A 144,179-nucleotide genomic window follows, 5' to 3' on the forward strand; every position below is an offset into this window, starting at 1 on the left:
CATTCAGCAAAAGTTCGGCCCCTGTCTAGCTTGTCCCTTTTTCCTACACGAAAGGCCTTTCCATCCTGGCATATCTCCCAGGATGATTTGGCATGTCGCTTGCGTTGGCTTTGAAGGACCCAGTGACATAAAACCTTAATATTGAGATAGCTTTGAGCCAAGGGATGAGAGTTTATTGTCCTGGAAATTAAAGTATTGGTCACAGTTTCCAATACTCCCACCATTGGTGCATGCATTCAGCTGCCTGTAGGCTTGCAATGTAAAACAGTCAGGGCAGAAATATGAATTTATGGACAAATCTTACAGCAAATAGAATTAAAAATTAACACATTAAATTACAACACAGTTTTAAAAAGCTTACTGATACAGGTCAGACAGCAACATGCATTTATATAGCACCTTTAAAATAGTACAATGTCTCACGGCACTTCACAGCAACAAACCTGGGAATGTACAAGAGGGCAGACTTGCAGCAGTCCGGAGCGGTGGAGGGATGTATGGTTTGACAAGGTTACAGAGGTACGGGTGTTGCTCAATATTAAACATCACTATTCTCGAGAAAAAATACAAAGGTATGAAACCAGGATCGAATACATCAGTTTTTCAACAGTAACATTCAAGTGAATGAAAACAGCCGACTAGACAAGATCAACTGGTCCACCATCCTGACCCATATAGACTTCATGATGCCTCACGATGCCAATACTCTTTACACGCTATGTAATTTCCTGTGATTTCCACTTTTGCTGATCAGACCTAGTCTTGGAAATTGCATTCTAGGTGCCTGCTATTATCTCTTGTACGGGTTAATCTCCATCACAGCAAATAAAGAGGTCAATGCTGGAATTCAACCCAGTCAGCTGTAAATTACATCAATTCATTTTCAGAAATCATGCTTTGTGCCAACTCCTACCGACCCAATCATTCTTTTCCCTCCTCTACTCTCCCTCAATTCCAATTTTCCCCTGAGCATGGTCCCATCTCCGCCTCTTTGTCCTATCCCCAGCTCCTCCCCCCCCCCCCCCTCCCAAACCTGTTTCCACCCCTCAGTCTATCCCCACCTCTTCCTCTTTGTCCTGTTCTTGACTCCTCCCCTCAGTCCTCTGCATCAGGCTCTCAAAGACGATAGTGAGCAGAAAACCCTGTAAGATCAGCTTGTTGGCCTATTCAATCAGCACCAGCAACAGAAACAGGAAGGAACGAGGAACAGGTCTGAGGAGGTAAGAGGAGAGAATCTCGGTGTGGAGGAAGGTGCCAGTCTGAATTGGCAAAAGGACAGGTGTATCAAATCTTTGACAATACTGTTGAGAGAGTTTTCTAAGTTGGCATCTGTTTTGATTCAGTCTGTGTAATATTCTAATTCTCTGAGTTAGACATCTTGATGGGCTGATTTAAGGGAGCTTTACTCTGTATCTAACCCCGTGCTGTACCTGTCCTGGGAGTGTTTGATGGGGACAGTGTAGAGGGAGCTTTGCTCTGTATCTAACCCTGTGCTGTACTGCCTTGGGAGTGTTTGATGGGGACAGTGTAGAGGGAGCTTTACTCTGTATCTAACCCCGTGCTGTACCTGTGCTGGGAGTGTTTGATGGGGACAGTGTAGAGAGAGCTTTACTCTATATCTAACCCCGTGCTGTACCTGTCCTGGGAATGTTTGATGGGGACAGTGTAGAGGGAGCTTTACTCTGTATCTAAACCCGTGCTGTCCCTGTCCTGGGAGTGTTTGATGGGGACAGTGTAGAGGGAGCTTTACTCTGTATCTAACCCTGTGCTGTACCTGTCCTGGGAGTGTTTAATGGGGACAGTGTAGAGGGAGCTTTATTCTTACTAACCCCGTGCTGTACCTGTCCTGGGAGTATTTGATGGGAAAAGTGTAGAATGAGCTTTACTCTGTATCTAACCCCGTGCTGTACCTGTCCTGGGAGTGTTTGATGGGGACAGTGTAGAGGGAACTTACTCTGTATTTAGCCCGTGCTGTCCCTGTCCTGGGAGTGTTTGATGGGGACAGTGTAGAGGAAGCTTTACTCTGTATCTATCCCCGTGCTGTACCTGCCCTGGGAGTGTTTGATGGGGGCATTTTAGTGGGAGATTTATTCTGTATCTAACCCTGTGCTGTACCTGTCCTGGGAGTGTTTGATGGGGAAAGTGTAATGGGAGATTTATTCTGTATCTAACCCCGTGCTGTACCAGTTCTGGGTGTGTTTGATGGGGACAGTGTAGAGGGAGCTTTACTCTGTATCTATCCCTGTGCTGTACCTGCCCTGGGAGTGTTTGATGGGGGCATTTTCGTGGGAGATTTATTCTGTATCTAACCCTGTGCTGTACGTGTCCTGGGAGTGTTTGATGGGGACAATGTAGAGTGAGCTTTACTCTGAAAAAAACCCCGTGCTCTACCTGACCTGGGTTTATTTGATGGGGACGGTGTACAGGGAGCTTTACTCTGTATCTAACCCCGTGCTGTACCTGTCCCGTAACAGCCTCCCTGAACAGGCGCCGGATTGTGGCGACTAGGGGCTTTTCACAGTCACTTCATTTGAAGCCTACTTGTGACAATAAGCGATTTTCATTTCATTTTCATTTCCTGGGAGTGTTTGATAGGGACAATTTACAGGGAGCTTTACTCTGTATCTAACCCCGTGCTGTACCTGTCCTGGGAGTGTTTGATGGGGACGGTGTGCAGGGAGCTTTACTTTGTGCCTAACCCCTGTGCTTGAGAGCTCTGAATAAGTCATTCAGACTCAAAATGTTTACTTTGTTTTTCTCTCTCCACAGAGATTGCCATTCTGAGTTTTTCCAGCTTTTTTCTGTTTTTGTTTCCAGATTTCCAGCATCCATAGTATTGAAAAGTGTCGAGCAACAGAGATAACCAATAATACATTTTATTTGTCTTTTTGCTTTCGAAGCAGAGTTCGAGAGAGACAGAGAAGACCCTAAATTCTGGTTCTCAGGGAAGAGGGGGATCTGGGGATGATCCAATGAGTTGGGTTTAATTAACCCTGACCTTGCATTTGCCTCTGCACATTCTCAGCTGGTCCCAGTGCAGTTCATACCAAAGTGGGGGTCAGAACCTTGCAGCCTGAGTTTCCCTCCTCTCCTGTCCTGCTTTGCAGATAGATTTTGTCTGCTTTCCTTCCAGTATCAGGGTTCTCCCTCTCTCATCCACTCATTCACCCGGACTCACCCAGACTCACTCTCAGAATTATTCACTCACAGACTCACTCATTCACACACTCACTCCTGGGTAATAGGTCACTCACACGTGGTCATCCCCGAGCCGGACAACGTTCTGACACTTTACTTCAGAAGGATCACACTCACATTTACTCACTCTCACAGATCATTATCGCAAATACTAACTCACTCACTCACAGATACAAACTCACTCAAACACTCACAGTCACTCACAGATACTAACTCAGTCACTCACAGTCACTCACAGATACTAACTCACTCCCTCACTCACAGTCACTCACAGACACTAACACTCACTCAATCACAGACACAGTCACTCACAGACACAGTCACTCACTCACAGACACAGTCACTCACAGATACTAACTCACTCCCTCACTCACAGTCACTCACAGACACTAACACTCACTCAATCACAGACATAGTCACTCACAGACACAGTCACTCACTCACAGACACAGTCACTCACAGATACTAACTCACTCACTCACAGTCACTCACACATACTAACTCACTCACTCACAGTCACTCACAGATACTAACTCACTCACTCACAGTCACTCACAGACACTAACTCACTCACTCACTCACAGTCACTCACAGATACTAACTCACTCAATCACTCAGAGTCACTCACAGATACTAACTCACTCACAGTCACTCACAGACACAGTCACTCACAGACACTAACTCACTCACTCAGAGTCACTCACAGATACTAACTCACTCACTCACTCACAGTCACTCACAGACACTAACTCACTCACTCACTCAGAGTCACTCACAGATACTAACTCACTCACAGTCACTCACAGACACAGTCACTCACAGACACTAACTCACTCAATCACAGACACAGTCACTCACAGAAACTAACTCACTCAATCACAGACACAGTCACTCACAGATACTAACTCACTCACAGACACAGTCACTCACAGATACTAACTCACTCACAGTCACTCACAGATACTAACTCACTCACTCACAGTCACTTAGACACTAATTCACTCACTCACAGACACAGTCACTCACAGACACTAACCCACTCACAGACACAGTCACTCACAGATACTAACTCACTCACTCACAGTCACTCACAGATACTAACTCACTCACTCACAGTCACTCACAGACACTAACTCGCTCATTCACTCACAGTCACTCACAGATACTAACTCACTCACTCACAGACACAGTCACTCACAGATACCAACACACTCACAGACACTCACAGTCACTCACAGATACTAACTCACTCACTCACAGTCACTCACAGACACTAACTCACTCACTCACAGACAGTCACAGATACTGACTCAGTAAATCACAGACACAGTCACTCACAGATAGGAACTCACCCACTCACAGACACAGTCACTCACAGATACAAACTCACTCACTCACAGTCACTGACAGATACTAAATCACTCCCTCACAGACAGACACTCACAGATATGAACTCACTCACTCACAGACACAGCCACTCACAGATACAAACTCACTCAATCAGAGAAACTAACTCACTCAATCACAGACACAGCCACTCACAGATACAAACTCACTCACTCACAGACACTCACAGATACTAACTCACTCACTCACAGCCACAGACACTCACCGATACGAACTCACTCAATCACAGATACTAACTCACTCAATCACAGACACAGTCACTCACAGATACTAACTCACTCACTCACAGACACTCACAGATACTAACTCACTCACTCACTCACAGACACAGACACTCACCGATACGAACAAACTCAATCACAGACACTAGCTCACTCAATCACAGACACAGTCACTCACAGATACTAGCTCACTCACTCACAGACACAGTCACTCACAGATACTCACTCACAGTCACTCACAGACACTAACTCACTCACAGTCACTCACAGATACTAACTCACTCACTCACTCACAGACACTAACTCACTCACTCACAGTCACTCACAGATACTACCTCACTCACTCACTCACAGTCACAGATACTAACTCACTCACTCAGTCACTCACAGACACTAACTCACTCACAGTCACTCACAGATACTAACTCACTCACTCACTCACAGTCACTTAGACACTAATTAACTCACTCACAGACACAGTCACTCACAGATACTAACCCAGTCACAGACACAGTCACTCACAGATACTAACTCACTCACTCACAGTCACTCACAGATACTAACTCACTCACTCACAGTCACTCACAGACACTAACTCACTCATTCACTCACAGTCACTCACAGATACTAACTCACTCACTCACAGACACAGTCACTCACAGATACCAACACACTCACTCACTCACAGTCACTCACAGATACTAACTCACTCAATCACAGATACTAACTCACTCAATCACAGACACAGTCACTCACATATACTAACTCACTCACTCACAGTCACCCACAGATACAAACTCACTCACTCACAGACACTCACAGATACTAACTCACTCACTCACTCACAGACACAGACACTCACCGATACGAACAAACTCAATCACAGGCACAGTCACTCACAGATACTAACTCACTCACTCACAGACACTCACAGACACTAACTCACTCACTCACAGAAACTCACAGATACTAACTCACTCACTCACAGTCACTCACAGACACTAACTCACTCACTCACAGACACAGTCACTCACAGACACTAACTCACTCACTCACAGACAGTCACTCACAGATACTGACTCACTCAATCACAGACACAGTCACTCACAGATAGGAACTCACCCACTCACAGACACAGTCACTCACAGATACAAACTCACTCACTCACAGTCACTGACAGATACTAAATCACTCCCTCACAGACAGACACTCACAGATACTAACTCACTCAATCACAGACACAGCCACTCACAGATACAAACTCACTCACTCACAGACACTCACAGATACTAACTCACTCACTCACAGCCACAGACAGTCACCGATACGAACTCACTCAATCACAGATACTAACTCACTCAATCACAGACACAGTCACTCACAGATACTAACTCACTCACTCACAGACACTCACAGTTACTCACTCACTCACTCACAGACACAGACACAGACACTCACCGATACGAACAAATTCAATCACAGATACTAACGCACTCAATCACAGACACAGTCACTCACAGATACTAACTCACTCACTCACAGACACTCACAGATACTCACTCACTCACTCACAGACACAGACACAGACACTCACCGATACGAACGAATTCAATCAGAGACACAGTCACTCACAGATACTAACTCACTCACTCACAGATACAGTCACTCACAGATACTAACTCACTCACTCACTCACTGTCACTAACAGACACTAACTCACTCACTCACAGACACAGTCACTCACAGATACTAACTCACTCACAGTCACTCATAGACACTAACTCACTCACTCACAGTCACTCACACATACTAATTCACTCACTCACTCACAGTCATTTAGACACTAATTCACTCACTCACAGACACAGTCACTCACAGATACTAACTCACTCACTCACAGTCACTCACAGACACTAACTCACTCACAGTCACTCACAGACACTAACTCACTCACTCACTCACAGTCACTCACAGATACTAACTCACTCACTCAGTCACTCACAGACACTAACTCACTCACTCACTCACAGTCACTCACAGATACTAACTCACTCACTCACTCACAGTCACTTAGACACTAATTCACACACTCAAAGACACAGTTACTCACAGATACTAACTCACTCACAGTCACTCACAGATACTAACTCACTCACTCACTCACAGTCACTCACAGACACTAACTCACTCACAGTCACTCACAGATACTAACTCACTCACTCACAGACACAGTCACTCACAGATACCAACACACTCACTCACTCACAGTCACTCACAGATACTAACTCACTCACAGACAGTCACTCACAGACACTAACTCACTCACTCACAGACAGTCACTCACAGATACTGACTCACTCAATCACAGACACAGTCACTCACAGATAGGAACTCACCCACTCACAGTCACTCACAGACACTAACTCACTCACTCATTCACAGTCACTCTCAGATACTAACTCACACACAGTCACTCACAGACACAGTCAGTCACAGATACTAACTCACTCACTCACAGTCACTAACTCACTCACTCACAGACACAGTCACTCACTCACAGACACAGTCACTCACAGATACTAACTCACTCACTCACAGACACTAACTCACTCACTTACAGACACAGTCACTCACAGATACTAACTCACTCACTCACAGTCACTCACAGATACGAACTCACTCCCTCACTCACAGTCACTCACAGACACTAACTCACTCAATCACAGACACAGTCACTCACAGACACAGTCGCTCACTCCAGACACAGTCACTCACCGATACTAACTCACTCACTCACAGTCACTCACAGATACGAACTCACTCACTCACAGTCACTCACAGATACTAACTCACTCACTCACTCACAGTCACTCACAGACACTAACTCACTCACTCACTCACAGATACTAACTCACTCACAGTCACTCACAGACACAGTCACTCACAGACACTAACTCACTCAATCACAGGCACAGTCACTCACGGATACTAACTCACTCAATCACAGACACAGTCACTCACAGATACCAACTCACGTACTCACAGACAGACACTCACAGATATGAACTCACTCACTCACAGACACAGTCACTCACAGATACGAACTCACTCAATCACAGACACTAACCCACTCAATCACAGACACAGTCATTCACAGATACGAACTCACTCACTCATAGACACTCACAGATACTAACTCACTCACACACCATCAGCCACAGACACTCACCGATACGAACTCACTCAATCACAGATACTCACTCAATCACAGACACAGTCACTCACAGATACTAACTCACTTACTCACAGTCACCCACAGATACAAACTCACTCACTCACAGACACTCACAGATACTAACTCACTCACTCACTCACAGACACAGACACTCACCGATACGAACAAACTCAATCACAGACACAGTCACCCACAGATACAAACTCACTCACTCACAGACACTCACAGACACTAACTCACTCACTCACTCACAGTCATTCACAGACACTAACTCACTCACTCACCGACACAGTCACTCACAGATACTAACTCACTCACAGTCACTCACAGACACTAACTCACTCACTCACAGACACAGTCACTCACAGATACTAACTCTCTCACTCACTCACAGTCACTTAGACACTAATTCACTCACTCACAGACACAGTTACTCACAGACACTAACTCACTCACAGACGCAGTCACTCACAGATACTAACTCACTCACTCACTCAGAGTCACTTACACACTAATTCACTCACTCACAGACACAGTCACTCACAGATACTAACTCACTCACTCACAGTCACTCACAGATACTAACTCACTCACTCACTCACAGTCACTCACAGACACTAACTCACTCACTCACTCACAGTCACTCACAGATACTCACTCACTCACTCACAGACACAGTCACTCACAGATACCAACACATTCACGCACTCACAGTCACTCACAGATACTAACTCACTCACTCACAGACAGTCACTCACAGATACTGACTCACTCAATCACAGACACAGTCACTCACAGATAGGAACTCACCCACTCACAGACACAGTCACTCACAGATACTAACTCACTCACTCACAGTCACTCACAGACACTAACTCACTCACTCATTCACAGTCACTCTCAGATACTAACTCACACACAGTCACTCACAGACACAGTCACTCACAGATACTAACTCACTCACTCACAGTCACTCACAGACACTAACTCACTCACTCACAGACACAGTCACTCACTCACAGACACAGTCACTCTCAGATACTAACTCACTCACTCACAGACACTAACTCACTCACTCACAGACACAGTCACTCACAGATACGAACTCACTCACTCACAGACACTCACAGATACTAACTCACTGACACACCATCAGCCACAGACACTCACCAATACGAACTCACTCAATCACAGATACTAACTCACTCAATCACAGACACAGTCACTCACAGATACTAACTCACTCACTCACAGTCACCCACAGATACAAACTCACTCACTCACAGACACTCACAGATACTAACTCACTCACTCACTCACAGACACAGACACTCACCGATACGAACAAACTCAATCACAGACAGTCACTCACAGATACTAACTCACTCACTCACAGACACTAACTCACTCACTCACAGAAACTCACAGATACTAACTCACTCACTCACAGTCACTCACAGACACTAACTCACTCACTCACAGACACAGTCACTCACAGATACTAACTCACTCACAGTCACTCACAGACACAGTCACTCACAGATACTAACTCACTCACAGTCACTTATAGACACTAACTCACTCACTCACTCACAGTCACTCATAGACACTAACTCACTCACAGTCACTCACAGATACTAACTCACTCACTCACTCACAGTCACTCATAGACACTAACTCACTCACTCACAGACAGTCACTCACAGATACTAACTCACTCACTCACAGACACAGTCACTCACAGATACTAACTCCCTCACTCACAGTCACTCACAGACACTAACTCACTCACTCACAGACACAGTCACTCACAGACACAGTCACAGATACTAACTCAGTCACTCACAGTCACTCACAGATACTAACTCACTCCCTCACTCACAGTCACTCACAGACACTAACTCACTCAATCACAGACACAGTCACTCACAGACACTAACTCACTCACAGACACAGTCACTCACAGATACTAACTCACTCACTCACAGTCACTCACACAGTCACTCACAGATACAGTCACTCACAGATACTAACTCACTCACAGTCACTCACAGATACTAACTCACTCACTCACTCACAGTCACTCACAGACACTAACTCACTCACTCACTCACAGTCACTCACAGACACAGTCACTCACAGACACTAACTCACTCAATCACAGACACAGTCACTCACAGATACTAACTCACTCAATCACAGACACAGTCACTCACAGATACTAACCCACTCACTCACAGTCACTCACAGATACGAACTCACTCACTCACAGTCACTCACAGATACAACTCACTCACTTACAGACAGACACTCACAGATATGAACTCACTCACTCACAGACACAGTCACTCACAGACACAGTCACTCACTCACAGACACAGTCACTCACAGATACAAACTCACTCAATCACAGACACTAACTCACTCAATCACAGTCACAGTCACTCACAGATACAAACTCACTCACTCACAGACACTCACAGATACTAACTCACTCACTCACCATCAGCCACAGACACTCACCGATACAAACTCACTCAATCACAGATACTAACTCACTCAATCACAGACACAGTCACTCACAGGCACTAACTCACTCACTCACTCACAGTCACTCACAGATACTAACTCACTCACAGTCACTCATAGACACTAACTCACTCACAGACACTAACTCACTGACAGACACAGTCACTCACAGATACTAACTCACTCACTCACTCACAGTCACTCACAGATACTAACTCACTCACAGTCACTCATAGACACTAACTCACTCACTCACAGATAGTCACTTAGACACTAATTCACTCACTCACAGACACAGTCACTCACAGATACTAACTCACTCACTCACAGTCACTCACAGACACTAACTCACTCACTCACTCACAGTCACTCACAGATACTAACTCACTCACTCACTCACAGTCACTCACAGACACTAACTCACTCACTCACAGACACAGTCACTCACAGACACTAACTCACTCACAGACACAGTCACTCACAGATACTAACTCACTCATTCACAGACTGTCACTCACAGACACTAACTCACTCACAGACACAGTCACTCACAGATACTAACTCACTCATTCACAGACAGTCACTCACAGATACTAACTCACTCACAGTCACTCACAGACACTAACTCACTCACTCACAGACACAGTCACTCACAGACACAGTCACTCACAGATACTAACTCACTCATTCACAGACAGTCACTCACAGATACTAACTCACTCACAGTCACTCACAGATACTAACTCACTCACTCACAGACAGTCACTCACAGATACTAACTCACTCACAGTCACTCACAGATACTAACTCACTCACTCACAGACACAGTCACTCACAGATACTAACTCACTCACAGACTGTCACTCACAGATACTAACTCACTCACTCACAGACACAGTCACTCACAGATACTAACTCTCACAGACAGTCACTCACACATACTAACTCACTCAATCACAGACACAGTCACTCACAGACACTAACTCACTCAGTCACAGACACAGTCACTCACAGACACAGTCACTCACTCACAGACACAGTCACTCACAGATACTAACTCACTCACTCACAGTCACTCACAGATACTAACTCACTCAGTCACAGACACAGTCACTCACAGATACTAACTCACTCACAGACTGTCACTCACAGACACTAACTCACTCAGTCACAGACACAGTCACTCACAGACACAGTCACTCACTCACAGACACAGTCACTCACAGATACTAACTCACTCACTCACAGTCACTCACAGATACTAACTCACTCAGTCACAGACACAGTCACTCACAGATACTAACTCACTCACAGACTGTCACTCACAGACACTAACTCACTCACTCACAGACACAGTCACTCACAGATACTAACTCACTCACTCACAGTCACTCACACAGTCACTCACAGATACAGTCACTCACAGATACTAACTCACTCACAGTCACTCACAGATACTAACTCACTCACTCACTCACAGTCACTCACAGACACTAACTCACTCACTCACTCACAGTCACTCACAGACACAGTCACTCACAGACACTAACTCACTCAATCACAGACACAGTCACTCACAGATACTAACTCACTCAATCACAGACACAGTCACTCACAGATACTAACCCACTCACTCACAGTCACTCACAGATACGAACTCACTCACTCACAGTCACTCACAGATACAACTCACTCACTTACAGACAGACACTCACAGATATGAACTCACTCACTCACAGACACAGTCACTCACAGACACAGTCACTCACTCACAGACACAGTCACTCACAGATACAAACTCACTCAATCACAGACACTAACTCACTCAATCACAGTCACAGTCACTCACAGATACAAACTCACTCACTCACAGACACTCACAGATACTAACTCACTCACTCACCATCAGCCACAGACACTCACCGATACAAACTCACTCAATCACAGATACTAACTCACTCAATCACAGACACAGTCACTCACAGGCACTAACTCACTCACTCACTCACAGTCACTCACAGATACTAACTCACTCACAGTCACTCATCGGCACTAACTCACTCACAGACACTAACTCACTCACAGACACAGTCACTCACAGATACTAACTCACTCACTCACTCACAGTCACTCACAGATACTAACTCACTCACTCACTCACAGTCACTCACAGACACTAACTCACTCACTCACAGACACAGTCACTCACAGACACTAACTCACTCACAGACACAGTCACTCACAGATACTAACTCACTCATTCACAGACTGTCACTCACAGACACTAACTCACTCACAGACACAGTCACTCACAGATACTAACTCACTCATTCACAGACAGTCACTCACAGATACTAACTCACTCACAGTCACTCACAGACACTAACTCACTCACTCACAGACACAGTCACTCACAGACACAGTCACTCACAGATACTAACTCACTCATTCACAGACAGTCACTCACAGATACTAACTCACTCACAGTCACTCACAGATACGAACTCACTCACTCACAGACAGTCACTCACAGATACTAACTCACTCACAGTCACTCACAGATACTAACTCACTCACTCACAGACACAGTCACTCACAGATACTAACTCACTCACAGACTGTCACTCACAGATACTAACTCACTCACTCACAGACACAGTCACTCACAGATCCTAACTCTCACAGACAGTCACTCACACATACTAACTCACTCAATCACAGACACAGTCACTCACAGACACTAACTCACTCACAGACACAGTCACTCACAGATACTAACTCTCACAGACAGTCACTCACACATACTAACTCACTCAATCACAGTCACAGTCACTCACAGATACAAACTCACTCACTCACAGACACTCACAGATACTAACTCACTCACTCACCATCAGCCACAGACACTCACCGATACAAACTCACTCAATCACAGATACTAACTCACTCAATCCCAGACACAGTCACTCACAGGCACTAACTCACTCACTCACTCACAGTCACTCACAGATACTAACTCACTCACAGTCACTCATAGACACTAACTCCCTCACAGACACTAACTCACTCACAGACACAGTCACTCACAGATACTAACTCACTCACTCACAGTCACTCACAGATACTAACTCACTCACAGTCACTCATAGACACTAACTCACTCAATCACAGACAGTCACTTAGACACTAATTCACTCACTCACAGACACAGTCACTCACAAATACTAACTCACTCACTCACAGTCACTCACAGACACTAACTCACTCACTCAGTCACAGTCACTCACAGATACTAACTCACTCACTCACTCACAGTCACTCACAGACACTAACTCACTCACTCACAGACACAGTCACTCACAGACACTAACTCACTCACAGACACAGTCACTCACAGATACTAACTCACTCATTCACAGACTGTCACTCACAGACACTAACTCACTCACAGACACAGTCACTCACAGATACTAACTCACTCATTCACAGACAGTCACTCACAGATACTAACTCACTCACAGTCACTCACAGACACTAACTCACTCACTCACAGACACAGTCACTCACAGACACTAACTCACTCACAGACACAGTCACTCACAGATACTAACTCACTCATTCACAGACAGTCACTCACAGATACTAACTCACTCACAGTCACTCACAGATACTAACTCACTCACTCACAGACAGTCACTCACAGATACTAACTCACTCACAGTCACTCACAGATACTAACTCACTCACTCACAGACACAGTTACTCACAGATACTAACTCACTCACAGACTGTCACTCACAGATACTAACTCACTCACTCACAGACACAGTCACTCACAGATACTAACTCTCACAGACAGTCACTCACACATACTAACTCACTCAATCACAGACACAGTCACTCACAGACACTAACTCACTCACAGACACAGTCACTCACAGATACTAACTCACTCACAGACAGTCACTCACAGATACTAACTCACTCACTCACAGTCACTCACAGATACTAACTCACTCACTCACAGTCACTCACAGATACTAACTCACTCACTCACAGTCACTCACAGATACTAACTCACTCAGTCACAGACACAGTCACTCACAGATACTAACTCACTCACAGACAGTCACTCACAGATACTAACTCACTCACAGACAGTCACTCACAGATACTAACTCACTCAGTCACAGACACAGTCACTCACAGATACTAACTCACTCACTCACAGTCACTCACAGATACTAACTCACTCAGTCACAGACACAGTCACTCACAGATACTAACTCACTCACAGACTGTCACTCACAGATACTAACTCACTCACTCACAGACACAGTCACTCACAGATACTAACTCTCACAGACAGTTACTCACACATACTAACTCACTCAATCACAGACACAGTCACTCACAGACACTAACTCACTCAGTCACAGACACAGTCACTCACAGACACAGTCACTCACTCACAGACACAGTCACTCACAGATACTAACTCACTCACTCACAGTCACTCACAGATACTAACTCACTCAGTCACAGACACAGTCACTCACAGATACTAACTCACTCACAGACTGTCACTCACAGACACTAACTCACTCAGTCACAGACACAGTCACTCACAGACACAGTCACTCACTCACAGACACAGTCACTCACAGATACTAACTCACTCACTCACAGTCACTCACAGATACTAACTCACTCAGTCACAGACACAGTCACTCACAGATACTAACTCACTCACAGACTGTCACTCACAGACACTAACTCACTCACTCACAGACACAGTCACTCACAGATACTAACTCACTCACTCACAGTCACTCACACAGTCACTCACAGATACAGTCACTCACAGATACTAACTCACTCACAGTCACTCACAGATACTAACTCACTCACTCACTCACAGTCACTCACAGACACTAACTCACTCACTCACTCACAGTCACTCACAGACACAGTCACTCACAGACACTAACTCACTCAATCACAGACACAGTCATTCACAGACACTAACTCACTCACAGACACAGTCACTCACAGATACTAACTCACTCATTCACAGACTGTCACTCACAGACACTAACTCACTCACAGACACAGTCACTCACAGATACTAACTCACTCATTCACAGACAGTCACTCACAGATACTAACTCACTCACAGTCACTCACAGACACTAACTCACTCACTCACAGACACAGTCACTCACAGACACAGTCACTCACAGATACTAACTCACTCATTCACAGACAGTCACTCACAGATACTAACTCACTCACAGTCACTCACAGATACTAACTCACTCACTCACAAACATTCACTCACAGATACTAACTCACTCACAGTCACTCACAGATACTAACTCACTCACTCACAGACACAGTCACTCACAGATACTAACTCACTCACAGACTGTCACTCACAGATACTAACTCACTCACTCACAGACACAGTCACTCACAGATCCTAACTCTCACAGACAGTCACTCACACATACTAACTCACTCAATCACAGACACAGTCACTCACAGACACTAACTCACTCACAGACACAGTCACTCACAGATACTAACTCTCACAGACAGTCACTCACACATACTAACTCACTCAATCACAGTCACAGTCACTCACAGATACAAACTCACTCACTCACAGACACTCACAGATACTAACTCACTCACTCACCATCAGCCACAGACACTCACCGATACAAACTCACTCAATCACAGATACTAACTCACTCAATCACAGACACAGTCACTCACAGGCACTAACTCACTCACTCACTCACAGTCACTCACAGATACTAACTCACTCACAGTCACTCATAGACACTAACTCCCTCACAGACACTAACTCACTCACAGACACAGTCACTCACAGATACTAACTCACTCACTCACTCACAGTCACTCACAGATACTAACTCACTCACAGTCACTCATAGACACTAACTCACTCACTCACAGACAGTCACTTAGACACTAATTCACTCACTCACAGACACAGTCACTCACAAATACTAACTCACTCACTCACAGTCACTCACAGACACTAACTCACTCACTCACTCACAGTCACTCACAGATACTAACTCACTCACTCACTCACAGTCACTCACAGACACTAACTCACTCACTCACAGACACAGTCACTCACAGACACTAACTCACTCACCGACACAGTCACTCACAGATACTAACTCACTCATTCACAGACTGTCACTCACAGACACTAACTCACTCACAGACACAGTCACTCACAGATACTAACTCACTCATTCACAGACAGTCACTCACAGATACTAACTCACTCACAGTCACTCACAGACACTAACTCACTCACTCACAGACACAGTCACTCACAGACACTAACTCACTCACAGACACAGTCACTCACAGATACTAACTCACTCATTCACAGACAGTCACTCACAGATACTAACTCACTCACAGTCACTCACAGATACTAACTCACTCACTCACAGACAGTCACTCACAGATACTAACTCACTCACATTCACTCACAGATACTAACTCACTCACTCACAGACACAGTCACTCACAGATACTAACTCACTCACAGACTGTCATTCACAGATACTAACTCACTCACTCACAGACACAGTCACTCACAGATACTAACTCTCACAGACAGTCACTCACACATACTAACTCACTCAATCACAGACACAGTCACTCACAGACACTAACTCACTCACAGACACAGTCACTCACAGATACTAACTCACTCACAGACAGTCACTCACAGATACTAACTCACTCACTCACAGTCACTCACAGATACTAACTCACTCACTCACAGTCACTCACAGATACTAACTCACTCACTCACAGTCACTCACAGATACTAACTCACTCAGTCACAGACACAGTCACTCACAGATACTAACTCACTCACAGACAGTCACTCACAGATACTAACTCACTCACAGACAGTCACTCACAGATACTAACTCACTCAGTCACAGACACAGTCACTCACAGATACTAACTCACTCACTCACAGTCACTCACAGATACTAACTCACTCAGTCACAGACACAGTCACTCACAGATACTAACTCACTCACAGACTGTCACTCACAGATACTAACTCACTCACTCACAGACACAGTCACTCACAGATACTAACTCTCACAGACAGTCACTCACACATACTAACTCACTCAATCACAGACACAGTCACTCACAGACACTAACTCACTCAGTCACAGACACAGTCACTCACAGACACAGTCACTCACTCACAGACACAGTCACTCACAGATACTAACTCACTCACTCACAGTCACTCACAGATACTAACTCACTCAGTCACAGACACAGTCACTCACAGATACTAACTCACTCACAGACTGTCACTCACAGACACTAACTCACTCAGTCACAGACACAGTCACTCACAGACACAGTCACTCACTCACAGACACAGTCACTCACAGATACTAACTCACTCACTCACAGTCACTCACAGATACTAACTCACTCAGTCACAGACACAGTCACTCACAGATACTAACTCACTCACAGACTGTCACTCACAGACACTAACTCACTCACTCACAGACACAGTCACTCACAGATACTAACTCACTCACTCACAGTCACTCACACAGTCACTCACAGATACAGTCACTCACAGATACTAACTCACTCACAGTCACTCACAGATACTAACTCACTCACTCACTCACAGTCACTCACAGACTCTAACTCACTCACTCACTCACAGTCACTCACAGACACAGTCACTCACAGACACTAACTCACTCAATCACAGACACAGTCACTCACAGATACTAACCCACTCACTCACAGTCACTCACAGATACGAACTCACTCACTCACAGTCACTCACAGATACAACTCACTCACTTACAGACAGACACTCACAGATATGAACTCACTCACTCACAGACACAGTCACTCACAGACACAGTCACTCACTCACAGACACAGTCACTCACAGATACAAACTCACTCAATCACAGACACTAACTCACTCAATCACAGTCACAGTCACTCACAGATACAAACTCACTCACTCACAGACACTCACAGATACTAACTCACTCACTCACCATCAGCCACAGACACTCACCGATACAAACTCACTCAATCACAGATACTAACTCACTCAATCACAGACACAGTCACTCACAGGCACTAACTCACTCACTCACTCACAGTCACTCACAGATACTAACTCACTCACAGTCACTCATAGACACTAACTCACTCACAGACACTAACTCACTGACAGACACAGTCACTCACAGATACTAACTCACTCACTCACTCACAGATACTAACTCACTCACAGTCACTCATAGACACTAACTCACTCACTCACAGACAGTCACTTAGACACTAATTCACTCACTCACAGACACAGTCACTCACAGATACTAACTCACTCACTCACAGTCACTCACAGACACTAACTCACTCACTCACTCACAGTCACTCACAGATACTAACTCACTCACTCACTCACAGTCACTCACAGACACTAACTCACTCACTCACAGACACAGTCACTCACAGACACTAACTCACTCACAGACACAGTCACTCACAGATACTAACTCACTCATTCACAGACTGTCACTCACAGACACTAACTCACTCACAGACACAGTCACTCACAGATACTAACTCACTCATTCACAGACAGTCACTCACAGATACTAACTCACTCACAGTCACTCACAGACACTAACTCACTCACTCACAGACACAGTCACTCACAGACACAGTCACTCACAGATACTAACTCACTCATTCACAGACAGTCACTCACAGATACTAACTCACTCACAGTCACTCACAGATACTAACTCACTCACTCACAGACAGTCACTCACAGATACTAACTCACTCACAGTCACTCACAGATACTAACTCACTCACTCACAGACACAGTCACTCACAGATACTAACTCACTCACAGACTGTCACTCACAGATACTAACTCACTCACTCACAGACACAGTCACTCACAGATACTAACTCTCACAGACAGTCACTCACACATACTAACTCACTCAATCACAGACACAGTCACTCACAGACACTAACTCACTCAGTCACAGACACAGTCACTCACAGACACAGTCACTCACTCACAGACACAGTCACTCACAGATACTAACTCACTCACTCACAGTCACTCACAGATACTAACTCACTCAGTCACAGACACAGTCACTCACAGATACTAACTCACTCACAGACTGTCACTCACAGACACTAACTCACTCAGTCACAGACACAGTCACTCACAGACACAGTCACTCACTCACAGACACAGTCACTCACAGATACTAACTCACTCACTCACAGTCACTCACAGATACTAACTCACTCAGTCACAGACACAGTCACTCACAGATACTAACTCACTCACAGACTGTCACTCACAGACACTAACTCACTCACTCACAGACACAGTCACTCACAGATACTAACTCACTCACTCACAGTCACTCACACAGTCACTCACAGATACAGTCACTCACAGATACTAACTCACTCACAGTCACTCACAGATACTAACTCACTCACTCACTCACAGTCACTCACAGACACTAACTCACTCACTCACTCACAGTCACTCACAGACACAGTCACTCACAGACACTAACTCACTCAATCACAGACACAGTCACTCACAGATACTAACTCACTCAATCACAGACACAGTCACTCACAGATACTAACCCACTCACTCACAGTCACTCACAGATACGAACTCACTCACTCACAGTCACTCACAGATACAACTCACTCACTTACAGACAGACACTCACAGATATGAACTCACTCACTCACAGACACAGTCACTCACAGACACAGTCACTCACTCACAGACACAGTCACTCACAGATACAAACTCACTCAATCACAGACACTAACTCACTCAATCACAGTCACAGTCACTCACAGATACAAACTCACTCACTCACAGACACTCACAGATACTAACTCACTCACTCACCATCAGCCACAGACACTCACCGATACAAACTCACTCAATCACAGATACTAACTCACTCAATCACAGACACAGTCACTCACAGGCACTAACTCACTCACTCACTCACAGTCACTCACAGATACTAACTCACTCACAGTCACTCATAGGCACTAACTCACTCACAGACACTAACTCACTCACAGACACAGTCACTCACAGATACTAACTCACTCACTCACTCACAGTCACTCACAGATACTAACTCACTCACAGTCACTCATAGACACTAACTCACTCACTCACAGACAGTCACTTAGACAATAATTCACTCACTCACAGACACAGTCACTCACAGATACTAACTCACTCACTCACAGTCACTCACAGACACTAACTCACTCACTCACTCACAGTCACTCACAGATACTAACTCACTCACTCACTCACAGTCACTCACAGACACTAACTCACTCACTCACAGACACAGTCACTCACAGACACTAACTCACTCACAGACACAGTCACTCACAGATACTAACTCACTCATTCACAGACTGTCACTCACAGACACTAACTCACTCACAGACACAGTCACTCACAGATACTAACTCACTCATTCACAGACAGTCACTCACAGATACTAACTCACTCACAGTCACTCACAGACACTAACTCACTCACTCACAGACACAGTCACTCACAGACACAGTCACTCACAGATACTAACTCACTCATTCACAGACAGTCACTCACAGATACTAACTCACTCACAGTCACTCACAGATACTAACTCACTCACTCACAGACAGTCACTCACAGATACTAACTCACTCACAGTCACTCACAGATACTAACTCACTCACTCACAGACACAGTCACTCACAGATACTAACTCACTCACAGACTGTCACTCACAGATACTAACTCACTCACTCACAGACACAGTCACTCACAGATCCTAACTCTCACAGACAGTCACTCACACATACTAACTCACTCAATCACAGACACAGTCACTCACAGACACTAACTCACTCACAGACACAGTCACTCACAGATACTAACTCTCACAGACAGTCACTCACACATACTAACTCACTCAATCACAGTCACAGTCACTCACAGATACAAACTCACTCACTCACAGACACTCACAGATACTAACTCACTCACTCACCATCAGCCACAGACACTCACCGATACAAACTCACTCAATCACAGATACTAACTCACTCAATCCCAGACACAGTCACTCACAGGCACTAACTCACTCACTCACTCACAGTCACTCACAGATACTAACTCACTCACAGTCACTCATAGAGACTAACTCCCTCACAGACACTAACTCACTCACAGACACAGTCACTCACAGATACTAACTCACTCACTCACTCACAGTCACTCACAGATACTAACTCACTCACAGTCACTCATAGACACTAACTCACTCACTCACAGACAGTCACTTAGACACTAATTCACTCACTCACAGACACAGTCACTCACAAATACTAACTCACTCACTCACAGTCACTCACAGACACTAACTCACTCACTCAGTCACAGTCACTCACAGATACTAACTCACTCACTCACTCACAGTCACTCACAGACACTAACTCACTCACTCACAGACACAGTCACTCACAGACACTAACTCACTCACAGACACAGTCACTCACAGATACTAACTCACTCATTCACAGACTGTCACTCACAGACACTAACTCACTCACAGACACAGTCACTCACAGATACTAACTCACTCATTCACAGACAGTCACTCACAGATACTAACTCACTCACAGTCACTCACAGACACTAACTCACTCACTCACAGACACAGTCACTCACAGACACTAACTCACTCACAGACACAGTCACTCACAGATACTAACTCACTCATTCACAGACAGTCACTCACAGATACTAACTCACTCACAGTCACTCACAGATACTAACTCACTCACTCACAGACAGTCACTCACAGATACTAACTCACTCACAGTCACTCACAGATACTAACTCACTCACTCACAGACACAGTCACTCACAGATACTAACTCACTCACAGACTGTCACTCACAGATACTAACTCACTCACTCACAGACACAGTCACTCACAGATACTAACTCTCACAGACAGTCACTCACACATACTAACTCACTCAATCACAGACACAGTCACTCACAGACACTAACTCACTCACAGACACAGTCACTCACAGATACTAACTCACTCACAGACAGTCACTCACAGATACTAACTCACTCACTCACAGTCACTCACAGATACTAACTCACTCACTCACAGTCACTCACAGATACTAACTCACTCACTCACAGTCACTCACAGATACTAACTCACTCAGTCACAGACACAGTCACTCACAGATACTAACTCACTCACAGACAGTCACTCACAGATACTAACTCACTCACAGACAGTCACTCACAGATACTAACTCACTCAGTCACAGACACAGTCACTCACAGATACTAACTCACTCACTCACAGTCACTCACAGATACTAACTCACTCAGTCACAGACACAGTCACTCACAGATACTAACTCACTCACAGACTGTCACTCACAGATACTAACTCACTCACTCACAGACACAGTCACTCACAGATACTAACTCTCACAGACAGTCACTCACACATACTAACTCACTCAATCACAGACACAGTCACTCACAGACACTAACTCACTCAGTCACAGACACAGTCACTCACAGACACAGTCACTCACTCACAGACACAGTCACTCACAGATACTAACTCACTCACTCACAGTCACTCACAGATACTAACTCACTCAGTCACAGACACAGTCACTCACAGATACTAACTCACTCACAGACTGTCACTCACAGACACTAACTCACTCAGTCACAGACACAGTCACTCACAGACACAGTCACTCACTCACAGACACAGTCACTCACAGATACTAACTCACTCACTCACAGTCACTCACAGATACTAACTCACTCAGTCACAGACACAGTCACTCACAGATACTAACTCACTCACAGACTGTCACTCACAGACACTAACTCACTCACTCACAGACACAGTCACTCACAGATACTAACTCACTCACTCACAGTCACTCACACAGTCACTCACAGATACAGTCACTCACAGATACTAACTCACTCACAGTCACTCACAGATACTAACTCACTCACTCACTCACAGTCACTCACAGACACTAACTCACTCACTCACTCACAGTCACTCACAGACACAGTCACTCACAGACACTAACTCACTCAATCACAGACACAGTCATTCACAGACACTAACTCACTCACAGACACAGTCACTCACAGATACTAACTCACTCATTCACAGACTGTCACTCACAGACACTAACTCACTCACAGACACAGTCACTCACAGATACTAACTCACTCATTCACAGACAGTCACTCACAGATACTAACTCACTCACAGTCACTCACAGATACTAACTCACTCACTCACAGACAGTCACTCACAGATACTAACTCACTCACAGTCACTCACAGATACTAACTCACTCACTCACAGACACAGTCACTCACAGATACTAACTCACTCACAGACTGTCACTCACAGATACTAACTCACTCACTCACAGACACAGTCACTCACAGATCCTAACTCTCACAGACAGTCACTCACACATACTAACTCACTCAATCACAGACACAGTCACTCACAGACACTAACTCACTCACAGACACAGTCACTCACAGATACTAACTCTCACAGACAGTCACTCACACATACTAACTCACTCAATCACAGTCACAGTCACTCACAGATACAAACTCACTCACTCACAGACACTCACAGATACTAACTCACTCACTCACCATCAGCCACAGACACTCACCGATACAAACTCACTCAATCACAGATACTAACTCACTCAATCACAGACACAGTCACTCACAGGCACTAACTCACTCACTCACTCACAGTCACTCACAGATACTAACTCACTCACAGTCACTCATAGACACTAACTCCCTCACAGACACTAACTCACTCACAGACACAGTCACTCACAGATACTAACTCACTCACTCACTCACAGTCACTCACAGATACTAACTGACTCACAGTCACTCATAGACACTAACTCACTCACTCACAGACAGTCACTTAGACACTAATTCACTCACTCACAGACACAGTCACTCACAAATACTAACTCACTCACTCACAGTCACTCACAGACACTAACTCACTGACTCACTCACAGTCACTCACAGATACTAACTCACTCACTCACTCACAGTCACTCACAGACACTAACTCACTCACTCACAGACACAGTCACTCACAGACACTAACTCAGTCACAGACACAGTCACTCACAGATACTAACTCACTCATTCACAGACTGTCACTCACAGACACTAACTCACTCACAGACACAGTCACTCACAGATACTAACTCACTCATTCACAGACAGTCACTCACAGATACTAACTCACTCACAGTCACTCACAGACACTAACTCACTCACTCACAGACACAGTCACTCACAGACACTAACTCACTCACAGACACAGTCACTCACAGATACTAACTCACTCATTCACAGACAGTCACTCACAGATACTAACTCACTCACAGTCACTCACAGATACTAACTCACTCACTCACAGACAGTCACTCACAGATACTAACTCACTCACAGTCACTCACAGATACTAACTCACTCACTCACAGACACAGTCACTCACAGATACTAACTCACTCACAGACTGTCACTCACAGATACTAACTCACTCACTCACAGACACAGTCACTCACAGATACTAACTCTCACAGACAGTCACTCACACATACTAACTCACTCAATCACAGACACAGTCACTCACAGACACTAACTCACTCACAGACACAGTCACTCACAGATACTAACTCACTCACAGACAGTCACTCACAGATACTAACTCACTCACTCACAGTCACTCACAGATACTAACTCACTCACTCACAGTCACTCACAGATACTAACTCACTCAGTCACAGACACAGTCACTCACAGATACTAACTCACTCACAGACAGTCACTCACAGATACTAACTCACTCACAGACAGTCACTCACAGATACTAACTCACTCAGTCACAGACACAGTCACTCACAGATACTAACTCACTCACTCACAGTCACTCACAGATACTAACTCACTCAGTCACAGACACAGTCACTCACAGATACTAACTCACTCACAGACTGTCACTCACAGATACTAACTCACTCACTCACAGACACAGTCACTCACAGATACTAACTCTCACAGACAGTCACTCACACATACTAACTCACTCAATCACAGACACAGTCACTCACAGACACTAACTCACTCAGTCACAGACACAGTCACTCACAGACACAGTCACTCACTCACAGACACAGTCACTCACAGATACTAACTCACTCACTCACAGTCACTCACAGATACTAACTCACTCAGTCACAGACACAGTCACTCACAGATACTAACTCACTCACAGACTGTCACTCACAGACACTAACTCACTCAGTCACAGACACAGTCACTCACAGACACAGTCACTCACTCACAGACACAGTCACTCACAGATACTAACTCACTCACTCACAGTCACTCACAGATACTAACTCACTCAGTCACAGACACAGTCACTCACAGATACTAACTCACTCACAGACTGTCACTCACAGACACTAACTCACTCACTCACAGACACAGTCACTCACAGATACTAACTCACTCACTCACAGTCACTCACACAGTCACTCACAGATACAGTCACTCACAGATACTAACTCACTCACAGTCACTCACAGATACTAACTCACTCACTCACTCACAGTCACTCACAGACACTAACTCACTCACTCACTCACAGTCACTCACAGACACAGTCACTCACAGACACTAACTCACTCAGTCACAGACACAGTCACTCACAGACACAGTCACTCAATCACAGACACAGTCACTCACAGATACTAACTCACTCACTCACAGTCACTCACAGATACTAACTCACTCAGTCACAGACACAGTCACTCACAGATACTAACTCACTCACAGACTGTCACTCACAGACACTAACTCACTCACTCACAGACACAGTCACTCACAGATACTAACTCACTCACTCACAGTCACTCACACAGTCACTCACAGATACAGTCACTCACAGATACTAACTCACTCACAGTCACTCACAGATACTAACTCACTCACTCACTCACAGTCACTCACAGACACTAACTCACTCACTCACTCACAGTCACTCACAGACACAGTCACTCACAGACACTAACTCACTCAATCACAGACACAGTCATTCACAGACACTAACTCACTCACAGACACAGTCACTCACAGATACTAACTCACTCATTCACAGACTGTCACTCACAGACACTAACTCACTCACAGACACAGTCACTCACAGATACTAACTCACTCATTCACAGACAGTCACTCACAGATACTAACTCACTCACAGTCACTCACAGATACTAACTCACTCACTCACAGACAGTCACTCACAGATACTAACTCACTCACAGTCACTCACAGATACTAACTCACTCACTCACAGACACAGTCACTCACAGATACTAACTCACTCACAGACTGTCACTCACAGATACTAACTCACTCACTCACAGACACAGTCACTCACAGATCCTAACTCTCACAGACAGTCACTCACACATACTAACTCACTCAATCACAGACACAGTCACTCACAGACACTAACTCACTCACAGACACAGTCACTCACAGATACTAACTCTCACAGACAGTCACTCACACATACTAACTCACTCAATCACAGTCACAGTCACTCACAGATACAAACTCACTCACTCACAGACACTCACAGATACTAACTCACTCACTCACCATCAGCCACAGACACTCACCGATACAAACTCACTCAATCACAGATACTAACTCACTCAATCCCAGACACAGTCACTCACAGGCACTAACTCACTCACTCACTCACAGTCACTCACAGATACTAACTCACTCACAGTCACTCATAGACACTAACTCCCTCACAGACACTAACTCACTCACAGACACAGTCACTCACAGATACTAACTCACTCACTCACTCACAGTCACTCACAGATACTAACTCACTCACAGTCACTCATAGACACTAACTCACTCACTCACAGACAGTCACTTAGACACTAATTCACTCACTCACAGACACAGTCACTCACAAATACTAACTCACTCACTCACAGTCACTCACAGACACTAACTCACTCACTCACTCACAGTCACTCACAGATACTAACTCACTCACTCACTCACAGTCACTCACAGACACTAACTCACTCACTCACAGACACAGTCACTCACAGACACTAACTCACTCACAGACACAGTCACTCACAGATACTAACTCACTCATTCACAGACTGTCACTCACAGACACTAACTCACTCACAGACACAGTCACTCACAGATACTAACTCATTCACAGACAGTCACTCACAGATACTAACTCACTCACAGTCACTCACAGACACTAACTCACTCACTCACAGACACAGTCACTCACAGACACTAACTCACTCACAGACACAGTCACTCACAGATACTAACTCACTCATTCACAGACAGTCACTCACAGATACTAACTCACTCACAGTCACTCACAGATACTAACTCACTCACTCACAGACAGTCACTCACAGATACTAACTCACTCACAGTCACTCACAGATACTAACTCACTCACTCACAGACACAGTCACTCACAGATACTAACTCACTCACAGACTGTCACTCACAGATACTAACTCACTCACTCACAGACACAGTCACTCACAGATACTAACTCTCACAGACAGTCACTCACACATACTAACTCACTCAATCACAGACACAGTCACTCACAGACACTAACTCACTCACAGACACAGTCACTCACAGATACTAACTCACTCACAGACAGTCACTCACAGATACTAACTCACTCACTCACAGCCACTCACAGATACTAACTCACTCACTCACAGTCACTCACAGATACTAACTCACTCACTCACAGTCACTCACAGATACTAACTCACTCAGTCACAGACACAGTCACTCACAGATACTAACTCACTCACAGACAGTCACTCACAGATACTAACTCACTCACAGACAGTCACTCACAGATACTAACTCACTCAGTCACAGACACAGTCACTCACAGATACTAACTCACTCACTCACAGTCACTCACAGATACTAACTCACTCAGTCACAGACACAGTCACTCACAGATACTAACTCACTCACAGACTGTCACTCACAGATACTAACTCACTCACTCACAGACACAGTCACTCACAGATACTAACTCTCACAGACAGTCACTCACACATACTAACTCACTCAATCACAGACACAGTCACTCACAGACACTAACTCACTCAGTCACAGACACAGTCACTCACAGACACAGTCACTCACTCACAGACACAGTCACTCACAGATACTAACTCACTCACTCACAGTCACTCACAGATACTAACTCACTCAGTCACAGACACAGTCACTCACAGATACTAACTCACTCACAGACTGTCACTCACAGACACTAACTCACTCAGTCACAGACACAGTCACTCACAGACACAGTCACTCACTCACAGACACAGTCACTCACAGATACTAACTCACTCACTCACAGTCACTCACAGATACTAACTCACTCAGTCACAGACACAGTCACTCACAGATACTAACTCACTCACAGACTGTCACTCACAGACACTAACTCACTCACTCACAGACACAGTCACTCACAGATACTAACTCACTCACTCACAGTCACTCACACAGTCACTCACAGATACAGTCACTCACAGATACTAACTCACTCACAGTCACTCACAGATACTAACTCACTCACTCACTCACAGTCACTCACAGACACTAACTCACTCACTCACTCACAGTCACTCACAGACACAGTCACTCACAGACACTAACTCACTCAATCACAGACACAGTCACTCACAGATACTAACTCACTCAATCACAGACACAGTCACTCACAGATACTAACCCACTCACTCACAGTCACTCACAGATACGAACTCACTCACTCACAGTCACTCACAGATACAACTCACTCACTTACAGACAGACACTCACAGATATGAACTCACTCACTCACAGACACAGTCACTCACAGACACAGTCACTCACTCACAGACACAGTCACTCACAGATACAAACTCACTCAATCACAGACACTAACTCACTCAATCACAGTCACAGTCACTCACAGATACAAACTCACTCACTCACAGACACTCACAGATACTAACTCACTCACTCACCATCAGCCACAGACACTCACCGATACAAACTCACTCAATCACAGATACTAACTCACTCAATCACAGACACAGTCACTCACATGCACTAACTCACTCACTCACTCACAGTCACTCACAGATACTAACTCACTCACAGTCACTCATAGACACTAACTCACTCACAGACACTAACTCACTGACAGACACAGTCACTCACAGATACTAACTCACTCACTCACTCACAGTCACTCACAGATACTAACTCACTCACAGTCACTCATAGACACTAACTCACTCACTCACAGACAGTCACTTAGACACTAATTCACTCACTCACAGACACAGTCACTCACAGATACTAACTCACTCACTCACAGTCACTCACAGACACTAACTCACTCACTCACTCACAGTCACTCACAGATACTAACTCACTCACTCACTCACAGTCACTCACAGACACTAACTCACTCACTCACAGACACAGTCACTCACAGATACTAACTCACTCATTCACAGACTGTCACTCACAGACACTAACTCACTCACAGACACAGTCACTCACAGATACTAACTCACTCATTCACAGACAGTCACTCACAGATACTAACTCACTCACAGTCACTCACAGACACTAACTCACTCACTCACAGACACAGTCACTCACAGACACAGTCACTCACAGATACTAACTCACTCATTCACAGACAGTCACTCACAGATACTAACTCACTCACAGTCACTCACAGATACTAACTCACTCACTCACAGACAGTCACTCACAGATACTAACTCACTCACAGTCACTCACAGATACTAACTCACTCACTCACAGACACAGTCACTCACAGATACTAACTCACTCACAGACTGTCACTCACAGATACTAACTCACTCACTCACAGACAGTCACTCACAGATACTAACTCTCACAGACAGTCACTCACACATACTAACTCACTCAATCACAGACACAGTCACTCACAGACACTAACTCACTCAGTCACAGACACAGTCACTCACAGACACAGTCACTCACTCACAGACACAGTCGCTCACAGATACTAACTCACTCACTCACAGTCACTCACAGATACTAACTCACTCAGTCACAGACACAGTCACTCACAGATACTAACTCACTCACAGACTGTCACTCACAGACACTAACTCACTCAGTCACAGACACAGTCACTCACAGACACAGTCACTCACTCACAGACACAGTCACTCACAGATACTAACTCACTCACTCACAGTCACTCACAGATACTAACTCACTCAGTCACAGACACAGTCACTCACAGATACTAACTCACTCACAGACTGTCACTCACAGACACTAACTCACTCACTCACAGACACAGTCACTCACAGATACTAACTCACTCACTCACAGTCACTCACACAGTCACTCACAGATACAGTCACTCACAGATACTAACTCACTCACAGTCACTCACAGATACTAACTCACTCACTCACTCACAGTCACTCACAGACACTAACTCACTCACTCACTCACAGTCACTCACAGACACAGTCACTCACAGACACTAACTCACTCAATCACAGACACAGTCACTCACAGATACTAACTCACTCAATCACAGACACAGTCACTCACAGATACTAACCCACTCACTCACAGTCACTCACAGATACGAACTCACTCACTCACAGTCACTCACAGATACAACTCACTCACTTACAGACAGACACTCACAGATATGAACTCACTCACTCACAGACACAGTCACTCACAGACACAGTCACTCACTCACAGACACAGTCACTCACAGATACTAACTCACTCACTCACAGTCACTCACAGATACTAACTCACTCAGTCACAGACACAGTCACTCACAGATACTAACTCACTCACAGACTGTCACTCACAGACACTAACTCACTCACTCACAGACACAGTCACTCACAGATACTAACTCACTCACTCACAGTCACTCACACAGTCACTCACAGATACAGTCACTCACAGATACTAACTCACTCACAGTCACTCACAGATACTAACTCACTCACTCACTCACAGTCACTCACAGACACTAACTCACTCACTCACTCACAGTCACTCACAGACACAGTCACTCACAGACACTAACTCACTCAATCACAGACACAGTCACTCACAGATACTAACTCACTCAATCACAGACACAGTCACTCACAGATACTAACCCACTCACTCACAGTCACTCACAGATACGAACTCACTCACTCACAGTCACTCACAGATACAACTCACTCACTTACAGACAGACACTCACAGATATGAACTCACTCACTCACAGACACAGTCACTCACAGACACAGTCACTCACTCACAGACACAGTCACTCACAGATACAAACTCACTCAATCACAGACACTAACTCACTCAATCACAGTCACAGTCACTCACAGATACAAACTCACTCACTCACAGACACTCACAGATACTAACTCACTCACTCACCATCAGCCACAGACACTCACCGATACAAACTCACTCAATCACAGATACTAACTCACTCAATCACAGACACAGTCACTCACATGCACTAACTCACTCACTCACTCACAGTCACTCACAGATACTAACTCACTCACAGTCACTCATAGACACTAACTCACTCACAGACACTAACTCACTGACAGACACAGTCACTCACAGATACTAACTCACTCACTCACTCACAGTCACTCACAGATACTAACTCACTCACAGTCACTCATAGACACTAACTCACTCACTCACAGACAGTCACTTAGACACTAATTCACTCACTCACAGACACAGTCACTCACAGATACTAACTCACTCACTCACAGTCACTCACAGACACTAACTCACTCACTCACTCACAGTCACTCACAGATACTAACTCACTCACTCACTCACAGTCACTCACAGACACTAACTCACTCACTCACAGACACAGTCACTCACAGATACTAACTCACTCATTCACAGACTGTCACTCACAGACACTAACTCACTCACAGACACAGTCACTCACAGATACTAACTCACTCATTCACAGACAGTCACTCACAGATACTAACTCACTCACAGTCACTCACAGACACTAACTCACTCACTCACAGACACAGTCACTCACAGACACAGTCACTCACAGATACTAACTCACTCATTCACAGACAGTCACTCACAGATACTAACTCACTCACAGTCACTCACAGATACTAACTCACTCACTCACAGACAGTCACTCACAGATACTAACTCACTCACAGTCACTCACAGATACTAACTCACTCACTCACAGACACAGTCACTCACAGATACTAACTCACTCACAGACTGTCACTCACAGATACTAACTCACTCACTCACAGACAGTCACTCACAGATACTAACTCTCACAGACAGTCACTCACACATACTAACTCACTCAATCACAGACACAGTCACTCACAGACACTAACTCACTCAGTCACAGACACAGTCACTCACAGACACAGTCACTCACTCACAGACACAGTCGCTCACAGATACTAACTCACTCACTCACAGTCACTCACAGATACTAACTCACTCAGTCACAGACACAGTCACTCACAGATACTAACTCACTCACAGACTGTCACTCACAGACACTAACTCACTCAGTCACAGACACAGTCACTCACAGACACAGTCACTCACTCACAGACACAGTCACTCACAGATACTAACTCACTCACTCACAGTCACTCACAGATACTAACTCACTCAGTCACAGACACAGTCACTCACAGATACTAACTCACTCACAGACTGTCACTCACAGACACTAACTCACTCACTCACAGACACAGTCACTCACAGATACTAACTCACTCACTCACAGTCACTCACACAGTCACTCACAGATACAGTCACTCACAGATACTAACTCACTCACAGTCACTCACAGATACTAACTCACTCACTCACTCACAGTCACTCACAGACACTAACTCACTCACTCACTCACAGTCACTCACAGACACAGTCACTCACAGACACTAACTCACTCAATCACAGACACAGTCACTCACAGATACTAACTCACTCAATCACAGACACAGTCACTCACAGATACTAACCCACTCACTCACAGTCACTCACAGATACGAACTCACTCACTCACAGTCACTCACAGATACAACTCACTCACTTACAGACAGACACTCACAGATATGAACTCACTCACTCACAGACACAGTCACTCACAGACACAGTCACTCACTCACAGACACAGTCACTCACAGATACAAACTCACTCAATCACAGACACTAACTCACTCAATCACAGTCACAGTCACTCACAGATATAAACTCACTCACTCACAGACACTCACAGATACTAACTCACTCACTCACCATCAGCCACAGACACTCACCGATACAAACTCACTCAATCACCGATACTAACTCACTCAATCACAGACACAGTCACTCACAGGCACTAACTCACTCACTCACTCACAGTCACTCACAGATACTAACTCACTCACAGTCACTCATAGACACTAACTCACTCACAGACACTAACTCACTCACAGACACAGTCACTCACAGATACTAACTCACTCACTCACTCACAGTCACTCACAGATACTAACTCACTCACAGTCACTCATAGACACTAACTCACTCACTCACAGACAGTCACTTAGACACTAATTCACTCACTCACAGACACAGTCACTCACAGATACTAACTCACTCACTCACAGTCACTCACAGACACTAACTCACTCACTCACTCACAGTCACTCACAGATACTAACTCACTCACTCACTCACAGTCACTCACAGACACTAACTCACTCACAGACACAGTCACTCACAGACACTAACTCACTCACAGACACAGTCACTCACAGATACTAACTCACTCATTCACAGACTGTCACTCACAGACACTAACTCACTCACAGACACAGTCACTCACAGATACTAACGCACTCATTCACAGACAGTCACTCACAGATACTAACTCACTCACAGTCACTCACAGACACTAACTCACTCACTCACAGACACAGTCACTCACAGACACAGTCACTCACAGATACTAACTCACTCATTCACAGACAGTCACTCACAGATACTAACTCACTCACAGTCACTCACAGATACTAACTCACTCACTCACAGACAGTCACTCACAGATACTAACTCACTCACAGTCACTCACAGATACTAACTCACTCACTCACAGACACAGTCACTCACAGATACTAACTCACTCACAGACTGTCACTCACAGATACTAACTCACTCACTCACAGACACAGTCACTCACAGATACTAACTCTCACAGACAGTCACTCACACATACTAACTCACTCAATCACAGACACAGTCACTCACAGACACTAACTCACTCACAGACACAGTCACTCACAGATACTAACTCTCACAGACAGTCACTCACACATACTAACTCACTCAATCACAGTCACAGTCACTCACAGATACAAACTCACTCACTCACAGACACTCACAGATACTAACTCACTCACTCACCATCAGCCACAGACACTCACCGATACAAACTCACTCAATCACTGATACTAACTCACTCAATCACAGACACAGTCACTCACAGGCACTAACTCACTCACTCACTCACAGTCACTCACAGATACTAACTCACTCACAGTCACTCATAGACACTAACTCACTCACAGACACTAACTCACTCACAGACACAGTCACTCACAGATACTAACTCACTCACTCACTCACAGTCACTCACAGATACTAACTCACTCACAGTCACTCATAGACACTAACTCACTCACTCACAGACAGTCACTTAGACACTAATTCACTCACTCACAGACACAGTCACTCACAAATACTAACTCACTCACTCACAGACACTAACTCACTCACTCACTCACAGTCACTCACAGATACTAACTCACTCACTCACTCACAGACACTAACTCACTCACTCACAGACAGTCACTCACAGACACTAACTCACTCACAGACACAGTCACTCACAGATACTAACTCACTCATTCACAGACAGTCACTCACAGATACTAACTCACTCACAGTCACTCACAGATACTAACTCACTCACTCACAGACAGTCACTCACAGATACTAACTCACTCACAGTCACTCACAGATACTAACTCACTCACTCACAGACACAGTCACTCACAGATACTAACTCACTCACAGACTGTCACTCACAGATACTAACTCACTCACTCACAGACACAGTCACTCACAGATACTAACTCTCACAGACAGTCACTCACACATACTAACTCACTCAATCACAGACACAGTCACTCACAGACACTAACTCACTCACAGACACAGTCACTCACAGATACTAACTCACTCACAGACAGTCACTCACAGATACTAACTCACTCACTCACAGTCACTCACAGATACTAACTCACTCACTCACAGTCACTCACAGATACTAACTCACTCAGTCACAGACACAGTCACTCACAGATACTAACTCACTCACAGACAGTCACTCACAGATACTAACTCACTCACAGACAGTCACTCACAGATACTAACTCACTCAGTCACAGACACAGTCACTCACAGATACTAACTCACTCACTCACAGTCACTCACAGATACTAACTCACTCAGTCACAGACACAGTCACTCACAGATACTAACTCACTCACAGACAGTCACTCACAGATACTAACTCACTCACAGACAGTCACTCACAGATACTAACTCACTCAGTCACAGACACAGTCACTCACAGATACTAACTCACTCACTCACAGTCACTCACAGATACTAACTCACTCAGTCACAGACACAGTCACTCACAGATACTAACTCACTCACAGACTGTCACTCACAGATACTAACTCACTCACTCACAGACACAGTCACTCACAGATACTAACTCTCACAGACAGTCACTCACACATACTAACTCACTCAATCACAGACACAGTCACTCACAGACACTAACTCACTCAGTCACAGACACAGTCACTCACAGACACAGTCACTCACTCACAGACACAGTCACTCACAGATACTAACTCACTCACTCACAGTCACTCACAGATACTAACTCACTCAGTCACAGACACAGTCACTCACAGATACTAACTCACTCACAGACTGTCACTCACAGACACTAACTCACTCAGTCACAGACACAGTCACTCACAGACACAGTCACTCACTCACAGACACAGTCACTCACAGATACTAACTCACTCACTCACAGTCACTCACAGATACTAACTCACTCAGTCACAGACACAGTCACTCACAGATACTAACTCACTCACAGACTGTCACTCACAGACACTAACTCACTCAGTCACAGACACAGTCACTCATAGATGCTAGGGATGCACATCATCAACAATCTGTCCTGGTCCACCCAGTCGACGCTACGACCATGAAAGTACAGCAGCGCCAATACTTCCTCAGTAAACTAAGGAAATTCGGCATGTCCACATTGACTCTTACCAATTTTTACAGATGCACCATAGAAAGCATCCTATCGGGCTGCATCACAGCCTGGTATGGCAACTGCTCGGCCCAAGACCGTAAGAAACTACAGAGAGACGTGAACACCGCCCAGTCCATCACACGAACCTGCCTCCCATCCATTGACTCTGTCTAACCTCCCGCTGCCTTGGGAAAGTGGGCAGCATAATCAAAGACCCCTCCCACCCAGCTTATTCTCTCTTCCAACCTCTTCCATTGGGCAGAAGGTACAAAAGACTGAGAACACGAACTAACAGATTCAAGAGCAGCTTATTCCCCGCTGTTACCAGACTCCTGAATGACCCTCTTATGGACTGATCTGATCTCTCGACACATCTTCTCTACTGAGTAGTACTACACTCTGTAAACTTCACCGATGTCTGTGTCGATGAATTTCCATCGTGTGTCTATTGAATGTCCTATGTTTTTTCATGTATGGAATGATCAGTCTGGACTGTACGCAGAACAATACATTTCACTGTCCCTCGGTACACGTGACAATATATTTAAATCTAAACCTAATTGAGCCACACTTAAATAATTACACTCAAAAGGGATAGGTTCACTGGTGAGCCGTCTTCAGCAATCACAGGCGGGAAATGGCCTGTGATTTTCGGAGCAGTTCCTTGCAGATCTTTCATTGAGCTTACCCTAGCAGTGAGTCCGCAGACCAGTCACATAGGCTTTGGGTGTCGGGTTATGGGTCTCTGGGGGCTGGATGAACCTTCTGTAGAGGGAGCAATACTCGCAAAAACACAAGAATTAGGAGCAGGATTAAGCCATTCGGCCCTTCAAGCCGACTTTGCTTTTCATTAAGTTTATGGCTGATCTGATGCGAGTCTGAACTCCGCTTTCCTGTCTATCCCCCATAGCCCTCCGTTCCCTTGTCAACGACTAAACTGAACTGGGTTAGCCATATAAATGCTGTGGTTACCAGGACAGGTCAGAGGCTACGAATCCTGCAGCCAGTAACTCATCTCCTGACTCCCCAAAGCCTGTCCACCATACACAAGGCACAAGTCAGGAGTGTGTTGGAATATTCTCCACTTGCCTGGATGAGTGCAACTCCAACAACACTCAAGAGGCTCGACACCATCCAGGACAAAGCAGCAATGAATGAAAGTAGCCATAACCCCAGACGGCCATAGGCTGCTCTCCCCTTTGAGAGAGAGGGAGAGCTGATTGGTGGTGGTTTAACCTGAGGGGCACCACACCTCAGGCGAAGGGCAAGGATGAGAACATGGGGCCTTCATGATAACCTCAGCCAGTACAGGAATTGAACCCGCACTGTTGGCACTGTTCTGCATTACAAACCACCCGTCCAGCCAACTGAGCTAATCGACCTCCCCTGCCCTTCCACAAATATTCAATCCTTCCACCACCGATGCATAGTAGCAGCCGTGTGTGCCATCTGGAAGATACACTGCAGGAACACACCAAGGCTCCTTCAGCGTGTTCCAGACCCATGATCACTACCATCTAGAAGGACAAGAGCAGCAGATACACAGGAACACTACCACCTGGAGGTTTCCCTCCAAGTCACTCACCATCCTTCTCAGTCGCTGGGTCAAAATCTTGGAACTCCCTCCCTAACAGCACTGTGGGTGGACCTACACCACATGGACGGCAAGAAGGCAGCCACCACCTTTGGAAGAGAAACCGGGATGGAAAATAAATGCTGGTGCAGCCAATGACACCCATATCCCATAAACATATTAAATAAAAGCTTGAAAATACTCAATGACCTACCTTCCACTGCTCTCTGGTGAAGAGAATCTACACATTAACAACGCTCTGAGACAAAATGCTTCTCCTCATCTCAATTCTAAATAGGAGATCATTATTTTTTAAACTGTGTCTCCGAGTCCAAGAATCCCCCATGAGGAGAAATTTCCTCTCAGCATCCACCCGTTCACATCTCCTCAGGATTTTGTATGTTTTAATAAGTCTCTGCTCATCCTTCCAAACTCCAATGGATATAGGCTCATGTTCAACCATTGCTCATAATCCAATACCCTCATCCCTGAAATAAATTCGGTGAACCTTCTCTGAAAAGCTTCTAAAGCAATTTTATCCTTCCTTAAAAAGTTGACCAAAACTGTACAGAGTTTTCTAGATATGGGGCGCAATTCACCGTAGTCGGCGCGATGTCCGCTGACCGGCGCCAAAAACGGCGCAAATCAGTCTGGCATCGCGCTGTCCCAAAGGTGCGGAATCCTCCGCATCTTGAGGGGCCGAGCCCTAACCTTGAGGGTCCAGGCCCGCGCCGGACTGATTTCCATCCCGCCAGCTGGCGCAAAACTGACTTTGCCGGGCAGCGCATGCGCGGGAGCGTCAGCGGCCGCTCACGGCATCCCCACGCATGCGTAGTGGAGGGAGTCTCTTCCGTCTCCGCCATGGTGGAGACGGTGGCGAAGGCGGAAGGAAAAGAGTGCCCCCACGGCACAGGCCCGCCTGCAGATCGGGGCCAGATCGCCCCGCACCCCCCCCCCCCCCCCAGGACCCCGGAGCCCGCCTGCGCCGCCTTGTCCCGCTGGTAAGAGAGGTGATTTAATCCACGCCGGCGGGACAGGCATTCCAGCAGCGGTACTTCGGCCCATTCGGGCCGGAGAATCGCTGGGGGGGGGGGGCCGCCAACCGGCACAGCGCGATTACCACCCCCGCCGAATATCCAGTGCCGGAGAATTTGGCAACCGGCGGGGGTGGGATTCACGCCAGCCCCCGGCGATTCTCCGGACCGGCAGGGGGTTGGAGAATCTCGCCCAATGTCTCATTAAGGCACGATCAGCTGTTCGTGCCCGAGTGTTTTATGTGGCGGTGTAGAGCGAGTGTAACATTGAATTAACAAGTGCTGTTCAAGTCCTGCAAAGCTCCATCAGACACTCTGGGACAGGTACAGCACGGGGTTAGATACAGAGTAAACCGTCCTCTACATGTCCCCATCAAACACTCCCAGGACAGGTACAGCACGGGGTTAGATACAGAGTAAAGCTCCCCCTACACTGTCCCCATCAAACACTCCCAGGCCAGGTACAGCACGGGGTTAGATACAGAGTAAAGCTCCCTCTACACTGTCACATCAAACACTCCCAGGACAGGTACAGCACGGGGTTAGATACAGAGTAAAGCTCCCTCTACACTGTCCCCATCAAACATTCCCAGTTCAGGTCCATTGTACCCTGAAGGTGGCAACGCAGGTCGATAGAGTGGTCAAGAAGGCATACAGCATGCTTGCCTTCATCGGATGGGGTATTGAGTCCAAGAGTCGGCAGGTCATGTTACAGTTGTATAGGACTTTGGTTAGGCCACATTTGGAATACTGCGTGCAGTTCTGGTCGCCACATTACCAGAAGGTTGTGGATGCTTTAGAGAGGGTGCAGAGGAGGTTCACCAGGATGTTGCCTGGTATGGAGGGTGCTAGCTATGAAGAAAGGTTGAGTAGATTAGGATTGTTTTCGTTGGAAAGACGGAGGTTGAGGGGGACCTGATTGAGGTCTCCAAAATTATGAGAGGTATGGACAGGGTGGAGAGCAACAAGCTTTTTACAAGAGTGGGGGTGTCAATTACAAGGGGTCATGATTTCAAGGTGAGAGGGGGAAAGTTTAAGGGAGATGTGCGTGGAAAGTTTTTTACGCAGAGGGTGGTGGGTGCCTGGAACGCTTTGCCAGCGGAGGTGGTAGAGGCGGGCATGATAGCATCATTCAAGATGCATCTAGACAGATATATGATAAGGGGCTGGTTCAGCACAGGGCTAAATCGCTGGCTTTTAAAGCAGACCAAGGCAGGCCAGCAGCACGGTTCAATTCCCGTACCAGCCTCACTGAACAGGCGCCGGAATGTGGCGACTAGGGGCTTTTCACAGTAACTTCATTTGAAGCCTACTTGTGACAATAAGCGATTTTCATTTCATATGAACGGACGGGGATCAGAGGGAAGTAGATCCTTGGAAAATAGGCGACAGGTTTAGATAAAGGATCTGGATCGGTGCAGGCTGGGAGGGCCGAAGGGCCTGTTCCTGTGCTGTAATTTTCTTTGGTCTTGTTCTAGGACAGGAACAGCACAGGGTTAGATACAGAGTAAACCTCCCTCTACACTGTCCCCATCAAACACTCCCAGGACTGGTACAGCACGGGGTGAGATACAGAGTAAACCTCCCTCTACACTGTCCTCATCAAATACACCCAGGACAGGTACAGCACGGGGTTAGATACAGAGTAAACCTCCCTCTACACTGTCCTCATCAAATACTCCCAGGACAGGTGCAGCACAGGGTTAGATACAGAGTAAACCTCCCTCTACACTGTCCTCATCAAATACTCCCAGGACAGGTACAGCACAGGGTCAGATACAGAGTAAACCTCCCTCTACACTGTCCTCATCAAACACTCCTAGGAGAGGTGCAGCACGGGGTTTGATAAAGAGTAAAGCTCCCTCTACACTGTCCTCATCAAATACTCCCAGGACAGGTACAGCACGGGGTTAGATACAGAGTAAAGCTCCCTTTACACTGTCCCCATCAATACTCCCAAGTACAGCACAGGGTTAGATACAGAATAAAGCACCCTCTACACTGTCCCCATCAAACACTCCCTGGACAAGCACAGCACGGGGTTAGATACAGAGTAAAGCTCCATCTACGCCGTCTCCATCAAACACTTCCAGGACAGGTACAGCACAGAGTTATATCCAGAGTAAAGCTCCCTCTATGCTGTCTCCATCAAACACTCCCAGGACAGGTACAGCATGGGGTTAGGTACAGAGTAAAGCTCCCTCTACACTGTCCCCATCAAACACTCCCAGGACAGGTACAGCACGGGGTTAGGTACAGAGTAAAGCTCCCTCTACACTGTCCCCATCAAACACTCCCAGGACAGGTACAACACGGGGTTAGATACAGAATAAAGCTCCTCGACACTGTCCCCATCAAACACTCCCAGGACAGGTACAGCACAGGGTTAGATACAGAGTAAAGCTCCCTCTACACTGTCCCCATCAAACACTCCCAGGACAGGTACAGCACGGGGTTAGATACAGAGTAAAGCTCCCTATACACTGTCCCCATCAAACACTCCCGGGACAGGGACAGCACGGGGTTAGATACAGAGTAAAGCTCCTCGACACTGTCCCCATCAAACACTCCCAGGACAGGTATAGCACAGGGTTAGATACAGAGTAAAGCTCCCTCTACACTGTCCCCATCACACACTCCCTGGACAGGTACAGCACGGGGTTAGATACAGAGTAAAGCTCCCTCTACACTGTCCCCATCAAACACTCCCGGGACAGGGACAGCACGGGGTAGATACAGAGTAAAGCTCACTCTACACTGTCCCCATCAAACACTCCCAGGACAGGTACAACACGGGGTTAGATACAGAATAAAGCTCCTCGACACTGTCCTCATCAAACACTCCCAGGACAGGTACAGCACAGGGTTAGATACAGAGTAAACCTCCCTCTACACTGTCCCCATCAAACACTCCCAGGACAGGTACAGCACGGGGTTAGATACAGAGTAAAGCTCCCTATACACTGTCCCCATCAAACACTCCCAGGACAGGGACAGCACGGGGTTAGATACAGAGTAAAGCTCCTCGACACTGTCCCCATCAAACACGCCCAGGACAGGTACAGCACAGGGTTAGATACAGAGTAAAGCTCCCTCTACACTGCCCCCATCACACACTCCCAGGACAGGTACAGCACGGGGTTAGATACAGAGTAAAGCTCCCTCTACACTGTCCCCATCAAACACTCCCGGGACAGGGACAGCACGTGTTAGATACAGAGTAAAGCTCCCTCTACACTGTTCCCATCAAACACTCCCAGGACAGGTACAGCACGTGTTAGATACAGAGTAAAGCTCCCTCTACACTGTCCCCATCAAACACTCCCAGGACAGGTACAGCACGGGGTTAGATACAGGGTGAAGCTCTCTTTGTGCTGTCCTATCAAACATCCCTTGAGCAGATGTACAAGGATTTGAAATTATTTCAAATCTATTTCAATGGCAGATTACAGATGATGTTGAGGCAATGCTACGAGGAATGGTGAGTAAGCAATATCACTGTAACCAAAGAGATTTATTTCTCATGACCTTGTAACTGATAACATTGAATTATAATCCGGGAGAAAGCGATGGGTTAAAGTTTCTGTGAATATGTTGAAGTTTCAAGGACATTTGGAAAGCTGGATCAGGTTTGTAACGCAACTGTCAATAGTAAATTAACTGTCTCAGACCAGAAAACTCTGCTCACAAGGGAAAGCTGAAGAGCACGCATCAATCACCGACATCACAAAGTTGTGAGGAATTTCTGAATATCATTTTGAAAAGGGAGGAGGAAGCAATAAAAAAATTGTAATTTAAACTTAAGAGTGGAGGACAGATAGAGGAATTCCAAATCAGTGTCAATTTAGACAATTAATATGGAAAGCAGACCGATGCTATCTTCAATCTTCATCAGGAGAGGGCGGCTCTGTTAACAATTTGCCACATTAATTAATCATTGTTCATATGATTGCATTTGATATTTGGTCTAGGTTGGAGAAAGGTGAATCAAAAGCCTGGACGGGATTCTCCGCAATTGGCGCATTGTCCGCCGACCGTCGCCAAAAACGGCGCGAATCAGTCCGGCATCGCGCCGCCCCAAAGGTGCGGAATTCTCCGCATCTTGAGGGGCCGAGCCCTCACCTTGAGGGGCTAGGCCCACGCCGGAGTGATTTCCTCCCCGCCAGCTGGCGGGAAAGGCCTTTGGTGCCCCGCCAGCTGGCGCGGAAATGACTTTGCCGTGCGGCGCATGCGCGGGAGCGTCAGCGGCCTCTCACGGCATCCCCGCACATGCGCAGTGGAGGGCGTCTCTTCCGCCTCCGCCATAGTGGAGACCATGGCGAAGGCGGAAGGAAAAGAGTGCCCCCACGGCACAGGCCCGCCCGAGGATCGGTGGGCCCCAATCGCGGGCATGGCCACCGTGGGGGCACCCCCCGGGGCCAGATCGCCCCGCGCCCCCCCCCCCCCAGGACCCCGGAGGCCGCCCGCGCCGCCTTGTCCCGCCAGTAAGAGAGGTGGTTTGATTCTCGCCGGCGGGACAGGCATTCCAGCAGCGGGACTTCGGCCCATCGCGGGCCGGTCAATCACCGGTGGGGGGGGGGGGGGGTGGCGCCAACCGGCGCGGCGTGATTTCCATCCCCGCCGAATATCCGGTGCTGGAGAAATCGGCAACCGGCGGGAGCGGGATTCACGCCAGCCCCTAGCGATTCTCCGACCCGGCGGGGGATCGGAGAATCCCGCCCAAGATTTTAAATTGAAGTGAGGCAAGCTTAGATGAGGCAGGAAATTATTTGATCCAAGGTAAACTGGGCTGTCCCGTTAATGGGAGAGCCTCTGGTGACACAGAACAGAATCATAGAATAGAATCATAGAATCCCTACAGTGCAGAAGGAGGCCATTCGGCCCATCGACTCTGCACGACACTCCAAAAGAGCAGCATACCCAGGCCCACTACCCCGCCCTCTCCCCGTAACCCCACCTTGCCTGTTTAGAACAAAACAGAGCTATTTGATACAATCCAAAACCTGCAGCTCCATCTAAAAGACAAAGGCTCCTCCTGCAAAAGTGTAATTCTAGCATTGTCTGCCTCGCAGAATTATTTGTGTTCCAGGAGGGTGGGGTGGTGCGAGGCGGTCAGAGGTATGAGAATGACAGATCTCTCTTCGAAGAGTCGATCTCCTAGCCACGAGAACAGGACAAAACTGCCATAAATTGAGACACTATTTCAGGGTCAGTCCCAATAGCGGCACATTTTAATTTATCCTCCAGTCCAGACGGCAGCAAGGTCCAAGGGCAATAATGGCCGTGAGATAAAGTGCAATAAATTCAACACTGCAGTATTTTATCAGGTAGATGCTGTAAGGGAGGTTCTACAGGGAACCTCGCTCGGCTTGTGATCAAATGTGGTAAGAGACTAGATGAAACCCAAAGGAAATTCTCACCGCAAACACAAAAATCCAATGGCTGAGGAAAGGCTGTAAGGACGTAATGAGAGGTTATGCCAATTAGAAAATGCTGAATGAGTTGGAGCGCACTCCTCCAGAAAAGAGAAGGCAGAGTGATAAAATGATAAAAGGGTTCGCTAGGGCAGATTTGGAGAAGAACTTTCCTTTTGTTGGGTGTCCAAACTCGGGGTGACAATTGAAAGACAGTCATAAAGAAATGCAACGCTAAACTTCTTTGCCCAGAGTGTGGCAAGGTTGTGGAACTCAGACCTACTTGTAAAGGTTCATGCAAATAGCAAAGGTGTATTTAAAAGGTGTATTTATAGGAAGCTAAATAAACACCCAAGGGAAAAGGAAATAGAAGGATATGTTGCTAAGGTGAGTTGAAGATGGACGAGAGGGGTTTCATAGCATAGCATAGAACATACAGTGCAGAAGGAGGCCATTCGGCCCATCGGGTCTGCACCAACCCACTTAAGCCCTCACCTCCACCCTATCCCCGGAACCCAATAACCCCTCCCAACCTTCTTGGTCACCAAGGGCAATCCACCATGGCCAATCCACCCAACCTGCACGTCCCTGGACTCTGGGAGGAAACCCACGCAGACACGGGGCGAACGCGCAGACTTCGCACAGACAGCGACCCAGCGGGGAACCGAACCCGGGACCCCGGCGCTACAATGCCACAGTGCTATCCACTTGTGCTACCGTGCTGACCACAAATCCCTTATTGGCCAGACGCATATGAAGATCCACTGTGTCCCATAACACTCATTCCTCAGTGGTTTCATCTCAAATCTGTAATCTCAAGACACCCCGCCATGGCCCAGTGGCCTCCATGGCAGAGATGGTGGATTCAAATACCACTCCGGAGACTCGCATATTATCCACATCAGCATTCCATGTGCCAGTAGTAAGGAAGTGCTGCACTCCCAGAAATACTGGAGCAATGACCCACGTACTCTTCGTGGTCGATTCCACAAGATTCCAAAGTATCTTCCAAGTGGAGTTTGTGACCACTCAAATGGCCTCCTCCTGCTCCTATTTTCTATATTTCTCCACGATTACAGACTGGCGACAAGATGAATGACTGGGCGGAATTCTCCAGCCTCCCTGCAGCAGGTTTCCCACGGCGGAGGGGGATTGCCAATGGGGCCTTCCAGTCAACAGCAAATTGCACTCCTTGTCCATGCCGGCGTTGGGGAACCACGACAGGAGTCGACTTTGGCGGGATTGGAAGATGCCACCAGGGGGAAGGGCGATCTGTTGTGTTTTGGCGGGGTGATACTGGGGAGCAGTAAAGAAAGGACCTTTATTTGCAATGTGTTATCACTGACACGGCTCTGTTTTCATGGAGTTGACCTTGTGAGCCACAGGGCCTGTGCTATAAACACTGTGTAATCCTCCACAATAAAAGGTGCAAAGAAAGGTATTTGTTAAGAAAAACAAGTTGTCATGGGTATCAAAGCAAACAGCAAAAACAAAGAACAAAGAACAAAGAAATGTACAGCACAGGAACAGGCCCTTCGGCCCTCCAAGCCCGTGCCGACCATGCTGCCCGACTAAACTACAATCTTCTACACTTCCTGGGTCCGTATCCTTCTATTCCCATCCTATTCATATATTTGTCAAGATGCCCCTTAAATGTCACTATCGTCCCTGCTTCCACTACCTCCTCCGGTAGCGAGTTCCAGGCACCCACTACCCTCTGCGTAAAAAACTTGCCTCGTACATCTACTCTAAACCTTGCCCCTCTCACCTTAAACCTATGCCCCCTAGTAATTGACCCCTCTACCCTGGGGAAAAGCCTCTGACTATCCACTCTGTCTATGCCCCTCATAATTTTGTATACCTCTATCAGGTCTCCCCTCAACCTCCTTCGTTCCAGTGAGAACAAACCGAGTTTATTCAATCGCTCCTCATAGCTAATGCCCTCCATACCAGGCAACATTCTGGTAAATCTCTTCTGCACCCTCTCTAAAGCCTCCACATCCTTCTGGTAGTGTGGCGACCAGAATTGAACACTATACTCCAAGTGTGGCCTAACTAAGGTTCTATACAGCTGCAACATGACTTGCCAATTCTTATACTCAATGCCCCGGCCAATGAAGGCAAGCATGCCGTATGCCTTCTTGACTACCTTCTCCACCTGTGTTGCCCCTTTCAATGACCTGTGGACCTGTACTCCTAGTGAACCTTTATAGATATATTAAGAAAGAGGAGGGTGAAGAGGCATGGGAACTCTATCAATGACAGATGAAGTTGAGACCATAACGGATCATAAGGGAATGGCAGATTTGTTAACAAGCATTTTGTATTTGTTTTCACTGTAAACCAATTGGACAAAATTCCAACGTTACAATAGGTGAAGGCACTTTGTTTGTACAAAATAAGTTTTAGAAGTGGCAATGGAGAAAATAATGGGACAGACGTTGGACAAATTCCCAAGAACCCCATTGTTTCCACCTCAGGGTATGAAAAGAAGTGGGTAAGGATACCACAAATGTATTGATCCCAACTTTGCAAAGCTTTCTATATTGAGGAATGCAGGAAAGATTACTAATGGATCTTCATTGTTCAAGCCGGTCACACCAAGCTGCTCTTCACTTATTGAAGCCAATCCAGGGATTGGGGGAGCTAATTACAGCGCGAGATAGGGGAATGCCTCAACAACTAAAGATCCGTCCATATAAGAGCACGGCAGGGGAATGGGGCTTACATCATTGTTGACTTGCGGAATCAGTCACTATTTTTTCTCCCTCAGAATCGTGTTTGAGGTGCCTGATGACCAAAGGTCCACTGGAGCAGAATTGTCTACGGGACTCCTACCAAAGTTCAAGGCATCAGAATGAAGACACTTCTAATTCTGAGCACCATCCTCATGACTGCAAGCACCAAAATCTTCGATAGGTGCGAGCTAGCTCATATTTTAAAGAATGCGGGACTGGACGGTTACTACGGGTACAAACTGAAAGATTGTGAGTTACGCTAGCTAAACATAGACAAATGCTGATACCCCATTTAATCGTAATAGTTTCCACTTGTTCTGATTACTTTCATGTGGTTCATGGGTAATAAATTTGCGATCCTGAGAACATTTTCATATGTTCTTTAGATCTTTAGAAACTAATAGTTAGATAGCATGATGAGGAAAGTGGCCACTATGTGTCAAATCAATACCTGTTAGTATTAATTAATGTATACTGGTGAATTAGGATTCTCCTTCAATACTGTTTTTGCAGTTCTAAAGTATCTATTCTGAGCAATGTTTCACCCATTGACCTATGAGTGCATGTACCTCCACTCAAGTGGCCCAACAAGCTCCTTTGTGCAGAGAGAGTTCTCCCAAACAACACAGCACAGTGACCTGCATGTGTAACATTCTCCCAAATAACACAGCACAGTGACTTCCATGTGTACCATCTTAAAGATGCCAAGGTCAAATTGCCAGCACCTTCTAAACCACTGCGGCTCGGTGGCCCAGCGGTTAGCACTGCTGCCTCACAGCGCCAGGGACTCGGGTTCGATTCCGACCTCGAGTGACTTTCAGTGTGGAGTTTGCACTTCCTCCCCGTGTGTGCGTGGGTTTCCTCCGGGTGCTCCGGTTTCCTCCCACAGTCCCGCAGGTTAGGTGGATTGGCCACGCTAAATTGCCCCTTGGTGTCCAAAAGGTTAGGTGGAGCTACGGGAATAGGGTAGGGGCATGGGCCTAGGCAGGGTGCTCTTTCAGAGGGTCGGTACAGGCCAAATATCCTCCTCTGCACTGTAGGGATTCAAAAGATTCCATAATTCTAAACCTGTGACTGCCCCCCCCCCCCCCCCACTTCCTCGGAGGACAAGAGATGTAGCTGCATGGGAAGGGCACAAGCCCTGGGTTCTCCCCTCGAGTCACACACCATCATGACTTTGAAATATATACCAACGTTCCTTCATCATCACTGAAACCCTGTAACTGCCTCCCTAACAGCACTGTGGGAGCCCCTACACCATACAGCGGTTCATAAAGGCAGCTCCAGAACCACCCAAGGGGCAACTAGGAATGGGCAATAAGACTTGCCTGGTCTTATCTAGAACCATATCCTAAAAACAGGTTTTTCAAAACAAGCGCTTAGTTGCTTAACTATTGAAGCAATGGTATTGTGGCTGTGGGTGGGATTTTCTGACCTTGTCAGAATTGTGCCGTGACCGTGCCACGGCCGGCACGGCCCCACCGAAAGGTGATGGACTTTTCACTGGGCTGCCAAATCAACCGTGGCGGGTGCCCCACAACGGGAGAATCCCAGCCTATGTGACTGAACTAGTCCATAGATCACAGCCGGGATTCTCCGAAATCCAGGCCAAGTGTTGACACCGGTGTCAAAACCGGCGCCAGCGACTCCGGCGTCAACGGGTTTCCAGGCCCAGGCATTCTCCCCTTCTTCGGGGGCTAGTACGGTGCGGGAGTGCTGTCTGCCGCTCCGGCGTTGGAAGCCGGCGTGCCACGGCCGGTGCGGGTCCGCGCATGCGTGTGGGTTGCCGTCTCCACGCCGGCCCCCGGGCAGCATGGCAGAGCCCGACAGGGGCCCGGTGCGGAGGAACATAGGCCCCCCCGCGGAATTAGCCCGCCCGCGATCGGTGAGCCTCGATCGCAGGCCTGGCCACCGTGGAGGCCTCCCCCGCCAGAGTCGGAACCCCCCGCCCCTCCACCAGGACTCCGAGGTTCCGCCGGGTGGGACCATACGTAACCCATGGCGGCGGGACTCGGCTGAACCCGGTGGGCACTTGGCCCGTCGAGGCGCGGAGAATCGCCGGGGGGGGGAGGGGCCCCGCTTTCAGCGGCCCCCGTCCGGCACGGCGGCGACCCCGCGGGCGCGATTGCCGTCGATTCTCCAGTTGCCGGGGAGTCAGCGGCCCGGCGTTGGAATGCCGTGTCATCGTAGGTTTCTTTGGCAACCAGGTGAGAGGCTGCAGTTACCCTGGCCATTTCTGCCTCTTCCTCTACTTCCTATTCATCCTCAGAGGATTCAGAGCATTCTGCACCTTCTGCCCCCCACTGCCCCATTCCTCTCTGCCACATTATGTTGTGCAAGGCACAGCACGTCACTGCTATCACCCCCTGTCTGGTGCATAATGAAGGGCTTGCACAGCTCCATCCAGGCAGCAGGATCACTCGTTCAGTAATCTTTTCACTGTATACTAATACATGTGACAGTAATAAATCAAATCAAAATTGCACCATTGAGAGAAAAAAATAACCTTTATTGTCACAAGTAGGCTTACATTAACACTGCAATGAAGTTACTGTGAAAAGCCCCTCGTCGCCACATTCCGGCGCCTGTTTGGGAACACAGAGGGAGAATTTAGAATTCTCAGCTGGTACGGGTATTGAACCTGCGCTGCTGGCCTTGTTCTGCATCGCAAACCAGCTGTCTAGCCCACCGAGCTAAACCAGCCCCTTTCTCTTTGACTGATTTTACAGTCAGGAGGCTCGCGTTATCCTTTCCTCCCTCGGCAGGGCTGCTCGCTGGTGGTGTCAACCGGGTCCCCAGAGGATTTCCGCATGTGTGCAGTCACTGAGTTCCTGCACCAATGGGAATCGAGACACCACAGTAGGTGCACAAACCTTCTGAGGTCATGGTGACTTCGCAAGTGTCAAAGTGGACACGAGGATTCATGGTAGCCTGACAAAGGTGGCTGCCATCGGCCGGGGGTGACACATGTGTGAATGTGATTGTGAAATGCCCCTGAAGTTGCCAGCAGATCCATGGAGGAACCGAGAGGGTAAGAGATTCGAAGCTGCAGTGCCCAGTGATGCATGCCCAGCTGGTCCTCTTGGAAGGAGGCCTTGCTCCAGGAGGGTGCAGGTGTCAGCAACAGCATGCCCTGAAAGCCTGAGAATCCTGAGGTGCTGTCATGTCAAGGAAACCCTTTGCCCGTGTTATACCGTCAATTCACTGTGAGACCGTGAGAACAAGTGAATACTAGGCTTTATTATCCAGGAACTCGCCTGCCAGTATCTGTTGGAGAAATGAGTGCCACCCACAGGTGGCCGATCTATATATCCCCCGGTGAGGGCGGAGCCAGAGGCGGAGCCCACTGGGGTTCCAGTACAGTACCTGGAAGTAGACCGTATTATCATTTCCAGGTCATAGGTCACAGCACTATACAGACAGTTCATACTTAGGTGAATACATTCCCCACAGCCTGGATACTTTATATTGGGGTACTATCTCCTTTAGGCTGGATCTTTGTAGCCATTCTCTTTGTCCTGTGAAGTGGCATGTGGCTACGGAGAAGGCAGCTGCTGTTGGCCTTGTTCCTGCTCCTGCTGCCTCTGCTGTTGTTACTGTCGCTGCTTCTCTTGTTCTTCATCAGAGTTCCCTGGTACAGCTGCACATTGAGCTCCAGTGCTGCGGTGAAGGCTGACAGCAGAGAAGATGTGATCAAAGTGGACAAAGTCTTGAGGTAGGTGAAAAACGGCTTTGAAAAAAAAAACATCGGCAAAGCAGTGGAAGCACACTCTCGGAATTCCTCGGAGCCCCAATCCTTCAGATGAACAGGGAAGCAGCAATTCGGTTCAACTCTTTGAAGGCTTCCCAGCCTGCCAGTTTCATTGAGCAGTGACTCCCACTGTTACCCCCACCTCCGCGACTCTTGACGAGTTAGTTCTACACAGCTTGGGAAACCTGTGTGCAGATGTTAAAGCCGGAATGCTGAGTCACAGGAGAATTAACTTGATGTTTATATATTTAGGCGGAGCTAGTATTGCAGATCAGGCAAAGCCTGATTTGAATCACAGATCAAGGTGGAGGGGCTGAATGGCCTTGCTTCTCTCCACTTAACTTCCTTTGTTTTTTTTTGTGCTCTGGTTTCCAGGGATGTGCACTGCTTTCTATGAAAGTGCCTACAACTCAGCAGCTCTCCACCTCGAATGGAGAAACGGAAAAATTTTGTCAATGGATTGCGGAATTTTCCAGATCAACAGTTTCTGGTGGTGTCTGGATGATGACACACCTATCACCAAAAGGAACTGCGGCACAAGCTGCTCAGGTAGGACTGCGTTTGCCTAGTTAAAACTGATCACCTCTTTCTGAAAGGTGCTCAGCGCTAACCCTGTTGGAAACAAAATGGTCCCCCATTAGACTGATTCGCCCCAATTCACCCATTCCCGGTTACCCAATCCGTGATTGTCCTGGTGCTCGAGGGATGTCTGATCGATCTCCAACGCACCTGCTATGCAAACACTGAGGATCTGGAACATGGGCGGCACAGTGGTTAGCACTGCTGCCTCACAGCGCCAAAGACCCGAGTTCAATTCCGGCCTCGGGTGACTGTGTGGAGTCTGCACGTTCTCCCCGTGTGTGTGTGGGTTTCCTCCGCTTGATCCAGTTTCCTCCCACAGTCCAAAGATGTGCGGGTTAGGTCGATTGGCCGTGATAAACTGCCCCTCAGTGACCAAAGATTAGGTGAGTTTATCGGGCTACAGGGATAGGGTGGGGAAGTGAGCTAGGTGGGGTGCCCTTTCAGAGGGTCGCACAGACTCGTTGGACCGAATGGCTTCCTTCTGCACTGTGGGGATCCTATGGGATTTTATGGAATTAATAAAACTTTGCACTGTTTAATTCATTATTTTTATAACTAATCAACAAAAGGGTCTAAGGAATTTTTTTAGAGATAGGGAATAAAGGCCATTTGATTGAAGTCTTTTAATTGAAGTCATGAATCAGCCAACCGGGTAATGAATCTGCCTGTTTGTTTCTCAATTGGCTGTGGTCAGGGGGGGGATCTGCGAGGGTGTACATTATGGTTGAGCAATAGTGGAGGATAATTGGAGAGGTGGGAGGATGCAAGGGGAGAGGCCATGTGCTAAAATCACTGGGAATACATCCAGGGCAGCACGGTAGCACAGTGGTTAGCACTGTTGCTTCACAGCTCCAGGGTCCCAGGTTTGATTCCCGGCTTGGGCCACTGTCTGAGGGGAGTCTGCCAATTTGGCACCTTGTAGTCTCTGCAAAACCTTTGCACCAAGTCACAGCTGTTCTCGGGTGTGTGCTCAGCAATATTGAGGGTTTAGTGTGCTTTCGTGATGCAGTGATAACAGAGCAGTCGCAATTTACACACAAAACATATGAATGAATCGGTCATTCGGCCCCTCGAGACAACTCATGGCTGATCTGATTGTAACCTCAACTCCACGTTCTTTTCTTTTCTCCCGAAGGCTCTCACCCCCTTGTTTATCAACCATCTATCCACCTCCGCCTTAGAAATTTTCAAAGACTCTACCGTCACTGGAGGAGGAGACTTCCAGAGACTCAAGACTAGCTGAGAGAAACAAATTCTCACCTCGGTCTTAAGTGGGCGACCCATTAGTTTTAAACAGTGGCCTCTGGTTCTAGATTCTCCCACACGAGGAAGCGTCCTCTCCACACCCATCTCCAAATTGGTGGTGAGGTAAATAATGAGGAGCAAGGCCTTAGATTACAGGACGATATTGATGGGCTGGTTAGACGAGCAGAAGAGTGGCAAATGGAATTTAACCATGAAAAGTGTAAAGTAACATATTTTGGGAGGACTAACAAGACAAGGGAATATTCAATGAATGGTCGGACCCGAGGGAGTACAGAGGACCAGAGGGGCCCTGGTGGGCATGTCCACAGATCTCTGAAGACAGCAGCTCAGGTAGATGAGGTGGCTAAGAAAGCCTGTGGGATTCTTGCCTTTATTAACCGAGGCATTGAATATAAGAGCAGGGAGGTTATGCTGGAGCTGTATAAAACATTGGTTAGGCCCCAGCTGGAGTACTGTGTGTAGTTCTGGTCACCACACTATAGAAAGGAAGTGATTGCCCTGGAGAGGGTGCAGAGGAGATTCACCAGGATGGTGCCTGGGCTGGAGCGTTTCATATTTCAAAAGAGACTGGATAGGCTGGGGTTGTTTTTTCTGGAGCAAAGAAGGGTGAGGGGGTGGGGGTGGTGAGGGGGGGGGGGGGGGTGGGGTGGGGGGGGGTGGGGGGAGGCATCGGGGGGGTGGGGGGGGACCTGATTGAGTTACATAAAATTATGAAGGACATAGATAGGGTGGCTAGGAAGGTACTTTTCCCCTGAGTGGGGGGGTGAAAACCAGGGGACATAGATTTAAGGTAAGGGGCAGGAGGATTAGAGAGCATTTGAGGAACATCTTTTTCACCCAGTAGGAATCTGGAACTCGCTGCCTGAAAGGGTGGTAGAGGCGGGAACCCTCACAACTTTCAAGAAGTATTTAGATGAGCTTGAAATGCCAGAACACACAAGGCTACGGGCCAAGTGCTGGAAAATGGAGTTAGAACAGTTGGGTGCTATTGGTTGGCTCCTCAGGATCAATCAAGTCATCTCTTACTCTTCTAAACTCCAGTGGACACCAGCCTAGCCTGTATAAGCTTTCCTCGTGAGGTAGCTCGCCCAATCCAGGTGTTAGCCTTGTAAGCCTTCTCTGAACTGCTTCCAATGCATTTACATCCTTTTTTAAAATAAGAAGACCAGATGTGGTCTCACCAATGCCCTGTATAACCTCCCAACCTTTGCATTCAATTCCCCGGCAATAAACAGGAACATTCTATTAGCTTTTCTAATTACTTGCTGTACCTGCATTCCAGTCTTTGGTGATTCCTGCACTAGAATGCCCAGATACCTCTGCACCTCAGCACTCTCTCACCATTTCGATGACATACTTCCTTTTTATTCTTCCTGCCAAAAATGGACAATTTTACATTCTCCCGCGTTATACTCCATCTGTCAGCTCTTTGCCCACCTGCTTAACCTATCTATAACTTTTTGTATCCTCCTATGTCCTTTTCACAACTTGCTTCCCAACTTTCTTTGTATTATCAGTAAACGTAGCAACCATCCCATCTGTCTCTTCATCCAAGTCATTTGTGTAGATTGTAAAAAGCTGAGGCCTCAGTATCGATCCCCGTGGCACAGTGCTCGTTCCCCCACCATTGTCCTGGATGACGCTGTTCATGATCATAGAATTTACGGTGCAGAAGGGGGCCATTCGGCCCATCGAGTCTGCACCGGCCCTTGGAAAGAGCATCCTAGTTAAACCCACACTTCTACCCTATCCCCGTAACCCAGTAACCCCACCTAACCTTTTTGGTCACTAAAGGGCAATTTAGCGTGGCCAATCCACCTAATCTGCACATCTTTGGATTGTGGGAAGAAACCGGAGCACCCGGAGGAAACCCACGCAGACACGGGGAGAACGTTTAGACTCCGCACAGACAGTGACCCAAGCCGGGAATCGAACCTGGGACCCTGGAACTGTGAAGCAACTGTGTTAACCACCGTGCTACCGTGCTGCCCATGATGATGATGTGCCTACTGGAGGCACCCAGTGTTGTAAGTAAGGCCACATCAAAGACAATGCCACATTTAACGTTGGAGGAAAGTCAATTGTTGAAGGGACCATTGGGGGATATTACCTCATTGGCTTCTTGGAGGCCACCTGGATCTCACCTGAGAAAGCAGGTGTTAGCCATGCCACATTGGTTTTCAACTTTGTCCTTGAGTAGATAACCCTGAATTGAGCAAAGCAATCCCGGCTGGCACCCCAGTGTAGCACTGAGGGAGCACTGCCCTGTCAGAGTTTCTGTACAGGGCAGGATTTTCTGCACGCGTGTTTTTTGGAGGTAGAGGCGTGTGCCGCCATTGACTGGTGATGGGATCTTCTGGTCCTATCACTGTCAACAGGGTTTCCCGTTGGTCGCAGCCTCCCCGTGGTGAGGGTCACCGTAAGGGGGACCAGAAGACCACGGGAGTGGCCGGAAAATCCCACCCTCTGTCTTTCCGATGAGCCTTTATCATAGTTCCTGTTCAGGAGATGCTGCAGGCATTATTTCAAAGAAGAACTGCAGAGTTAACCCTGGTGCCCTGGTCAATATTTGCCTGCATCCAGAGTTACTGAAAGATTCCCAGCAGATTTATAGCATTGCTGTTAATGGGAGTTTTCTGGGTGAAAAGTGACTGTTCATTTTGTACATTGCAATCGTGACGACACTTCAAAATTACTTCAGCGACTGTAAAGTGCTTTGGTATCGGTCTTCAAAAGTACTGCATAAATGCAATTCTTTCTATCTCCTTTCATTTCCTTTGGGCAGCACGGTAGCATTGTGGATAGCACAATTGCTTCACAGCTCCAGTGTCCCAGGTTCGATTCCGGCTTGGGTCACTGTCTGTGCGGAGTCTGCACATCCTCCCCGTGTCTGTGTGGGTTTCCTCCGGGTGCTCCGGTTTCCTCCCACAGTCCAAAGATGTGCAGGTTAGGTGGATTGGCCATGATAAATTGCCCTTAGTGTCCAAAATTGCCCTTAGTGTTGGGTGGGGTTACTGGGTTATGGGGATAGGGTGGAGGTGTTGACCTTGGGTGGGGTGCTCTTTCCAAGAGCCGGTGCAGACCGCTGGGCCGAATGGCCTCCTTCTGCACTGTAAATTCTATGATAATCTATGTCTAATGTTATGTTTAATATGTTTTTATTGCAGCTTTTCTCGATGATGACCTGGACGATGACATTAAATGCGTGAAGTCCATAGTCAATTTACATCCTGGAATGGTGGCGTGGTATAAAGCCCCCTGCTTTTTGTTTATCACCTCTCACTAGATCTTTGATAGATTTTGTTGGCATGATGAAAAAAAAACATTTCATTAAAAGAGACCCTCGGCGTCCGAGTGGGCGTCTGAAAATTGTAACAGAGGAAATCAGACATTAGCAAGCGGGTGGCGAAAAGCGCGGCTTCATGGTATGAGCTGGAGGAAGAGATTCTCGATTTCAACACTGAGGGAATGTAGCAATGACATGGGCGAAAGGGACTGACCTCAACGGATAATGTGACGCTTGGCAAGCACAAGGAAGGGCAGCCCAAGGAAAACAGTGATTGATGGCAGAGTATCAATCAAAAAGAGAGGGAATGGTCGGAATGGGAAGAATATGGAGAGGGAGCGAGGGAGTGAGAATGAATGGGGAAATGAATGTGAGGGAGGGTTGTGTGTGGCTGAGTGAGTTCGTTCAGGGTATGTGGGCATGGCTGTCCAGGAAAACATTTAATGTTCATTTTAATTGCCCATGAGAAGGGGGTGGCGAGCCACCTTCTTGAACCGCTGCAGGACATGTGGTGTAGGTATAACCACCGTGTTGTTAGGGAGTGGTTCCAGTATTTTTAACCCAGTAATGAAATCGAATGAGTGTGACAAAGAGCATGAGAGAAAGAGTACGGATGGATGGATGGCGGGACAGGTTTAGCACAGTGGGCTCAACAGCTGGCTTGTAATGTGGAACAAGACCAGCAGCGCGGGTTCAATTACCGTACCGGCCTCCCCGAACAGCCGCCGGAATGTGGCGACTAGGGGCTTCTCACAGTAACTTCATTGAAGCCGACTTGTGACAATAAGCGATTATTATTATTATTGGATTCTACCCGTCCTTTGGGGATGGGCTGGGAAATGGGAAGGCTGGAAAAATTGGATGAAAGGGGGCAGATGGCATGTCCATTGTCTTCCTGCCTCTTTCATGCCATTCTGCACAGGGGTAAGAGTGGCAGATGACGTGCTCCCCCCCAACCCCCAGGAGCCCATTTGAGCCCCCCTTAGTGGCGAGTTTGGGCCTTTTTCTCGACAATGGCAGGTGTCTGACCAGTGATTGTGGGCCAGCTGTTTTGTGGGGAGACTACAAGTTAAACCCTGGCAGCCCTCAGTGAGCTCCGGGTGGAGATCCTCGTTTTTGTGCACTCTTAGGCCCACGGAGAGGTGCCCTAACTACAATGGCCATCCCTGCAGCAATGGCGGGCTTGCCTTGAGTAAGCCCAACCTCCATTTCCTTGCTGGGACAACCTTGGCGAGGTTGTCGCCGCTAACCTCAGACACCACTTTAGTTGCCATTATATTGAAAATGTGTGTGTGTTTGTTTGTGTGTGTGTGTGAGAGAGAGAGAGTGTGTGTGCGAGAGAGTGTGTAAAAGTTGATGCTCATGGTGATGAACAGTGTCTGTCATTCTATCCAGCAATTCAGAGGAAACACTACAAGACCCTTTTGGGTATGGGGACAGTATTCAGTGTGAAATGAAATGAAATGAAAATCGCTTATTGTCACAAGTAGGCTTCAAATGAAGTTACTGTGAAAAGCCCCTAGTCGCCACATTCCGGCGCCTGTTCGGGGAGGCTGGTACGGGAATTGGACGAATTGGACTAAATTGATTGAGGGGGAACAGGAATGCATGGCATAGGGTGGGTATCCCCACCTGGAGTTGCTTCCTGCTACAGACCCCCCAAGAGAGGCCACTAGTGACAGCCTAGGAAACCCATTGACAGATATCCTGAACTGCGAGCCCCATCACTCACTAGACACATATGTTCCCCGCGCAGTGCTCCCCCACCTCTCCCCACCCCTCTCTCCCCACCCCCCCTCGTCTCCCACTCCTCAGTGGTCAAAATAAAGTGATCCTGATGCAGACTATTGCATGAAGATGAGAGTGCACTGTCAGCAGAAAGACTGGAGTCATCCTAAATCCGAACTTGAGGAACACCACAGTTTACCACAGAGTGAGTGGTCATCACTGTCCTGCCTTGAAAAGTGACCCTAATGTTATCCTTAGGGGGGGTGGGGATGGGGTACAGGGGGTTATGGAAAGGGGGAACAGGGAGATCGAGATGGGGGGCCGTTGAGCTAATGGACACAGACCCTCCTGTCAAATTAATCTGGAAGCTATGACGGCCTCTCTGGTCCTCCTGGCATGTTGAACCCTTGCCACCGCTTGTCCTCCATCCTCCAGATCCTCCTTATGCCCGTCCTCCAGCCCCTCCTGGTCCTCCTTCTCAGACGAGGCCGCATGTTCCTCCTCCTCCTTCTCCTCCTCATCCAGAATGTCGCTCCGCTGATGTTGTGGAGGGAACAGCAGACCACCACAAAACGGGCGACTCCCTGGGCGTCATATTACAATGTTCCGCCAGAGCGGTCTAGGCTGACGAACTGCATTTTGAGCAGCCAATGCACCGCTCAATGACAGCAAGGGTGGCAGCATGGGTATCATTGTATCGAAAATCCGCCTCGGTCTCAGATCTCTGCACTGGGGTAATCAGCCATGACCTTAACGAGTATGTCCATCACAAAGCCAAACCGACATCCTGAGGTGATCCTCAAAGTCACTGGACATCTCTGTGTGCTCCTGGATGCAGCTGTCATGCACGCTTCCAGGGTTGCGGGCACACATGTGAATTATCTTTAGGCGGTGGTCGCACATGATCTGAACATTCACGGAGTGGAATCCATTCCTGTAAATATAGAGCATTTCCTGATACCCCGGTGTTTGCAGGGCAGCATGTGTGCCATCGATGGCCCCCTGGACCTGGGACATCCCGGTGATGGCGGTGAATACTGCAGCCTGGCACCTTGGTGGGGCTGGTACAGGTCGAAGTTCATGTAGTTGGATGCCCAGGCATACTGAGAATCGTGACCCCCCGGATGTACCTGTGGCCAGACGGCTGCGAGATGGCACATGGGTCCCAGCTTGAGCCCTTCAGTGACCTAGTGGCGTAGACGTTGAGGGCTGACGTGACCTTCAAGGCCACCGAGAGTGGGTGCCTTCCTCCTCAACATGGTGCCACTGTGGTCCATTGGTGAGATATTCTTCTGTGGCACATGGCATCCTTCAGCCCCTAGTCAAACCAGCGAGTCCAGTACACACCAGCTCGTCGTCAGTGTATCCTTCTAGCCCCCTCTTCAGCCTGATGGGTGGCTGGGCTTTGAGCCTGTGCACGGCCCCCTGCCGATATGGTGCAGGCTCCAGCCTACATTGGCCTTGATGCCTTCAACAATGTCTGCTCACCTTGGCTGCATTTATCAGGACAACAGAAATCTCAGCTGGATCGAACCCAACATTCATCTTATATTTGAAAGAATTTGGAGAAGGAGAGAGACTGACAATCAGTTAGGTGATCCATCCCGGGACATTCAACTCCTCCAGCCCACCCCACAACCCCTTGTCCTCATGATCCTTGCAGAGGACCACCCATCAATTTGCCCGGCGCCCTTCAAGTTGCCTGGCCCATGGCCCTCAGCCCTTGCCTTTGAGGAATTATTTCCCTGACCCTGACTTGGAGAGTATTGCAGCTGTGAGTGCTGAGGAATAATGATGATGGTCAGGTGGTAGTGGCCTGACTCGTTGGACTGTGAGGGGCCACAAGAGTCAACGGGGCGGCAAACAAAGCAAATATACATGCTGGACGGCAGGACCCTGGGAAGCACCGAGGATCAGAGGGACATTGGTGTGCATGTACTCCAATCCCTTAAGGCAACAGAACAGGTGGATACAGTGGTGAAGAAAGCAAATGGTGTACTTGCCTTTATTAGTCGAGGCATAGAGTTTAAGAGCAGGGAAATGTTGGTTAGGCCACAGCTAGAGAAATGTGTGCAGTTCTGGAATCCACATTACAGGAGTGATGTGATAGCACTGGAAAGGATGCAGTTGAGATTGTCTGGGCTGGAGAGTGTTAGTTATGAAGAGAGATTGGATAGACTGGGGTTGTTTTCCTTGGAGCAGAGTAGACTGAGGGGGCACATGACTGAGATGTATAAAATTATGAGGGGCATAGATAGAGCAGACAGGAAGAAACTTCTCCCCTTGGTGGAGGGATCAATGACCAGGGGGCATAGATTTAAGGTAAGGGGCAGGAGGTTTAGAGGGGATATGAGGGAAAACCTTTTCACCCAGCGGGTGGTGGGAGTCTTGAACTCGCTGCCTGAAAGGTTGGTGGAGGCAGAGACCCTCATAACATTTAAGAAGTATTTAGATGTGCACTTGCGATGCCAGGGCAGACAAGGTGATGGGCCAAGCGCTGGAAAATGCGATCAGAATGGTTAAGTAGTTGTTTTTGACCAGCGTAGACACGATGGCCCAAGGGCCTTTTTGGTGCTGAATGGTTCTATGACTCAATGATTTAATTTTGAGCAGATCAATATCTGGATTGAATATCTGTTGACTGACTATTCCATCTGCCTTTTGCAGGCTTGCCTGGACTCACAGATGCAATGGACAAAGTATCGATCACTTTGTGACTGGATGCAATTCGTAAAGATGGCAAAGACCCTGTTGATTGATGCAGTTTGGCCCATTACACAAGAAAACTGCACTGCTGGAACCCTATTAAGGAGTGAGCGAGGTGCTCCTTTCAAATTGCATTAACCGGTACTTAATGGCACATGATCATTATTCAGTCCCTTGGGATCACTCTCCGTGCTTTTAATTGGCAGCAGAGCGATTGCGAGACACTGCATGATCTCATCTGCTCTCATTTTGAGGGAGGTGATATTGGGCGGGATTCTCCGTCCGTTCACGGCAGCGGGATTCTCCGTCCGTTTACAGCTCTTGACAGCTTCAATAGCTCTTTAACAGTTTTGACAGTTCCTCGACAGCTTTGCCAGTTCCAATGCATTTATGCACTTTTTCTGCACAATTATATTTACTTTCAACAATCCCAAAAGGTGACTAACCTCTCCCAAGGCTGTCCTAGGATCACATCCAATGGGGTATCTAAAGTCTCCAAAGAGGAACACTATCTCTCCAAATGAATTCACCAAGTTCAGCGCTATGGTTACCTGCTGTAATCCTCACACTCTATTTTCACATTTCTGGACTACCACTTCAGTGGAGACAATTGATGTTTTAAATGGCCAGTTGCATCCATCGACAACGCATGTCCGAACCTGCCCCAAATCCGCACCAGAATGCATCTCCATTGTAGGGAATAACTGGATCAATATATTCTCATTTACTCTATCAAGAAGATTCTTAATTTGAACACAACATTTCAATCACCCCTTAAATGTATTTGCTCGAAGGAGATCAATTCTTTTTTCTTTACTCCCTCCATATCATTGGAATTCTTCATTCCTTTGGGACATCTATTTTGTACCTGGCCTCTCAGGGTCTTGACATCCCTCCAAATGTTGGAGACAATATTCCAATCTGAGGCCTATCCAGTGTTTTGTAATGTTTGGCTTAACATCCTGGCCGTTGTATCCTTCATTTATAAAGCAAGAATCCTGTACAGTTTTTTTTTTTCAACAATCATATTGACTTTCTCTGTCACCTTCAAAGTTTTACACGTGTAAAACTCCAGGCCTTTCAGATCCTGTAACATCTTCCCCAAACCTCTCACAATGGTCACATTAACAGAACCTTAAACAATCCTTGTTCCATTTATAACAGGGTTTCCCAGTGGGGTCATGAGATACGATTTGGGGTTTGTTCTCTCCAAGTCAGCAATGGCTGCAAGGGCCCTTTTAATCCTTGCACCATTTTTCTGATTGATCCCTGTGGCCTAACAGGTATATTTTGAGGTCTGATTGCTGCTTGCAAAAAAAAAGCCTGTGTAAAATGCCTGTGGGTTTGCCTACACATTGCAACATTGCAGGGCAGCAAGGTGGCATAGTGGTTAGCACTGCTGCCTTCACAGCACCAGGGATCCGGGTTCGATTCCGACCTTGGGTGACTGTGCGGAGTTTGTACATTCTACCCCTGCCTGCGTGGGTTTCCTCCGGGTGCTCTGGTTTCCTTCCACAGTCCAAAGATGTGCCGGTTCGGTGGATTGGCCATGCCAAATTGCCCCGAGGTGAGGTTAGGGGGATAGGGTTGGGGAGTGGGCCTGGGTCGGGTGCTTTTTCAGAGTGTTGGTGCAGACAGGATGGGCTGAATGGCCTCCTTCTGCACTGGAGGTATTCTGTCCTATCCTATCCTATTCTATTCAAACTTTAGCAGTCCCAATCATGGCGAACCTTACCCACCCCCAACACCCCCTTAAACCTCCCTCCACCCCACCGTTCCCTTCAGTGTCGCACGCAATCTGGCAATAAAATAAAGTCATCGTGGGAAAAAGTTTGAGAAACATTGATTTAGAGAGTGTCGAAGGATGGGGGTCAGCATGGTAATCATTAAAGTGCCCCAGTCTGGCACTAATGCCCTTTAAACACTTATAACCCTGTATTATACAATAAATAAATAATAATAATTATGCTCTGAATTCTCTCTAGTTTGAGTTCAGACTGTAGAACTCCCACCTCTGCAATGATTGTTTTACATTTGTGTATTTGAAAGTTAGTGAATAAATAAATGCAACAAATATCAGGTCTCGACTGTTTCATTTCCATCTTACTTTATAATTCTTCAGGAAGAAGTGAGAATCGCCGGCTGGACCAGCATTCGTTTCTTGCCCATCGCTAATTCGCCCTTGAGAAGGTGGTGGGGAGCCGCTCCAGGTGGTGACCTCAATGTGTTGGGCGGGTGAGGCTGTATCCCCTGGCCGAAGATTTTAGCACTCGGCAACCATATTCTCTGGCTGGGGGGCCAGCCTGCAGTCAGGAGGGTTGCGAACCTATGGAAACCTCCGCCCCAGTGAGCTGCAGATGCTCATTTGTTGACACTATATATTCATTGAATACATTCAGGATAAAGATTGATAGAGCTTTGGGCAACAAGTGATTAAGGGGATTGGATCACAGGGCAGGAATGTGGAGGTGAAGCAGGAGATTATACACAATCTTACTGAGAGGTGGAGCAGGCTCTGAGGCCATAAGGCCCATTCCTGTCCCTAATTCCAATGTCAACAGGGACATAGCAAACTGTCCGGATTTAGATTGAAGCCAGTGCGGTGCCTCAGAGACAATGCCGCTCAGCCAGCCAGTAGGGGGCAGCAGTAAACTGAGCCTACTCAAACTCCAATGAAGAACCTCAGGATTGTCCGGAAGTCCCTCAAGAGGTACTGGGCTGGTGGTGGTGGCTGGGGGCAGGAGGTGGTGCGAGAGGAAGGGAATGAAGGATGAGGGTGGGGTAAGGTTTGTTTGGTAGTTGTCTGAACACAGCCAAAGAAGAGTTGCATTGAAATAGCAACATTCACAAACTTATGCTGCCTCAAAGTGCATAGCGGCCAATGTAGTTCTTTAGCAATGCAGTTATGTCTCTAACACAGGAAACATGGCAGACAGTTTGAGCACAGCAAGATCCCACAAACATTGGTCGCGGGATAAAGATTAGCCGGGCCACTGGGGAAAACTTTCTTCGATATATTTCCAACGGGATCTTTTAAGTCTACCTCAAAGGGCAGGCGAGTTCCTCGATTCAATGTCTCATCGGAAAGAGATCAGTGTCACACTGGCCCAGCACTTTGTCAATATGGATATCCTGTGCTTAAGACGCTGAAGGAAATCTTGACTCCACGATACCTGAACTATGGCTGAAGCTGCTGAGCACGGCTGGTTTAGCACAGGGCTAAATCGCTGGCTTTGAAAGCAGACCAAGGCAGGCCAGCAGCACGGTTCAATTCCCGTACCAGCGTCCCCGAACAGGCGCCGGAATGTGGCGACTAGGGGCTTTTCACAGTAACTTCATTTGAAGCCTACTTGTGACAATAAGCGATTTTCATTTTCATTTCATTTCAAAAACAGCCTGAATCCGAATTCACATCCTGGTCCATTCTCCGCACTCGTTGACCCACATTGGATCCTGGCTCAGGAAAGCATTGATTGTAAAACTCCCATCTTGTGTTCAAATCCAAAGCTTGCCCCTTCCTCTCCACCCTCCATGGGCCTAGGAGTTCCTCCAGTTCCGGCCTCTTGAACATCCTCAGTTTTCATCGCACAACGTTTGGGGTCATGCCCGAGGCACCAAGCTCTGGAAATGCTTCCCTAAACCTATCCGTGGTTAGCACTGTCTGCGGAGTCTGCACGTTCTCCCCGTGTCTGCGTGGGTTTCCTCCGGGCGCTCTGGTTACCTCCCAAACATTCTGAAAGACGTGCTTGTTAGGTGAATTGGACATTCCGAATCCTCCCTCTGCGTACCCGAACAGACGCCGGAATGTGGCGACTAGGGGCTTTTCACAGTAACCTCATTGCAGAGTTAATGTAAGCCTGCTAGTGACAATAATAAACATTATTATTATTATTATCTGCCCCTCTCTCCTCCCTAAAAACCGACTCCTTTGGCCACCTGTCCTAATATCTCTTTTTGTGCCTTGGTGGCACATTTAACCTTCTGTGTCGGACTCGAGGATGTTTTACTATGTTTGAACATGGTATAAAGGCAGGTTGTTGTTGAAAGAATGGAATGGACACCGACTGTTTAGATTTGGTTGCTGTGTTTATTTATTTGCTGACTCTTGTGGTTACAATTGTAAAATAATTGCCACAAAGCTGGAGTTTGAAGCGTTACAGAAGCAGAACGGAAGCAATGAAGGGAATCGGTGCAAAGTTGAGACAAGTTAACACTTCACATGGTGATCCTCTCTGTCTCTCACCATCACAATCTACACGTGTAATTATCATTCATTTATATCTGGGATGAATAGTTCCATCTCGATGGGAGGTTGTGGAGCCAGTCTCAGGTTGTGAAAGTGCCACATTGATAATCGGGGTTCAGATGCCTGGCACCAGGTTCACGCCATTGTCTTATTTTCACCCTCTACAGCCCAGGGGCATTGAAGCTGATTAAAGTCTCTCCCAATCCCCTCACACTCAGACAGAGAAAAGGGAACAGGGGCGTCATTCTCCGCCGGCGGGAGTCTCCGTTCTGCCGGCGCCCGGGGGTTTCCCGACGGCGTGGGGCTGCCCCACAATGGGAAACCCCCATTGACCGGCCGGTGTTACGGAGACTCCCGCCGGCCGGTCGGCGCAGAAATGTGGCGGGGCGGGTAGGAGAATTTCGCCCCAGATTCGAGAACGCCGTTGGACGTTTGGATGATGATTCACACCGATGCTGGGAACGGACATCTCTTGGACCAGGTCCTTCACCCCAGATGGTGACCAGGTAAGGGGGGTCACAGTTCCTGACAATGAACCGCACCCTCCCCACAGCCCCACCAGCTAAAGGTGTAGAGAGTGACCCCAGAGGCCTGACTACCAGTCAGGGCAATTTAGTCCCAACAATGCAAAGCTAATACGATATACGCTATACGGTAATGAAAAAGCCCTGGGGAAAATTGATGTACAGAGAGATCTGGGTGTTCAGGTCCATTGTAACCTGAAGGTGGCTGCGCAGGTCGATAGAGTGGTCAAGAAGGCATATGGCATGCTTTCCTTCATCGGAAGGGGTATTGAGTACAAGAGTCGGCAGGTCATGTTACAGTTGTATAGGACTTTGGTTAGGCCACATTTGGAATACTGCGTGCAGTTCTGGTCGCCACATTACCAGAAGGATGTGGATGCTTTGGAGAAGGTGCAGAGGAGGTTCACCAGGCTGTTGCCTGGTATGGAGGGCGCTTGCTATGAAGAGAGGTTGAGTAGATTAGGATTATTTTTCTTAGAAAGACGAAGGTTGAGGGGGGGGACCCCATTGGGATCTACAAAATCATGAGAGGTATAGACAGGGTGGATAGCAAGAAGCTTTTCCCCAGAGTGGGGGACTCAATTACTAGGGGTCACGAGTTCAAGGTGAGGGGGGAAAAGTTTAAGGGAGATTATCATAGAATTTACAGTGCAGAAGGAGGCCATTCGGCCCATCGAGTCTGCACCGGCTCTTGGAAAGAGCACCCTACCCAAGGTCAACACCTCCACCCTATCCCCATAACCCAGTAACCCCACCCAACACTAAGGGCAATTTTGGACACTAAGGGCAATTTATCATGGCCAATCCACCTAACCTGCACATCTTTGGATTGTGGGAGGAAACCGGAGCACCCGCAGGAAACCCACGCACACACGGGGAGGATGTGCAGACTCCGCACAGGCAGTGACCCAAGCTGGAATCGAACCTGGGACCCTGGAGCTGTGAAGCAATTGTGCTATCCACAATGCTACCGTGCTGCCCTGGAAAGGATATGCGTGGAAAGTCCTTTACGCAGAGGGTGGTGGGTGCCTGGAACGCATTGCCAGCGGAGGTGGTAGAGGCGGGCACGATAGCGCCATTTAAGATGTATCTAGACAGATATATGAATGGGCGGGGAACAGAGGGATGCAGATCCTTAGAAAATAGGCGACAGTTTTCGATAGAGGATCTGGATCGGCTCAGGCTTGGAGGGCCGAAGGGCCTGTTCCTGTGCTGTAATGTTTCTTTGTTCTTTGTTCCTTGTTCTAACTGATTAAAGAGCTTCGCGCTGTAATTGGAGGGGTGCAATTATCCAGAAAGTGACTGAGATCTTTCGTTAAGCAGTTCTTTCTCCATCCAGACCTACAATGGAAAACAATATCAGAACTGAAGGGACCACGACATTGATTAAGAAATATCCCTGAGCATTTATATATAGATTTACACAGTAATTATAGTGCAGGAACAGACATTCAGCCCAGTTGGTCTGTGTAGGTGTTTGTGCTCTCTACGACCCTCCTCCCTCCCATATGACGTCATCTAATTTCATCAATATATTCTTCGATTCCATTGGCGTTTGCTCAGTTGTGTAGTAAAAGAGTGCGAGTGAGCAGTGTGGAGGGTTAATTTCGGAATAAGGGGATCAGGGGTTATGGGGAGGAGGCAGGAGAATGGGGATGAGAAAAATATCAGCCATGATTGAATGGCGGAGCAGACTCGATGGGCCGAGTGGTCTAATTCTGCTCCTATGTCTTATGCTCTTGTGGTCTAATAGACCAGTCGGTTTCTATGGCAGCTAATCTACGCCTAGCACATCCCAGGAACAAGAACTAAATACTTTGAACGGGAAATCTATTTTAATAACTTTGCGGAAGCCACCAATTGTGCATCGGGATTATTTAAACCTAAGCAAGAGGGCAGTGAAATGTCTGATGTGACAGACGGTGTCACCTCAGTGCCGCTCTGAAATGTCAGCCCAGCCACGTTCAATTGCCAGTTCTCCATCAATCACCAGCACCTTCTCGGGACAGTTAGAAATGGGGAGCAAATGCTGTTCTTCCCAGCGACATCCACATCCCGTAAATAAAGGGAAAGAAGTAGATTGTGTTCAAGTTTTTTTATTGGGATTTAACCCATGAACTCCAATGGAAATGCCGATCCCCCTGGACTGCCCTGAAGGCCACAGAGTTTAAAGATTAACTTTCAGGACACTTCTGTGAGTAAATCCTGGGTGAAAATCATTGGGGACATTAAATACAATTGTGTTCTGTTTTTCATTTTCTGGCACGCTTCACCTTCTCAGCTGTAAGACTATTGGAGGAGAACGGAGCTCTTTGACAGGTGGGCCTGAATTTTTCGCCGGTTGGGCGCACACACTCTGCAGGCCCAGAGGCAGACGCAAAATGCGTCCCCAACCGCAGCGCAGTTTGACGCTGGCTCGTCCATTAACGTCCACCCGGCAAGAAACACGCCCTGTGAAAGTCCGAACGCTGCCAGGGGGGGGGGAGGCGCGAAGGCAGCAGGTGCCGAGAAAAGGGAGGGTGCAGACTGGAATGTCCAATGTGCCCCCTCGGAGGGGGACTGCCTCTGCAGAGCTGCCTCGGGGGACTGCTTACCCGTGAAAATGCTCAAAGTATGCCGCGAGTGTCTAGACAACACAATTGCACACGGACCTCAGTCCCCAGACACATTTGTTAATTTTATTTGGGCCCTGACCTAACGACTCCCCCTGGTTCGAGGTTGCAGCTAGAACGTTAAGACCGCCTCGCCATTCAGCACGCCTGCCAGCCGTAAAGGTGGACAGAAAGTTGGCTTCTTGGTTCCTTGATTGTTGGTGTGCGCGCTTCCGACTCTTCAGCATGCCCGAGGATGGGAGTGTCACGTCAGGGCTGTCGTGTTGGGTGATCAGGTTCACAAACAAGCCAACAATGCTGGAAGTGGTGTAACACTATTTTATTAACTGTTCAACTCTGCTAACATACTGTAAACGTGGGTATAAGCAACACCAGCTTAACTGTGGACCCTCTCCTATCACGAGCTATGGTGAGGCACTCAGCCATCGAGACCTGTGTCCTGCATGAGAATGCCACCAGCCGGTACTCCTACATACAGGCAGCTGAAACGGCGCGGCAAGGGCCCCATGAGGCGGAACGGGTCCAAACGATCGAACACCTCCCGGGCCGCCGCCTGGAGGAGGGCGACCATTTTGCGTGCTTTCCGAGGCCTCCCACGCTTGTACGTGCCAAACGAGGGGATGGTGACGTGGAGGAACGCGTTGCGCAGGCCCGCACCATGCAAGACCATACCGCGCATGCGCGGTGGCGCAGCGAACGCACCGACGTCACGACGTGCGGCAACTGTGGCTCCGCCCACTTAAAGCGGCAATGCCCTGCAAAGTTTCATAAGTAAGCAAGGAAACATTATTAAACTGCTCAGGGCAATGGAATCGAAGATGAAAAAAAGGGTACTTAAGGAGAGATGTTAAAACTGTCAGGAGGGCAATGTAAGATCTCCTGGGGTTCTCTGTGTGAGAGAGACCTGCTAGTAACAACTCTAGGCAGAAAGATATGCAGTCTAAATCAGCCACCCAATTAAGCCAGAAAGAGCTTGTGGCTGTAAAAGCAGTCTGGAGAAGCTTTTGAATTTCCACAGCAGAGTGGGAGTGAGTGAGAAGTTTTGTGCTATAACCTTCCTAGTGCAACAGTGGATTTGCATTGTGATAGTGTGACTGGATTTTGTGTAGTTAAACATCTATCAGGGATTGTCGCATGGAGGATTTTTCTAGTGAGTCTGATCATAACTTTTTGCGAGAATGTTCTGCAAGGCTAAATTTAACTGCATAAATAGAAACTTGCATGTTTAAGTTTTCATTCTCTCTGTTGATCAATGTTTTAATTTAATGTTTAGAATCCAAAATCTGGGGCTTCTGAACTCAGAAAACTTTTCTTTTCGTTGCCAGACACTAAAAAGTTGTGATACCTGGGCCAAGTTTCCCTTTGAGATTTGATTTGTGCAGCAATTAACTTCAGCCATCCCCTCTGTCACGGTCAGGGGTGTTCCTGTCGGCAATGCCATGATCCGTCACCTCATCCTCGCTATTGTCCTCAGACAATTGGTCCTCTCTGGTCTGTCTTCATCCTCCAGGGCATCTCGTCTTTGTATGGCAATGGTGTGGAGAACACAGCAAACCACGTGAAGGAGAGTACTGCACTGCATCGGTGGAATGGTCCAGACATTAGAAATGCATCTTGAGGAGACTGATGACCTGCTCCATTTGTGCAGATGTGTTTAGTTTTACCTCCTCTCTTGCTCAGATTTTGGCACTCTCCCAGGTGGCAGGAGCCACCTTTTGACAGGACAGTCCTGAACACCTGGAAGCCATCACCCCGGCGCATCCAGGCTGATGGGAAGGTCTGGAACGTGGGAATTCCTCAGAATATATACATCTTGGCTGCTGCCCAGATATCTGGGACACACCTGCTTGATCCGCTGTTTATGGTCACACACCAGCTGCACATTGATTGAGTGGAATCCATTTCTCTTTATGAACATGCAGGACATTCCCACAGGAGACTTGCTGCCGATGTGCGTGCTATCAATGGCTTCCTGCACTCCAGGGAATTCTGGAATGGCAGAAAATCTTTGGGCTCCTTCAATTTGGTTTTGGACAGCCCGTGTGGACGCCTGCCCTCCAGAATATTGAATCCATGAACACCTTGAGGTGATGGAGCGCAGGACGCTACATTATTCCAGTCAGGTCTCCATAAGCTGCCTGAAATGCCTACGGTGAAAAAGTTGAGCGCTACTGTCACCCTCAAATCGACAAGCATTGGGAGCATCAAGGCAGTTGGATGACATCTCCCCTGCAGGCGTCTCACAAAGGGAATGTGTCCTTGAAAGCCTGAGTGATCTTTTGCGCTGGTGCAAGAGCAGCTAAATTGCTGCCTGTTTTACCTTGGGGCAGCATAAGATTGTCTGTGCCGTCAATGAGGTTTTCTAGGCTCCTCCTGACCATCAGGCTCGTGTTCTCCTCTGCCCTCTTACTGAGGACCCACAGCATCTTGAGCCTCCCTGGGAGTCTTTATTCCTCTCCTCCTTCTCCTCCTCCCCCTCCTCCTAATCCTAACCATCACCTCCTCCTCACTTGAGGTTGTGTCTCCGACAAAGACCACAATCCTCACAGTCTCCGAGAGCATTCGCCTCTGGGCTACAGACAGGAGAATATTCAGTGGCCAGTCGAGAGAGCCCCCTGAATGCGAGGAGCGTCCTTCTCAAGGGATAATATCCAAAATGGAACTGAGTGAAAGACCAGTCCGTTGCACATTCTCCCCGTGTCTGCGTGGGTTTCACCCCCACAACCCAAAAGATGTGCAGGGTAGGTGGATTGGCCACTCCAAATTGCCCCTTAATTGGAAAAAATTAATTGGGTACTCTAAATTTATTTTAAAAAAAGAAAAGACCAGTCCCTGCTCCCAATGGATTTTGACTGCAAACTCAGACTCTACTCGCAGCTGCAGTTTACAAACCCGTCCAGACAAGATTGCCCTTAAAAGGAAGTGTTCTCCACCTGAAGTAAATCTCCGGTAAGGCACGCTATTGCCCTCTGGCCATATTGTTCAGGCCAGCCTCAATTAGCATTTAAATCAGACGGGTTCTTTGCTTTTTGGCCCACCTTATTATGGTATCATCATAACCCGGCACAATGACGTCGTGAATGGTGTCATTATGCCCCAAAGTATGCTCTGCGATGTGGGAACCGCTCGCAATTCCGGAGGGTTTCATTCCGCCCCTGTTTGTAAAGTCGCCGGGCGGGATTTCCTCCTTCCAGCCCGATATTCCGGCGCGGGCCGTCCCCGCCGGCAGCGGGATTCTCCGTCCCTGTAGCCAGCCAATGGGGGGTTCCCATAATGGCCCCCCCCCTCCATGCCATTGGGAATCCCGCGGACGTGGGTGCTCTGCCAGCGAATCGGGGGATCCCGCTGACGGAGAATCCCGCAGACCATTTTTCTGATTCAGTTGATCTTCTTTCACTTTTTTCACCCCACACTGTTGTCCTGAACTGTGGACCTCAGCCCCTCACCTTCCACGTCAATCCATTTTTCCACCATTTTGAATTGTCAACATGGACACTCAAAGAGGTGGCCAGGACAAAATAAGAAAGTGGGGTTGAATGTACCATATATCCATTCCAAGCTGGGTAACGACTGCAGACTTGACACATTGAATATCATCAGTGATATCATCGTCCAACAAACCTATAATTAAAAAATAAAGAAAACTATTGTCATTCTTACATATCAAAAGTGACACCAATATACCAACCAATGAGCAGGACCAGGGGTGGTGGGGGGTGGGAAGGTGGCATTGTGGATTTAAGGGCAGGACTTATTGTAAACATTCTACCTCATAACGTTTGCTGACTCAGCAGACAGTCAATTTCTGGACTATTTTTAAAAAAGGACGGCATCAAGCACCCTACAAACTGCAGCAATGTCTCCCAACAATAGCAAGGTGATTTCTCCAGCAGAGTGGCGTGTCTTGGATGAGGGACTGAGTGTAATGCAATCAAATTTGCTGATGATACTGTGATGGGTCCGGGTTTCCAGAACCCCAAAGTGTTTCATGGAGTTCAATCGACCCAGATTGTGGTGTGGGAAGCACACGGCGTACTCTCCAGGCGTGATACAGCAGAAATGGACAAGTGGTTTTTAAAACAAAACAATGTTTATTCTATGAACTCAAGTTAACCTTTTAAAAACAAACATTGAATATCGTAACACCCATTACTTCAAAGATAACCCCCAAAGACTACAACACTAAATAATCCTTCAAACTGTTCCTTTAAACATCCAAAAGACTTCAAACCTTCCAAAATAGACATGAGGTTACATTCAATATATTTATAGTCTTTGGATTGCAGAAATCAACAGACCAGCTCTTGTGTTTCTTCCTGCAGCTCTCAGCAAAACACACAGACATTCCCAGCTTTCTCCTCAAACTGAAACTCAAAAAAGCAGAAGTGAGCTCAGCTCCCCCCACCCTCTGACATCACTTCAGCAATATGATCAGCTCCATTTCTTAAAGATACATTGCTTAAACATCCATTTCTTAAAGGTGCTCTCACATGACAATACTAAGATAGATAGGAAAGCAAGTTGCGAGGGGGACGAGAGTTTGAAGAGAGATATAGATAGGTTACTTGAATGGGCAAAGGGTTTGGCAATTGGAGATTATTGTGGAAAATTGAGGTTTACTACTTTAGTGGGGGTAATATCTTGCAAAGGGTGGCGACCACCGAGTAGAGTGTAAGAGTCTTTCCTGTTTATTTCCTTTGTTCCCATTTATTACATAACTATGTACAGAGAATGATATTGACGCTACTGACGACTTTGACTCCAGTGTCTCGATTGGCTAGGAAAACCAGCACTCAGCTCAGATTGGCTGAATAGGCCACATGACCTTCCAAGAACCTATCCCTTAAAGGGGCTTGCTACTATATCCCTTCTCCTTTAAGTTCCCAATTAACACGTATCAATAACAATGGACTTATTTACAATATTATGCAACAAATAGACCTGAACACAGTCCTTTATGAGATGAGTTGGTCTGGGGACTTCCTGATCCATTGATAGCATCTTGGCTCATGCAGTGGAGGTAACTTTGGTTTGAACCTCAATGGGTTGACTCTCGACTTGCGAAGGTGGGTTTGTCTAGTTAACCTCTCCAGTTCCCACTGGAACATTACTTGCCTCTTCCTCAGGATCGCTTGCTGCAGCATTACATTCTCCCGCAGCAATATCCCTGACAGGCACACTCGGGGCGGACTGCCCCGATGGTTCTGTGGGTGATTCTCTTCCTCTGAAACTATCCAGGTGTTTCTTCACCCTTTTTCCTTGGACATCTAGTTCATACGACACTGGTTCTGGCTATGGTGGTTCCAGAGATCCAATTTGGGCCAGCATCAAAATACTTTTTATATATCAAGTCGTCCACCTCAAATGTTTTCCAGTTTATCGAATCATGGGCCGGGATTCTCCGAAATCCTGATCAAGTGTTGACACCGGCGTCAAAACCGGCACAAGCGATGCCGGCGTCAACGGGCCTCCAGGCCCAGGCATTCACCCCTTCCTCGGGGGCTAGAACGGCAGCAGGGTTCTGTCCGCTGCTCCAAAAGCCGGCGCGCCACAGCCGCCGCATGCGCGCCACGGCCGTCTCCGTGCCGGCCCGCGGGCAACATGATGGAGCCCTTCAGGGTCCCGGCGTGGAGGAACATAGGCCCCCCCCGGAAGTAGCCCGCCCGCCGATCAGTTGACCCCGATCATGGGCCTGGCCACCATGGAAACCCCCCTCCCCGGGAGTCGGCTCCCCCCCCCGCCCCCCCCACCAGGACGGCCCCCGCAGCCAGAATGCCGAGGTCCCGCTGGGTAGGACCATACAAAAATGACGTCGGCGGGACTCGGCCTGTCGTTCGCGGAGAATCGGCGCGGGAGCCGCTTTCGGCGGCGTCCGACCGGCGCCGCGGCTACTTCGCCGGCGCTATTGCCGCTGATTCTCCGGTCACCGGTGAATCGGTGGCCCGGTGTCGGAGTGATGTGGCGGAATTCGCGTGTCCCCCCCCCCCGCCGCCGATCCTCCGACCCGGCGCGGGATCGGAGAATCCCGACCCTGGTGTTTCATTTGCACACTCTGCCTCGCCTCGACACCGCCGCCAAATTTGGACTGCCAGAAAACGGGTCTAACCTGGTCCGAATGCACCTGCCTGTCGATTCGGCAGGAGTTACTCCGGTGGTCGTGAGGGGTGCTGTTCTATAGGTAATAAGAAAATATGGTAACTGGGCCTGCAGGGATGCTGGTGGTTGTTTGCACAGCGCTCTCTGCCAATCCATTTGAGGAGGGGTGGTACGGTGCGGTAGGCAAATGCTTAATGCCATTTGACGCCATGAAATGTCGGAACTCCTTGTTGGTAAATGCTGTCCCTTTGCTTGAAACCAACACCTCCGACAAACCATGCGTGACGAAGGTTTCCCTTAACTTTTCCACTGTTGCCAAAGAACCCATGGAATTGATTTCATAGATGTTTAGCCATTTTGAGTTTGAATCCACAAAATTCGGAGCAGGGTGCCCCTGAATACAATATTACAATCATAGGATCATAGAATCAGAGAGAGAGAATTACAATCATAGAATCAGAGAGAATCAGAGAATGGGCCTGCAAAATCAGTGTGGAGTTTCACCCACTGCCGACCTGGCCACAAGGTCAAGGATGCATCGGGCTGGCAGAACCTGGCATTGGACACAGTGTTTAATCATACTCTCTCTTTCTACGTCTAACCCAGGCCAACATTGTCATTTTGGACATCCCTGGGTGGGCACTGTTTAGTTCCTCCAGTACACAAATTCCTGCCGGGCATGGGGATGACCCCCCTCGCTCCCCACAGAGGGATGCCACCTTCACAGCTCAGCTCCTCCTCCCTTATTTGGGAGGGTTTTAGTTGTTCAGACATTCCCTGGTAACACCAGTCATGAAGAACCGTATGCTTAACTTTGGACAATATTGGGTCCCTCTGAGTCCAGTATTTGGTCTATTGCGACGACGCGGGTATTGTCGCAAGTAAATGCAAAGCAAGGACAATTTCTTTTGGCACTGGCAGGGATGGCATACTCCCCTGAAGTGGGAGACAGCTCAAGGCGTCTGCAATTGATATTTGTGTCCCCAGCCTCTGCTGGAAAGTATATTTATAAGCGCCGCATATAATGCCCAAATCTGTATCCTTGCAGACGTTATTGGAGGGATGGTTTTAGCTTCCCTAAATAACTCACCTGATGAAGGAGCTACGCTCTGAAAGCTGGTGATTCGAAACAAACCTGTTGGACTTTAACCTGGTGTTGTAAGACTTCTTACTGTGCTCACCCCAGTCCAACGTCTTCTCCACATCCTAAATAAACCTAACAGGGGTTGGTGATCTGTAATTATGGTGAAATGCCATTTGTGAACGCATTGGTGGAAGTTCTTTATCCCAAAGATGATGGCCAACCTCTTTCTCGATCTGAGAGTATGGCTTTTCTGAATCAGTTAGGTTCCTTGAAGAGTAGCCAATGGGCCGTCCTAAACCATCCTCCATTTGTGTACAAGACAAGTGAGAATGATTTCTTTGGAAGGGACAAAATGGACTCTAAGGAAGGGTTTGCTTCCCTTGTCTGTGGAATAGCTATGTACAGAAAATGATAACGATGCCACCGAAAACTTCGACTCCAGGTTCTAGACTGGTTAGGAAAACCCGTGCTCAATTGGCCCAATTGGCCGAACAGGTCACAAGACCTGAGAACTCATCCTTAAAGGGGCACGCTACCAGTGGGATAAATAGAAAAGAAGGATATTGTTTAAATGGAGAGAGACTACAGAATGTTGCACTGTCGAGGAATCTGGATGTCCTGGTTCATGAATCACAAGAAGATTAGCATACATCTTCTTCGGTTCCTTGTGTCAGCCATCTTTATTGCTGATGTGGCCCAGATAATTTACAGATGCCTTGAAAAAGTTGCAGTTCTCCTTTTTGACTCCGAGATTATGGTTTTGCAGACGTTCCAGAGTGGCTTCCCAGTCCTTCAAGCGTTCCTGTTCACTCGAACCATGATGAGAATGTCATCCAAATAACATTGAGCCTCATTCCGCCCACTTAGAATTTGATCCACGGACCTCTGAAAAAGAGTCGGAACAAATCTTGTTTCAAAAGGAACAACATTTTTGTAACAAAACAGACCTTTGTGCTTCACGATAGCGAGTAGCAGCTGTGATTTTGCAGCCACATTCATTTGTAAGTACGCCTGTGACAAATTAATTGTACTGAATTGCTATCTCCCAGCCCAGCAAACAAGTCTACAATCAACGGCATTGGGTTGTGATCTGCACACAATATTGGGTCAATAGATGGTTTTAAATCTCCACCTATTCTCACTGAGCCATCACATTTCAGTACAGGGCAGCACGGTAGCACAAGTGGGTAGCACTGTGGCTTCACAGCGCCAGGGTCCCAGGTTCCATTCTCCGTTGGGTCACTGTCTGTGCGGAGTCTGCACGTTCTCCTCGTGGCTGCGTGGGTTTCCTCCAGGCGCTCCGGTTTCCTCCCACAGTCCAAAGAAATGAAAATGAAAATGAAAATCACTTGTTGTCACAAGTAGGCTTCAAATGAAGTTACTGCGAAAAGCCCCTAGTGGCCACATTCCGGCGCCTGTTCGGGGAGGCTGGTACGGGAATTGAACCATGCTGCTGGCCTGCCTTGGTCTGCTTTCAAAGCCAGCGACTTAGCCCTGTGCTAAACAGCCCATGTAAGTTAGGTGCATTGGCCATGATAAATTGCCCTTAGTAACCAAAAGGTTTAGGAGGCGTTATTGGGTTACGGGGATAGGGTGGAGGTGAGGGATTAAGTGGGTCGGTGCAGATTCGATGGGCCGAATGGCCTCCTTCTGCACTGTATGTATGTTCTAATTGGTGTTGTCCATTCACTTGTAGCAACTGGTTCAATGGCTCCTTTTTGGACTAGCCTTTATAGTTCTTCAACTTTTGGCCTGATGGCGTATGGTACGGTTCTAGATTTGAGACATTTTGGTGTGCTGTTTGGCTTGATCTTTAATTGTACTTCAGCTCCGATCATGGAGCCTGGTAAATCTTCAAGCACTTCCTCATACTTGTCTGGGAGTTGTTGTAGGTTGTTCTTGGACTCGAATTCATTGATTTATTGCTCCCCAGTTGAGTTTAAGCTTTGTCAACCGTACTCTGCCTAATAAAGCAGGAAATCTTTGACGGACAACGTGAAGAGGCAACTCCGCCATCTGTCAATTGACTGTTACTTTCATCATAATGTATCCTTTTATGTGTATGTCCTTAGGATCACATCTGAAGCTTTTAAAAGCAGATGCTTCAACTTATGATGATAAATTGTCTCAGGTATTAACAATACAGCTGTGCCTGTATCCACTTCCATCTTAATCTGATGACCATTAAGTTTGGCCTGTGTGGCCTACGCCCAACATTCAGGCCTGTGCGGCCTACATCCAGCATTCAGGCCTGTGCGGCCTACATCCAGCAGTCAGGTCTGAGCGGCCTACATCCAGCATTCAGGCCTGTGCGGCCTACATCCAGCATTCAGGCCTGTGCGGCCTACATCCAGCAGTCAGGTCTGAGCGGCCTACATCCAGCAGTCAGGTCTGAGCGGCCTACATCCAGCAGTCAGGTCTGAACGACCTACATCCAGCAGTCAGGTCTGAACGGCCTACATCCAGCAGTCAGGTCTGAATGGCCTACATCCAGCAGTCAGGTCTGAACGGCCTACATCCAGAATTCAGGCCTGTGCAGCCTACATCCAGCAGTCAGGTCTGAACGGCCTACATTCAGCAGTCAGGAACGCACAGCCTACATTCAGCAGTCAGGCCTGTGCGGCCTACACCCAGCAGTCAGGCCTGTGCGGCCTACACCCAGCAGTCAGGCCTGTGCGGCCTAGACCTACAAATTGAGAAATGTTGCGACCTTTAGCTCCTCCAGTGTTTGATTCGCTACGATATACGACTGCAATCTTTCCCCATATGACTTCCAAGTCTCAGTCTTCATGGAATGCATCAATGGCACCTGTTCTTCCCACACTTTCAGATCCATGTTCCTAGGATCTATGCTTCAACCAACTTCCTCCTTCTAATTCTTTTGGATGAATGGTGTCATGATGTTCAAACACACACATCATGATGGACACACCAACAGACAAATCAGAGCACACAACACCACAACCAATCACACACAAGGACACCGACCACATAAAAGCACGAGCACGACACCTAGTGGACAGTAGGTCTGGGGACAAAGACACGGACAAGACCTGTTACAAGATTACAAACAGGGAATCCCCACGTGCAGAGTATCAAGACAAAACTGTACATAGAAAGTTTAAATAAAATAGCGTTGTACCATATACAACCGTGTTGGCTCATCTGTGTGTCAGAATGCCCAACACCACATGGTACAGGAGTGGATCGATACCTGCCAACTAACCTGCCATTCTGGACATGGACCGCACCGACAAACCGCAGCCGTTGCAAGTCGCGGGGAACCTAGGTACCAATTGGAAGCTCTTCAGGCAGCGATTTGACCTGTACATCCGAGCCAACGAAAAACAGAGTGCCTCGGATGAAACGAAGATTGCACTGCTCCTCTTCTACGCAGGTCAGCACGCCCTCGACGTCTTCAACTCACTGGTGTTCGAAGAAGGCGAAAACCAATCCAAATATGACACGGTCATCCTCAAACTGGACCAGCACTTTAATGTTGAAGTGAATGAAAGTTTTGAAAGATACCTCTTTCAGCAACGCCTGCAAGGTAAGGAGGAGCTTTTTCAACCCTTTTTGACGCACCTCCGAATTCTAGCGCAGTCCTGCGGTTACGGCAGCACCACAGAGTCCATGATCAGGGACCAGATTGTTTTTAGCGTTGCCTCTAGTGGCCTACGCCAGCAGCTTCTTAAAATAAAAAGCCTCACCTTAGTGTCTGCTATGGAAGCCTGTGTCCTCCACGAGAATGCAACCTGCCGTTTTGCCCGATTTCAGGCGTCCGAGTTGGCACGGAGGGGGTCCCCAGCCGTCGAATCAGCAAGCCAGGCCGCCCACGACGCCGAACGCATCCAGGCCGTCGATTACTTCCCGACCCACGGCCCGGACGACAGCGGCCGCTTCCCGCGCTTTTCGCGGTCTCCCGCGCTGGTGCGCGCCACAAATAACGGCCACATCGAGGGACGCACTGCGCAGGCGCGCCGATCGCACTGCGCATGCGCAGTGGCGCAACGAACGCCGTGACGTCATGACGTGCGGCAATTGTGGAGCTGTACACTTAAAAGGGCAATGTCCTGCTAAAAACCGACAGTGCCTCAGATGTGGCAAGATGGGCCACTATGCTGCCCACTGTCGTTCGGCTCAACCCATGGATCCTGCACATCCCCGACAATCTCGCAGACAAGTCAGGACCGTCCAGCCCACGCATCAAGACTTCCAGTTAAGTGATGCAGATGACCAGGATGCCTTCCGCGTTTCCGTCATCGATGTCAACAAGGTCAATGCCATCAATCCAGCCGATGAGTGGTGTGCCACCCTGACGGTCAACCCGAACTCGTCGCAAGCCCATTAGACTGGACTTATAACACCGTTCATATGTCTAACAAGTTACACAATTTTATATGATAACCTGTTGTTGTTTATCGTTCCAGATATCGTCTGACTGGACCACTGTTCAAGTTTTTTTCTCGTTCGCATTCATGTTCTGTTATGGTACAACCTTGTTCATGTGACGCACCCGACATCGCCCCATGTAAATAGTTACGTCATATGCACATGCTGTACACAACACACACACACTCTTAGATGCACTCACGACGCGATCATATTTATTACCACGTAGGCACATATCTTTGTAAAAAGGGGGGATGTCATGATATTCAAACACACACATCATGATGGACACACCAACAGACAAATCAGAGCACACAACACCACAACCAATCACACACAAGGACACCAACCACATAAAAGCACGAGCACGACACCTAGTGGACAGTAGGTCTGGGGACAAAGACACGGACAAGACCTGTTACAAGATTACAACCATGGAATCCCCACGTGCAGAGTATCAAGACAAAACGGTACATAGAAAGTTTAAATAAAATAGCGTTGTACCATATACAACCGTGTTGGCTCATCTGTGTGTCAGAACGCCCAACACCACAAATGGTACAAGTGGTCCCCTTACCTGTAATGTAGCTTCACATTTTTTCCTTTATTCTTTACTGTGGTTTGACCTTTTCCCCGAGGAGTGGCCTGTACAGAGTCAGAAGACTTCTGAATCCCTGTTCCCGTAGCCCATTTAGTTTTGCCACATGCGCGGCCTCTGCAATCCAAACTCTACCCCTTCAACAGCAGACACGTTTGCAAACTGTTTTTCTTCTTTACTCACGGTTGTAGTCGATTTTTAAAACAACCTTACTGCATCGGCGGCTTGCTTCACCCGACGTGGGTGAGAGGCAGGTCCCGAGAATCTATTTCCACCCTTGACACTGCTCCACTGTTTTAGTCGACTATTTTTGCCTCAATCCTCGTCGTCAGTTTTCTCTTTTGTCGTATCTTTGAGTTTGCGGCAAAGAGAAAAGGCACGGAGGTTGCCCACACTCTGGACTCTTACAAACTCGCAGAGAGGTTTTATTTCGGGATGTTACTCATACAAACTACGAGGGAGAACTGAAGCCGCGCACACAACACTCTCTGCTGACCACACTGCAGATCATCTGATGCTTCACCAGCCGGGATGTATTCTCTGATTTGTAACAGAAGGCAAATGGAAGGCACCCCATCCAGCACCTTAAATGCTCACTTCTTCCACCAGTAGTACTGTGCACCATCAACAAAATACATAGAACATAGAAAAATACAGCACACAACAGGCCCTTAGGCCCACGATGTTGTGCCGAACCTTTGTCCAAGATTAATCATAGATTATCATTGAATTCACAGTGCAGAAGGAGGCCATTCGGCCCATTGAGTCTGCACCGGCTCTTGGAAAGAGCACCCTACCCAAAGTCAACACCTCCACCCAACACTAAGGGCAATTTTGGACACTAAGGGCAATTTATCATGGCCAATCCACCTAACCTGCACATCTTTGGACTGTGGGAAGAAACCGGAGCACCCGGAGGAAACCCACGCAGACACGGGAGGATGTGCAGACTCCGCACAGACAGTGACCCAAGCCGGAATCGAACCTGGGACCCTGGAGCTGTGAAGAAATTGTGCTATCCACAATGGTACCGTGCTGCCCTTAAGAACAAATAAATCTACACTATATCATTTTACCGTAATCCATGTACCTATCCAATAGCTGCTTGAAGGTCCCTAATGTTTCCGACTCAACTACTTCCACAGGCAGTGCATTCCATGCCCCCACTACTCTCTGGGTAAAGAACCTACCTCTGATATCCCCCCTATATCTTCCACCATTCACCTTAAATTCATGTCCCCTTGTAATGGTTTGTTCCACCCGGGGAAAAAGTCTCTGACTGTCTACTCTATCTATTCCCCTGATCATCTTATAAACCTCTATCAAGTCGCCCCTCATCCTTCTCCGTTCTAATGAGAAAAGGCCGAGCACCCTCAACTTTTCCTCGTAAGACCTACTCTCCATTCCAGGCAACATCCTGGTAAATCTCCTTTGCACCTTTTCCAAAGCTTCCACATCCTTCCTAAAATGAGGCGACCAGAACTGTACACAGTACTCCAAATGTGGCCTTACCAAAGTTTTGTACAGCTGCATCATCACCTCACGGCTCTTAAATTCAATCCCTCTGTTAATGAATGCTAGCACACCATAGGCCGTCTTCACAGCTCTATCCACTTGAGTGGCAACTTTCAAAGATCTATGAACATAGACCCCAAAATCTCTCTGCTCCTCCACATTGCCAAGAACCCTACCGTTAACCCTGTATTCCGCATTCATATTTGTCCTTCCAAAATGGACAACCTCACACTTTTCAGAGTTAAACTCCATCTGCCACTTCTCAGCCCAGCTCTGCATCCTATCTATGTCTCTTTGCAGCCGACAACAGCCCTCCTCACGATCCACAACTCCACCAATCTTCGTATCGTCTGCAAATTTACTGACCCACCCTTCAACGCCCTCATCCAAGTCATCAATGAAAATCACAAACAGCAGAGGACCCAGAACTGATCCCTGCAGTATGCCACTGGTAACTGGGATCCAGGCTGAATATTTGCCATCCACCACCACTCTCTGACTTAGCCAGTTCGTTATCCAACTGGCCAAATTTCCCACTATCCCATGCCTCCTTACTTTCTGCAGAAGCCTACCATGGGGAACCTTATCAAATGCCTTACTAAAATCCATGTACACTACATCCACTGCTTTACCTTCATCCACCTGCTTGGTCACCTCCTCAAAGAATTCAATAAGACTTGGAAGGCAAGACCTACCCCTCACAAATCCGTGCTGACTATCCCTAATCAAGCAGTGTCTTTCCAGATGCTCAGAAATCCTATCCTTCAGTACCCTTTCCATGACTTTGCCTACTACCGAAGTAAGACTAACTGGCCTGTAATTCCCAGGGTTATCCCTAGTCCCTTTTTTGAACAGGGGCACAACATTCGCCACTCTCCAATCCCCTGGTACCCCCCCTGTTGACAGTGAGGACGAAAACATCATTGCCAACGGCTCTGCAATTTCATCTCTTGCTTCCCATAGAATCCTTGGATATATCCCGTCAGGCCTGGGGGACTTGTCTATCCTCAAGTTTTTCAAAATGCCCAACACATCTTCCTTCCTAACAAGTATTTCCTCGAGCTTACCAATCTGTTTCAGATTGTCCTCTCCAACAATATCGCCCCTCTCATTTGTAAATACAGAAGAAAAGTACTCATTCAAGACCTCTCCTATCTCTTCAGACTCAATACACAATCTCCCGCTACTGTCCTTGATCGGACCTACCCTCGCTCTAGTCATTCTCATATTTCTCACATATGTGTAAAAGGCCTTGGGGTTTTCCTTGATCCTACCCGCCAAAGATTGTTCTCTTAGCTCTCCTAATCCCTTTCTTCAGTTCCCTCCTGGCTATCTTGTATCCCTCCAATGCCCTGTCTGAACCTTGTTTCCTCAGCCTTACATAAGTCTCCTTTTTCCTCTTAACAAGACATTCAACCTCTCTTGTCAACCATGGTTCCCTCACTCGACCATCTCTTCCCTGCCTGACAGGGACATACATATCAAGGACACGTAGTACCTGTTCCTTGAACAAGTTCCACATTTCACTTGTGTCCTTCCCTGACAGCCTATGTTCCCAACTTATGCACTTTAATTCTTGTCTGACAACATCGTATTTACCCTTCCCCCAATTGTAAACCTGGCCCTGTTGCACACACCTATCCCTCTCCATTACTAAAGTGAAAGTCACAGAATTGTGGTCACTATCTCCAAAATGCTCCCCCACTAACAAATCTATCACTTGCCCTGGTTCATTACCAAGTACTGAATCCAATATTGCCCCTCCTCTGGTCGGACAATCTACATACTGTGTTAGAAAAGCTTCCTGGACACACTGCACAAACACCACCCCATCCAAACTATTTGATCTAAAGAGTTTCCACTCAATGTTTGGGAAGTTAAAGTCACCCATGACTACTACCCTGTGACTTCTGCAGCTTTCCAAAATCTGTTCCTCCACATCTCTGCTACTATGGGGGGGCCTATAGAAAACTTCTAACAAGGTGACTGCTCCTTTCCTATTTCTGACTTCACCCCATACTACCTCAGTAGGCTGACACTCCTCGAACTGCCTTTCTGCAGCTGTTATACTATCTCTAATTAACAATGCCACCCCCCCCCCCCCCACCTCTTTTACCACCCTCCCTAATCTTATTGAAACATCCATAACCAGGGACCTCCAACAACCATTTCTGCCCCTCGTCTATCCAAGTTTCCGTGATGGCCACCACATCGTAGTCCCAAGTACCAATCCATGCCTTACGTTCACCCACCTTATTCCTGATGCTTCTTGCGTTGAAGTATACACACTTCAACCCATCTCCATGCCTGCAAGCACTCTCCTTTGTCAGTGTTCCCTTCCCCACTGCCTCATTACACGCTTTGGCATCCTGAATATCGGCTACCTTAGTTGCTGGACTACAAATCTGGTTCCCATTCCCCTGCCAAATTAGCTTAAACCCTCCCGAAGTGTACTAGAAAACCTCCCTCCCAGGATATTGGTGCCCCTCTGGATCAGATGCAACCCGTCCTGCTTGTACAGGTCCCACCTGCCCCAGAATGGGCTCCAATTATCCAAATACCTGAAGCCCTCCCTCCTACACCATTCCTGCAGCCACGTGTTCAACTGCACTCTCTCCCTTTTCCTAGCCTCGCTATCACGTGGCACCGGCAACAAAGCAGAGATGACAACTCTGTCTGTCCTGGCTTTTAACTTCCAGCCTAACTCCCTAAACTCGTTTATTACCTCCACACCCCTTTTCCTACCTACCTCATTGGTACCAATGTGCACCACGACTTCTGGCCCCTTAAGGATCCTGAAGACACGATCCAAGACATCCCTGGCCTTGGCACCCGGGAGGCAACATACCTTCCGGGAGTCTCGCTCGCGACCACAGAATCTCCTATCTATTCCCCTAACCATTGAATCTCCTACAACTATTGCTTTTCTATTCTCCCCCCTTCCCTTCTGAGCCCCAGAGCCAGACTCAGTGCCAGAGACCTGGCCGCTAGGGCCTTCCACTGGTAGGTCATCCCCCCCAACAGCATCCAAAACGGTATATTTTTTTTGAAGGGCAACGGCCACGAGGGATCCCTGCACTGTCTGCCTGTTTGTTATTTTCCCCCTGACTGTAACCCAGCTATTCTTGTCCTGTACCTTGGGTGTGGTTACCTCCCTGCAACTCTTCTCTATCACCCCCTCTGCCTCCCGGATGATCCGAAGTTCATCCAGCTTCAGCTCCAGTTCCCTAACACGGTCTTTGAGGAGCTGAAGTTGGGTGCACTTCCCGCAGGTATAGTCAGCGGGGACACCGGTGGTATCCCTCACCACCCACATCCGACAGGAGGAGCATGCAACTGGCCTAGCCTCCATCCCCTCTTACCTTACAGAATATAGCTGCCCTGTGGACCAACTGGATCTCCGCCCTCCGACTCTGCTCCCAGTCAGCTGCACTCTCTGTAAACTCCTGTCTCTCTTCGCACTCTTCCGCATTCAGCAACTTGCCAATGCTCTTTAAACGGTAACTTCCAAACCCGTGATCTCTGCCACTTAGAAGGACGAGGGCAGAAGATTCATGACGAGATCACCAACTGCAAGCTCCCCTCCAAGTTGTTTAAGATTTCTGGGTTGCTGTAGATTAAGGAGACAAGAGTTCTGCTTCTCCACAAAACTCCTTTATTTTCCTTGATCCAACTTCACACACAAATCTCCACCAACCAATAGTGCCACCTGTAACCCCTTTATGTATCAGGGACTTCTATTGGACAATTGACATCAAATCAGCATTGAATTGGAAAGTCTGTTAACCCATTCCAACCACACGTCACACACCGTCCTGACTTGGAATTATATCATTTGTTCCTTCACTGCCGCTGGGTCAAAATCCTAGAACTCCCTTCCCAACTGCACTGTGGGTGTACCTACACCACATGGGCTGCGGCGGCTCAAGAAGGCAGCTCACCACCACCTGATGAATGAAGGGAAATCAGGAGAGAGCAACAAATGTGACCCTGAGACACTGGGTCACCTTCTCGACCAGCCCACTCCCCTTTCCCCTCCACAGCTTCACCCACCATCACCCACCCAGTTTGGCAAATTGAAAGACAGAAAAAGACTTGCATTCACTTGAGATTGGCCTTTCGTAACTTCAAGCTGACCCAAATTGTTTTGCAGCCAATTAAGTACTTGTTGAAGTGTAGTCGCTATTGCAATGTGGGGAAACGTAGTAATAATAATACCCGCTTATTGTCACAAGTAGGTTTCAATGAAGTCACTGTGAAAAGCACCTAGTCTCCACATCTCGGCTCCTGTTCGGGGAGGCCAGTACAGGAATTGAACCCGCGCTGCTGGCATTGTTCTGCATTACAAGCCAGCTGTTTAGCCCACTGTGCTAAACCAGCCCCTATGCAAACAGCAATATCTCACAAACCACAAAAGCTATCACGACCAGACTATCTTGTTCTTTCAGGGACCGTGGTTCAGGGAGAGAGATCCACACAGCATAACTTCCTTGCTCACCTTCAAAACAGTGGCAGTGGGATTTTTGCAACGACCAGAGAAGGACTCGGTTCATCATCCCTTCCTAAAGGCCGCACCTCCGACAGCTCCGCACTCTTGGGAAATGCCACCTCGGAGATTGTGGTCGCTGGAGCAGGATTTGTGACTACACCCTTCCCATTCAGAGGTTGAAAATACCACCCATAGCACGACGGCTGTCAAGTAACAGTCAGGAAAATAAGCAAGACTGATGTAGCGTTGGTTGACTTACTGTTGCAGTTGAGATCACAGAGATTGTAGTTGAATGAGGCTGTGCCATCGTCACACCACACTTTATTGTTAATCTGGAAAATTCCATAGTTAGTTGACGTGATTCTGCCACGATTCCGATAATGTCTTGTTATTTTTGTGTTGAATCCACTTTCCAAGTCAACCATGCACACCCCTAAAATTAAAATGACACAAGAACACTATTGCTTGAATATTTCACAAACACAGGTTTGAACGCAGATTAAAACATCCCCCTGAGAATGTCGACGAAAGTAGCCTTGCTGCCAGGGTCGCCAACTGCCCGGGAGTGCCCGTGCATCTCCAGGAATTGAAAATTAATTTCTTGAACATGACTGCCGAGAAGCAAAATCACAGAAAATTTGTAAAAACCTATTTTGGAACACCTTTGTCAAAGAACAAAGAACAATACAGCACGAGAACAGGCCCTTCAGCCCTCCAAGCCTGTACCAGTCATGATACCACCCTTGACCAAAACCCTCAGCACTTCCTTGTGCCATATCCCTCTATACCCATCCTATCCATGTGTTTGTCAAGATGCCTTTTGAACGCCGTTAATGTATCTGCTTCCACAACCTCCCCCTGGCAACGCGTTCCAGGCACTCACCACCCTCTGTGTAAGAAACCTGCCTCGCACATCTCCTCGAAACTTGGCCCCATGGACCTTAAACCTATGCCCCCTGGTGACTGACCCCTCCACCTTGGGAAAGAGCACCTGCCCATCCACTCTATCCATGCCCCTCATAATCTTGTAGACCAATATCAGGTCACCCTTAACCTCCGTCTTTCTAATGAAAAGAGTCTGAGTCTATTCAGCCTCTCCGCATAGCTAACACCCTCCAGACCTGGAAACATCCTCGCAAACCTCCCCTGCACCCTTGCCAAAGCTTTCACATCCTTCTGGTGGTGTGGCGACCAGAATTGTGCGCAATATTCCAAATGCAGTCTTAACAAGGTTCTATACAACTGTAACATGACTTGCCAGTTTTTATACTCGATGCCCCGTCCAATGAAGGCAAGCATTCTGTATGCTTTCTTGACTGTCTTGTCAACTTGTGTTGCCACTTTCAAAGATCTGTGGACCTACACGCCCAGATCGCCCTGACTTTCTATTTCGCCAAGAGTTTTTCCATTTACGGCATATTTCCCGTCTATGTTAGACCTACCAAAATGCATTACCTCACATTTGTCTGGATTAAACTCCATTTGCCATTTCTCTGCCCAAGCCTCCAACCTATCTATGTCCTGCTGTATCTTCTGACAATCCCTAACACTAACTGCCACTTTACCAACCTTGGTGTCATCCGCAAACTTACTGATCAGACCAGCTACATTTTCCTCCAAATCGTTTATGTACAATACAAACAACAGAGGTCCCAGCACGGATCCCTGTGGAACACCACGAGTCACAACCTTCCATTCAGAAAAACTGCCACCCTTTGCCTCCTGTGACCGAGCCAGTTCTGCATCCATCTTACCACCTCACCCCTGACCCTGTGTGACTTCAGCTTTGTCAATTTGGTTATCAGAATATTGGAGAAGTGGAAAATAAAAGTCTGTCCGACTGCTGCTGGGCGATTGGGTGCTTGAAGATGGAAGGGTAAATGGTGAGAGCTCCAGGAATATGACAAACCAGGAATTCATTTCCTATTCTTGGATGTTTAGTAAACCTTAAAGTCAGTACAGCCTGATTAGTATTAACCAGCTTCTTGGGGACAGTCAGCGAAAAGAACAAATGTTTAACCCGAGCCGAAATTACCTTTGTGAAATATTACAACTAAGCCTACTTCCTGCCCAGCCATAGTTACTGTGGTGATATGCATCACTGTAAATACACAAGGGGTTAATGTGAACACACCACACCTAGCTAGACACTAGAGGGAGCACCAGAGACATCATGACACACAGATATTCAACCAATAGGTCAGTAAGATAGGAAAAGGCCAATGGGCATTCAAGACACATCCAGACATGACACTACACAGGGGGGCATTACACCAACCCATCTCAAAGGACACAGCACACATGCTCAGTCACTTTCCAGTGGAGACACTTAGTGAGTACAGACACAGGGGTGATTGAACATCACACCCACCACGTGGATTGCAGCAGACTGGTTAGTCAGTCTGAGTAGCTATAGCAGGATTAACAGGAGAGTCGAATCCAAGTAGGAGAATCGTTACAGTAATAAATGTGTTAAAGCTATCTCCAAGTCTGAACCTTCCTTTGTCAGAGTGCACATCAAGGAAGCAGCTTCTGCTACGTCAAGAGCGTAACAAAACAGTTACCCCCTCTCACTTCATCCCACCCCATCACCGTATCTTTCTACGATTCTGTTTCACCTATTGATCCAGCTTCTCTCTCACAAATTGGCGCAGTTCAATTTTATACTTTTGTGGGACGTTAATTCAGCATCTCTGGCCTCCACACATCACCACTACAGAGCTCTAGTTTATGGAATGTGATGGTGAAGTGTCGTGGAATAGTCACTGGATTATTAATCCAGAGACCCAGTCTCTTACAATGTTCTGGGGACCGGGGTTCAAATATCACCAAGAAATAGGGTAGAATTTGAATTCAAATCACTAAAAACGGAATTTAAAAAGCCTAATAATGACCATGTGGCCGCTGTTGATTCTTGCACAAGCCCATCTGGGCAGGAGATTTCTTGCCATCCCTTCATACATGTCCCCACAGCAAAGGTTGACTCTCAGCTGCCCCTGGAATGGTCAAGTAAACCTTGAAGTTGCATATGAACCACTAGAAAGTCTATGAGGAAAGAAACTGGAGGGACCACCAAGCACGAGGCACGAGAAACAACATGGAAAACTCAGATCTGTTGTCTCTGCAAAGTCCTTTTTATTAACATTTGGAGCTTGTGCCATAATTGGGAGAGCTGTCCCACAGAGAGACATAGTCATTCTCACCCAATCATACCTTACAATGTCCCAAACACCATCATCACCTGCAACCCCCACCAGACAGACCAGTAGGCAGTGCTGGGTGAGGATGGGCAACCCCCCCCCCCAGGCCAGCCAGTGTGAGACCCCACCACCACCGTGCCCCTGGCACCAACCCTTGTTGCACACATCCATAGCTACCGCCCCCCGGCAGCATGGTAGCATTGTGGTTCGCACTGTTGCTTCACAGCTCCAGGGTCCCAGGTTCGATTCCGGCTTGGGTCACTGTCTGTGTGGAGTCTGCACATCCTTCCCGTGTGTGCGTGGGTTTCCTCCGGGTGCTCCGGTTTCCTCCCACAGTCCAAAGATGTGCAGGTTAGGTGGATTGGCCATCATAAATTGCCCTTAGTGTCCAAAATTGCCCTTAGTGTTGGATGGGATTACTGGGTTATGGGGAAAGGGTGGAGGTGTTGACCTTGGGTAGGGTGCTCTTTCCAAGAGCCGGTGCAGGCTCGATGGGCCGAATGGCCTCCTTCTGCACTGTAAATTCTATGATTTATGAAACACTAGCTGGCGATCGAACCCCACCTTATGGCACATGCCACACCCATACCACCCGTCATGGCCGGGCGCCCTGCACACATAGGCCACTGGCCATGCACTCCCTGTGCTGCCCGCGTCCGAGTGTCTCACACTGTGCATTATCTGTCCCCCTCCCATGAGAAGGTGCCCCACAACCGCAGGGAGCAGGAAAAGATCGGAGGGGGCCCGCCGGACAGTCTCAGAACAAAAGGCAATGGACCTGGTCGATGAGGTTGGAGAGTGGGCAGTCACAGAGGCAGAGGCAGAGGTTGGCATCGGAGATCCAAGTGAGCCCCCAATGAATTGCAATGTCCCTATGGCACGTGTGCCCCCCCCCCCCCCCCCACCACTCCCACACCATGCCTTCCCGCGATCGAACCATGTGTCTTGTCTTGTGTCTCTCAGGATTGCCTGTGAACGAGGCAGGTCCACCTGGGGTCGCCGCAAACCCTGGACTCACCTGTCAACTCCCTGGAGCACATGTTGGAGATGACATTGACTTGTCATCGCTGCTATCACCAGCTCCCTCCACCATCCCAGAGACACTCACCTCGGTTGGGCTTGTTAGTGAAGAGGCACCTGGGTCACTTTCTGGTGCGTACCCCACATATGCAGTGGTACATCTGCAGTGGTATATCAAGTGGAGTTAGGAATCCCTGAGGGGCGGACATTTGGAGGGTGGCCCAGCCCAGGGACTAGCTGTCGTCCAGATAGGTCTCAGGCTTATGGAAAGGACAGCCCCATCATAGTTGGAGATGCAGTTGCAGAGCCAGGGCCTGCATGAGGACTTAAGGTAAAGGAACCCTTAGGGAGCCGTAACCACAATATGATAGGATTTACCCTGCAGTTTGAGAGGGAGAAGCTGCAATCAGATGTAACGGTATTACAATTAAATAAGGGGAGGACAAGGCATCCATGCTTGATGAGGGAAGTCAAGGACAGCATAAAAGAAAAAGGAAAAGCATACAAAGTGGCGAGTATTAGTGGCAAGCCAGAGGATTAGGAATCCTTTAAAAGTGAGCAGAGGACAACTAAAAAAGCAATAAGGGGGGAGAAGATGAAATATGAGTGCAAGCTAGCTAGTAATATAAAGGAAGATAGGAAGTGTTTTTTTCAATATATAAAAGGTAAAAGAGAGGCAAAAATAGACATTGGACCACTGGAAAATGTGGCTGGAGAAGTAATAACAGGAAACAAAGAAATGGCAGCGGAACTGACTGTTACTTCCCCTCCCTCCCAGAATCAGGATAGGGTCCCACTCTGTCCTCACATTCACCCCACCAGCCTCCGCATTCAAAGAATCATCCTCCACCACTTCCGCCAACTCCAGCATGATTCCACCACCAAACACATCTTGCCCTCACTTCCACAGTTAGAATTTTACAGGGACCATTCCCTCCGGGACACCCTGGTCCACTCCTCCATCACCCCCAACACCTCACCCTCTCCCCACAGCACCTGACCATGCAATCAAACAAGATGCAACATCTGTCCCTTTACCTCCTCCCTGCTCACCATCCACTGGCCTAAACACTCTTTTCAAGTGAGACAGTGCTTCGCGGGCACCTCCTTCAATCTGGCCTATTGCATTTGCTGCTCCCAATGGGGTCTACATTATATTGGAGAGACTGAACACAGATTGGGTGAGCGGTTTGCAGAACACCGTCGGTCCGTCCACAAGCAGGACCCAGACCTTCCTGTCGTTTTAGGGTTAGGGTTAATCCATGGGCGGGATTCTCCGACCCCCTGCCGGGTCGGAGAATCGGCGGGGGCTGGTGTGAATCCCAACCCCGCCGGTTGCCGAATTCTCCGGCACCGGATATTTGGCGGGGGCGGGAATCGCGCCGCGCCGGTCGGCGGGCCCCCCCCCGGCGATTCTCCGGCCCGCGATGGGCCGAAGTCCCGCTGCTGGAATGCCTGTCCCGCCGGCGAGAATCAAACCACCTCTCTTACCGGAGGGACTAGGCGGCATGGGCGGGCGCCAGGGTCCTGGGGGGGGGGGGGGGGGGATCTGGCCCTGGGAGGTGCCCCCACGGTGGCCTGGCCCGCGATCGGCGGGCGGGCCTGTGCTGTGGGGGCATTCATTTCCCACCGCCTCGGCCACAGCCTTCACCATGGGCGACGCGTAAGAGACACCCCCCCCCCCCACCCCTGTCCATGCACGGGGATGACGTCAGCAGCCACTGACGCTCCCACACATGCGCGGACTTCCGCCGGCAGACAAAGTCCTTTCCGACCCAGCTGGCGTGGCGCCAAAGGCCTTTCTCGCCTGCCGGCTGCGCGCCAACCACTCCGGCGCGGGCCTAGCCCCTCAAGGTGAGGGCTCGGCCCCTAAAGGTGCAGAGAAGTCACACCTTTGGGGCGGCCCGACGCCGGAGTGGTTCCCGCCACTCCATCCCGCCGGGACCCCCCGCCCCGCCGGGTAGCGGAGAATCCCGGCCCTGGTCTAAATGCAGAACCTGAACAATATCCAATGTTCGGCTGATATTTGGTAACATTCGCACCATTCATGTCCCAAGAAATCACCATCTCAAACAAGAGAGAGTCTAACCATCACCACTTGTAATTCAGCGGCATTCCCATTGCTGAATCCCCCAAGAACACCATCCTTGAGGCTACCATTGACCAGAAACTGAACTTGGCGAGCCATATAAATGCTGTGGCTACAAGAGCAGATCAGAGGCTCGGAATCCTGCGGCGAATAACTCACCACTAACGCGCAGTGGCAGCATTGTGTACCATTTACAAGATGCACTTCAGAAACTAACCAAAGCTCCTTGGACAGCTTCTTCCAAACCCACAACCATTACCATCTGGAAGCAAAGTTCTACAGACACATGGGAATCCCACCAACTTGAAATTCCCCTCCAAGTCACTCACCATCCTGACTTGGAAATATTCCGCCGTTCCTTCACTGTCGCCGGGTCAAAATAATGGAACATCCTCCCTAACAGCACTGTGGGTGTCCCTACACCACAGGGACTGCAGTGGTTCAACAAGGCAGCTCACCCTCACCTCGCATAAAAGGGCAATTAGGAATTGTCAGTAAATGCTGACCTAGCCAGCAACGCCACACCTGATGATGATTGAATGAAAAAAATTGTGCAAACGTCTTGAGATCTCTTGCAGCAGAAACTTTCTTTCATTGACTTTATCCATCCCCTTGTCACTCTTGTCAAAGGTTTTGCTTCAATTAGTTTTGGTGAGGTGTTTCTTTCTCTGTACCGGTTGCTCCCACTCACAGACCATTCATAATGCTGTTATTTAATGGCCTAGGTGAGGGACTGAGCCCATACTCAGGGCACCAGCGAGACTGATAGAAGTCATGGCGATGAACTAAATCAAGGGCATTAACTTGAAGATTTAAAATCTGTGGTTTGAACATTGGAAAGTTGCCATTTTGAGCTTCTGGGAAAGACTGATTCGGAGGCAGTGGCCAATCAAAGCAAAGCTGGGGGTGAAATTGGCTCTGTTGAGAAGTCACAGACCTGAAATGTTCGCCCTTTTTCCTGGATTGCAGACAATGAAGAAAAGTAAGACCGTTCCAACCCTTTGCCCAATCTCAATTCCTGGGATACCGTTCAGTCACCTGACCCAACTCTGGCCTTTATGGGTGTGTGCAACCCAGCCCAACACCACACACTGGATAAGAGGTAAGATAGCCAAATTTGCAAATGGCACTAATATCGGTGGGATAGTAAGTTGCAATGAGGAAATAACACACTTACAAACGGACACAGGTAGGCTGGGTGAGTGGGTCCAAATCTAGCAGATGGAGCTTGACATAGATAAGTGTGAGGTCATCCATTTTGGTTGGAAAAGTAGAAAGGCAACTTATTATCTCAATGGAGAGAAACTTTGGGATGGTTCGATGCAGAGGATTCTGGGTGTCCTTGTGCATGAATCGCAGAAAACTAGTGTGCAGGTGTAGCAGCTAATAAGGAAGGCAATGGAATTTTGCCTTTTATAGCTAAAGGGATAGAGTATAAAAGTAGGGAAGTGTTGCTGCAATTGTGCAAAGCATTGGTGAGATTTCACCTGGAGTATTGTGCACAGTTTTGGTCCCCTTATTTGAAGGGGGATGTAGTTGCATTGGAGGCAGTTCAGAGGAGGTTCACTAGATTGATTCCAGAGGTGAGGGGTTTGTCTTACTGAAGAGAGTTCGAGCAGTTTAGGCTCATAGCCACTCTAGTTTAGAAGAGTGAGAGATCTAACTGAGGTGTATAAGACGATGAAGGTATTGACAAGGTTGATGTAGTCCGTCTGCTTCATCTTGTAGGGCGTTCTAGAACGAGAGCTCATGGCCGGGATTCTCCGACCCTTCGCCGGGTCGGGGAATCTCCGGGGGGAGGCGCGAATCATGCCCCGCCGCCCCAATGCCGGCTGCCCTATTCTCTGGCTCCGTTTTTCGGGCGCCGGTGGGATCGCCGCCACGTCGGTCGGGGGCCGTTGACAGTGCCCCCCCCCCCCCCGCCCGCCCCCATCCCCAGCGATTCTCTGGGCCCCGATGGGCTGAGTGGGCGACATGTTTTGCACAGTCCCGCCGGTGTGAATTACTCACCTCACGCATGGCGGGACCTGGAAGGTGAGTGTGCGGGGGCAGTCCTGGAGGGGGAGGGGAGGAGGGGGGGATCCGACCTTGCGGGGGGGCCCCACGGTGGCCTGGCCTCGGGGTCTACCAATCAGCGGGCGGGCTGGTTCTACGGGGGCCTACTTTACTCCGCGCCGGGCCCCTGTAGGGCTCCGCTTATGGCACGGGGTCCGGCGCGGAAACGGGAACTCCTGCGCATGCGCGGAAATACGCCGGCCATTCCGCGCATGCGCAGACTTGCGCGGGCCGTTCGCCGCCAGCTGGAGCTGCGGGAACCACTCCGGCGCCAACCTAGCCCCTTTGAACGGGGAGAATTCCTCACTTTCGGGGGCCGTTGACGCCGGAGTGGTTGGCGCGGTTTTCCCGCTCGCTTGGGGACATCGCCCCATTATTGGAGAATCCTGCCCCATAGTTTTAGGATAAAGGAGTCTCAGATTTAAAACATAGGTGAGGAGAAATGACTTCTCTCAAAGCTTCGTGAATCTGTGGAATTCACTGCCTCAGAGTACGGTGATTGCTGATTGAGTACATTTAAGGAGGAGACAGGCAGATTTTTAATGACTAATGGGGTGAAGGGTTATGGAGAATGGGCGGGGAAGTGGAGTTGAGGCCGAGTGGAGATCAGCCATAATTGTATTGAATAGCGGAGCGAACACGTGGGACAGAATTGCCGACTCGTGTTCCTAATCCTTATGTCCTTATTTACTCCCTAACCCACTGAAAGGAACCTGTGACCACGAATGATCACCATTGTGGAAGGGAATGAGGTCAAGCGAAGCCCCAGTTGAGTGGGAATATGCGAGCACTGTGTTAACGAGCACTGATGAAACGAGACTCACAGTTAGCCAGGCTGTGTCTGCGAAATCCATCTCATCCTTTATCCTTCAAAATCCGGGCAAGTTCACATTTTTCGTAGACTCTGCCACTTGTGGCCTGAAGCAGGAGACTGAGAACCAGGAGAGTTTCCATTGGCACAGACTGGATTCTGGAGTCCATTCTGCCCTTTTACCGGAATACAGTAACCAGTGCACAAAGTTCCTCGAAGACAAACCTGGAATGGAACAAAAGGAAGAAAATGCGATGTGATGGTGTTCCACTAATTTAACAATAATCAAGTAGCCATACGCAGGGCAGGGAGAGCCGAGTTGAGGGCCAGGGCAGAGATTGAGGAGACTGGGCCAGCGTTTTCTGGTGTTTAGAAGGAGGAGAGTTGATCTCATTGAAATCTACAGAATTGCTATGTGGCTCGTCATAGTAGCTGCAGGAAGGATGTTGGGAGTGGGCAGGGGGGGGGGGGGGGGGGGCGGCGGCGGGGGCGCGGGGGGGGGCTCCACAGTAAGGTTAAAAAAAAACTTCTAATAAGGGGTAGGTCATTCAGGACGAAGATGAGGAGGAGTTTCTGTGCACTTTTGAATCTTTGGAGTAGTAAGGAGGATTATGGAGGCTCAGTCATTGAGTGCATTCAATACACAGATCGGCAGATTTCAGTTAGTCAAGGATATGGGGATAGTGCAGGAAAATGGTGAAAATTGTCAGTATGAACCTTTTCTGAACACTGTGAAAGATCGCTCGGAAGGTTCTCCACTGTTCCTCAACTGCTTCACCATGAAGTCTTTGCTCCCAGTCTACCTTAGCTAGTTCTTCTATCATCCCATTGTAATCGCCTTTGTTTAAGCACAAAACACTAGTGTTTGATTTTACCTTGTCATCCTCCAACTGTATTTTAAATTCCACCATATTGTGGTCGCTCCTTCCAAGAGGATCCTGAACTATGAGATCATTAATCAATCCTGCCCCATTACACAGGACCAGATCTAGGACCGCTTGTTCCCTTGTAGGTTCCATTACATACTGTCCCAGGAAATTATCCCAGGCACATTCTATAAACTCCTCCTCAAGGCTGCCTTTACCAACCTGGTTAAACCAATCGATATGCAGATTAAAATCTCCCATGATAACCGCTGTACCATTTCTACATGCATCCGTTATTTCTTTGCTTATTGCCTGCCCCACCATCCTGTTACTATTTGGTGGCCTATAGACTACTCCTATCAGTGACCTTTTCGCCTTACTATTCCTGATTTCCACCCAAATTGATTCAACCTTGTCCTCCATAGCACCAATATCATCCCTTACTATTGCCCGGATGCCATCCTTAAACAACAAAGCTACACCACCGCCCTTATCGTCCATTCTATCCTTGCGTATAGTCTGATACCCTTGGATATTTAACTCCCAGTTGTGACCAGCTTTTAACCATGTTTCAGTAATGGCCACTAAATCATAGTCATTCATGATGATTTGCGCCATCAACTCATTTACCTTATTTCGTATACTACGAGCATTCAGGTAAAGTACACTTATGCTGTTTTTTATGTCTTTGTTATGAATCCTAACACCTTGATCAGTAACTTTTCGCAAATTATTTTTCCTCTTACCGCTTCTCCTAATTTTCCTTGTCTTTGAACCCATATCTCTACATAATAACCTGTCACGTAACCTGCTGCCTTGATCTCCATTAACCATTATACTGTCCATAGCTTTACCCTTCCCTTCCCCCCAACTTGCTAGTTTAATTGGCAGTCAACTGGAGGCCATTACAGAGGCTCAGGTCATTCATACAGATGTGTTAGGCCTTGCCTTTCGCACATGTGTCCTTGGTGGCCTCAAACCCTCGGAAGACAACATTGAAGTAAAGCTTGCAGCTGAATTCTTTTCAGCTAAATTCTCTGAACAGGAGGGGTGGAAAACAAGGATGAGGGTGATAGAATTGGGCTTTTGGGAGGACATGGTGAATGTACCTCTGCCACCTCGTCATTGTCCTTGCTGTTGCCCCATTGCCAAGGCGGTGCAGTTTTGAACGTTGTGCTGGGTCTTCCAGACTCAGAGCTGCTCGAGGTTGTCCTCCGAGGCCATCTACAGTCGCCTGCATTGGAAGTCAGCAGCCTGGAGCACGTACAAAACATGATGCAGCCCATGGAACCATGCACCGCAGGGAAGCCTGTCATCCTAGCATATCCATGCACTCGCCCTGCCTGCCTCTCTCGGGCAAGAGGGAATGAGAGGAAGCAATCGCTGTTTGCACAGAGACCTCTCTTATACAACAATGAAATGAAAATCGCTTATTGTCACAAGTAGGCTTCAATGAAGTTACTGTGAAAAGCCCCTAGTCGCCACATTCCGGCGCCTGTTCAGGGAGGCCGGTACGGGAATTGAACCGTGCTGCTGGCCTGCCTTGGTCTGCTTTAAAAGCCAGCGATTTAGCCCAGTAAACTAAACCAGCCCCTCGTACTGCACCAGCCCCAATGCACTGCAGACTGCAAGTGTTGCGCATATTTTGAAAAGCAGCCTAGACATAGCCTGAGGCATCATAGGCTTGATCCCTCTCCACCAACCCCTGCTCCCTAACTTCCCCCTGACTCCCCCCAAATCTCTAAGCCCTTTGATCCTCTGAATTTCCCCATCCTCCAACTCCCCTATCCTTCGCCTCCTGACCCTCCAAATCGCCAATCTCCCAAACCCCCGGAACCTCCATCTATCCCCTGACCCCCTCACAATTAGGTGGGGTTACGGGGATAGGGCGGAGGCGTGTGTTTGGGTGCGGTGCCCCGAAGGGTCGGAGCAGACTCGATGGGCTGAATGGCCTCCTTCTGCACTGTAGGGATTCTATGATTCTATGAATCGAACCTGACATGACCTCACCACCCTGCAACCTACCACTACGCTGCCCTACTCAAGTGGCACCCTAACCACCCTACTACCCTACCATCCTACCCCCTACCCACTTATCTCACTCACACTTATTCACGAACACAGCAAAAGCTATTTAAATACGCCAAAGATTCTCAATGTGTTGGAGAATGAAGACTTCACAAATTACAGTGGCTTGTGCCATTAAAGGGGCCATGTCTTGGCTTCTCCGATGATCCCGCACTACAAAGAAGAATAGGCACACTCCGTATTCCTGAATAGGCCCCGTTTGGAGGTCCGAGGGAGGAATGCAGAGCTCTGACGCTGTGGAGAAATATAGAAGCAGAGTGACACTCCAATGGCTAACATTCAAGCTGTGAGCTGATCGGGGTAGTGGACGTTTGGCATTCCCACTCTCTCCAACTGGAATTTCCTTTGCTTATTTTGCACAGGGCAGAATCTCAGCTTGTTCGAGCACACTCCCAAATTCTGACTCCCTCCACCCCCCTTCACACTGCCCTCCACACCCCAGACCCCCCCCCTCCCTTTGCCTACTTTGGTTTGAAGTTATCCGAGTCTGGTAAACATTAATGTTTTGGACATGAGCACTGTGCTGCCTGGGTTAACAATCTGCTGCTGTCTTTCCAAAGAATCATTCACATTGCTTGTTTTCAACACTGAAATAAATACTATCAATCCCCTGGGTCATGGTGAGGCTGTTTCTCACAATCCCAGGACATTGCTACTCCAGGACCTGAGAGGAGAGCTCAATCGTCTTCAGCTGCTCCATCAGTTATTAAAGGAAAGAAAGAGCTCGCATCCATAACGCCCCTTTCATAAAGCTCCCAAATCACTTCCTAGCCAATAAAGTCTAGATACTGTTGTGATGTGGGAAAAATGGCAGCCAATTTGTGCACAGCAGGCTCTCACAAACAGCATTGACCAGATAATGTACGTAACTTCCTGGCTCCCCAGCTTCGTACAAGGGGAGAACTCCAAAGATGCGCTAGGAATCCCTCTCGGAATTCCCAGGTGTGGTATTATCAGGTATTGCAGTACCCGAGAGGCTGAAGACCATTGGTTAAACCTAGGAGTTTACCATTGGCTGTTCGGTACGTAGCTCCGCCCTGACAGGCGGGGTATATGAACCGGTGCAGTCCCAGCAGCCCTCATTCTGTACCGAAGCTGCTGGGGAACAGTTCTAGTCTATTAAAGCCTTCAGTTATGTTACTACCTCATCTTTAATCGTAATTGATCGTGCATCAATTTAATAGACTACACTTAAGCTGAAAGGATAGATCTCCGAATCAAGCCGGAGTGTCTACAACTCAGCCCCCACACGGAGAACTCGGCGGCGATATTTAAGCACTGGCTGGCGTGTTTTCAAGGCTACCTCGAGACGGCCGGAGGCGCCCCCTCAGGAGAACAGAAACTGCATCTCCTGCACTCGAGAGTAAGCCATGGGATCTTCACCCTCATTGAGGAGGCGGAGGACTTCGATGCTGCGAACAAACTGTTAAAAGGACATTATATCCGCCCTGTAAATCAGATCTATGCACGTCACGTGCTTGCAACTAGACGGCAAAGCCCCGGAGAATCATTGGAGGAGTTCTACCGTGCGCTACTGGTGCTGGGCAGAAACTGTGGCTGCCCGCAAGTTTCGGGCAGCGAGCACACGGAACTTCTAATCCGGGATGCCTTCGTAGCAGGTATGAGCTACTCAGAGATCTGCCTAAGACTCTTAGAAAAAGACACCTTGGGACTTAGAGAGGCATGGGCCCTGGGAGGGTCCATGGACGTTGCCTCCAGGAACGCGCAATCCGTGCACCCGACCGCGTGGCGGCCCCCTAGGCTGCGTGGCATCCTGCAGCAGCAGCCCCACAGACCTTCCCCATACCCCCGCAGGCCTGCGCTGTAAGGCGGCCCGGTAACTACGTCGGGCCCGGCTGTTTCTTCTGCGGGCAGGCGAAGCACCCCCGCCAGCGCTGCCTGGCCCACACCTCCACCTGCAAAGGGTGCAGCAAGAAGGGCCATTTTGTGGGAGTCTGCCAGGCACGAGCCATGGCCGCGGTCTCCAGCAACTCCGGACCGCCGCGGCAACCTTCCCTTCGGGCCCCAGGCGGCCAGCACTCACCGCCACCCACCTATCCTAGGGCCACATGCGACCCACGGGAATGGCCATCTTGCCCCTCGGACACCACGCTGGACGGATGGGAGCCGCCATTTTGCCCATCCCCGCTGACATTTTGTCCATCCCCGACCACCTTGTGCGACCCATGGGAGATGCCATCTTGGAGGGGGCCCCAGGCCCCCAGCACGGCCGACTACACGCTGCCCGATCAGAACCTGCAACTACTTCACCTGGCCTCGGTGACTCTGGACCAAAGTCGACCTCGGACACTCGCAACAGCAACGATGACGGTCTTCATCAACGGCCACGAGACGGCCTGCCTGATCGACTCTGGGAGCACGGAAAGCTTTATACACCCCGACAAGGTAAGGCGCTGTTCAACTGTTACCCACCCTGTAAACCAAAGAATCTCCCTGGCCTCCGGGTCACACTCAGTGGAGATAAAGGGTTTCTGCCTAGCGAACCTCACTGTCCAAGGCAGGAAATTCAACAAGTTCCGCCTTTATGTCCTGCCGCACCTCTGCGTGGCTACACTCCTGGGGTTGGACTTCCAATGTAACTTGCAAAGCCTGACCTTCAAATTCGGCGGCCCTATACCCCCCCTTACTGTCTGCAGCCTCGCGACCCTTAAGGTCGACCCGGCTTCCCTGTTTGCGAACCTCACCCCGGATTGCAAATCCGTCGCCACCAGGAGCAGACGGTACAGTGCCCAGGACCGGACCTTTATCAGGTCAGAGGTCCAAAGGCTGCTAAGGGAAGGGGTCATCGAAGCGAGCAACAGTCCCTGGAGAGCTCAAGTAATGGTGGTAAAGACCGGGGAGAAGCATAGGATGGTCATTGGCTACAGTTAGACCATCAACAGGTTTACACAGCTGGATGCGTACCCTCTCCCCCGTATATCCGACCTGGTAAACAGGATCACGCAATACAAGGTCTTCTCCACGGTGGTTCTCAAATACGCCTACCATCAGCTACCCCTCCGTACTAGTGACCGCAAATACACTGCCTTCGAAGCAGATGGGTGGCTCTATCAATTTTTAAGGGTTCCCTTTGGTGTCACTAACGGGGTCTCGGTCTTCCAACGCGAGATGGACCAAATGGTTGACTGGTACGGCTTACGCGCACCGTTCCAGTATCTTGATAACATCACCATCTGCGGCCATGACCAGCAGGACCATGACACCAACCTCCGAAAATTTCTACAGACCGCGAAAATCCTTAACTTAACGTATAATAAGGATAAATGCGTATTTAGCGCCGACCGTCTAGCCATCCTCGGCTACGTAGTGCGAAATGGAGTTATAGGCCCTGACCCTGAACGCATGTGCCCCCTTATGGTGTTCCCCTTCCCTCACTGCTCCAATGCCCTGAAGCGCTGCCTCGGGTTTTTCAGCTATTACGCCCAGTGGGTCCCAAAGCCCGACCCCTAATCCAGTCCACAACCTTCCCCCTGTCGACGGAGGCCCGCCAGGCCTTCAGCCGCATCAAAGCAGACATTGCAAAGGCCACGATGCGCGCCATCGACGAGCCCCTCCCCTTCCAGGTCGAGAGCGATGCGTCCCACGTAGCTCTGGCCGCCACCCTCAACCAAGCGGGCAGACCCATGGCCTTCGTCTCCCGTACCCTCCATGCTTCCGAAATTCGCCATTCCTCGGTCGAAAAAGAGGCACAAGCCATAGTCGAAACTGTGCGACATTGGAGGCATTACCTGGCCGGCAGGAGATTCACTCTCCTCACTGACCAACGGTCGGTGGCGTTCATGTTCGAAAATGCACAGTGGGGCAAGATAAAAAACGACAAGATCTTTCGGTGGAGGATAGAACTCTCCACCTACAACTACGAGATCTTGTATCGTCCCGGGAAGCTAAACGAGCCTCCTGATGCCCTGTCCCACGGCACGTGTGCCACCGCACAAGTGGACGGCCTCCGAGCCCTCCACGAGGACCTCTGCCACCTGGGGGTCACTCGTTTTTTCCACTTCATTAAGACCCTCAACCTGCCCTACTCCATCGAGGAGGTCAGGACAGTCACCAGGGACTGCCAAATCTGTGCGGAGTGCAAACCGCACTTCTACCGGCCAGAGAGGGTGCACCTGATAAAGGCTTCCCGTCCCTTTGAACGCCTCAGCATGGACTTCAAAGGCCCCCTCCCCTCCACCGACCGCAACACGTACTTCCTGAACGTGATTGACAAGTACTCCCGGTTCCCATTCGCCATCCCCTGCCCAGACATGACCACAACCACCATCATCAAGGCCCTCCAGGGTATCTTTACACTGTTCGGTTTCCCCGCGTACATACATAGTGATAGGGGGTCCTCCTTTATGAGCGACGAACTGCGTCAATTCCTGCTCAACAGGGGCATTGCCTCAAGCAGGACGACCAGTTACAACCCCTGGGGAAATGGGCAGGTAGAGAGGGAGAACGGAATGTTCTGGAAGACCGTTCTACGATCCAGGAATCTCCCAGTCTCCCGCTGGCAAGAAGTCCTCCTGGAGGCCCTCCACGCCATCCGGTCTCTGCTCTGTACAACGTCTCCTTGTCTTCCCCAGGAAGTCCTCTTCCGGGACCTCACTCCCAACCTGGCTAGCAACACCCGGACCCATCCTGCTTCGGAAGCACGTGCGGGCGCTTAAGTCGGACCCATTGGTCGAGAGGGTCCACCTGCTGCACGCTAACCCCCAGTACGCCTACTTGGCGTTCCCTGACGGCCGGTAAGATACAGCCTCCCTTCGGGACCTGGCGCCCGCCGGAACCCCACGCGCAACCGAACCATTACCCCCCCCCACCTCCACAGCACCTCACAGGAGGGTCAGTCCTCCCACTGCTCCTGCCGAGGCCCTCCCAACCACCGACGCCCCCTATAGGCACCCCCCTCTCGTGTCAACCATTTGCCCCACCAGCGCCGTCTAGGGGTGACGAAGCTGCCATGGAGGCCGACGCCACACTCCCGGAGTCGCAGACGCCTGGACCCCCACCAGAATCACCACCGAAGCTCAGACGATCCAGGAGGACGACCAGGCCACCCAACCGACTAATTGCTTCACTGTAACTGTCACTGTAAATGAACACTGAATGTATATATCTTCCACGCTTGTAAATATTCACGACAACCCTGTAAGGAGGTATCACGGTACCTCCATATCTGATCATACCATGTTAGATGCATTTGTAACCACTGGCCACCACCCCAACCGGACTCTTTTTTAACAGGGGGTGAATGTGGTATTATCAGGTATTGCAGTACCCGAGAGGCTGAAGACCATTGGTTAAACCTAGGAGTTTACCATTGGCTGTTCGGTATGTAGCTCCGCCCTGACAGGCGGGGTATAAGAACCGGTGCCGTCCCAGAAGCCCTCATTCTGTACCGAAGCTGCTGGGGAACTAATCTAGTCTATTAAAGCCTTCAGTTATGTTACTACCTCGTCTTTAATTGTAATTGATCGTTCATCACCAGGGAAGTTTTGTGGTAGTCATCACTAGCTGTATTGTATGTATTACGGTAAGACACATATACTAGAGGTACATGGGTAAATCCCTGCCTGCTGGCTCCGCCCAGTAAGCGGCGTATAAACGTGTGTGCTTGCCGGTGCTGCAGCCATTCTGGTTCCAGCTACAGGAGACACAACATCTTTGCTCAATAAAGCCTCGATTATTCCACTACTCTCGTCTTTGTGGTAATTGATAGTTTACCTGTCAATTGTTCAGAAGCGCGAGCTTCCCCTGGACAATTGCACTGCGTTGGGCTCCGTCTGACAAAGTGATTCAAATTGCCGAGTTCAGATGTTTCTGCCAGTTTTACATTAATAGTTACTCTGAAAAAGTTAGAAGAAATAAAAACACTTCTAACTTCAGCGTATTTTAAATATCCAGACTGAGCCCCTGTAAGAGACACTCCCCACACCCCCGAACCCCCAGGACACTCCCCTGCCCCCACACCCACTAAGGACCCCCTCCCCCATGGTATTCCCCACTGGCAAACTCCCCCCCCCCCCTTTGGACTTACCCCCTCTCCCCGGACCTGACCGAACCTGGATGGAGCTCCTCCTGACCCAAAAGCATTTACAGGTGCACGGAGTGTGAGAGTCGGCAATCCACTTGACAGGAACAGCGTTGGAGCCAACTTAACCCAACGTTCTAAATTCAGATCATACAAACATAAAGAAGAGGAACAAGAGTCAACCCCTTGAGCTTGCTCTGCTGGTCAATATGATCATGATTGATCTGATGTGACGAAAGGTTCATTTTCCAGTCTTAACCCCCCTTGTCAACCAAAAATCTTTTTCACTTGGCCTCGAATATATTCACTGACCCAGTCACCATTGCTCTCTGAGGGAGAGAATTCCAAATGCTTAGAGAACAAATTCTTCCTCATCTTAGTCTTAAATGAGAGGCCCCTTCGTTTGAAGCTATACCCCTATTTCTAGATTCCCCATGAGCGGAAACACCCCCTCAGCAATTAGAACCGTACGTTTCAATAAAAACACGTCTCATTCTTCCAGACCCCAGTGAGGACACAACCGGCTCAATTTTTCCTTTTAGGACAATCCCTTTATCCCAGAAATCAGCCGATTAAATCTTCTTTGAATTACCTCCACATCAATTAATCCCTCCATAAGTAGAGTACCCAAACCGCACATGGCACTCGAGATGTAATGTCACTATTCCCCTGTACAGTTGTAGTAAAACTTCCCTACTTTTATATGCCTCCTCACTTGCAATGGAGATTAACATTTCATTTGCCTTCCTAATTACTTGCCGATATATATGCTAACATGTTGTCATTCATGCACTAGGATACCCAGGTCCCTCTGTAGCACTGCTTCTGGCAATCTCTGTCAATTTGACAAATACCCTACTTTTGGATTTGGATTTTGTTTATTGTCACGTGTACCGAGGTACAGTGAAAAGTATTTTCTATTCTTCCTGACTGTGGCAACTAGGGGCTTTTCACAGTAACTTCATTGCATTGTTAAGTGTGCAATCTCACATGTACAACATCTGACAGTGATTTCCCCACTCACTTAAACAATTCATATCTTTATGGCTACATTTTGTATCCTCCTCACAGCTCGCCTTCCTACCTATTTTTATATTGCCGGAAATTTGACTAAAATACTCTTTCACCTCAGTTTTTCATCCAGACTGCAAATAGTTTCTGCCTCAATGCAGATCCTGCTTTCACTTTACTAGTTCCATTTTGCCAATCTGAAGGTGACCCATTTATTCAAGATTGCCTGTTGCATGTTGGCTTCTATCTGGAGCTGATCACATGGTTAGATGTGCTTTTCTTTAAAACAACTTCTCAAGGTGCATCATCAAGGGGGATTTCCTTTCCGAACCTGCAGCGCAGTCAGAGATAAGGATAATTACACTGACTCACCTGAAGGCTGTCCCTTCAGACGTTGGTCGCGTCAGAAAGATTGGCGGATATCTCCAGCTTAAATCTCAACAGGAGGGGTTGTGATTCCTCTTTCCACATTCATGCAAAGAGATCGCTCCCCTCTCTAACCTCACGCCTCTCCCACTGCCAACGGCATGTTCCTCCCCCACTGCCAGTACAAGGCAATGGGACACTTCCACTCCTCGAACTCTGGTGTTGCCAACTCTTGCCTTCCTGGGAGGGAGGTACTGTGAGGTTGGAAACAGGATAGATTAGTGCATACTCAACAGTACACTGCTTGAAACAATTCTTCGGAGTGCAGGATGTTACATTTTATCCACGCCCAATATCTTCCACAACTTATCATTAACTCAATATCATGCACAGGATAGAATATTATGTCCTCGCCCAGGTCAATGTTTAAACATTAAAGGAGTACAACACAAGATAGTAAGCAATAAATACAATGCCTATTCTCTTTACTGTGCAGTAGTTCTTAAACAGATACATCTCCAGCTGGGGACCTCTGACTTCAGATGATGTTGTGTACACAATTTGCAATCAGTTGACGCCTATATTTGGTACAGAGCTCCCTGAGTGATGTGCTCTGAGGACCCCCCACCCCCCACCCCCACCTTGATAAGCAGCTGGAAGGCCAGAAGAAAATGTATCATTTGAGAGGAATGAGAGCAATGTCCAGGTTGTCATCATGTTAATGGTAATGTAAGTATCTCATCCCAGTAAAATTATAGGAAAAATAATAACAATCTGATAAAAATCCAACAGAAAGGCCAACAAGGAATGTGAGAAGATAAAACATGAACTGAAAGCAGCATTGCGACCAAAGGACAAAGCAGGGTCTATTTCCCAATTACGAGTCCCTTGCGTAAACGCTGGTCTCATAATGCAACATGCTAATTGGAAAGAAAAGGCAGAAAGTGCTGTAAAAAATAGTGATAGGCCAGAAGATTGGGAACATTTTAGACTTTTGTTATTCATTCATGGGATGTGGGCATTGCTGGCTGGACCAGTGTTTATTGGCCAAGCGAGTGTACCATCCACAAGATTCACTGCAGGAACTCACCGAGGTTCCTTAGGCAGCACCTTCCAAACCCGCGACCACTACCATCTGGAAGGACAAGAGCAGCAGATACCTGGGAACCCCACCGCCTGGAGGTTCCCCTCCAAGTCACTCATCACCCTGCCTTAGAAATATATCGTCATTCCTTCACTGTCACTGGATAGACATCCTGGAACTCCCTAACAGCATAGTGGGTGTACCTGCATCACATGGTCTACAAAGGCTCAAGAAGACAGCTCCCCACCCACCTTCTGAAGGGCAATTAGGGATGGGCAACAAATGCTGGCCTCGCCAGCGAAGCCCACGTCTCGTAACAAAACAAATTAAAAAAAGAACTGTAATAAGGTCATGGAAAAATGGGTAGGAACAGCATTAGGAACTAAAATGAAGCTCCTGACTGATAATGGTGGGGAATTTACCAATGAGGAATTTCAAATAATGTGAGAAAATGTAAACATTGTAGTTATGCACACTGCAGCTGAGGGCCCGTTTAGTAATAATAATCGCTTATCGTCACAAGTAGGCTTCAATGAAGTTACTGTGAAAAGCCCCTAGTCGCCACATTCCGGCGCCTGTTCGGGGAGGCTGGTACAGGAATCGAACCGTGCTGCTGGCATTGTTCCCTATTATAAGCCAGCTGTTTAGCCCACTGTGCTACACCAGCCCCTAAACCAAAGGCCGACTTTGGTCTTTGTGAAAGAAACCATACCGTAGTGGACGATATGTTACATAAAATATTATCTGCTTCAGGGCGGCAGGATAGCACAGAGGTTAGCACTGTAGTTTCACAGTGCCAGGGGCCCCAGTTTGATTCCCGGTTTGGGTCACTGCCTGCGCGAAGTCTGCGCGTTCTCCCCGTGGGTTTCCTCCGGGTGCACTGGTTTCCACCCACAAAGTCCCGAAAGACGTGCTTGTTAGGTGAATTGGACATTCTGAATGCGCCCTCAGTGTACCCGAACAGGCGCCGGAATGTGGCGACGAGGGGATTTTCACAGTAACCTCATTGCAGTGTTAACGTAAGCCTACTGGTGACAATAATATTATTATAAATTGCAAATGGCATTGACATGGACGGTACACGCAAATAACTCTTTGCAAATGGTTTGGGGATGGGGAGGATGGGGGGTACAATCTATACCAATTGGTGTGCGGAATATATCCAGAGCTGCCTTCCCGTGCTATCAGATGCTCCCCCTGCTTTCAAAGGGATGAGAATTAGTTCTAATTTTTCCGCTTTTAAAATGACGGTGACCTCAGAAATAAATCGCAAACTTGTGCACGAGGTCCTGCTCGTATGGGAGAAAGGTTAAATAGCAGTAGCCCAGAAAGGGAAAGGGATGTAACTAGAGGTCCTAGTTTAACAAGGATGAAGCCCAGAGAGCAAGATGGCAATCTCCATAGAAGTGGAAGTCCTCATGACCGAGAGATTTTAGTAACCGCTAGTAAACTGGAAAACAAACTAATAAAGGAAACCAGAGATAGTTGGAAAGTCGGAAGGAATGTGGAAGGATACAGAGGTACAGCCAGCTTTGTCTCAGAGATCGGAGAATCAGAATCACAGAATAATACAGCGCAGAAGAGCCCTTTCAGCCCATCGAATCTGCACCGCCGAATGAAAGTCACCTGACCTGCCTACCTAAGAGCCATTTGCCAGCACTTGGTCCATCGCCTTGAATGTTGTGACGTGCCAAGCACTCACCCAGGTACTTTTCAAAGGATGTGAATCAACCTGCCGCTACCCCCCTCCCAGGCAGCCCATTCCAGAGCCGTCACTACCCCCAGGGTAAAAACGTTTTTCCTCAAATCCCCCCTAAACCTGCTGCCCCTCACCTTCAACTTGTGTCCCCCTCGTAGCTGACCCTTCAACTAAGGGGAACAGCTGCTCTCATCTACTGCAGGGAAAGTGAGTTTGAAGATTATTTTGGCGTAAAATTCCTGGGAATACAAATTTATGATCCAACGGCTGCGTTTTTACAAGGGGGGAAGTTTCTGTAGTACCCTCAATAACGACACGAGAGTGTGGAATTGTAAACGAAGGCTTTAATAAGCAGAGAAAGGGCCAGCTACAGAGATGAGTGCTCACTGAGTGCTGCCTACAGGGCGTCATCTTATATACGACTCCCTGGTGGGCGGAGCCAGAGGTGGAGTCCCCCAGGGTTCCAAACCTGGTCTTAAAGGGGCATCACCTACATGGTGTTAAGGGTACAGTAACCATTCATCACATTTTCAAAGAGAAGTTTTCTTGAAACCCCACAAAGAAGTTTGTGACATAGAAGGAAAGCTACGGAAAATGAACAAGTGTGTTCAAGGGTTGAACGATGCATCAGGGATATGGGGCTGGATTCTCCGTTTGGCGGTCGGCCGGAAAATCTAAGTTCCCGACCAAATCGCGACGCTCCGCCCACTCCAAAGTACTCCGCAAGTACGCCGCGCACGTATTGACGGCCTCAGGAGATTGCCTGAGGCCCGCCCCACAATGCTCCACCCCCGACCGGCCGAGTTCCCGATGACGCCGGTTGTGTGTGGCCTCGTCCGTCGGGGACTCGGCGTGGCGGCTGCGGACCTCAGTCCAGCGCCGCCACAGTCGGGGGAGGGCCGATCCGTGGGCAGGGGGTGCTTTATCGGGGCTGGGGGCACTATGGTGGGGTGGTCCGGGGCGCGCGAGCCGCCCAAAGGGGAGGCACTATTTCGCGGGCCGGGTCCGCGAGCAGCCTCCGGCCATGTAGCACGGCGCGGCCGCTGCAGGCAGTCGCTGTGCGCATGCCCGGCAATTCTCCGGGCCGTATTGGCAGCTAGGGCTGGGTGCTCTATGCTGCCGGCATGCTATTCCCCAGCCAAATGGAGGATCAGTGGCCATTTTACGCCAATGTTTCTGGTGCAAAAGGCCACCATCCCCACGCCGGCGTGGGGATATAGCCTCAGAAGCAGAGAATCCAGCCCATGGTATTTTTCAGCGGGGTCTGTCCTATTGAAAATAAGTTGCCCTCAGTTAAAGGCAAACCACGCAATATTCTGCTGGTACCAGAAGGAGAAACTAGCTGGAATGTTCACATTGCATATTGATGATTTCCTGTGGGCAGCCTCTGTTGAATTTGAACAAGGGGTAATCGAGAAGATAAGGAAGGAATTCAAGGTAGGACGTCGGGCTTCAGGGGCCTTTAAATACACAAGTTTAGCCATTAAGCAAAACAAGACAGTAGTGACACTGAATCAACAATCTTATCTAGAAAGAGTTAATCACGTCCCTATAACTCAGGTTAGATCCTCTCAAATCGATGATCCAGCTACCAAGGGAGAAACAGAACAACTGAGATATATTGATTGGGATGTTGAGCACTCAAATTAGATGTGATGCTATCTGTGATTTTTTAAAAAATTCATTTACGGGATGTGGACGTCGCTGGTTAGACCAGCATTTATTGCCCATCCCTAGTTGCCCTTCAGAAGGTGGGGGTGAGCTGCCTTATTGAACCGCTGCAGTCCCTGAGGTGTAGGTACACCCTCTGTCCTGTTCGGGAGGGAGTTCTAGGACTTTGGCCCAGCGACAGTGAAGGAACGGCGATATATTTCCAAGTCAGGGTGGTGAATGACTTGGAGGGGAACCTCCAGGTGATGGTGTTCCCAGGTATTTGCTTTTCTCGTCCTTCTAGATGGGAGAGGTCATGGGTTTGGAAGGTGCTGTCTAAGGAACCTTGGTGAGTTACTGCAGTGCATCTTGTAGATGGTACACACGGCTGCCACTGTTTTTTGGTGGTGGAGAGATTGAATGTTTGTGGAAGGGGGAGCTATCAAGCGGGCTGCTTTGTCCTGGATGGTGACGAGCTCCTTGAGTGTTGTTGGAGCTGAGCTCATCCAAGCAAGTGGAGAGTATTCCATCACACTCCTGACTTGTGCCTTGGAGATGGTGGACAGGCTTGGAGGAGGTCAGGAATTGAGTTACTCGCTTTAGGGCTCCTAGCCTTTGGCCTGCCCAAGTAGCCACAGTATTAACATGGCGAGTCCAGTTCAATTTCTGTTCAATGGTAAACCCCAGGATGTTGATTGTGGAGGATTCAGCAATGGTAATGCCATTGAATGGTAAGGGGCAGTGCTTAGATCCTCTCATGCAGGAGATGGTCATTGCCTGAAACATGTGGGGCGCGAATGTAACTTGCCACTTGTCAGCCCCGAGCCTGGATATTGTCCAGGTCTTGCTGCATTTGGACAGGGACTGTTTCATTATCTGAGGAGTCACGAATGGTGCTGAACATTGTACAGTCAGCTACGAACATCTCCACTTCTGACCTTATGATAGAAGGGAGGCCAATGATGAAGCAGTTGAAGGTGGTTGTGCCTTGGACACGACCCTGAGGAACTTCTGCAGTTATGATTGACCTCAAGCCACCACAACCAGGTGTGTGTTTGAGCTAAGTACCATGATCAAACATGCTTCAGTTGAGGAAGTTCTGGAAGCAAATAAAACACTTAAAAAGCTGATGTTCCCTGCCTTGGGTGAGCCAGGAAGAATATCATGCTGACAATCGGTCTATTTGGGACAATATTAATTCAACAAAGAATGCAACTGACGTAAGGATCCTCCTGTTAATCTCTGTCTGTCCCTTATTTTTCCTTTTAATTTCTGTTATTCCTCTATTTCAATTTTTGTACCTGGACAATGAATGGGACCTATGCCTTTAAGATGGACTCCACCTTTAATTTTAAAGAAACAGGGAACTCCAGCAGGATGTGCTGTTTGGTCTGACAGCAGCGATGACACGTCTTGATGGACTTGGCTGGTGGCCGATGAGGTATTTTACAATTGCCGGGCCTTGGCTGATATGAATAATGAATGAATGAATTAACTAATTAATTAATGAATGAATGAATTAATGAATATTGCTAATTGTCACAAGTAGGCTTCAAATGAAGTTACTGTGAAAAGCCCCTAGTCGCCACATTCCGGTGCCTGTTCGGGGAGGCTGTTACGGGAATTGAACCGCACTGCTGGCCTGCCTTAGTCTGCTTTCAAAGCCAGTGTGCTAAACCAGCCCCTGATATTTGATGCTCATTGGTGCTGACCATTCTGGAATGTTCCTTCTTCTGTGGGATGGTGTTTGGCTTTTAGTTTTGTTTTAACAGAAGCTGGAGGGTCACAGCTCTGATTTCTCTCTCTCCCACCTGATGGACTCTGTCTAAAGGTCCAAAGTAAAGACCTTTGTCTCTGCACAGCCAGGTTGAACTGCAAAGAAATCTAGTCCAGCCACTGGGTGCAGGCTGGGCCTTTTGTTTTAAAATCCAGCAGCAGGTTAAGACTTAAGCTGTGGATCACCCCAGGAAAACAGATCCAGCTAGCTTTTCCTCTCTATCCAGCCTGCAAGTGTTCAATTTCTGAAGGCAGAGCTGGAGGGAACACTTTGGGTTTCGCCTCCTAAGACAATACTTCAGCAAACTACAGTCCCAGGCCAACGACACTAACCCACGACGACTATGGCAGGGCCTACACAAGATCACAGGCTTTAAAGCAAGGCCAGGCGGAATATCTGGGGCTGGAGCATCCCTACCCGATGATCTGAACAAGTTCTATGCTCACTTTGAGCAGTCAGTCAATGTATCAGTGCCACCCGCCCCAACAGCCCTGGGCACACCCAATCCCACTATTACAGCCTCAGAGGTAAGAGCTATCTTCTTGAAAGTGAATCCGCGGAAAGCGACGGGCCCCGACGGAGTCCCTGGGCGAGCACTCAGTGCCCGCATCGTGGCAGCCTGCGGCGTCCTTCACATCACACAGCAGAGAGGGGGCTTACTGGAGGAGGGGGATGAACGGCAGGCCTCATCCGATGAGGAGGATGTGGGAAGGGGGAGGATGGGTAGGACATGGGACTCAGGCAGGCACGGAGGCCACCATGCCACTCCCCCCCCTCCCCGGACACCCCCTCACCTGCAAACCCCTCCGTGATACATACCTGCTGCACTATAGAGTGCAGGCCCTGGGTTGGCAGTAACGCCGAGTCTGGTCCATGGGATGGACAATGATGACGACCTGCTCTGCGATGCATCGTATGACAACATCTGACTCCTGCCCATGGTGGCACTTCCCACCATCCACATGAGTGATCTCTGCTGGTCATTCCATCACACGGTGCCATCAAATCCCTGGGATGATGGTCTGGGAGGGAGGGTGAAGAGCCCAGGCCACCCATAGCGTCCGGCCATTCCCCCCTCTACCCGCACCGCCACCGCCCCCCCCCCCCCCCCCCCCCCGGCGCAGACCAGTCCACCCCTCACACCCATCGACAGAGCACAGAGGCAGGTTGTAACAGAGTGAACAGGTGCTTAATGTGACAACATATATACAGAGTTGTGCCCTAGCCCCTATGACTAAATTGTGCCCTGCACCCATGGCAACTTAACTGGTGTTTAACTTCCTGGCGTTACGGGCCCAAATGCTACATGACCTGGGTCCCCGTTGACGGCCGTCTTCTGGGGCAACGGGGCCCGGCTGCTGCTCGGGTATCCCGGGTGGTGTGGTTCCGCCCTGTTCTGCCCCAAAGTACAAAATCACTTTGGTGTCTCCCAATGTTGTGAAAGGCACGAGGGAAATGCAAGCTATTTCTTTTTGAAACACCGTTACCCTTTGTTTCCTCTACGATTAGGACCATAAGACCATAAGACGTCGGAGCAGAATTAGGCCCCTCGACCCATCGAGTCTGCTCCGCCATTCAATCATGGCTGATATTTTCTCATCCGCATTCTCCTGCCTTCTCCCCATAACCTCTAATCCCTGTTTTAATCAAGAACCTATCTATCTCTGTCTTAAAGACAAAGAACAAAGAACAAAGAAATGTACAGCACAGGAACAGGCCCTTCGGCCCTCCAATCCCGTGCCGACCATGCTGCCCGACTAAACTACAATCTTCTGCACTTCCTGGGTCCGTATCCCTCTATTCAAACCAGTGAGGTTTGCACTGAGTGCTGAATTTGGTGCATTTGAGTGCGATAGTGAGAGTTTGGTGACCGACGGACTATAAGGCTTCATTTTTATCTAAAGTTTAGTCTTTCTTTTATTTAGTTAATTAACTTAAAAGTTGCTGTTTGGTTTAGAAGAAGGTGAATTTTCAATAAGCTTTAAACAGGCTTCTACTTGTAGGCACTTGCAGCTGGAGCTTGTTAATTAGTTAATTGGATTAGGCCAGTTTTCAGAGGCTAGATTCACAGTATAAAAGTGATCCCCTACAGTGCAGACTGTGTTTGCACTGAGTGCTGAATTTGGTGCATTTGAGTGCGATAGTGAGAGTTTGGTGACCGAGGGAGTGCTGAATTTGGTGCATTTGAGTGCGATAGTGAGAGTTTGGTGACCGAGGGAGTGCTGAATTTGGTGCATTTGAGTGCGATAGTGAGAGTTTGGTGACCGAGGGAGTTAGGTGAGGAGGGAGTAAGGTGCTCCTTTCATTTTGTTTCCGACATTTCCGCAAAGAGTGCGAAGAGAGCCAGGAGTTTACAGAAAGTGTAGCTGACTGGGAGCAGGGTCGGAGGGCGGAGATCTAGTTAGTCCACAGGGCAGCTATATTCTGTCAGGTAAGAGGAGATGGAGGCTAGGCCAGTTACATGCTCCTCCTGTAGGATGTGGGTGGTGAGGGATACCACCGGTGTCCCCACTGACTACACCTGCGGGAAGTGCACCCAACTTCAGCTCCTCAAAGACCGTGTTACGGAACTGGAGCTGAAGCTGGATGAACTTCGGATCATCCGGGAGGCAGAGGGGGTGATTGAGAAGAGTTACAAGGAGGTAACCACACCCAAGGTACAGGACAAGAATAGCTGGGTTACAGTCAGGGGGAAAAAAACAAACAGGCAGAAAGTGCAGGGATCCCTCGTGGCCGTTTCCCTTCAAAACAAGTATACCGTTTTGGATGCTGTTGGGGGGGATGACCTACCGGGGGAAGGCCCTAGCGGCCAGGTCTCTGGCACTGAGTCTGGCTCTGGGGCTCAGAAGGGAAGGGGGGAGAATAGAAAAGCAATAGTTGTAGGAGATTCAATGGTTAGGGGAATAGATAGGAGATTCTGTGGTCGCGAGCGATACTCCCGGAAGGTATGTTGCCTCCCGGCTGCCAGGGCCAGGGATGTCTCGGATCGTGTCTTCAGGATCCTTAAGTGGGAGGGGGAGCAGTCAGAAGTCGTGGTGCACATTGGTACCAACGACATAGGTAGGAAAAGGTGGAGGTAATAAACAAGTTTAGGGAGTTAGGCTGGAAGTTAAAAGCCAGGACAGACAGAGTTGTCATCTCTGGTTTGTTGCCGGTGCCACGTGATAGCGAGGCTAGGAATAGGGAGAGAGTGCAGTTGAACACGTGGCTGCAGGAATGGTGTAGGAGGGAGGGCTTCAGGTATTTGGATAATTGGAGCGCATTCTGGGGAAGGTGGGACCTGTACAAGCAGGACGGGTTGCATCTGAACCAGAGGGGCACCAATATCCTGGGAGGGAGGTTTTCTAGTACTCTTCGGGAGGGTTTAAACTAATTTGGCAGGGGAATGGGAACCGGCTTTGTAGTCCAGCAACTAAGGTAGCCGATATTCAGGACGCCAAAGCGTGTAATGAGGCAGTGGGGAAGGGAACACTGACAAAGGAGAGTACTTGCAGGCACGGAGATGGGTTGAAGTGTGTATACTTCAACGCAAGAAGTATCAGGAATAAGGTGGGTGAACTTAAGGCATGGATCGGTACTTGGGACTACGATGTCGTGGCCATCACGGAAACTTGGATAGAAGAGGGGCAGAAATGGTTGTTGGAGGTCCCTGGTTATAGATGTTTCAATAAGATTAGGGAGGGTGGTAAAAGAGGTGGGGGGGTGGCATTATTAATTAGAGATAGTATAACAGCTGCAGAAAGGCAGTTTGAGGAGTATCAGCCTACTGAGGTAGTATGGGTTGAAGTCAGAAATAGGAAAGGAGCAGTCACCTTGTTAGGAGTTTTCTACAGGCCCCCCAATAGTAGCAAAGATGTGGAGGAACAGATTGGGAAACAGATTTTGGAAAGGTGCAGAAGTCATAGGGTAGTAGTCATGGGCGACTTTAACTTCCCAAATATTGAGTGGAAACTCTTTAGATCAAATAGTTTGGATGGGGTGGTGTTTGTGCAATGTGTCCAGGAAGCTTTTCTAACACAGTATGTAGATTGTCTGACCAGAGTAGGGGCAATATTGGATTTAGTACTGGGTAATGAGCCAGGGCAAGTGATAGATTTGTTAGTGGGGGAGCATTTTGGAGATAGTGACCACAATTCTGTGACTTTCACTTTAGTAATGGAGAGGGATAGGTACATGCAACAGGGCAAGGTTTACAATTGGGGGAAGGGTAAATACGATGTTGTCAGACAAGAATTGAAGTGCATAAGTTGGGAACATAGGCTGGCAGGGAAGGACACAAGTGAAATGTGGAACTTATTCAAGGAACAGGTGCGACGTGTCCTTGATATGTATGTCCCTGTCAGGCAGGGAAGAGATGGTTGAGTGAGGGAACCATGGTTGACAAGAGAGGTTGAATGTCTTGTTAAGAGGAAAAAGGTGACTTATGTAAGGATGAGGAAACAAGGTTCAGACAGGGCATTGGAGGGATACAAGATAGCCAGGAGGAAACTGAAGAAAGGGATTAGGAGAGCTAAGAGAGGGCATGAACAATCTTTGGCGGGTAGGATCAAGGAAAACCCCAAGGCCTTTTACAAATATGTGAGAAATATGAGAATGACTAGAGCGAGGGTAGGTCCGATCAAGGACAGTAGCGGGAGATTGTGTCTCAAGTCTGAAGAGATAGGAGAGGTCTTGAACGAGTACTTTTCTTCTGTATTTACAAATGAGAGGGGCGATTTTGTTGGAGAGGACAGTGTGAAACAGATTGGTAAGCTCGAGGAAATACTTGTTAGGAAGGAAGATGTGTTGGGCATTTTGAAAAACTTGAGGATAGACAAGTCCCCCGGGCCTGACGGGATATATCCAAGGATTCTATGGGAAGCAAGAGATGAAATTGCAGAGCCGTTGGCAATGATCTTTTCGTCCTCACTGTCAACAGGGGTGGTACCAGGGGATTGGAGAGTGGCGAATGTCGTGCCCCTGTTCAAAAAAGGGACTAGGGATAACCCTGGGAATTACAGGCCAGTTAGTCTTACTTCGGTGGTAGGCAAAGTAATGGAAAGGGTACTGAAGGATAGGATTTCTGAGCATCTGGAAAGACACTGCTTGATTAGGGATAGTCAGCACGGATTTGTGAGGGGTAGGTCTTGCCTTACAAATCTTATTGAATTCTTTGAGGAGGTGACCAAGCATGGGGATGAAGGTAAAGCAGTGGATGTAGTGTACATGGATTTTAGTAAGGCATTTGATAAAGTTCCCCATGGTAGGCTTATGCAGAAAGTAAGGAGGCATGGGATAGTGGGAAATTTGGCCAGTTGGATAACGAACTGGCTAACCGATAGAAGTCAGAGAGTGGTGGTGGATGGCAAATATTCAGCCTGGATCACAGTTACCAGTGGCGTACCGCAGGGATCAGCTCTGGGTCCTCTGCTGTTTGTGATTTTCATTAATGACTTGGATGAGGGAGTTGAAGGGTGGGTCAGTAAATTTGCAGACGATACGAAGATTGGTGGAGTTGTGGATAGTACGGAGGGCTGTTGTCGGCTGCAAAGAGACATAGATAGGATGCAGAGCTGGGCTGAGAAGTGGCAGATGGAGTTTAACTCTGAAAAGTGTGAGGTTGTCCATTTTGGAAGGACAAATATGAATGCGGAATACAGGGTTAACGGTAGAGTTCTTGGCAATGTGGAGGAGCAGAGAGATCTTGGGGTCTATGTTCATACATCTTTGAAAGTTGCCACTCAAGTGGATAGAGCTGTGAAGAAGGCCTATGGTGTGCTCGCGTTCATTAACAGAGGGATTGAATTTAAGAGCCGTGAGGTGATGATGCAGCTGTACAAAACTTTGGTAAGGCCACATTTGGAGTACTGTGTACAGTTCTGGTCACCTCATTTTAGGAAGGATGTGGAAGCTTTGGAAAAGGTGCAAAGAAGATTTACCAGGATGTTGCCTGGAATGGAGAGTAGGTCTTACGAGGAAAGGTTGAGGGTGCTAGGCCTTTTCTCATTAGAACGGAGAAGGATGAGGGGCGACTTGATAGAGGTTTATAAGATGATCAGGGGAATAGATAGAGTAGACAGTCAGAGACTTTTTCCCCGGGTGGAACAAACCATTACAAGGGGACATAAATTTAAGGTGAAAGGTGGAAGATATAGGAGGGATATCAGAGGTAGGTTCTTTACCCAGAGAGTAGTGGGGGCATGGAATGCACTGCCTGTGGAAGTAGTTGAGTCGGGAACATTAGGGACCTTCAAGCAGCTATTGGATAGGTACATGGATTAAGGTAAAATGATATAGTGTAGATTTATTTGTTCTCAAGGGCAGCACGGTAGCATTGTGGATAGCACAATTGCTTCACAGCTCCAGGGTCCCAGGTTTGATTCCGGCTTGGGTCACTGTCTGTGCGGAGTCTGGACGTCCTCCCCGTGTCTGCGTGGGTTTCCTCCGGGTGCTCCGGTTTCCTCCCACAGTCCAAAGATGTGCGGGTTAGGTGAATTGGCCAATGATAAATTGCCCTTAACGTCCAAATTGCCCTTGGTGTTGGGTGGAGGTGTTGATTTTGGGTAGGGTGCTCTTTCCAAGAGCTGGTGCAGACTCAAAGGGCCGAATGGCCTCCTTCTGCACTGTAAATTCAATGATAATCTATGATTAATCTAGGACAAAGGTTCGGCACAACATCGTGGGCCGAAGGGCCTGTTCTGTGCTGTATTTTCTATGTTCTATGTTCTATGTTATTCCCATCCTATTCATGTATTTATCAAGATGCCCCTTAAATGTCACTATCGTCCCTGCTTCCACCTCCTCCGGCAGCGAGTTCCAGGCACCCACTACCCTCTGTGTAAAAAACTTGTCTCGTACATCTCCTCTAAACCTTGCCCCTTGCACCTTAAACCTATACCCCCTAGTAATTGACCCCTCTACCCTGGGGAAAAGCCTCTGACTATCCACTCTGTTTATGCCCCTCATCATTTTGTAGACCTCTATCAGGTCGCCCCTCAACCTCTTTCGTTCCAGTGAGATCAAACCGAGTTTATTCAACCGCTCCTCATAGCTAATGCCCTCCATACCAGGCAACATCCTGGTAAAACTCTTCTGCACCCTCTCTAAAGCCTCCACATCCTTCTGGTAGTGTGGCGACCAGAATTGAACACTATACTCCAAGTATGACCTAACTAAGGTTCTATCCAGCTGCAACATGACTTGCCAATTCTTATACTCAATGCCCCGGCCAATGAAGGCAAGCATGCCGTATGCCTTCTTGACTACCTTCTCCACCTGTGTTGCCCCTTTCAGTGATCTGTGAACATGTACACCTAGATCTCTCTGACATTCAATACTCTTGAGGGTTCTACCATTCACTGTATATTCCCTATCTGCATTAGACCTTCCAAATGCATGACCTCACATTTGCCCGGATTAAACTCCATCTGCCATCTCTCCGCCCAAGTCTCCAAACGATCCAAATCCTGCAGTATCCTCTGACAGTCCTCATCGCTATCTGCAATTCCACCAACCTCTGTGTCGTCTGCAAACTTACTAGTCAGACCAGTTACATTTTCCTCCAAATCATTTATATATACTATGAACAGCAAAAGTCCCAGCACTGATCCCTGCGGAACACCACTAGTCACAGCCCTCCAATTAGAAAAGCATCCTTCCATTGCTATTCTCTGCCTTCTATGACCTAGTCAGTTCTGTATCCACCTTGCCAGCTCACCCCTGATCCCATGTGACTTCACCTTTTGTACCAGTCTACCATGAGGGACTGCCCTACCTGCATCAATCATCTTTGTGATCTCTTAGAAAAACTCGATCAAGTTAGTGAGACACAACCTCCCCTTCACAAAACCATGCTGCCTCTCATTAATACGTCCATTTGCTTCCAAATGGGAGTAGATCCTGTCTCAAAGAATTCTCTCCAGTAATTTCCCTACCACTGACGTAAGGCTCACTGGCCTGTAGTTCCCTGGATTATCATTGCTACCCTTCTTAAACAAACGAACAACATTGGCTATTCTCCAGTCCTCCGGGACATCACCTGCAGACAGTGAGGATCCACAGATTTCTGTCAAGGCCTCAGCAATTTCCTCTCTAGCTTCCTTCAGTATTATGGGGTAGATCCCATCAGGCCCTGGGGACTTATCTACCTTAATATTTTTCAAGACGCCCAACACCTCGTCTTTTTGGATCTCAATGTGACCCAAGCTATCTACACACCCTTCTCCATACTCAACATCCACCAATTCCTTCTCTTTGGTGAATACTGATGCAAAGTATTCATTTAGTACCTCGCCCATTTCCTCTGGCTCCACACATAGATTCCCTTGCCTATTCTTCAGTGGGCCAACCCTTCCCCTGGCTACCCTCTTGCTTTTTATGTACGTGCAAAAAGCCTTGGGATTTTCCTTAGCCCTATTTGCCAATGATTTTCGTGACCTCTTCTAGCGCTCCTGACTCCTTGCTTAAGTTCATTCCTACTTTCCTTATATTCCACACAGGCTTTGTCTGTTCCCAGCCTTCTAGCCCTCACAAATGCCTCCTTTGTCTTTTTGACGAGGCCTACAATATCTCTCGTTATCCAAGGTTCCCGGAATTTGCCGTATTTATCCTTCTTCCACACAGGAACATGCCGGTCCTGAATTCCTTTCAACTGACATTTGAAAACCTCCCACATGTCAGATGTTGATTTACCCTCAAACATACTCCCCCAATCTAGGTTCTTCAGTTCCCGCCTAATATTGTTAGTTAGCCTTCCCCCAATTTAGCACATTCACCCTAGGACCACTCTTATCCTTGTCCACCAGCACTTTAAAACTTACTGAATTGTGGCCACTGTTCCCGAAATGCTCCCCTACTGAAACTTCTACCACCTGGCCGGGCTCATTCCCCAATACCAGGTCCAGTACAACCCTTCTCTAGTTGGACTGTCTACATATTGTTTTAAGAAGCCCTCCTGGATGCTCCTTACAAACTCTGCCCCGTCCAGGCCCCTTGCACTAAGTGAGTCCCAGTCAATATTGGGGAAGTTGAAGTCTCCCATCACAACAACCCTGCTGTTTTTACTCATTTCTAAAATTTGTCTACCTATCTGCTCCTCTATCTCCCGCTGGCTGTTGGGAGGCCTGTAGTAAACCCCCAACATTGTGACTGCACCCTTCTTATTCCCGATCTCTACCCATATAGCCTCACTGCCCTCTGAGGTGTCCTCCCGTAGTACAGCTGTGATATTCTCCCTATTCCAGTAGCGCAACTCCGCCACCCCTTTTACATCCCCCTCTATCCCGCCTGAAACATCTAAATCCTGGAAGGTTTAGCTGCTAATCCTGGAAGGTTTAGCTGCTAATCCTGTCCTTCCCTCAACCAGGTCTCTATAATGGCAACAACATCATAGTTCCAAGTACTAATCCAAGCTCTAAGTTCATCTGCCTTACTCGTAATACTTCTTGCATTAAAACATATGCACTTCAGGCCACCAGACCCGCTGTTTTTAGCAACATCTCCCTGTCTGCTCTTCCTCAGAGCCATACTGGCCCAATTCCCTAGTATTCCAGTACCCACACCCCTGCCATACTAGTTTAAACCCTCCCGTGTGACACTAGCAAACCTCGCGGCCAGGGTATTTATGCCTTTCCAGTTTAGAGGCAACCCGTCCTTCTTATACAGGTCACACCTGCCCCGGAAGAGCTCTCAGTGGTCCAGATAATGGAAAACCTCCCTCCTACACCAGCTGTTTAGCCACGTGTTCAGCTGCTCTATCTTCCTATTTCTAGCCTCACTGGCACGTGGCACAGGGAGTTATCCTGAGATTACAACCCTAGAGGTCCTGTCTTTTAACTTTCTGCCTAGCTCCCTGAACTCCTGCTGCAGGACCTCATGCCCCTTCCTGCCTATGTCGTTAGTACCAATACGTACAACGACCTCTGCCTGTTTGCCCTCCCCCTTCAGGATGCCCGCTACCCGTTCGGAGACATCCTGGACCCTGGCACCAGGGAGGCAACATACCATCCTGGAGTCTCTTTCACGTCCACAGAGGTGCCTATCTGTGTCTCTGACTATAGAGTCCCCTATGAGTATTGCTCTTCTGCGCTTTGACCCTCCCTGCTGAACATCAGAGACAGCCGTGGTGCCACTGCTCTGGCTGCTGCTGTTTTCCCCTGATAGGCTATCCCCCCGACAGTATCCAAAGGGGTATACCTGTTCGAGAGGGGGACAACCACAGGGGATTCCTGCACTGACTGCCTGCCCTTTCTGGTGGCCATCCATTTCTCTGCCTGCACCTTGGGTGTGACCACATTTATATAACTGCGATCTATGACGCTTTCCGCCACCTGCATGCTCCTAAGTGCATCCAACTGCTGCTCCAACCGAACCATGCGGTCTGTGAGGAGCTCCGGTTGGGTGCACTTTCTGCAGATGAAGCCATCCGGGACGCTGGAAGCCTCCCGGACCTGCCACATCTCACAGTCAGAGAACTGCACCCCTCTAACTGACATTGCGTCAATTAATTAGTAAATTAAATTAAAACATTTTTAAAAAGTTACTTTTAACTATATGTTTTCTGGCACTAGATTTCTACTATAAATGTGAAAGCTAAATACAGTACTCTCCGATCTCTGGCTTAGATACCCCTCTAAATTATAATTAAGTAATTATGTTTAATTAGTTTAACAATGCTTAATTTTTAAATTTAGTGTAGATTCCCAACCAGCCAATCAGGTCACAGCTTTACTGTGATGTCGCTTCAGTTCCCCCCCCCCCCCCAACAATTTGAAAAGGTAATAAAAATAAAAATGAATAAAATCACTTACCTTCCCAGATTCTCAGATGCTCTCTGGTTCTCTCCCTGCAGTTTAAAAGTTACAGGCCAGAAGAAAGAGAGAGAACAAAACAGTAGGGAAAAAGCACCTTCTCCCACTCTGCACCGAATTACCTCACTGCACCAAATTACCAAGTTCCAAATTCCCACTCTGGATATGTCTCACTCCGGCTGTGTCTCCTTCACTTGCGCAAAGCTAGTGAATTGACTCAGTCACTTACTGTCAACAATGCATTTCCAAGTGGCCCTTCCCTCTTGCTGAGGGGTTTATGTAGAAGTTGCTCCTCTGTACTTTAGAATAACCTGAATGAATTAAAGTTGGGGATTGGGACTCTGTATTAATTCGGGAAACATTTTTACAAATCGGAAAAGACCCCTGACAGACCCTCGAGCATCCCTGAGCTGGCACACAAATGGGAGAATAGGACTCACTGAGTCACCCTTTCTGCCAGGAAATGGGTCAACCCTCTCACTCCTTCCACAGCTCGATTCTGTTGTGCTAAATGCCTGAATGTCGTTGTAATCTACAGTTGTCCAGAGAAGCAACGGTTGACAATGGTACTGGAAAATAGCACTGCCCATGGTATGATGTGCAGAGTCACATGGTGAGAGACACCGAGGGGAGAACAGTCTGGAGAGAGACACTCAAGACACATGCAGCACCATGCAGATCTGTAAATGGAGAAAGACTGCCAGGAAACGGTCCATGTTTCGATGTAGAAGTCTGAAGATCTGCTCATTGAGACAACTGAAGACCCCATAGTTAAGTAAAATCGGCATGGTACCCTTGCTTTCCCCTTTGAGGGGGAAAGCTGATTGGTGGTGATTTAACCTGAGGATCACCACACCTCAGGCGAGGGGAAGGTTGAGGAGGCGAGGGCGGGCTTCATGAATAACCTCAGCCGGTAGGTAATTGAACCCGTGGTAGTGGTCTTGATCTGCATCACAAACCAGCTCCCCAGCCAACTGAGCTCAACCGGCCCCCACCTGGTGGTAGCAAACAGCACCACATCACGACAGACCACACCACCCACTCCCAGGTGGGAAATTAAAACACAGGAAAAGACGTGCATTTGTACAGAACTGTTCACATTTTCAAGGTATATCAAAGTGCTTTACCGCAAATGGAATATTTTTGAAGTGTCGGCATCATTACAATGTGGGAAATTTGTCAGTAAATCTGTTTAACGGCGATTTCCCACAAAGAGCAGTATCATCATGACTGATCACCTGTTCTTTCAGTGACGACTGTTCAGGGAGGACGATTCACCTGGACATAACTCCCAGTTCACCCTCAAAATGGTGGCCGTGAGACCTTTCACATCAGGCAGGGACTCAGTTTAACACAGGGTCCTAAAGTCAGCGCCTCCGGCAGTGCCGCACTCCAGCAGCGCCGCACTCCTGCAGCACTGGACCAGGAAATTCCAGCCCGGAGCCGGTGTTCAACTCTCTCAAACTGGACCCTAGCCCACACTTCTGATTCAGAGATTGTGAGCGCTCCTCACTGACCCACAACTGATAACCCAAATAATCGGCACAATCGATAAGAGCGTCGGTTGACTTACTGTTACAGATGATTGCACAGAGCTTTTTGCCAATGGAAGTATCATTGTCACACCTGTGGTGAACGTATTATGGCAACCATTCACCACTGTATTGCATTGTACTATGTTGTTGCCCTTGTGGGCACCACCTATGGACCATTGTATTGTATTACATCGCTTGTATCATGTTGGTGCCCTTGTGGACTCCGCCCCTGGCTCCGCCCCCTCGGGGGAGGTATATAGAGCTGCAGCCTCTAGGCGGCTCTCAGTGCAGAGCAGTCGCAGGTAGGCACAGTTCTAGCTGATTAAAGCCTCTGTTCACTTCAACTCTCTGTCTCGTGTGAATTGATGGTCACATCAACACCGCTTCTCATTATCAGTCTGGAGTATTCCATACTTAGTCACTGATCCAGCCTTATATTTTAAATTTGCGTTAAGTCACTTTCATTGTCAGCGATACACCACCCTAAAAGGAAAGCATTACAAGAACAATATTTGCACAGACACTACTTTTTTCTCATGTCCTACCTTACAGTGGTTAACACTATTGCTTCACGGTGCCAGGGAACCAGGTTCGATTCCCAGCATGGGTCACTCTCAGTGTGGAGTCTGCGTTCTTCCCGTGTCTGCGTGGGTTTTCTCCGGGTGCTCCGGTTTCCTCCCACAAGTCCCGAAAGACGTGCTATTAGGTGAATTCGCCATTCTGAATTCTCCCTCAGTGTACCCGAACAGGTGCCGGAATGTGGCGACTAGGGTGACAATAAGCGATTATTCTTATTATTATTGTGGGCAGCAGATTCTCTCCTTGACAAGCATTAGTGGATTCCTTATATTTTGCAATAGTCCAGCAGTGTTCTTTTTAAAGATTCTTTGATGGGACATGGTTGTCACTGGGCTGGGACAGCATTTGTTGCTCATCTCTAATTGCCCTTGAACTATGCGGCTTGCTACAAATATTCAAAGGGCAGTTCAGAATCAACCGCGTTGCTGAGGGTCAGGAGTCACATGTAGGCCAGACCGGGTGAAGATGGCAGATGTTACTGCCCCACAGGGGTGATAGCACTGACCAATAGCTATCTTTTAAAGTCAAACAAACTTTAATTTAATCCCAGAAATAACCACATTGGCAACAACAAAATAACTTTACAGTTAACACTTGCAACAGCTCTTAAGGAAAAGAAGGAACATTAACTTACTTCCTAAACCTGCCACTGTGAGCCAGTTGTGCAGACCGATATACTTCAAACACCACTCATGATTAAAGTTAACAATCAAGGTTTTACTTGCTTTTCTCGATGCAGAGTCTTTGGAGAGGAAACCTTGCAGGACCAAACTAAAACACCTGGGTTCAGAATAGAGTTCTAAGATCTATTGACTTTTCAGACAGATCTGGCTCCTCCCATTAGCGACATAATGCACGGTCTGCACGGTAGCATTGTGGATAGCACAATTGCTTCACAGCTCCAGGGTCCCAGGTTCGATCCCGGCTTGGGTCACTGTCTGTGCGGAGTCTGCACATCCTCCCCGTGTGTGCGTGGGTTTCCTCCGGGTGCTCCGGTTTCCTCCCACAGTCCAAAGATGTGCAGGTTAGGTGGATTGGTCATGATAAATTGCCCTTAGTGTCCAAAATTGCCCTTAGTGTTGGGTGGGGTTGCTGGGTTATGGGGATAGGGTGCAAGTGTTGACCTTGGGTAGGGTGCTCTTTCCAAGAGCCGGTGCAGACTCGATGGGCCGAATGGCCTCCTTCGGCACTGTAAATTCTATGATAATCTGTACCCAAAGCATAAGACATTCTTTTATCTTTTCTTACAAGGTGTCCAATGATCTGTTTAGCCAGGACCAAACATAATACCCCTATCCTTTCAATGCCAATCTCCTCTCAATTATTTTCTTCTTCCATCTGCTGTTTATGCCATGTCGCTGCTACATGTAGCTTTAGATAAGTTGAAATTAGACTCTTTTTTTTGCCACTCTTTCTCCACCTTCTCCCATTCGCAAACCATTTACGATGCGATTATTGTGTGATATTTTATTGGCTTGAGGGCAGCACGGTAGCGGTGACTGGTTAAAACTGCTGGCCAGGGCTCTGAGGACTTGGGTTCAATCCCGGACCCGGGTCACTATCTGTGTGGGGCGGCACGGTAGCACAGTGGTTCACACTGTTGCGTCACAGCGCCAGGGTCCCAGGTTCGATTCCCGGCTTGGTTCACTGTCTGTGTGGAGTCTGCACGTTCGCCCCGTGTCTGTGTGGGTTTCCTCCGGGTGCTCCGGTTTCCTCCCACAAGTCCTGAAAGACGTGCTTGTTAGGTAATCTGAACATTCTGAATTCTCCCTCTGTGTACCCGAACAGGCGCCGGAGTGTGGCGACTAGGGGCTTTTCACAGTAACTTCATTGCAGTGTGAATGTAAGCCTACTTGTGACAATAATAAAGATTATTATTATACTATTATAAAGGTGTTATATCTGCCCTCAATGGAGAGGAAGTCCTACCTCCAACCAATCACTCGTCCCAACAGCACTACAGGAAGCAGTGGACAGTGTTGGGACTGCAGGCAGGTGTGATGCTAAGGGACAGCGATGGTACTTTGCTAAGTTCAACATTTTGCTGCGAGTCCCTGGTGCGTGGTGGGCAGCCAGTGTCCACAGGGTGGGTGTGGGAAGGTGCAGGGGGGAGTACGCTCCTTTTGGCATGAGTTGTCAGAACAGGAGGTACATCCTCCAATCCGGAACAAAGACTGCCAGGTTTCAGTGGACGTCTGGATACTTCAGAATCACAGAATTGTTATGGTGCAGAAAGGGGCCATTTGGCCCATTGAGTCTGTGCTGGTTCTCCAAAGGAACATTACAACTTAGTGCCAGTCCCCTGTCTTTTCTCCGCACTCCTACACATGTTTATATTCAAGTAATCATCTACTGACTTCTTCAATGCCCTCAATTAAACCTGCCTCCGCCCCACTTCCATACTTGTCCCACAGCAGGGAGAAATTCCCAGCGGTTCCAGGAACAGATCCTGAAATGGCCATTAATTGACCTCTTAAGGGTTTCTAGTGACTATGGATGAGTGTGATAAGAACATAAGAACATAAGAACTCGAACATAGAACATAGAACAGTACAGCACAGAACAGGCCCTTCAGTCCTCGATGTTGTGCCGAGCTTTGTCCGAAACCAAGATCACGCTATCCCACTCCCTGTCATTCTGGTGTGCTCCATGTGCCTATCCAATAACCGCATGAAAGTTCCTAAAGTGTCCGACTCCACTATCACAGCAGGCAGTCCATTCCACACCCTAACCACTCTCTGAGTAAAGAACCTACCTCGCACATCCCTCCTATATCTCCCACCCTGAACCTGATAGTTATGCCCCCTTGTAACAGCTACATCCACCCGAGGAAATAATCTCTGAACGTCCACTCTATCTATCCCCCTCATTATCTTATAAACCTCTATTAAGTCGCCTCTCATCCTCCTCCGCTCCAAAGAGAAAAGCCCTAGCTCCCTCAACCTTTCCTCATAAGACCTATCCTGCAAACCAGGCAGCATCCTGGTAAATCTCCTTTGCACCCTTTCCAATCCTTCCACATCCTTCCTATAATGAGGTGACCAGAACTGCACACAATACTCCAAATGTGGTCTCACCAGGGTTATGTATAATTAGGAGCAGGAGTAGACCATCAGGCCCCTCGAGCCTGCTCCTCCATTCAATGAGATCATGGCTGATCTTTTGTGGACTCAGCTCCACTTTTCTGCCCGAACACCATAACCCTTTATTCCTTTGTGTGTCAAAAAACTATCTATCTATCTGTGATGACTGCCCAGCTGCTAAGGTGCTGAGTTTCCACCCCACTGCCTGCAAACCCTCCCCCAGGGTTGGGAGTATCAAATTCTCATAGTGGTTACTCTCTAAGCTCTGGAATTGCACAGATCGAGAGATCTGTTTCCAGCACTTTCCCCTATTCCACCACCCCCCCGCCCCCCTCACATTTCCTGGGATGCTTTCAGTCACATGACCCAAGCTGAACCCCCAGTCGAGCGTGAATATTCGAACGCGCTCGGCTGTGTTAACGAGAACTGACTTAGTGACTCACAGTCTCCTGCGGTATGTCCGCTGAGTCCATCAAATCGATTATCCTTTAAAGTCTTTCCAACTGCACATTTCTTCAGGATTGTGCCCCTTGTGGCCTGAAGCAGGAGACTGAGAACCAGGAGAGTTTTCATTGGCTCAGACTGGAGTCTGGAGTCCATTCTGCCCTTTTACAGGAATACTGTGTCCAGCTCACAAAGTTCTTCAAAGGCGAATCTGGAATAGAACCAAAGGAAGAAAATGCTTTTTGAATGAACAGGTGTCCAACTGGTTTTCGGTTATTATTATTCTGAATCAAGGCTTAACTTAGGTTGCCAATGATATTAGGACCCTGGACCAAACTGCAACAGTTGCAAGGATACTGGACATAACAATATTTTAATTTAATTTTGTAAGACTGTGAGAAAAGGAGACCTCCCTCCAGGAGTGATTTCATGCAAAACAGGGGTTTGGTATATTAAACAAACTTTATTACAAACACAGTATTAAACTATCTTTTCTAGCGCACACTAAACATTGCAATTACCCCTTAAACCATGTTAATCAATACAAACACAATAACTCTTAAATGCTGTCTTCATTTCCATTCAGGCAACAAAACAACCTCAGATCCCAATCCACTTTTAAACAACAGTTAGCACTCAGGAATACCTGATTGTACAGACATGTTTTTTGAGACTCTTTGAAGAGGTAGACCTGAACCCCATCAGAACAATGCAGAAACTCTGACTGTATTACTTCGCAAATTTCTCAGCTTGCCTTCCAGCCGCAAACTAAAACTGAACCTCAACACCCGACTGCTTCATCTCCTGGCTCCTCCCATTGATTACATCATCTCCCTAAACTGAACACAATGGGCATGATCCTCCCAAGGGGGCAGATGCACTGTACACAGGTCTGTGACAGCCAGAGGGGGCAGATACACTGTACACAAGTCTCCATCAGGCAGGGGGCAGATACACTGTACACAGGTCTGTGCTAGCCAAGGGGGTAGATACACTGTACACAGGTCTGTGCCGAGCAAGGGGGCAGATACATTGTACACAGGTCTGTGCCGAGCAAGGGGGCAGATACACTGTACACAGGTCTGTGCCGAGCAAGGGGACAGACACACTGTACACAGGTCTGTGCTGAGCAAGGGGGCAGATACACTGTACACAGGTCTGTGCCGAGCAAGGGGGCAGATACACTGTACACAGGTCTGTGCCGAGCAAGTGGTCAGATACACTGTACACAGGTCTGTGCCGGACAAGGGGGCAGATACACCGTACACAGGTCTGTGCCGAGCAAGGGGACAGATACACTGTACACAGGTCTGTGCCGGACAAGGGGGCAGATAGACTGTACACAGGTCTGTGCCAGTCAAAGGGGGCAGATACACTGTGCACAGGTCTGTGCCGGCCAAAGGGGGCAGATACACTGTACACAGGTCTGTGCCGGGCAAGGGGACAGATACACTGTACACAGGTCTGTGCTGGGCAAGGGGGCAGATACACTGTACACAGGTCTGTGCCGGACAAGGGGGCAGATACACTGTACACAGGTCTGTGCCAGTCAAAGGGGGCAGATACACTGTGCACAGGTCTGTGCCGGCCAAAGGGGGCAGATACACTGTACACAGGTCTGTGCCAGCCAAGGGGGCAGATACACTGTACACAGGTCTGAGCCGAGCAAGGGGGCAGATACACTGTACACAGATCTGTGCCAGCCAAGGGGGCAGATACACTGTACACAGGTCTGAGCCGAGCAAGGGGACAGATACACTGCACACAGATCTGTGCTGAGCAAGGGGACAGATACACTGTACACAGGTCTGTGCCAGCCAAGGGGGCAGATACACTGTACACAGATCTGTGCCGAGCAAGGGGGCAGATACACTGTACACAGGTCTGTGTCGGTCAAAGGGGACAGATACACTGTACACAGGTCGGTGCCAGTCAAAGGGGACAGATACACTGTACACAGGTCTGTGCCGAGCAAGGGGATCAGATACACTGTCCACAGGTCTGTGCCAGGCAATGGGGCAGATACACTGTACACAGGTCTGTGCCGGCCAAAGGGGGAAGATACACTGTACACAGGTCTGTGCCAGTCAAAGGGGACAGATACACGGTGCACAGGTCTGTGCCAGCCAAGGGGGCAGATACACTGTCCACAGGTCTGTGCCGAGCAAGGGGACAGATACACTGTACACAGGTCTGTGCCAGTCAAAGGGGACAGATACACTGTACACAGGTCTGTGCCAGTCAAAGGGAGCAGATACACTGTACACAGGTCTGAGCCGAGCAAGGGGACAGATACACTGTACACAGGTCTGTGCCGAGCAAGGGGATCAGATACACTGTCCACAGGTCTGTGCCGGGCAAGGGGGCAGATACACTGTACACAGGTCTGAGCCGAGCAAGGGGGCAGATACACTGTACACAGGACTGTGCCGGGCAAGGGGGCAGATACACTGTACACAGGTCTGTGCCGGGCAAGGGGGCAGATACACTGTACACAGGTCTGTGCCGGCCAAAGGGGGAAGATACACTGTACACAGGTCTGTGCCGAGCAAGGGGATCAGATACACTGTACACTGGTCTGAGCCGAGCAAGGGGGCAGATACACTGTGCACAGGTCTGTGCCGAGCAAGGGGGCAGATACACTGTACACAGGTCTGTGCCGAGCAAGGGGATCAGATACACTGTACACTGGTCTGAGCCGAGCAAGGGGGCAGATACACTGTACACAGGTCTGTGCCGGCCAAAGGGGGAAGATACACTGTACACAGGTTTGTGCCGGGCAAGGGGGCAGATGCACTGTACACAGGTCTGAGCCGAGCAAGGGGGCAGATACATTGTACACAGGTCTGTGCCGAGCAAGGGGATCAGATACACTGTACACTGGTCTGAGCCGAGCAAGGGGGCAGATACACTGTACACAGGTCTGTGCCGGCCAAAGGGGGAAGATACACTGTACACAGGTTTGTGCCGGGCAAGGGGGCAGATACACTGTACACAGGTCTGAGCCGAGCAAGGGGGCAGATACACTGTACACAGGTCTGAGCCGAGCAAGGGGGCAGATACACTGTACACAGGTCTGTGACGGGCAAGGGGCAGATACACTGTACACAGGTCTGTGCTAGTCAAAGGGGACAGATACACTGTACACAGGTCTGTGCCGGGCAAGTGGGCAGATACACTGTACACAGGTCTGTGCCGAGCAAGGGGGCAGATACACTGTACACAGGTCTGTGCCGGACAAGGGGGCAGATACACCGTACACAGGTCTGTGCCAGTCAAAGGGGACAGATACACTGTACACAGGTCTGTGCCGAGCAAGGGGATCAGATACACTGTACACAGGTCTGTGCCGGGCAAGGGGGCAGATACACTGTACACAGGTCTGTGCCGAGCAAGGGGACAGACACACTGTACACAGGTCTGTGCCGGACAAGGGGGCAGATACACCGTACACAGGTCATTGCCAGTCAAAGGGGACAGATACAGTGTACACAGGTCTGTGCCGGGCAAGGGGATCAGATACACTGTACACAGGTCTGTGCCGGGCAAGGGGGCAGATACACTTTACACAGGTCTGTGCCGGCCAAAGGGGGCAGATACACTGTCCACAGATCTGTGCCAGTCAAAGGGGACAGATACACGGTGCACAGGTCTGTGCCGAGCAAGGGGGCAGATACACTGTACACAGGTCTGTGCCGGACAAGGGGGCAGATACACTGTACACAGGTCTGTGCCGGGACAAGGGGGCAGATACACTGTACACAGGTCTGTGCCAGTCAAAGGGGACGGATATACTGTACACAGGTCTGTGCCGGGCAAGGGGACAGATACACTGTATACAGGTCTGTGCCAGTCAAAGGGGACGGATATACTGTACACAGGTCTGTGCCGGGCAAGGGGGCAGATACACTGTCCACAGGTCTGTGCCGGGCAAGGGGACAGATACACTGTACACAGGTCTGTGCCAGTCAAAGGGGACAGATACACTGTACACAGGTCTGTGCCGGACAAGGGGGCAGATACACTGTACACAGGTCTGTGCCGGCCAAAGGGGGCAGATACACTGTACACAGGTCTGTGCCGAGCAAGGGGGCAGATACACTGTCCACAGGTCTGTGCCAGTCAAAGGGGACAGATACACCGTACACAGGTCTGTGCCGGGCAAGGGGGCAGATACACTGTACACAGGTCTGTGCGAGCAAGGGGGCAGATACACTGTACACAGGTCTGTGCCGGGCAAGGGGGCAGATACACTGTACACAGGTCTGTGCGAGCAAGGGGGCAGATACACTGTACACAGGTCTGTGCCGGGCAAGGGGGCAGATACACTGTACACAGGTCTGTGCCGAGCAAGGGGGCAGATACATTGTACACAGGTCTGTGCCGGGCAAGGGGGCAGATACACTGTACACAGGTCTGTACCGGGACAAGGGGGCAGATACACTGTACACAGGTCTGTGCCAGTCAAAGGGGACGGATATACTGTACACAGGTCTGTGCCGGGCAAGGGGACAGATACACTGTACACAGGTCTGTGCCAGTCAAAGGGGACGGATATACTGTACACAGGTCTGTGCCGGGCAAGGGGGCAGATACACTGTCCACAGGTCTGTGCCGGGCAAGGGGACAGATACACTGTACACAGGTCTGTGCCAGTCAAAGGGGACGGATACACTGTACACAGGTCTGTGCCGGACAAGGGGGCAGATACACTGTACACAGGTCTGTGCCGGCCAAAGGGGGCAGATACACTGTACACAGGTCTGTGCCGAGCAAGGGGGCAGATACACTGTACACAGGTCTGTGCCAGTCAAAGGGGACAGATACACTGTACACTGGTCTGTGCTGAGCAAGGGGGCAGATACACTGTCCACAGGTCTGTGCCAGTCAAAGGGGACAGATACACTGTACACTGGTCTGTGCCGGGCAAGGGGGCAGATACACTGTACACAGGTCTGTGCGAGCAAGGGGGCAGATACACTGTACACAGGTCTGTGCCGGGCAAGGGGGCAGATACACTGTACACAGGTCTGTGCGAGCAAGGGGGCAGATACACTGTACACAGGTCTGTGCCGGGCAAGGGGGCAGATACACTGTACACAGGTCTGTGCCGAGCAAGGGGGCAGATACATTGTACACAGGTCTGTGCCGGGCAAGGGGGCAGATACACTGTACACAGGTCTGTGCCGAGCAAGGGGGCAGATACACTGTCCACAGGTTTGTGCCGGGCAAGGGGCAGATACACTGTACACAGGTCTGTGCAGGGCAAGGGGTCAGATACACTGTGCACAGGTCTGAGCCGAGCAAGTGGTCAGATACACTGTACACAGGTCTGTGCCGGGCAAGGGGACAGATACACTGTACACAGGTCTGTGCCGAGCAAGGGGGCAGATACACTGTACACAGGTCTGTGCCGGCCAAGGGGGCAGATACACTGTACACAGGTCTGTGCCGGGCAAGGGGTCAGATACACTGTACACAGGTCTGTGCCGAGCAAGGGGGCAGATACACTGTACACAGGTCTGTGCCGGGCAAGGGGTCAGATACACTGTACACAGGTCTGAGCCGAGCAAGTGGTCAGATACACTGTACACAGGTCTGTGCCGAGCAAGGGGGCAGATACACTGTACACAGGTCTGTGCCGAGCAAGGGGATCAGATACACTGTACACAGGTCTGTGCCGGGCAAAGGGGCAGATACACTGTACACAGGTCTGTGCCGAGCAAGGGGGCAGATACACTGTACACAGGTCTGTGCCGGGCAAGGGGGCAGATACACTGTACACAGGTCTGTGCCGGGCAAGGGGTCAGATACACTGTACACAGGTCTGTGCCGAGCAAGGGGGCAGATACACTGTACACAGGTCTGTGCCGGGCAAGGGGTCAGATACACTGTACACAGGTCTGAGCCGAGCAAGTGGTCAGATACACTGTACACAGGTCTGTGCCGAGCAAGGGGGCAGATACACTGTACACAGGTCTGTGCCGAGCAAGGGGGCAGATACACTGTCCACAGGTCTGTGCCAGTCAAAGGGGACAGATACACCGTACACAGGTCTGTGCCGGGCAAGGGGGCAGATACACTGTACACAGGTCTGTGCGAGCAAGGGGGCAGATACACTGTACACAGGTCTGTGCCGGGCAAGGGGGCAGATACACTGTACACAGGTCTGTGCGAGCAAGGGGGCAGATACACTGTACACAGGTCTGTGCCGGGCAAGGGGGCAGATACACTGTACACAGGTCTGTGCCGAGCAAGGGGGCAGATACATTGTACACAGGTCTGTGCCGGGCAAGGGGGCAGATACACTGTACACAGGTCTGTACCGGGACAAGGGGGCAGATACACTGTACACAGGTCTGTGCCAGTCAAAGGGGACGGATATACTGTACACAGGTCTGTGCCGGGCAAGGGGACAGATACACTGTACACAGGTCTGTGCCAGTCAAAGGGGACGGATATACTGTACACAGGTCTGTGCCGGGCAAGGGGGCAGATACACTGTCCACAGGTCTGTGCCGGGCAAGGGGACAGATACACTGTACACAGGTCTGTGCCAGTCAAAGGGGACGGATACACTGTACACAGGTCTGTGCCGGACAAGGGGGCAGATACACTGTACACAGGTCTGTGCCGGCCAAAGGGGGCAGATACACTGTACACAGGTCTGTGCCGAGCAAGGGGGCAGATACACTGTACACAGGTCTGTGCCAGTCAAAGGGGACAGATACACTGTACACTGGTCTGTGCTGAGCAAGGGGGCAGATACACTGTCCACAGGTCTGTGCCAGTCAAAGGGGACAGATACACTGTACACTGGTCTGTGCCGGGCAAGGGGGCAGATACACTGTACACAGGTCTGTGCGAGCAAGGGGGCAGATACACTGTACACAGGTCTGTGCCGGGCAAGGGGGCAGATACACTGTACACAGGTCTGTGCGAGCAAGGGGGCAGATACACTGTACACAGGTCTGTGCCGGGCAAGGGGGCAGATACACTGTACACAGGTCTGTGCCGAGCAAGGGGGCAGATACATTGTACACAGGTCTGTGCCGGGCAAGGGGGCAGATACACTGTACACAGGTCTGTGCCGAGCAAGGGGGCAGATACACTGTCCACAGGTTTGTGCCGGGCAAGGGGCAGATACACTGTACACAGGTCTGTGCAGGGCAAGGGGTCAGATACACTGTGCACAGGTCTGAGCCGAGCAAGTGGTCAGATACACTGTACACAGGTCTGTGCCGGGCAAGGGGACAGATACACTGTACACAGGTCTGTGCCGAGCAAGGGGGCAGATACACTGTACACAGGTCTGTGCCGGCCAAGGGGGCAGATACACTGTACACAGGTCTGTGCCGGGCAAGGGGTCAGATACACTGTACACAGGTCTGTGCCGAGCAAGGGGGCAGATACACTGTACACAGGTCTGTGCCGGGCAAGGGGTCAGATACACTGTACACAGGTCTGAGCCGAGCAAGTGGTCAGATACACTGTACACAGGTCTGTGCCGAGCAAGGGGGCAGATACACTGTACACAGGTCTGTGCCGAGCAAGGGGATCAGATACACTGTACACAGGTCTGTGCCGGGCAAAGGGGCAGATACACTGTACACAGGTCTGTGCCGAGCAAGGGGGCAGATACACTGTACACAGGTCTGTGCCGGGCAAGGGGGCAGATACACTGTACACAGGTCTGTGCCGGGCAAGGGGTCAGATACACTGTACACAGGTCTGTGCCGAGCAAGGGGGCAGATACACTGTACACAGGTCTGTGCCGGGCAAGGGGTCAGATACACTGTACACAGGTCTGAGCCGAGCAAGTGGTCAGATACACTGTACACAGGTCTGTGCCGAGCAAGGGGGCAGATACACTGTACACAGGTCTGTGCCGAGCAAGGGGATCAGATACACTGTACACAGGTCTGTGCCGGGCAAGGGGGCTGATACACTGTACACAGGTCTGTGCCGAGCAAGGGGACAGACACACTGTACACAGGTCTGTGCCGGACAAGGGGGCAGATACACCGTACACAGGTCATTGCCAGTCAAAGGGGACAGATACAGTGTACACAGGTCTGTGCCGGGCAAGGGGATCAGATACACTGTACACAGGTCTGTGCCGGGCAAGGGGGCAGATACACTGTACACAGGTCTGTGCCGGCCAAAGGGGGCAGATACACTGTCCACAGATCTGTGCCAGTCAAAGGGGACAGATACACGGTGCACAGGTCTGTGCCGAGCAAGGGGGCAGATACACTGTACACAGGTCTGTGCCGGACAAGGGGGCAGATACACTGTACACAGGTCTGTGCCGGGACAAGGGGGCAGATACACTGTACACAGGTCTGTGCCAGTCAAAGGGGACGGATATACTGTACACAGGTCTGTGCCGGGCAAGGGGACAGATACACTGTACACAGGTCTGTGCCAGTCAAAGGGGACGGATATACTGTACACAGGTCTGTGCCGGGCAAGGGGGCAGATACACTGTCCACAGGTCTGTGCCGGGCAAGGGGACAGATACACTGTACACAGGTCTGTGCCAGTCAAAGGGGACGGATACACTGTACACAGGTCTGTGCCGGACAAGGGGGCAGATACACTGTACACAGGTCTGTGCCGGCCAAAGGGGGCAGATACACTGTACACAGGTCTGTGCCGAGCAAGGGGGCAGATACACTGTACACAGGTCTGTGCCAGTCAAAGGGGACAGATACACTGTACACTGGTCTGTGCCGAGCAAGGGGGCAGATACACTGTCCACAGGTCTGTGCCAGTCAAAGGGGACAGATACACTGTACACTGGTCTGTGCCGGGCAAGGGGGCAGATACACTGTACACAGGTCTGTGCGAGCAAGGGGGCAGATACACTGTACACAGGTCTGTGCCGGGCAAGGGGGCAGATACACTGTACACAGGTCTGTGCCGAGCAAGGGGGCAGATACATTGTACACAGGTCTGTGCCGGGCAAGGGGGCAGATACACTGTACACAGGTCTGTGCCGAGCAAGGGGGCAGATACACTGTCCACAGGTTTGTGCCGGGCAAGGGGGCAGATACACTGTACACAGGTCTGTGCCGGGCAAGGGGTCAGATACACTGTGCACAGGTCTGAGCCGAGCAAGTGGTCAGATACACTGTACACAGGTCTGTGCCGGGCAAGGGGACAGATACACTGTACACAGGTCTGTGCCGAGCAAGGGGGCAGATACACTGTACACAGGTCTGTGCCGGGCAAGGGGTCAGATACACTGTACACAGGTCTGTGCCGAGCAAGGGGGCAGATACACTGTACACAGGTCTGTGCCGGGCAAGGGGTCAGATACACTGTACACAGGTCTGAGCCGAGCAAGTGGTCAGATACACTGTACACAGGTCTGAGCCGAGCAAGGGGGCAGATACACTGTATACAAGTCTCCATCAGGCAGGAGGCAGATACATACCCTGTGCCGTTCGTTGCACTGTCGAGTAGCTGGGACAGGAGTAGAGTTCCACACCTCATTCCTGGACCATGTGAGCAGGTGACTGGCCTCAGCCGTCACCGTCAATAATTAATGTCCCATGACCCAATTCCCAGCTGATTGTGGATAAAGCTCGGATATTGTACAGAACTGATGGAACTAAAGACTTACTGATTCAGGGGTCAGAGACCTGGGGCAAGATTTTCTGAGCCCCCGCCGGGTCGGAGAATCGCCGGGGGCGGGCGTGAATCCTGCCCCCACCGGTTGAAGAATTCTCCGTCACCGGATATTCGGTGGGGGCGGGAATCGCACCACGCCGGTTGGCGGCCCCCCCCCCCCCCCCGCGAATCTCCTGCACGGATGGGCCGAAGTCCCGCTGCTAGAATGCCTGTCCCGACGGCGTAGATTAAACCACCTACCTTACCGGCGGGACAAGGCGGCGCGGGCGGGCTCCGGGGACCTGGGGTGGCCTGGCCCGCGATCGGGGCCCACCGATCCGCAGGCGGGCCTGTGCCGTGGGGGCACTCTTTTCCTTCCGCCTTCGCCACGATCTCCACCATGGAGGAGGCGGAAGAGACTCCCTCCACTGCGCATGCGCGGGGATGCCGTGAGCGGCCGCTCACGCTCCCGCGCATGCGCCGCCCGGAGATGTCATTTCCGCGCCAGCTGGCGGGGCGGAAATCAGTCTGGCGCGGGCCTAGCCCCTCAAGGTTAGGGCTCGGCCCCCCAAGATGAGGAGGATTCCGCACCTTTGGGGCGGCCCGATGCCCGACTGATTTGCGCCGTTTTTGTCGCCGATTGGCTGACATCGCGCCGTTTCCGGAGAATTTCGCCCCTGAACCTTGTTCAGACATGGAGTAATTCTGCAAGTGGACCTTTACAGGTACACAGAGTGTGAGAGACGGCAACTCACTCAACAGGAACAGAATTGGAGCCAGCTTCAACCAACATTTTGCATTCAGTTCATGCAAAGCGTTCAACACAGTTAGATGTGGGTTTCTTTAAATGACTGCTCAAAGTGCATTGACCAGGGGGATTTCCTTTCTTAACCTGCAGCCCAGTTACAGAGCAGGGGAATTATCCTGACTCACCGTGCGTTGGAAGGGATTGGGCTTGGTGAACAGGCAGTCCCACAGACTCTGCTTCTGTCGGAGTGGGTGGCAGAGGGGCTGTGATGATGTTTTGCTAATTCCTGTAAAAGATCACTGCCCCCCCCAATCCCACACCTCTCACAGTTGCCATGAACCAATGGCACACATCCATGGCCTGAGCCCTGCTGTTGGCAACCCTTTGCTTCCTCAGAGAGAGTTGGAGGACGGTGGTTGTGATGGTCGTATGGCAGATGGAGGGGGGATGGGAGGGAGGGGTATGGGCAGAGACAGGATTAGTTAATGCGCTGGAGACAGATTCAACTGTACACACCATGCAACCATCCTTCAAAGCTCAGAATGGAACATACTGTCCTTGTCCTGGTCCTAAATATTCGACACCTTCTCAGTCACTTACTGTCCTCTCATGGTCCAAGCTATAACAGCACGATGCATAAGCATTACAGTAGTTTAACGTCCTGCTAACTAGTAACGTAAATAATAAATATAGTAGGGTGATTCTCTTTACTGTGCAGAACAGCCTCCATAGAAACATGCTTTTTATTCTTTCACAAGATGTTGCCGTGACTGACTAGACCAGGTTTATTTGCCTGAGAAAGAAGGGAGACAGAACACAGGAAATTATAGGCCAGTTAGCGTAACATTTGTTTTTGAAAAAATGCTAGTATCCATTATTAAAGAGGTAGTCGCGGGACATTCAGACAATCGTAATACCATCAGGCAGAGTCAACATGGTTTTGAATGGGAAACGACATTGAGCCAATTGATTAGAGTCTTTGACGATGTAGCAAGCAGGGAGGGTGGTGGGGACCCATGCGATATGAATTCCACGATACATGTAATAAGGTTTCATGTAACAGATTAGAGCTCATAGGTCCGTGGACAATATATTGGTGAAGATAGAGGACGCGCTTGTGGTGATATGCATCACTGTAAATACACAAGGGGTTAATGTGAATACATGTAGACTGGATGAACACTTGAGGGAGCACCAGAGACATCATGACACGCAGACATTCAACCAATAGGTCAGTAAGATAGGACACGACCAATGGGCAGTCAAGACACACCCAGACGTAACACTACCACAGGGGGGCATTACATCAACCCATATATATGGACACAGCACACATGCTCAGGCTCTTTCCAGTGGAGACTCTCAGTGAGTACAGACACAGGGTTGATTGAAACATATCATATCCACCACGTGGATTGTAGCAGACTGGTTAGTTAGTCTGAGTAGCTATAGCAGGATTAACAGGAGAGTCGAATCCAAGTAGGAGAATTGTTAATAGTTTAATAAAGGTGTTAAAGCTATCTCCAAGTCTGAACCTTCCTTTGTCAGAGTGCACATCAAGGAAGCAGCTTATGCTACGTCAAGAGCGTAACAAAACAGCGCTCACTTCATATTGGACTCCTTGTTCTTCCCACTGTTGCTAACTTTTGGTTGGTTCTTAATTTGGCTCTGTTTAATTACGTTTGCTCAAGAGTCGCCAGGTACCTTTCGACACCGCCACAAGGTTCAGAACCGAATACTGATCAATGACTCGATACACCAATTAGTAAGTTAAAAAGCAATGCTCATTTATTTAAACACAGTCAAATCTACTCATGCATAAACTTTACAACCTAAACTACCACGATTACTAAGGTCTATACTTAGCTTCGGGTGCCCACTCAGTCAGAGGAACAATGGCCGTTGCTCGGTTCTGAGGCTGCTGGGTTGAGCTGGTGACAGGGTAGCAACTAGGAGCGTCTATCTCGTAGCGTGCGTTGACTTGGGACTTACTTAGTCTGATGTAGCTGCGAGGCTGGTCTCTCTCTTCACTGAGAGCCAAAGTCAAAGGTGGGCGTTCTCCCTTGGGGGATACCTCTAATACTGCAAAGGGCTTCGCGCTCTTTTGGGCGGGCCTTGAACTTGGCCTCAACTAATTGGGTCTTTCTCAATCATCGGTATCGATTTTCCTCCAATAGAGGGGTGGTTCCCTCATCGCTGGGCGTGTCCTGGTGACTGTCGGTCAGCTTTGTCTTAGCTTCTTCTGGCGCCGGGGAGTCTGTCCTAACATTGTGTCTCCAAATGTTTCCCTGTTGTCCCCGGAGATTGCTTGGTAGTTTCTGTCCTGTCTGAACATTTAAGGTTCTAATCAACAGACAGAGCTTGCACCTGCTTGTTTCTTAGCAATTTCTCCTGCATTCTTTGCGGGTGTCCATTTTGTAATCGGGGCGTGGCCATCCCAGATGGCTACACCACCAAAATAATCATTTTGTATTTCCAAACATTAAATTTCTTATGGCACATGGCTGCCCATTACAACAACCTTTTAATGTCCCGTTGAAATCTGACACTAATGTTCCCGATGTTCACAATACTTCTCTGTTCAGCAGCATTTGCACATATTGTGCCCAGCTCACCCAGGTTAACACAGCAATGTTAAGAAAAGCAGTGATCCCAGTCCTGACCCTCCTGGGGACATGGGACATTGCCCCAATCTGAAAAAATACAACAGTTCCCACGACATTGTTTCCTGTCACTCGGCCAACTTCATATCCACGTAGCCACTCTATTCCTTTATTCCATCACCCCAGCTTTACAGACAAACCTAATATGTGGAACTTCATCAACACACTAAACTCCTTGGGCGCGATTTAACTAAATGGGAATGAAGTCCCATAGTGAGCAAGTCTAACTGCATGTTACCCGGCGCTTGCAACACTGAGAAGCACAACGCTATCGAACGTGGTTAGATACCAAGCCTCAGCGGGGAACGTGCGGCCGAGGTTGCACAGAGCCCCGTTAGAGAGAGATTGGGAAGCCATTTCAAATGGCGTCCTGATCACTGGAGCCCTGATGTGATGCCCGACACACCCCAAGCCACTATGAGGGACGTACCTGGCCCCTCTGCACCACACCAACACCCGACAGGGCACCCATGGCCTAATACCCATCACGTGGAAAATGCCAGCTTGGCACCTTGGCAGTGCATCTGTCAGATGGCAGTGCCACCTGGGCACCTTGGCTGTGCCAGGCTGCCAAACAGGTGGCACTGCCAGGGTGCCAGTCTTGCACTGCCAGGGTGCCAGACTGGCATCAGCAGTGCCAGGGCACCACCCTGCCCAAAGGGCATGCACCTGAGGGCCTCCGATCCCCGGGAGACCCCCCACAAGTGCCATCCCATCTGGTCCACGTTTGTGCTTGCCCGAGCTCTCAGGGGCGAAGGGGGTAGATCCTAACACCTCAGGTGCCTTGGGAAACTGCATATAAGAGTGAGGCTAGCTGTCTCGCTCAAATATGCAGATTTGCCTGAAAGTGATAAGCGTCTACTTGGGCAAGGACGTAATCATTGTCCGCGTGGTAATTACATCCTTCCACTGGTCTGCACATTCTCCCCGTGTGTGCGTGGGTTTTCTCCGGGTGCTCCGGTTTCCTCCCACAGTCCAAAGATGTGCAAGTTAGGTGGATTGGCCATGATAAATTGCCCTTAGTGTCCAAAATTGCCCTCAGTGCTGGGTGGGGTTACTGGGTTATGGGGATAGGGTGGAGGTATTGACCTTGGGTGGGGTGCTCTTTCCAAGAACTGGTGCAGACTCGATGGGCCGAATGGCCTCCTTCTGCACTGTAAATTATATGATAATAGGGTTGATTCTCATCAAACAGCTGTGGGTAGTCATAGCCCCACGGGCTTATCCTGTTTTAACGAGTCTGTCTTTCCAGTACTTTTCTCAAGCTACCACTGTGACTTTGTGGTCCAACTTTATACAATGAAAACACTTCAGTTTTCCTATCTCTCTTCCACTATCATAGGTTTCCCTTTTAACCTGAGTCAAACTTTCTTTACTATCTCCAACTAAATCTCCTTTCCCTTGACGACCATCTCATTTCCCACTTTCTACCCTTCACAGATCGAAATTGATGTCGAAAACCGAACCTTAATTTATGAACTGATTAAAAATCATCCGCCATTTCTAAGGACTGTCTCGCAGTTTTATCTCTTTGCTCTTCCACATGAGCTCTCACTGCAGCGAGAAGAGAATCTTGAAATTCCTCCCTCAGAATGGCATATGTTTGGTTTATTTTTAATGCTCTTATCCACCGATCAAAATTGTTTTGTTTGATTCTTTCAAATTTTATGGACGTGTGATTGGGTTCTTGCCATAGATTTCAAAACTTTTGTCTGTAGGCTTCTGGCTCTAGTTCATATGCATTTAATATGCATTTTTCACCTCATCATAATCCACAGATACCTCCTCTGATAGTGGTGCAAATACTTCATTAGCTCCACCTGCCAACTTTGTTTGAACCAACACTACCCACATGGCCTTTGTCCAATTCAATTTCTTCGGCACATTTTCAAATGA

The 144,179-nt window shown here is 48.7% G+C and overlaps 2 protein-coding genes across 2 annotated transcripts; one reads left to right on the plus strand and one right to left on the minus strand.

Moving 5' to 3' along the window:
* Positions 1–1,109: 1,109 nt before the first annotated feature.
* LOC140427644 (lysozyme C, milk isozyme-like) lies at positions 1,110–63,588 on the plus strand. Its single transcript, XM_072513092.1, has 5 exons — positions 1,110–1,220; positions 48,231–48,444; positions 52,322–52,495; positions 56,962–57,040; positions 61,476–63,588. Exons 2-5 carry the CDS (start codon positions 48,315–48,317, stop codon positions 61,540–61,542), a joined length of 450 nt encoding a protein of 149 aa, XP_072369193.1. The 5' UTR covers positions 1,110–1,220; positions 48,231–48,314; the 3' UTR covers positions 61,543–63,588.
* Positions 63,589–67,065: 3,477 nt separating this feature from the next.
* Positions 67,066–106,898, minus strand: LOC140428714 (lysozyme C-2-like). The gene is given in 5 exon segments (XM_072515439.1): positions 67,066–67,625; positions 72,439–72,517; positions 87,330–87,503; positions 96,259–96,470; positions 106,623–106,898. Coding segments are annotated over 4 exon segments (507 nt in total). The 5' UTR covers positions 96,416–96,470; positions 106,623–106,898; the 3' UTR covers positions 67,066–67,528.
* Positions 106,899–144,179: the final 37,281 nt, after the last annotated feature.

The sequence above is a fragment of the Scyliorhinus torazame genome, chromosome 8 (genome assembly GCF_047496885.1).
Source record: "Scyliorhinus torazame isolate Kashiwa2021f chromosome 8, sScyTor2.1, whole genome shotgun sequence".
NCBI lineage: Eukaryota > Metazoa > Chordata > Chondrichthyes > Carcharhiniformes > Scyliorhinidae > Scyliorhinus > Scyliorhinus torazame.

Excerpts from the sequence above, each read along its gene's own strand:
- LOC140427644 (XM_072513092.1), top strand. The coding sequence starts at position 48,315 with ATGAAGACACTTCTAATTCTGAGCACCATCCTCATGACTGCAAGCACC. Across the intron at positions 52,496-56,961 it reads CTGCGGCACAAGCTGCTCAG|CTTTTCTCGATGATGACCTG; the intron begins GTAGGACTGCGT and ends TTTTTATTGCAG. Across the intron at positions 57,041-61,475 it reads CATCCTGGAATGGTGGCGTG|GCTTGCCTGGACTCACAGAT; the intron begins GTATAAAGCCCC and ends TGCCTTTTGCAG.